General features: G+C 54.4%; 6 protein-coding genes and 1 long non-coding RNA gene across 18 annotated transcripts; 5 read left to right on the forward strand and 2 right to left on the reverse strand.

The window, feature by feature from the left end:
- The first annotated feature begins 1,084 nt into the window (after positions 1–1,084).
- Positions 1,085–5,775, forward strand: CDKN1A (cyclin dependent kinase inhibitor 1A). Its single transcript, XM_054181551.1, has 3 exons — positions 1,085–1,157; positions 3,460–3,870; positions 4,413–5,775. The coding sequence occupies exons 2-3, from the start codon at positions 3,468–3,470 to the stop codon at positions 4,475–4,477; spliced, it is 468 nt and encodes a 155-aa protein (XP_054037526.1). The 5' UTR covers positions 1,085–1,157; positions 3,460–3,467; the 3' UTR covers positions 4,478–5,775.
- A 3,058-nt stretch (positions 5,776–8,833) lies between these two features.
- Positions 8,834–21,493, forward strand: RAB44 (RAB44, member RAS oncogene family). The gene is made up of 16 exons (XM_054181572.1): positions 8,834–8,985; positions 10,412–10,637; positions 10,736–10,850; positions 11,073–11,244; positions 11,526–11,669; positions 12,026–12,116; positions 12,239–12,334; positions 12,653–12,840; positions 13,240–13,288; positions 13,609–13,703; positions 14,212–17,897; positions 18,402–18,483; positions 18,815–18,929; positions 19,677–19,778; positions 20,625–20,701; positions 21,172–21,493. Exons 2-16 carry the CDS (start codon positions 10,428–10,430, stop codon positions 21,257–21,259), a joined length of 5,310 nt encoding a protein of 1,769 aa, XP_054037547.1. The 5' UTR covers positions 8,834–8,985; positions 10,412–10,427; the 3' UTR covers positions 21,260–21,493.
- Positions 21,494–26,475: 4,982 nt separating this feature from the next.
- Positions 26,476–52,253, forward strand: C21H6orf89 (chromosome 21 C6orf89 homolog). Of its 3 annotated transcripts, none has more exons than XM_054181306.1 (8): positions 26,476–26,556; positions 30,896–31,103; positions 32,379–32,544; positions 44,502–44,656; positions 44,978–45,099; positions 46,362–46,488; positions 47,169–47,292; positions 47,673–52,253. In XM_054181306.1, exons 2-8 carry the CDS (start codon positions 30,915–30,917, stop codon positions 47,756–47,758), a joined length of 969 nt encoding a protein of 322 aa, XP_054037281.1. In that variant the 5' UTR covers positions 26,476–26,556; positions 30,896–30,914; the 3' UTR covers positions 47,759–52,253. The 3 variants fall into 3 exon arrangements, with proteins under 3 accessions (XP_054037281.1, XP_054037280.1, XP_054037278.1); XM_054181305.1 differs by lacking the exon at positions 26,476–26,556 and adding an exon at positions 30,093–30,550; XM_054181303.1 differs by lacking the exon at positions 26,476–26,556 and adding an exon at positions 30,559–30,768.
- Positions 51,961–63,853, forward strand: PI16 (peptidase inhibitor 16). Of its 5 annotated transcripts, none has more exons than XM_054181301.1 (8): positions 51,961–52,094; positions 52,691–52,824; positions 54,925–55,034; positions 57,538–57,756; positions 58,374–58,483; positions 59,267–59,355; positions 59,772–62,036; positions 62,418–63,853. In XM_054181301.1, exons 3-8 carry the CDS (start codon positions 55,017–55,019, stop codon positions 62,558–62,560), a joined length of 2,844 nt encoding a protein of 947 aa, XP_054037276.1. In that variant the 5' UTR covers positions 51,961–52,094; positions 52,691–52,824; positions 54,925–55,016; the 3' UTR covers positions 62,561–63,853. The 5 variants fall into 5 exon arrangements, with proteins under 5 accessions (XP_054037276.1, XP_054037275.1, XP_054037274.1 ...); XM_054181300.1 differs by having other exon boundaries at positions 51,971–52,094; positions 52,665–52,824; XM_054181302.1 differs by lacking the exons at positions 51,961–52,094; positions 52,691–52,824 and adding an exon at positions 55,217–55,335.
- Positions 63,854–66,694: 2,841 nt separating this feature from the next.
- Positions 66,695–88,462, reverse strand: LOC128900260 (uncharacterized). 2 transcript variants are annotated; one of them, XR_008463265.1, is made up of 3 exons: positions 88,338–88,462; positions 68,491–68,771; positions 66,695–68,405 (listed from the first exon to the last, which is right to left on the reverse strand). It is a non-coding gene; the product is annotated as an uncharacterized LOC128900260 (long non-coding RNA). The 2 variants fall into 2 exon arrangements; XR_008463264.1 differs by lacking the exon at positions 88,338–88,462 and adding an exon at positions 86,747–87,689.
- Positions 88,463–92,692: 4,230 nt separating this feature from the next.
- MTCH1 (mitochondrial carrier 1) lies at positions 92,693–104,476 on the reverse strand. Its single transcript, XM_054181172.1, has 12 exons — positions 104,269–104,476; positions 103,368–103,452; positions 101,941–102,047; positions 101,426–101,503; positions 101,049–101,106; positions 100,532–100,583; positions 99,649–99,708; positions 96,247–96,340; positions 95,853–95,900; positions 95,584–95,651; positions 94,798–94,873; positions 92,693–94,372 (listed from the first exon to the last, which is right to left on the reverse strand). Exons 1-12 carry the CDS (start codon positions 104,446–104,448, stop codon positions 94,298–94,300), a joined length of 981 nt encoding a protein of 326 aa, XP_054037147.1. The 5' UTR covers positions 104,449–104,476; the 3' UTR covers positions 92,693–94,297.
- A 635-nt stretch (positions 104,477–105,111) lies between these two features.
- FGD2 (FYVE, RhoGEF and PH domain containing 2) lies at positions 105,112–118,701 on the forward strand. Of its 5 annotated transcripts, XR_008463245.1 has the most exons (18): positions 105,113–105,939; positions 107,981–108,257; positions 108,938–109,018; positions 109,372–109,520; positions 109,917–110,073; positions 110,211–110,349; positions 110,905–110,963; positions 111,355–111,501; positions 111,912–112,004; positions 112,317–112,396; positions 112,479–112,509; positions 112,652–112,744; positions 112,950–113,075; positions 113,266–113,412; positions 113,821–113,964; positions 114,044–114,487; positions 116,563–116,736; positions 118,447–118,701. XR_008463245.1 is itself a non-coding variant. In XM_054181142.1 (16 exons), exons 1-16 carry the CDS (start codon positions 105,725–105,727, stop codon positions 114,275–114,277), a joined length of 2,088 nt encoding a protein of 695 aa, XP_054037117.1. In that variant the 5' UTR covers positions 105,112–105,724; the 3' UTR covers positions 114,278–114,693. The 5 variants fall into 5 exon arrangements, 4 of the variants coding, with proteins under 4 accessions (XP_054037117.1, XP_054037115.1, XP_054037119.1 ...); XM_054181142.1 differs by lacking the exons at positions 116,563–116,736; positions 118,447–118,701 and having other exon boundaries at positions 105,112–105,939; positions 114,128–114,693; XM_054181140.1 differs by lacking the exons at positions 116,563–116,736; positions 118,447–118,701 and having other exon boundaries at positions 114,044–114,693.
- The last annotated feature ends 489 nt before the right edge of the window (positions 118,702–119,190 follow it).

A 119,190-nucleotide genomic window follows, 5' to 3' on the forward strand; every position in this document is an offset into this window, starting at 1 on the left:
AAAACGCTTTTGGGTGCCGGGGGAGTTCAGCTGGCGGAGCAGAGCCAGGCCCCGGGGATAAAATCCGGCAGGAGAGGGCGGGGGTGGCCCCCGCAGCCCAGGACGGGGTCCGGCCGTGCCTGGGAACCAGGGGACCATCGTCCCGGCTGGCTCCGAGGTGGGCACCCGGAGGGGAAGAGGCCGTCGCCCCATCCTTGACCAGTTATCCCCCTTTCCCACTGGAATCCTCTGCATTAGGGAGCCGGTGGACAGGAAAGCCTGGGTGGGATGTGGAGCCCCCCAGCCCTCCCCAGCCAGCTAAAGCGCTGCTGTCTCAGGTCCCTGTGTCTCCCGATGGGGAGGGGGCACCCCTCTACCCTCTGATGGGGGGTTCCCTGCATCCCCTGATGGGGAGGTCCCTTTATCCCCTAACAGCGGGGTCCCTGCACCCCCTAGGAAGGAGGTCGCTGCACCCCCTGATGCGGAGCTGCCTGCATCCCCTGCTGGGGCTGGGGGTGTCCCTGCACCCCCCTAGGAAGGGGGTCGCTGTATCCTGTAAGCGGGGCGGGGGGGGCTGCATCCCCTAGGAAGGGAGTTCCTGTATCCTCTAATGGGGAGGTCCCTCGGTCCCCTGCTAGGGGGGTTCCGTGTATCTCCTGATGGGGGGGGTCCTTGCACCCCCGTAGGAAGGGGTTCCCTGTATCCCCTGATGTGAGGTCACTGCACCCCCCTGGGAAGGATGTCCCTGTATCCCCTAAACGGGATATCTCTATCCCCTTATGCCGACATTCCTGCATCCCCAACTGGGGGGGGGTGTCCCTGCATCCCCTTGGAAGGGGGTCCCTGTACCCCCTGATGGGGGGGTCCCCGCAGCCCTTACTGAGGGGGTTCCCTGCATCCCCTGGGAAGGGGGGTCCCCGCACCCGGTGACCGGCGGGTCCCGGTAGGTCCCGCTCCCCGCTGGCACCGCGCGTCCTCCCGGGACCGGGGACGGGGATGGCGGGGCGGGGGGGCGGGAGGACGACACACACAGACCGGCGGGTCCCGGGGCGGGGCGGGGCTGGGGCGGGAGGGAAATCCCGGGCGACGCGGGGAGCGGCGGCGAGGCCCCGCCCCGCGCCGGTATAAAGCGCGGCGAGACGCGACGGGCACCGGCCGCCGGGAGACGCGACGAGACGGTGAGGGCGGCGGCTGCGGCCGGTGGCTCCTGCCCGGGGAGGGGGTGGTGTGTGACACGGTGGAGGGGGTGACACCGTGGGGGGAGTGTCACCGTGGGGAGGGCGCCGGTGCCCGGCTCGGGGGAGCGGGGAAGGCGCGGCAGCGGGAGCGGGCGGCGGCGGCGGCTCCGCCCCGGTGGTCGCGTCCCCGGCGCGGGGGAGGGAGCGGGGCCGCTCCCGGTGGCGGGGCCGGGGGTGGTTGAGCCCGGGGGGTGGGCGGGATGTGCGGAGCCGCCGCAGTCTGTCCTTCCCCCCCCCCCCCGCCCTTCCCCGGGCGCGGGGCGCCGGTCCGGGCTGCGGTCGCCCCCCGGTGGCGGTGGGGCGCGGTGCGGGGCGCGGCCGCGGAGCATCCCCGTGTGTCCGCCGTCCCCCCGGGCTGGGCGGCGGCGGGTTGGGATCCGGTCGCCTCCCCCCGAGGGCTCTGGAATAGCCCCCGCGGTTGAAAAGCCCCACGGGCTCATCGGTGTCGTGAGCGGGGCGTTCTCGGCGCCTCGCCCCCCCCGGCCCCGGGAGGCACCTGGCGCGGGGTCCCATCGGCTGCCGGCTCCGTCCTCCCCCGGGTGTGGGTACTCCCCCCTCCTCCTGCTCCCCAACTGGTGTAACTGGTCCTGGGTGTCGCAGGTGGGGCTGGCGAGGGTGTCCCCGGGAGTGTCTTCATCTCCCGGCCGGGCTGGGTGAGGTGTGAAGGCAGCCGCGCACCTGCCTCACCCCGGGGTTCTCCAGCTGGGTTCAGGAAGCCTTGAAACCTCGGAGAGGCTGCAAAAAGCACGGCCAGCCCCATGGGAGGGGACGGTGACCTGGCCCCCGTCCTTCCCTATTTGGTGGCTCCGTCAATCTGCAATCATGAGTCAGGGCGAAGCTGTTATCTCAAGGCGTGGGGCTCTGGGGTGGCACCTGGGCCATGGCGGTGGCCCGAGGATGGGGAGGTCGGCGCCTGACACAAGCCGGGAGGGCCGGAGGGTGGCCAGTCGGGGCGTCGAAACATGCCCCCTGCCCGCTACCTGCCAGGGCTTGCCTGGACATGCTGGGACTTGCCTTGCAGTGAGGTCACCCTGTTTATGCGCTCCCTCTGCCAGGAGATAGGAAGCTGGATTGCTATTTTTACTCGGGGATGCTCGAGTTGGGTTGGGAGCGGGGCCGGGCGGAGGGTCGTGGTGGCCCCGGGGACAGAGTGTGGCCCCCCCCCGGCCCCCAGGCTGGTGGCTCTCCAGCCGCCCGTGGGCACGCCGTGCCGGTGACATGCTCGGTCGTGCGGCACAGGCCATCCGGAGGGGCCGGGGGTGCTGAATTTGGGCAGAAATCTTCCCTGCAGGAGGCTGAGCACCCCGTCCCTGGGGACGCTTGGGGGTGCAAACCCCGGGGGGGGGGGCGGGGGGTCTGTTGCGGTCCCGGCTTTGGGAGTCCCAGAGCGGGTGGGCAATGAGGAAGCTGTCTTGCACATAGGGATTTTATTTCCGTGAATTTTTTTTTTTAAAGCAGATTTAACGAGCACGGCTAATCCAAGTGGGGTCAAGCCTTAGCTCCAAAAGCTGTCAAATCCCGGAGCGTCGTTCGCTTTGCTCTGATAACAAGGTTCCTCGTAACCGCGGGCGGTGCGAGGGATCCGTGAGCCCCACGCGTGTGGAAGGGGGAGGAAGGAGAGGCTTTGCCACTTACTGTGCAGGTCATGGCTTTTGGCACCGATTTGAATAAAAACAAACAAACAGGTTCTTGCCTCCGGTTACCCAACAGCTTCTTGCAGATAAGGAGGGTGGTTAACAAAGTGGTCAAGCTTGTGGCATGTTCTTGCAGTTGCTTAAAAGGCTCCCTTGCCACCGGACCTGGGTTCTTGAGAAACTGGCCAGAAAAATATCTCGTTGCTTCACTTGCCCATCCGCCGACTTGCCTTGTGGCTGCGTGGAGGTGGGACCGCGGCAGGGTTGTGGATGGAGCTGGTGGTGGTGTCGAAGCGCCGGATGCACTTCCCGGCAGGACTTTACCTGCTGGAGGAGGAATGGGGAACGTCAACATCTGCACCTTCCCCATCCTTCTGCATCGCACCAGGCCGCGTTTCATGCTCAAACCTCTGCCAGAGACACCACTAAAATCCAAATGTCCGAGTCCAGGATGAGCGCTGGCAGATGGAGGTCCCCATCTCCAGAGCACAACCCAGCTTGTCCCACCTTGACTACTGCCTGCTTTGCCCTGGTAGCCAATGTGCCAGCCCTTGGGCTTGCTCGTGGCTTGCTCAACACCCCAGTAACTCGCTCTGCTCTCCTCCCAGCCACCACGATGCCACTGTCTCAGAGCAGGGCCGGGCAGATGCCATGCAGCAGTAAGGTGTGCAGGAACCTCTTTGGCCCCGTGGACCACCACCAGCTCCAGAATGACTATGAGGACATGTTGAGGCAACAGCTGGAAGAAGCTCAGCAGCGGTGGAACTTCAACTTTGAGACGGAGACTCCCTTGGAAGGACACTTCAAGTGGGAGAGGGTCTACCTGGCTGAGCAGCCGCCCCAGGAGGTCCACAGCCTGGTCACGGTCACCGGCAGCGAGAGCGGGAGCTCCCTGGTCCACAAGGTCTCTCCCAAGGGCCATCTTGGCAGGATTTGCCCTGAGGGGTCTCAGCAGAGCTCGGAGGTTTACAGGGCTGGTTCCCCACAGAGCTTGAAACGTGGGCAGACCACCATCAAAGGTGAGTGCTGGAGGCTTGATGTCACTCCATGCGTGCTTGGTGGCACTGCTTGTGTCATGGCTTTCCTGGAAGGGACAGATGGAGAGGACTTGGGTGCAAGAACCCTGCCTGGCTTCTGGGCATGGGGAGGGGACCACCCTCCATGCATCTCTCTCCTGGGTGAGCAGAGCCCATCTTCCAAGGGAAAAAAGGCTGCGAACTGGGTGCCTTTTGTTGCTGGGGGTTAGGCAGGGGGCTCGCGTCAGGTTTGTGGGTCTTACAGCTGAAGATGCCCCAAAATAGTTCATCACCCTCAGTTCCCGTGGTTGGAGCCTGTCCTCTAAGATCAAGGGCTGGGGTGGAAGTACAGGTGAGACCAAACAGAAGGGATGGTGGAGACCTACAGGCTCTTCAGCAATGCCTGGCTTTGGGCGGGTGGTTCTAAAATGGAGTCCACCTGGGCTGGGTTTTGAGGTGCTTCCCTGGGGACACCTCCCTCTTCCTGCCCTGCTGCTCCTGATGGGCTGGAGGCACTTTCCAACCCTCCTCTTTCTGCCTTCCAGACTTCTACAGCGCCAAGCGGAGGAACATCCCTGACAAGCCCAAGCCTGACAAGCCCAAGCTGTGACCTGGTGGTGCTCAGCTCCTCTGCCATTGGGGACAGCTGCCGATGCCCTGGGGGTGTCGGTGTCTCTTTTCCCCCCCACCCTGTACAGTGTAAGCTGTCTGTATGAAGCAATGTAGAGTTTGTAGTTCCCTATTTATGAGTAGCTCTGGGGTCCTGAGGGACCTTCACTGTGTGCAATGTATAGGAGTAGCCCACGTTGAGGCGTGTAGCCTGATGGAGGAGGACTGAAGAAAGAGTGTGTCTCCTGCCTTGTGTTGGTGGGGCCAAGCATCGTCCTTGCACCATCCTGCTGTCTGGCTGTGGTCCCTCCCCTGCCTGACGGCTGGCCATGGAGGACACTTGTGTCCCAGCCACCTGGTGGCACCAGATATCCTGAAGAAAGTGACAGAGATATGGATCGTAGAGCCCTGGGACAGCCTGACCCTGAGGACACCCCGTTTGCTGGCACATGGTGGTGGCCCCTCTTCCCAGCGGGATGGACCCAGCAGTGGCAAGCCCTTGTCCATGCGTGGAAGTGGAGCGACGCGGGGGCAGCTCCTTCCCGTGGCTGCCTGGGAGAGGAAGCGCTCTTCCCCGGACAGCCCTTCCTTCGGGTGACTCACCGGTGCCGTCACCCTCAGATGGGCTGCAGACAGTGACAAACCCGCTGGAGGTCCCCAGCGCTGAGCTCATTGTGGGACCAAGGCTGCCTTAGGAGGCTTTGGGCTCCCCTGGACTCTGCTGACCCAAAACCCCACTTTCTTACCTTGCCGTTGGGTTTGCCCTCCTGTTCCTGCCTCCTTCAACACTGACACCGGGCTGGGGAGCCGCCTGCTCTGGCCATGTTGGACTGCTCTAGGAAGGAAGGAGTCCTGCTCGCCAGCAGGGATGACACCGAAAGAAGAAACTGTAGTTTTCCTCCTGGACTTTTTCTCCTTCGGGACCGGGGGAGAGAAGACCCTCACCTGGCTCTGTGGAGCGAGCAGCTTCGGTCACCTCTGGGACCAAGGGATGTCCTGGAGCGAAGGTTGCTCGGTCCCAGCACTGAAGGATGGGTCCCTGCTCTTGAAGGACTCAAGACTGTCAGGTCTCAGCACTTTGATGGGGTTCATCTCCTGCCTCTGCTGGAGTTGGACTCTGGAAACTGGTGCAAGATGGTCCCAGGCAGAAAAGGAATGGGATCGACCCCCCACCTTGCACCGTGATGCACTTTGCGGTCGGTGAAGCTGGCAAGTTCCCAGCATTAAATGTTTATTTATAAAAAAAAATTAATAATAATAATTAAATGCAATTAAGTCTATGCGGGGGGGGAGGGGAAGGGGAAATACCTGTTTGTCTGTTAATGTTAACTCTGAATAAAGACTTGTCTCGTAGGGGAACTGGTGTCTCTGGGTTGATGGGAATGATTGTGCTGGGAGCAGGGTCTGGCTGGGGGGAGGAGGATGCTCTGGTCTGGGTCCCTGCCTGGCTCTGGGGGCTTGGGGGTGGGTGTGTGTCGCTTTAGGGGGTCATGTTGGGGGGTCACTCTGGGGGTGCAGCCCCGAGCTGGGAGCCGCCCTTGGGCTGGCGGGGAGCAGGGGCGGCTGCGGCACAAACCCGGCTGTGGGAAGGGGCTGTGGCAGCCCTGGGTGACTCCTCTGCAGCATGAAACATGGCAGCGGGGGGCTGGGGGGGGAGCTGTGTGAGGGCTGAGAGGGGTGAAACCTCACCACAGCCCCCGCGTGTAACCCTGCGTCTGTGCCGTGGTCCTGGGTGCAGGACTGGTGACGCCACCGTGTCCCTGGCAGAAGCCACTGCTGCCTGTGCAGGGTGTCACTGCAGGACCCCTGTGTGAGGGTCCCTGTCCTCCTCCTCCACAGTGACCCCAGTCCCCTACTCCCACCCCCCCAGTGCACTATCTTGTGGGGCAAGTGGCCGTTAGCCGTGGGCAAGCTGGTCATGTCTTCCAGTCCTCTTTTAAATGGGTCCCAGGTTGAGGGTGACCCAAGGTGTGGGACAGGGACATGTAAGAGTGTGTGGTGGCACTGCTGACGGACACATGCAGCAGCGAGTCCCAGGTGGGACAGACTGGAGCTGCTGGATGCCAGGGCTGATGGTGGGAGCCAGGGATGCCTCCCCCCTGCCATCAGCTGCTTCCTCCGAGGGCTGAGTAAAGGCTTGTCTGCGGGCTGTGAGCTCAAGTTATGGTTAATGTGATAAACGACCTGATTTGCAGAGGATCCAGGTGAAAATAAAGTATTGATGGCAATGACAACCCTGGGTCATCGTTCAACCGAGGATCCCTAAGGCATCTGCCTGTCCCCATAGTGTTGGGTGACACTCACAGGCGCCGATGCCCCTTGAAATGCTTGCGGAGCACAATCACCCAGCCTTTTAGCTGCTGCTGAGTCAAGCCCTACACATTTAGCCCTTTTAATCTTTCCCCTTACGTCAGTCCTTCCAGCCCCCTCGGCTGCTGCCAGCTGCTCCCCTCTGCTGTCACCTCCTGTTTGTCCGGAGCGGTGGTGATGGAGGAAGCAAGAAATAAATCAGCAAATATTTTCTCGTCCCTCTTTGTGGTGCTCTGAGGGCAGCCAGGGTCTGGCTCTGCTGTGCAAGAGGGAGCTGGTACGTCCAGCGCTGGGGCCACCAACAGCAGAAGGACACGGAGCTGTTGGAGTGGGGCCGGAGGAGGCCCCAGAGATGCTGGGAGGGCTGGAGCCCCTCTGCTGTGGGGACAGGCTGAGAGAGCTGGGGGGCTTCAGCCTGGAGAAGAGAAGGCTCCGGGGAGACCTTCCAGCCCCTTCCAGTCCCTAAAGGGGCTCCAGGAAAGCTGGGGTGGGACTCGGGAGCAGGGAGGGGAGCCATGGGATGAGGGGGAAGGGTTTTACACTGAAAGAGGGGAGATTGAGATGAGATCTGAGGCAGAAATTCTTTGCTGTGAGCTCTGGCCCAGGTTGCCCAGAGAAGCTGTGGCTGCCCCATCCCTGGAGGGGTTCAAGGCCAGGTTGGACGGGGCTTGGAGCAACCTGGGTTGGTGGGAGGTGTCCCTGCCCGGGGCAGGGGGTGGCACTGGATGATCTTTAAGGTCCCTTTCAACCCAGACCATTCTGTGATTCCATGTCTCCGTCTCCTCGGGGCTGGAAGGGGCCGCTGGTGCTGTGGGGCCGGATCGTACCCTCCCAGGGCTGGTGCTCACCCCGGCTCTGCAGCTGGAGGCTGGGCAGAGGGCCCGAATCAATGAGCTCTCCCAGGGGCATTTAGGCTTTCCCCCCTGAAATGCATCCTCAGGGAAAGCAAAGCCGAAATTCAGTCTTTATGCAGCAGCAAACAGCTCCGGGGTTGCGAGACAGGGCGACAAACGCGAGCTCGGAGGTGGTGGTTGCCAGCGGAGCCCCCAGCCTGGCCGTGGGGCTGCCCCAGCCCCGGGATAACAGGCACCAGCTCGGCTCGGAGAGCGGAGAGGAAACAGCTGAGCCTTGAATTGTGCCTACAGACGCCCAAAAGGAGTGGCTGCACCTGAGCTGGCTGCTGCTTCGTTAGGTTAAACAGCAAACGAGCTGGGCCGGGCTGGGCGCGGGTGGGTGTGATGGGGCAGGGCACTGGCGCAACTGGTTCCCAGCGAGTGATTTAACCAGCTCGGACGGGAGAGATGGGCACAGCACCGGCCTCCACCCCACAGCTCCTGCCCCGGGAGCCCCTGGATGTTAAGTCTAGTTATAACCTAAAGGCAATAGTTAGTATTTTTCCCTTGCTTGGGCCCTCTTCCCAATTTGCAGTGAAAATGCAGCGAAAATGGGTGCCACCCACCTAATTCCGCCATCCCCTCGCAGCCCAGAGCGGGTGCAGTCGGTGGGTTTGGTGTTGGCTTTAAAGCTGAATTAACGATACAGCCGGGAGCCTGGGAAAAAAGAAAACATCCATGTGAGGAGCACAGCCAGGGAGATCTCCAAATCCTGGGGCCAAAAAGCCTCCGCGGGGAGGCGGGGGGGGAGGTTGCAGGTTTTTTCTGTCTTTGGCAGGACATTATCATCTGTGAGTTATACGTTAATCTGTGAGTTATACATATTCGTGTAGCTTGGGTTATTTTTAGTCTTGTAGTCTTGTAGTTTGGGTTATTCGGGCTCTTAAAATAACACTTGCTGTTTCTCCGATGTTTTTTTTTTTGCCCCAAACACCTTCCAGCCCTGGCCGGAACCACCGCAAACAAGGGAAGGCCGGGGGCTTGTGCCGCGGTTCCCGATGGCGCCGGCGGTGCCCTCGCTTTGGGACACGGCGGGGTTTGGGGGGGACGGTGACCCTGCGGAAGGGCCCTTCCCGCACCCCGCTTGCACGGCGGCAAACAGGAAACGTGTGAGCGCCGGCAGTTGAGTGTCACCCGAAAACGGAAAAGTCGCCTTGAGTAAGAGAGAAGATGAGAGCTCGGGCGCGGGGCAGGTGGGTGGGCGGCAGCAGCACCCCCGGCGTGGGACCCGCATCCCCCCTGGCACAGGGAGCCGCGCTGCCCCCGGCACCCATAAGCTGAGGATTCTTCTTGGCACACGGGAAAGGTAAGCGTTGCTGCTCCGGGGATAGCGCGTACATCACCTGAAAAAATAGAAAAGCAAGGAAAATAAAGGGGTTTCTCACTGGTGGTAAACCAGGGGGGGTGGGGGAGGGCGTTTTCTCCTGCCCGTGGAGGGGACTGTGGCTGGGGGCCCTTTTCCGATGGCTGGGAGCAGCATGGGGTGTTTTGGAGGGGAGGTGGGTCGCCGGGAGTTGGTGATGCTGGTGGGTGGGGGGACGGCCCTGCTCAGCCGGGGATGGGGGGTGCGCGGTTCCCATCCCAGCCCCCATCCTTGTTCTGCACCCGCTTTGTGCGGTGGGTGCCCCCATGGCTGGGGCAGGTAACTGGGGGCTTCTCGATGCCTTAAACAACCCCACCTGCCCCCCAGAGCTCCCACTTCTGCTGTCTTAGAGCCTGGGACCACCATAAAAGCACCCAGTTTCTGCCCCCGCCTCACCCCCCCGCCCCCGGTGTCCTGTGGGCCTCCAGCAACTCCACGAGACCTTCTTGCTTGAAGGGGCTGATTTTGGGGCTTATTCCCATGTTTCTGGTGCACCCTGGGATTTAGCAGAAGTGCTGTTTCACGTTGCAGAAAGACGGGGGCAGAGGGCTGGAGCCAGGTCGGTGCGGGGGGGGGTCCCTGGACCGGGAGCGGAAAGCCGGCTCGAGCGTGGCCCCAGCTCTGCGTCACCTTCTCCGTGGCTGTGGTTTCCTCTGCTCGGTTTTTTGGCTTTGCCATGCAGAGAACAATCCCTCCTGGGGACGGTGGGGGGGCTGTTGGTGACGCCGCCACCCACCCAGGATGGGGAGAGGGGACAAGGGTTGGGGGGGGGGGGGGGTGGAATGTCCCGTGCTCAGACCCCGCAAGCCGGGGGGAGTGATGAAAACCTGCCCGAGGTCTCGCGCAGCCTCCCCGGGGGTGACTCACGGCTGTGAAAGCCGGGGGAGGAATTTTAAAAGCTGCTGCTGAGCTCCCAGAAAGCAGGTGGAACCACCGTGTTCTACCCAGACCTCCAGCAGTGCCTTGGCTGGTCCTTTGCCGGTGTCACCTCCCGGCTGTGTCACCTCCCAGGTGGCCCTCAAGCCCCCCATGGTGCCAGTGCCCTGCGCATCCTCCATAGCCGGGCTGGAGCATGGGGAGATTTGGGGTGGGCACTTGGCCAGTGGCAGGAGAAGCCGCTTGCCCGGGGGGTGCTGGGCTCTCAGCCGGTGGGGGCGGCCGTTGCTGGCTGCAGGTCGAGGCTCCGTTAGCACCACGCAATCGGAGATAAGCGCTTCTCTTCCTATTGCCAAACCCGGGGGCCTTTTACATCAGCCAAAATGAATTTTCAGCTCGATCCTGCTCTGAGGACCCACCACAGCAGAGCAAAGAGCTCCGGCAAGGAGAGAGCCGGCCGAGGCTCAGCACCCGTGGGTTTCCCCCTCGGCAGGACCGAGCCGGGAGCCATGGCCGAGCACCGGGTGGCCACCAAGGGTCGGCGGATGGGCTCCAGCCGGCGCAAGCAGCTGCGTGAAGGCTCCGGTGAGGCACCGGCACCAGCCCCCAGCCCCGGTGAGGAGCCACCATGGGCATCCGAAATCGCACAGAGGGTGCAGGACTTTTTCAAGGAGCGAGACAAGGACCAGGCAGGGTTTGTCACCCGCTCGGACATGCAGGTAAGGCACGGGGACATCTTCTCAGGTCAAATGCCACAGGGGTGGAAGGAGACTGGATGATGGGTAGGTTTTTTTCCCCTGACTTGCTTTGTTCTTAGAAATTGCAGGAGGAGGATTTCCCGTGCAGCATGGAGGAGCTGGAGCTCGTCTTCGATGGGCTGGACACTGCCGGCACCGGGCGGTTAAGCACCGAGGAGTTCACTGCCGGGCTCCGTAAGTGCCAGCAGGCTGCCTCCAATAAATGCTCTTCCTGCTGGGTGGCACACGATGGCCCCAGAAGTGTCCTCATGCCCGGGTCTCAGCCCATGGCTTGCCTGGTGACGGCCCCTATTGTGCTGAAGTCGCTTGTCAAAGCCCTGGGGTGGGGAGTGTCGGGGTTTGGGCTTTGCTGTCGCCCCAGGCGGGCGCTGAGCGTTTGGGGTGTCTTGTTGGCAGGGCAGTTCCTGAGATCCCAAAAAGCTGCCAGGGACCACCGCCGGCGGAAAACGGCATCCCGGAGGGTCCGCTTGGTCCTCCCCAGCCCAACATTGGAGGGAGCGGACAGCGAGGAGCGGAGACACTTTGCTGCCTTCATGGACCAGCTGGGCACAGCCAACGTCTCTGAAGAGTAAGCCGCCTTGCTCAGCACCCATGGGTGTCCTGCAGGATGGGGCAGAGCTGTGCAAGCAGGGAAAGACTTGGGGCAAAGAGCTCAGAAATGGCTCGGAGGTGCCTTTGCCCCAAGCACGGGAGTAGAGGACAGGACCATGGTCACCCCACTTCTCATCTGTCCCCCTCAGGACCACACATCCCGAATGGTGTGAGCTAAATGTCCCAAGACCCCATAGCCGGCCCGTCTTTGGGGCGTTTGGGGGGGATGCTCACCACAAAACGCCCCTCTCCCTGCAGACAGGAGATCTGGCAGCTCTGGGTGAAGCTGCGGCAGGACGAACCCCAGCTCCTGGGGAACCTGGAGGACTTTCTGGCCAAGATGAGGCACCGCATCCAAGAAGCCAGGAGTAAGAAGAAGGCTTTGGAGGTGACCCTCAACAAGTGAGTCACCCCTGGGCAGCAGAGGGAGATGGGACGGGAAGGATGGGGACAGGGATGGGGCCCCCTGCTCACCCCAGCTGTGGAGACGTACTTGAGGAGGGAGAAACCTGGGTGCTTTCAGCATCTCCATGGGTGGCTGAAGGTTTCACTTGGAGCCAATGTTTGAGGTTGGGCTCCCTCTACAGTCCCACACGGGATGACAGAAGTGCCGGACTCAGACCGCTGGACACGTCCTTGCTGGGTGAACCCCTCCGAGCAGACCTGCTGCAGCCTGCGCATCCCATGGGCCATGTGGGGTCCCGGGGACCTGCACCTGCTGCAGCAGGGTCTGACCGCCCCCACCCCGTCCCCACCAGGCATGTGGCTGAGCACGACAAGGAGGTGCAGCAGCTCTGCGAGGCGCTGGAGCAGCAGATCCATCAGGAGCAGCAGCAGCTGCAGCAGGAGGTGGGTCACCAGCTGCTCCTCTCCCCTTACCACCCACCCCAGGAGGGCACCCAGCACCCCCAAACCCCCGTGGCAGTTCCCAGGTGGGCAAGTGGGTGCTAACATCCTTGTTGCCATCCCAGAGCATGGCCCGGAGCCACCAGCACAGCGTGGAGCTGCAGCAAGCGCTGGATGCCAGCGAGAGGGAGGTGCAGCGCTTGGTCATGGCGCAGATGGAGGTGAGCTGGCCTCAACCCCTGGTCCCCCATCGTGCGTATGGGGTCTCTGGGCTGCACCTGCAGCAGCAACACGGTGTTGCACAGCTGATCCCAGTCTGTCCCCACCAGCCCTTGGTGCAGGTTGTCACATAGGACCTCTCCTTTGCCATCCCCATGCTCCCCTCCAATCCCGGAGCGTCCAAGTTGAGTTTCCCACCCACCACCCCGAGGGATGGAAATTCAGCCCCAGGTCTAGAGGAGATGGTTATCCATCGTTCTTTGGCATGGTTCTCGTGGGGGTCCTGGCAGGGTGCAAGTGTCCTGGTTGCCATCCCGCAGCTGGAGACCCGGTGCCGCAGCCTCCGCAGCACACAACAAGCCGCCAGCACCGAAAACCAGCAGCTGGAGGAGAGCAACCGGGTGCTGGAGGATCACCTGCAGCATCTCCGCCAGCAGCTCCAGCAGACCCAGGGGCGGCTACAGGCAGCAAGGGCTTCGGTGGTCTGGGAGCGCACGGAGGAGCCCGGGTGAGCAGCTGGGTGACCACCATATCCCTGTGCGCATATGTGGTTTCCTTCTGGGGGTTGGAGAGGATGGGGAATGAGTTTGATGGGTCTCAGCCATCGTGGTACTTCAGTGGTCTCCACGGTGCAGATTAATCGTGGCTTGGTGTGAAAAACATCAGGAAAAAAAACCCAGGACTGTCACCACCATGCACTGAACCTGTCATTCAAGGGCAGTGCCGGCAGAGAGGGGGATGTCCTTCACCCAGAAGAACCCGACCAGGACTGATCCAAGGGTCGTAGGTCTTGCTGTCCTGCTCCAGCCCATCACTGCCTTTGGGGCTGGGGACAACCCTGGGGCAGGGGTGGACATGGTGAAGAGGATGCAATTGCCATTTTGACCGCTGTGCTCTGTGTTTGCAGGGACGGAGCAGCGGCAGAGCTGCCCGGTGAGATACCCCTGTCCCCACAGGTACCTCAGCTGGGACGGGGTGGGGTGTCTGGGCTCCAGGGCCTCGCGCTGTTCGGTTTGGGACTGTCAGGGAGCCCAAGAGCACCGGGTGCTTCTGCGGCAGGGGCAGCGCCTCCCCTAAAAGCTTTCTCAAACTGGGTCAGCACGGTGCCCTACGGATGCTTGGGAAGGGAGGGGGTAGCAGCACCTTAGTTCTGATACCCCCAAGATTTCGGGCAGGTACGTCTGGATGCCTGCTGGAAAGCTCAGCATCGTTTCTGGTAGATACGCTCCCTCGCCAAGAGCTTTCCCCTCTCCTCTTCCCACCCTGTTTGCTGCAGACGAGTCTGGAGAAGAGCGAGAAGCACCGCTCCGAGATGCGGATCAGGCTGGGGTCCCAGAGCGGCGAGCCCAAAGCCAAGGCAACCTACCAAGTGTAAGGGGTCCTGGGCAACAGCTGCTGCTTCAGCTCGTGCCCTCGACATCTGCGAGCCGGTACCGAGCACCCAAGTCCCCCTCCCTCCCCAGGCAAAACTCGATATTTACTCCTTCTATTGCTTCTTTCCCACCCATCTCTCATCCCGGGGAGGAGACCTCTTACCCCAGCTCGCTGCCCTGCGTCGCTCCTGTGGCTCAGGCAGTACCTGGCCAAGAGCTGGTTTTTTCATTCCTGGTAATGAGCTTGGGAAGAGGCACGTTCACTTGCTGGGCAGGATTTGGCCCCGGGTCTGTCTCCCTGGGGATGCATCACCTTTTCCCCTGTCCCTCACCGCCACCTGTGTGGCCCTGCGGTACACCCGGAGTGTCAATACGGTTGGGTTTGGAGCGGGACGGGGTGAGGTGGTGGAGGAGGGACCCTCCTGGTGCCAGCCCAGCTGGACGGGAGGGAGCTGGAGCCTCACATGTGGACTGGGCTGACCCCCTCCCTTTTCTGCCCTTTCCAGAGTTTGGGAAATGCCGCCGGCAGACACAAGCCTTTTGGGAGCCCCGCGGAGAGTGAGCTCTGCGGAAGAGGACCCCTTCCCAGAATTTCTGAAAGAGGAACGCTTTTCTGACCAAAGCTCTTTGCTAAGAGAGATGAATGATGCAATAGCGGCTCTGAGCAAACAGCTGAAGCCACAGGCACCGGGAGTATCCCCCACCCCAGCAGATACTGCCCGTCACCCCCGGGATGATGCTGAGCCCCAAACAGGGCCGGAGGCAGCCACAGCCCACGGCACAACCCCCGGAGTCGGGCGAAAGACCCTCCCCAGCCACATCAGTCACCAGCCAGTTGAAGGAGACCTGCAAGAGGGACCGGCCACAGCTGAGCTTCGTGCTCCAGACGTGACACAGGCTGGTGCGTCTGTGGGAGCCGGGCACCGCAGGGCTCAGGAGCTGGGGGCAGAGCAGGGAGAGAGCCCAGAGGAGGCATGGAGGATGTCATTCCTGCAGGGAAAGGGTGCTGGTGTGAAGGAGCTGATGCTAAAGGCAGCTGAGCATCCACAAGGAGCACCGGGAGAGAGCATGGAGGCAGGAGAGCAGGCATTGATGGAGGTGGAGGTAGAAGGATGGATGCAGAAAAAAACAGGTTGGGAAAAAGCGCAGCCCCCAGGAGAAGCTGAGGAAGCGGCATTAAGTCAGGGAGAAAATCTGGAGGCAGGTCTGGGGACACCTGAAGCTGGGGACGCAGGTCTAGCAGCGGGATGGCGGCTTGCCATGGATGAGCTTGGCCCGGCTGCGGCTCCGGGAGAGCTCGCACAGCCCCTGAACGTAGGGCTGGGGGAAGAGGCTGATCCACCACTGGGGCTCTCCGAGAAACCTGAAGTAAAGCCGGGAGAGTGCCTGGAGCCAGAGCCACCATCCCCAGGTGAGGCACGAATGGGAGCAGCCCAGGGGGATGGTGTCACGCCTGAGGTGACAGTGGCTCCTGGCCCTGGGAGGCTGGCGGAAGAGCGCGTTGGTGCCGAGGTGCAGCCCTGGGGACAGACCTTAGATGCCCAGGAGCTGCCAGCCCAGGCTCAGCACGGAGGGAGCAGCAGAGCCGGGGCTGAGGAAGGGGATGTGGAGGGGCTGCAGCCACAGGGTGAGTCCACGAGGGGAGCGGCAGCAGTGAGAGGAGGGAGCCTGGGCGCAGGGGTGATGGCGGCTGCGCCACCCGCCGAGGTGCAGGACGGCGGAGCGGGACCAGATGTGGCACCGCTGGAGGCCCAGAGCAGCGATGCCAACATGCAGCTGCTTCCAGAGGTGGAGGTGGCGCTGCAGCCCCCGGGTGAGGCCGGCTTCCCGGGGACAGAGCAGGGAGGGAGCCTGGCTCCAGGTGTTGAACCCCTGGATCAGGTCGATAAACCAGAGTTCGTGGAAATGGAGGCAGAGGACTCCCAGGCAGACATGAAGCTGTGTGGGGGTCCCAGCCTTGAAACCCCCCAGGGATGTCATGCAGCCCTGCAGCACGTGGAGGAGGCAGAGGATGGGGCACAAGGGCAGGGTGAGCATGAGCTGCCACATGAGCCTGTGTTTCAGCCCCACAGAGTGACCATCAGGCAGGGAGAGGGGGCTGGTGCAGGTCTGCAACCACAGGAGGAGGCTGAAATCCTGGACACGCTGGAGGACCAGAGCACTGATGCCAACGTGCAGCTAATTGCAGAGGCAGACGAGCTCAAACTGACCCCAGGAGGGGGCACAGAGACAGATCTGCAGCCCCAGAATAAGGCTGGTGCCCTGTGGACAGAGCAGGGAGGGAGCCTGGCTCCAGGTGTTGAACCCCTGGATCAGGTCGATAAACCAGAGTTAGTGGAAATGGAGGCAGGGGACTCTCAGGCAGACATGGAGCTGTGTGGGAGTCCCAGCCTTGAAACCCCCCAGGGATGCCATGCAGCCCTGCAGCACGTGGAGGAGGCAGAGGATGGGGCACAAGGGCTGGAGGAACATGAGCTGCCATGTAAGCCTGCGCTGGATCCGCAGGGAGCAGGAGTGGGGCAGACAGAGGGGGCTGGTGCAGGCGTGGAGCCCCCTGAGGAGGCTGAAATCCTGGACACGCTGGAGGACCAGAGCATTGATGCCAACGTGCAGCTAATTGCAGAGGCAGACGAGCTCAAACTGACCCAAGAAGGGAGCACTGAGATAGATCTGCAGCTCTCGAGTGAGGCCAGCTCCCTGGATACAGAGCAGGGAGGGAGCCTGGCTCCAGATGTTGAACCACTGGATCAGGCCGATAAACCAGAGTCAGTGGAACTGGAGATAGAGGACACCCAGGCAGATACGAAGCTGCATGGGGGTCTCAGCCCAGAAGCCCCACGGGGAGGGCCGGGTGGAGCAGCCGTGCAGCTTGGGGAGGAGGCAGAGGATGGGGCACAAGGGCTGGAGGAACATGAGCTGCCACATGAGCCTGTGCTGGATCCGCAGGGAGCAGGAGTGGGGCAGGGAGAGGGGGCTGGTGCAGGTGTGGAGCCCCCTGAGGAGGCTGAAATCCTGGACACGCTGGAGGCTCAAAGCACCGATGCCAATGCACAGCCAGTTGCAGAAGCAGATAAGCTCAAACTGACCCTAGGATGGAGCACGGAGGCAGATCTGGCACCCTGGGATGCAGCTGGGATGCGGGAAGAGGAGCAGAGCCAGATGCCTGGTTCCATGGCAGGTCTGTGTGCCGCTCACACCGCAGATGCCTGGGAGGGAGCTGCTGGTGCACATGCGTCCCCTCCAGCTGAGGCCACTTTGTACCCTGAGCGTGCCGCTGCTGCCGAGGGTCCTGCTCTGGGAGCAAAGCTGGGAGCGCTTGCTGGTCCTGGTGGGCAGATCCTGGCGGACACCCAGCCACTGGAATTACCGCAGGGAGACCGGGCTGCTGCAGAGGGGGGGCCTCTGGATGGAGCTCAAGGTCTGGAAGTGGTGCAGGGAGAGAGGCTGGAGGCAGGGGCGAGTTTAGGCGAAACTCAGGATTTAGGGCTAAAGCAGGGCCATGATGACGGTGCATCTGCACTGGCCTCCCCTGTCTCCAAGGTGCCAGTACAAATCAGCACACTAAAGCTGGAAACGATGATGCAGGAGGATGTTCTCGTTCCAGATGGGCGGCGGCTAAGCGCTTCGGGACAGGGAGCCCAAAGCGAGCTTCAGGAGCAGGTCTCAGCGCAGGCAGATAAGGTGAGGCTTCACACTGCTTCCCAGCAGCCGGAGGAGAAGCCGCCGCATGTGATGGAAACAGAACAAGCAGCTGCCGGACCTGCTGAGCCTCCAAAACCAGAGGTGCCACCAGCATCAACCCTTCATACGAGGGTCCGACAGGAAGATGCTGGAAACGACCAGTTGGGGATGGTCCTCGGAGACAGCTCACTGGGGGATGCAGCCAACAGCAGCCTGCAGCCTCAGAGGCAGCTCGTGGGAGAAAAGGGCGACGACCTCACCACTGGTCAACGGGAGAAGCAGCAAGAAGTTGGGCGGAAAATGAGCCAGAAATCCCAGCCCAGCCCAGGAGAGCCGGGGGCTGTGATTGCAGATGGGGCAGGAGCTGCCCCAAGGGGTTCTCCTGAGGCCTCCCCGGACCCAGACCACCTCTACAACGTGCTGTTCATCGGGGACTCCCACGTAGGCAAAACATCGTTCCTGTACCGCTTGCACGCCGACACCTTCAACCCGCACCTCACCGCCACAGTGGGTAGGTCTCCTCCAGCTCCAGCACAGCTCCACACCCGCTGGGGTGACCTTTCACGATTCCCTTTCCACCACCCCACAAGCTGCTGGTGATCATTACAGCCATGTAATGATCATGCACGCGCATGCCAAGCATCTATACAACCTATTTGGTCACCAAGGACCAAATAGGACTACCAACTTCACACGCCTGGATGCTCACAAGCAGGCGATGCCGGTCCTCCTTGCCCTCTCTAGGGCAGCAATACCAATGGCCCTAGTGCTTTTCCCTCTGCTTTGCCTTTCAGCTCTCTTCTCCTCTCTTAACCAAACTGGTTTTACTCATCGTGAAATTAGAGCCCTTCCCCAAATCCAGCCCTTAAAAGATCTAGAAGCTGGAGGTTCACTTGGGACCAGCCTGCTTGAGCTGCAGCCTCAGCCCACACTTGCACCATGTGCCCTCTCCATCCATCCTCTGTTACAGGGATGGGCTCTACAGTATCAAAATATCCCTTTTTGTGTCTCCTAGGACTGGATTATCACGTCAAAAACTTCATCGTGGACAACAAGTGCTTTGCCCTCCGCCTGTGGGATTCAGCTGGTCAAGAAAGGTGAGCTGCCGTGCTGTCCACTTAAGGAGACCAACCTGTGGGTTTCTCTTTTTCTGGTAATTTACTGGAAATGAACATTATTTGTTTCGCTAAGCAAAGGAGGGGTTGTTTAAGAAGGGACTCTGGACAGTGTGTGATCTGATAAAGCATAATAAGGGAAGTAATTAAGATAAAGGCTGTTTATACGGCCTCTACGATCAGGATGGGAGCAAAATCTGGGTTTTGCCTTTTGTTGTAGACATGCGTTCCTAACTTTCCCACTGGGATTTCAGATCGCTCCTAGGCAAAAATGTCCTTAGACCGTATTGGTGACCGTTTAAAATACCCACAGGTACCGCAGCATCACCAAGCAGTTCTTCCGGAAGGCGGACGGGGTCGTGGTGATGTACGATATCACGTCGGAGTACTCCTTCTCGGACACGCGGTACTGGCTGAGCTGCATCCAGGTGGGTGAAGCTGGAAAACCTCGTTCTGTCCCGAGGTCTGAGAACTCTGAGATCAGCATTTCCCCACCCGACCTCTGCCACCGGTTAAGGATGGACGTCCGGGGGTGACCAAGAACTTTGTAAAGGGCATTTTGCTTTGCTTTAGTTAGAAAATATTTTTTCTTGGAGGTTTTAAATTCAGATACTGACGATTGTCACATTTTTTGCAGTGTTCCCTGGGGTAATTTGTTGATAGCATCGTTATGCTAATGATCACCTTTTTAAAAATTAAAAACTGGAAAATGTTAAAAGTTATTTTTATAACAATTTTAAATCAAGAATAGCCCACTTTGAGTCCCGGGAAACAGGAGGCAACTTGTGTCTTATTAAAAAACTTCATGGCAGAGATTTCCAGTCCAGTACAAAGTCCGTGTTTACAAACAAACGCCGCAACAAAATGGGATGTCGCCTTGTTCAGTGTGTGTAAATCCCAGCCAGAGCATCTTCTGGAGGGTTCCTGAAGTCAAACACAAAGGTGACTCACCCGGTGTTATGCCCTGTTAATAGATCAGGACAGATGATTTAAGGGGGAAAAAAATATCCCTTTCTTAAATGCTGTTAAACGCGCTTAAGGATTTAAGGTTTTGTCATTGGCCCAAATCCATGGGCATCCCTCAGGGTGCTCCAGGATGCTGCAGGCAACGTGGCCGGCTGTGATTCGAGGGAGATCCGGTCGCGCTCCTGAGCCTCCCATCTCTAATTGCGCAGGAAGGAGCAGAAGACGGAGTCGTTATTCTGCTCCTCGGGAACAAAACCGACTGTGCCGCAGAGAGACAGGTCCCCACCAAGGAGGGGGAACGCTTGGCCAAGGTAGGTGCATGGCCCTGCTGAAGCCTGCTGTCCTGCCGTCCCCCCAAGTTAAGCTACACCCCAGGACAGCTAAGGGTGGTGCCACCAGCCCGAGGACCTGGGGAAAGGTGAAAGCCCTTCACCCGCCTTTTGTGCCTCGGCAAAGTGATCTCTGAACCCATCTTTCACCCTGCTTTTCCCTTGCCCTTTTAGTTTTGACTCAGCACCGCCCCAGTAAAACAGTTTGTGGAACCGGATCTATGAATTAAAATGCTTTCATCTCTGCTGGGAAGTGCTGCGCATCTTCCTAGCATCATATAAATAATAAGCCCACCAAGCCCTACCTGTTTTAAAGATAGTGAAATGTTTAAAGTACGATTAATCCCTTCAAATGTAGGTGGCTAATAAAAATTAGGCGAGAAGAATCACACCTTTACCAACTTAATTTCAAAGTTTACGGGATTTGGGGCAGTATCCAGTGACCGGTTTTACAAATGGAGACACCAGGACAAGGGGTTAGATGCTGTTTTTATTTTTATCTTTTTCTTTCACAAACCTGTCACTGGCAGGCACAAAAGACCTGGGAACGTCGAGTTATGTCTCTGTATTCGCCCCACTAATGGGAGCGCATCCCATCTCGGTCCATCTGCAGTGTCAGCCTTTTCCTTGATACTAAATGTTGATGTCGTAGCTACCAAAAAAGCCGGATTTCACCCTCACATTCCAGTAAACCAGTTATTGAGTTGTTTGTTTCCTTGAGTCCTTCTGTTTCCCCTTGACCGTGGCTGTCCCCTGGCCATTTACTCCCATATTAAGCTATTCCAACGCAAGAATATTACAATTCTCTTCGGGCTCTGTGTCTTCCAGGAGCATCAGCTCATGTTTTACGAATGCAGCGCTGCCTCGGGCCACAACGTCTCCGAGTCCATGGTCAGCTTAATCAGGTGAGGCCTGTGCTTGGGTTTTTCAAGGTGTCCTGAATTTAATGGCCTCCCTCCTTGTTTGGTTGGGTTTTTTTTAACTCCAAATGCTGGTGTGTTACTGTCATTTGAGACTCCCTCTGCCCAAATGGCAGGGAAAACTGAGAGCAGCGTGAGCATGGCCGGGATGAGCTGGAGAGAAGCGCTGCAAGACGTCTCCTGAGCAGTCAGCACTGCAAGGAGATTAATAAAAACCCTTCTCGGGATGCTGCTGATTTCTCCCTGGGCTGACTGAAATAAATTCTGTCTGTGATTTGATTTAGGTTGGCGTTTTTTAGCAGAGCCCAGGGTTCTCCAATCACGCTGAGCTGGAAGGCTCCTAATTCCTTTCAGCCCTGCTGAGCCTCCTTGACCAACGCTCGTCAAGACAAATCGCAAAGCAATGGGAAATAGGGGGGGGGAATACCCGGCTAATTTGCTTCCTTTTCTCCCAGGTCGCTCAAAGTTCGTGAAGATGAATTAAAAAATGAGGCAAAAGAGGTAGCAAAGCCACCCCAGAAGAAGAAGGGCTGTTGCTGGTGATGGACAGACACCACCCCCCGCCTCCCCGTTGTGATCGGAAATGGCAATGACAACCAGAAAAGCATAAAAATAGCCCGGGGGGGGGACCACCTCGTCTCCCCATGTGTCGGCCCTGCCTGATGTCCCTTGGATGCTGAGAGCAAAAGCCGCTGCGGAGGAGCCGGCTGTCACCAGTCCCTGTCCCCGCTCACCTGCTGCTGTTATCCCAGAGCACACGAGCCCCCCGAAATACTTGTTGGGGGGCAGAAAAGGAATCCGCCTGGATGCGAGATGCTGGAGCAATACTGGAAGCAGCAGGGAGAAAAACTGAGTCTTGGGATAAAAGAAAATAATACCAGGAGTCACTTGAAGACTCCTGAAGTGTATAAAATAAGGGGGTTTAGGGCTGTCGGTGCCACTGTGCAGCGGTGACTTTTGCTCTGGCTTTTTAATCAGATTGGATCTGGAACGATGAAATCTGCGGTATATCCTAAAGGCACTTTCTAAGTCCTTCCAATTAGGCAAAGCAAAGCTAATTTTTCTCTTTCCTGGTTTATCGTGCCAGGGAGCGTAACGGATCTTGACAGAAAACTACTAAAAACTGCTCCAAATGAATACAAAAGCCCCAAAAGCATGTTCAGGATAATAGAGAGAGCCGTGGGGTGGTGGGATATAGGATCAGATAAATGCTTGCAAGAGCCCTTTTTCCTTGCATTGCCCCCAGAACAGATTTTTTTTTTTTTTTTTTTTTTTTGCACTATTGCAGGGAATTTAAGGTCGGGCAGGGAAAAGCAATCTGCTGCACCCTGCCCTTCCGCAGCCCCGCATTGGTTTTAAAACCCAGCCTGAAAAATCTAAACAAGCACACCTCACAATTTCAAGGCTTTTTTTTTTTTTTTTTCTTTTCTTCTTTCTCCTCTCCACAGCTTGATGCAGAGCGCTATATTTTTGCAGAGGAAGACACACAGACTAAATAAACAAGAATACAAGCGTTACATTTCAGTATTTTTATATATCGCCTGCGTTGCCTCGTCCCCAGCGGATGTACTGAGATACTGCGCTTCCATGCGGATGTGGAGGAAATAATTCTGCTCAGATGAGCTTGCTTTTTGTCGCCGTTATTATTTATATGTATAGTATGGCCAAGTATCATAGTAGCCAGTTTCTGCTTTTTACAAAAATATAGTGACAACAAAAGTTGATTTACTAATAACACTATATAGTTTAACAAAAAAAAAAAGGAATATCATTCTGCATGTTTCTGACTCTGTTATAGCTCAGCTTTCCAAGGAAACAAGGCTTAAGAGCTCCTGATGCCTGTGTACATGTACCTGGTTTTTCTTTCCGAGCCCAGGGGCTGTTTTTAGCAGCCCCCCATGGGTAGCAACCGCTGTATGAATAAAGGCCTGAGTACCCGGGACTAATTAACACCCCCATTGATGGAAAAATTGCAGTTTAAGTTTAGTCTTTATCAGATGGTGACAAATCTCCCTGGGAGCCAGGTGAGAGCAGACTCTCCTGCTTCTGCTCGTCACGGAATTACGCCTTCAAACGGGGCCAGCTCTGTGTCATACCCAAAAAGCGCTCGGTGGAAAGGGTGGTGATTTGCAGACGGAGATGCACAGAGACCACCGCTGGACCAAGCTCATGCTCAGTAAAATCAGGGATACGAGCTTCCCCAGGCAGCGTAGGGTACAACTTTGCGATGATGGAGGAATTTCCGAGTCTTTTACAGGTGAGTTATCTCCTCTGCACACCCCGTCTCGCTGTTCTGGCACCTCTGTGCCACCAAAGCTCCCATCCCCTGTCCCAAGCCACCCTCCCTGGGCTCTCCATCCTTAAACGACTTCCTTTTCTTAATGTGATACGTTCGTACTCCCATGCCATGTCCATCCCTCTTTACCGTATTTCATTATAAAATATTTTTAGCGATGGAGCAGCCTGAAGACCACAGCTCCTCAGGACGAGTTTACACGGCTCCATTCAGAGCTGTGCCTGGAGTTGGGGTAGTTAAGAATAGGGTATTTTTGTGGTTGTTTGGGCCCATCTTCACTATTTCTGCTTTGCTGTTTTTATCATAAAATAATATAAATTCAACTACAACCTGCGAGTCTGGCCTGTGGTAAGAGAAGCACCATTTCAGCCTAATTCATCCTAAAAGGTCCTTTTTACTGGCTCCGCGTGCCCCCGTGCAGAGCCGCCCAGCCGCATGTACGCCGAAGCCATCCAGCAGATCGGTTTGTCCCGTCGCCTAAATTTGCTGGGATTATGTGCGGAAGATGCTGCTTGGCCGACTGGCAGCAGGATTGTGCAGGAAAACGCTTTTATTTGCTCGCAAAATAACGAGTTGAGGTCGCCGAGGCTAAATCCTCCCGTTAGATGGCAGCAAATGCAGGAATACCTTCAAACTGCGGTGTTGCCGCTGCAAGGGAAGACCAGGGAAGCTTCAATAGGGGCCAAAAGAGAGATCTGCAAAAGAAAAGGCTTCCCAGCACAGCAGACAGAAAGAAACGTCTGACTTAATTCCACTAGAAATCACGTCTAGGAAAAAGGCTTGAGTTTGTGCCCAAAGGTGTTGCAGAACACAAGCGTTATCCCCCTCCAAACCTCCCCTCCGCACTTGGAAACCAATTTTTTTATTGCCAGGTCAAGAGAAAGAGCAGGAAGGCAATAAAACCTGTTGGAAAACGTGGTCAGCGCGTTGCATTTGAAACCATCATTCGGCTTTAATCATTCACGATCCCAGCAAACGTTCCCACTCCACAATCAAAGGCACCGCTCATTTGCAAGCTGTTAAACGCACCCACCAGCGTCTGGAGAAGGATCAAGGTCTGAGATATTAATAGCAACAGGGAAACGCATATTTGTTTGGACCACAGGAATTATTTTTTTTTGTAAATCAGGTTGTTTCCCTTCGAGCCATTTGTAATTCCTCAAGGCGCTTCGTGAGAAATAGAGGAGCTGCCCCAGCTCGAGCCAAGATTGCGGAAGATCTCGGAAACCAGCCCAAATTTAGCGGGCGTTTGCCACCGTCTCGCTTTGATGCGTCCACCTGGAAAGCAGAGAACCCGGACAGGGTCCTGCCGAGCGGCAACAAACCATCGGGCAAAGCTTTCGGTGCCCCAGAATTTCACCCCATTCCCCTCGAAAAGGCAGTAAAATCGGGACGTGGAGACCATCCCGCTTCCCGCACTGGGATTGACAGGGCAGGAAACTCCAACCTGATCGGAGGAAGTACTTTTTCTCGCAATGTTTAATTAAACTGCAGAATTCCTCGCTGCAGGAAGTTGTTGGGGCCGAGAACTTTAAACAAGGCTGAAAAGGGAGCAGAGAGATACCAAAACCACCCGTCACAGCCGCGACCAACAGCTGACTCTAAAAATGCATTTAATTGCAATTAAGAAGCAAAGCTGTGCCTGAGACCTCTTGCTCCTGCTTCCTTCTGAGCTTTTCATGCTGTGGGGTGGCTCTGGGGACCTCCACTTGCTCCATCTCCCAGCCCTTTAGTCCTGGAAGCCTTTCCCATGCTTTTTAGGGCTTTCCCACCCTTTTTAGGGGGTTAACACCCCGTGGGTGGTCACTGCTTGTCACTCGAGCTGCGGGAATAGGCAGCCGTGTCCCCGCGGGGCTGGGGGTAAGTGGGCTTTAGGGGGGCACTGGATGGGTCTTGGTGGGGAGCAGAAATGGGGCGCAGCGGAGCTGGGGGAGGTAAATGGGTCTGGGGGGGGCTGCTGTCAGGTCTGGGGGGGCATAGGGGGTGATGGATGGGCGCTGGGGGGGGATGCTGGGGCTATCTTGGGGTCTTAGGGAGTGCAAAGGAGATCTCAGGGGTGCTGTGGGATCTGGCTATCAAAGGATTTGGGGGTGCTGGGGGGGTCTTGGGGGTGCTGTGCGCTCAGGCAGGTGCTGGGTTTTTTTTTTGACGTTACTGGGGGGAGTCTGAGGGTGCTGGGGTTTCAGGTGGGTGTTGGGGGGTGTCTTAAGGTTCTTGGGGCTCATGTGGGTGCTGGGTGGGGGGCATCTTAAGGTGCTGGTGGAGGGTCTGAGGGTGCTGGGGGCTCAGGGAGATGTTGGGAGGGGCTTTAGTGTTAGCAGGGGGGTGTCTGAGGGTGCTGGGGGCTCAGGTGATTGTTGGGGGGGATCTGTGGGTAATGGTGGGGTCATGTAGGTGCTAGGGGGGGTTCTCAAGGTGTTCATGAGCTCAGGTGGGTGCTGGGGGGGAGCATCTTAGGGTTCCCGGGGGGGTCAGGCTGGTGCTGAGGGGGGTGGCCTCAGGGTTGTTATGGGCTCAGGTAGGTGCTGGGGGGTGTCTGAGTTTGCTGAGGGCTCAGGTGGTTGTTGGGGTTGATCTGTGGGTGATGGGGGGGTCAGGCTGGTGCTGGGGGTGGTATAGTGGTCTCAAGCTGTTCATGGGAGCAGGTGGGTATTGGGGGGGAGTCTTAGGGTTCCCAGGAGGGTCTGAGGGTATGGGGAGAGGTCAGGCTGGTGCTGGAGGGGGGTGTCTGAGGGTGGTCATGGGCTCAGGTTGGTGCTGGGGGGGATCTGTGGGTAATGGTGGGGTCATGCAGGTGCTGGGGGGGTTCTCAAGGTGTTCATGAACTCAGGTGGGTGCTGGGGGGGAGCATCTTAGGGTTCCCAGGGGGGTCAGGCTGGTGCTGGGGGGGGGCCTCAGGGTTGTTATGGGCTCAGGTAGGTGCTGGCGGGGTCTTAGGACTAGCAGGGGGGTGTCTGAGGTTGCTGGGGGCTCAGGGGGGTGCTGGGGGGGATGTCTGAAGGTAATGGGGGGTCAGGCAGGTGCTGGGTGGGTCTCGAGGTGTTCGTGGGCCCAAGCGGGTGCTGGGGGGGAGGGTGTCTTGCCCGGGGGGGTGTCTGAGGGTCCTAGGGAAGCGGATGTTGCAGGGGGGTCTGAGGGTTCCCGGGGGGTCTGAGGGTGCTGGGGCTTCAGACAGGTGCCTGAAGGGGAGCTGAGGGTGCTCATGGACTCGGGGGGGTGCTGGGGGGGTGCGTGTTAGGGATACGGGGGTTTGTCCGTGTTCTGGGCTCAAACCTATGCTGGGGGGTCTCAGGGGGACGCTGGGCTCCGGTGGGTATTGGGGGGTCTCAGGGCCACCGGGGGAGAGGGCTCTGGATGCGGGGGGGGGGGTCTTAGGGCCGCCGGGGTTGTGGGGGTGCCCGGCCCGGCGCCATGTCGGAAGCAGGAAGCGGGGGGGCGGCCCGGCCCGGCCCGGCCCCTCGGCCCCCCGCGTCCCGCCTCCATCGCGGGCGGGAGGAGCCCGGAGCCGGGCGGCGGAGCGGGGCAGCCGCCGGGCGGTGCCGGGGTGAGGCCGGGGGCGGCTGACGGGGGGCACGGGGCCGGGGGGTCGGGGGGGAAGTTCGGCCCCTCACGGTGGGCCCGGGCCGGGAGGTGGGGGGTGGCGGCTCCCCGGGCCTGGCGGGGCTCCCCGGGCCTCAGCCAGGCCCTCGCCAGGCGCCCAGCTGCGGGGGTGGGGGCTGTTTTCGCCTTCAATTTATTGATTATTTTTTTAATTAAAAAAAAAGAAAGGCTCTGGCTGGAGCTCCTCTGCCTCAGAGATTAATAAGGGCGATGCCGTGGGCCTGTGGTGGGGTGCAGGCCCTGCTCCGGAGGGCTTTTAGCCCAGAGCTGGGACCTGACCCCCCTGAGCAGGGCCGAGGGAGGCGGATTAATGGTGTTAAAGCAGATGAGAATGGGTTTTTTTTAATTATATCGCTGTTTCAGGTTCACCAGCAAGGCAAGCAAGCTTTCCCTTTTAAAGACTCCTGCGACAGCGTTTCTCTCTAAATATTTATCTTTCTAAGGCCTGGGTTGGAACACCTCGCTGTGCATAGGGTTTGCGGGTGGGACTGGGCGCTCTGGTGGAAACCCTTCAGGCTGAGAACCATCGCTATGTATGTCTGCAGAGAGAGCTGCTTATTCCTCCTAGGGTGGCGGAGTTTATAAAAAAATAGCCCTAACATATGGGTTCCCTCGTTTCAAAGGCCTGTCTCTGAGGGGCTGCTGTGTGCAAGGGATAAGACTTGCTCAGTCTGTGTGTGTGATGGCGGAGCGGGTACAGTAGTCTGTTGTTATTATTTTGTCGGTTGTATTGTGGTAATAGGAAGGGAAATAATGGGTTGTTATTTGTTTTTTAAGGCCTCATCTGTTCTCAAAACAATGTGAGAGCCCAATGCCTTATTTCCTAGCTGAGGACCTTGGTTACTTTTGAGTTTGCCAAGGAGCTGCATTGGGTTTTTAGTGCCTGTGACTTGCAGGGGTTGTCTACAAAGGTGTTTGTTCAGAGTTGAAGACAAATGGGGGGGCGGGGGGGTGGGGGAAGATGCATCTCAGCATTTTATCCTAGCGGGATGCTCCTGCTGTTTGGAAAGGGGGAAATCACCACATTTGACAGCATTTCTGTTTTAAGTGGTTCCAGGCAGATTCTGTAAGCAGGGAAAGCTCGCTGAAACTGCTGGAATTCAGCACAGGAGAACTTCACGGGCGAAAGCTTTGGCACACGGGAGCCTGAGGAAGCTAGATAACCTTTCAGACCATTTAATGCACCAGTTGCAGCATCAAGGCAAACTAGGGTAATCATAAAAGCTAGGGGGAAAAAAAAAGGCATTTAATGTCCTGCAGATGTGCTGGCTCTTGCTTGTTATATGAAGCAGGGTATTACATAAATGAAAGAGTTTGTAAAGCAGTGTATTGTTTTCATAGAGCCAAGTGCATGCCAGGTGCTTTACAGACAAGAAAAGGTTCCTGCCTTGGAGAGCTTACGATCCATAATGAGATATTATTGATCAAACCTGGTTTAGGGCAGCTTTGCTGGCCCATGGGGCTGCTCAGGTGGTAAGATCTGGGACAAATATTTGCATGGAACGCAAGGAATGTCAGTAGAACAGGGCCAGGAGCTAATTAACCTGGCAATGTAGTGCAGTATGTTCTCATTGCGTGCTTGGGGTTAGGTTTTAATTTGGCATTTTACTCTTTTGGTGTTTCTAAGGCTGTGGCTAGAAATTTGACACTAATGTTAATGTAACATCTGACATTAACTGCTTGAGTTGGATGCTTAGGCAGCTGCTGACCAAACAAATAGGAGTTATTTTTCAGCCAGATAATTTTCCTGATCTGATTCACCATGTGACCACATAAACAAATGTGCAAGAGCAGAACAGGGAGTTTATCTGGAAGGGAGAGTCCTGTTGAAAAGTGGTTGGTTTTTTTCTGAAACTACACTCTAGCACTGCAGGAAAAAAAGATATAAAATGCTATGGTGTCCTGGTGTGAGGTAAAACAGAACCAATTTTCTGTCTTGTAATTTTACTTTTTAGCTGGGCCTCTTCTAACTGACTAAACTCTGAAATTAACAGCATATTGTTCAGAAACTGTTCTCTCTCTGTGTGATAAGACCTGATTATACCAAGGGATGGTACGCAGAGAGGCTCTTGCTTATACTTACTGCTATAACAACTAAGGTCAGCTAGTTTCGTTATTTGCCCCGTTAGAGAGTCAGAAGTGGAAAAGCCTAGAGGGGTCCCACCTGTAGGGAGGAGCGGACAGGAGAGGTGACCCAAACCTGACCAACAGGGGTGTTCCATCCCATCTGCCCCACGCTCAGTATAAAAGCTGAGGGATCAAAAGGTCAAGTCTTCTTTCTTCAATGGCCGACGTCCGAGGAGGACCCTGTCTGTTCGTCTGCCTTTGATCCCGATCTGAGCATTCCTGATTCCAGATCCGGAATTCAGCTCCTGCCCATCACTGTCTCCAGTCTGGGACTTTCCCTGTGCCTGCTGGTGATGGGATGGTCATCCTAGGAGCTGGATACGGTTTTGTGTATATACTTTTTAAAAATTTTATTATTATTTATTATTTAATTATTTATTAATATTTTTATTAAAGTAGTTTAGTTCTTTTTCTAAACTCATACATCTCCTTGTCTCTTCCTCTCCTCTCTTTGGAGGTCGGGGGGAGGGCCATCTGTCATTCTGCTTGGCCAATCCGGCCAAAACCACGACACATGGCTTGGGTTCTGGCTTGTAGGAGCCCATGGTTTAGGGGGAGAGCTGTCAACCAGTTCTTTAAAGGCAAATCAGATTTCAAGTTTGGTGAAATCTTATTTCTTGGTACGTACATCCATTTATGGCTGATTTGTCCTGCAGGAGCAGCCAGAATGAGTTACAGCAGAGCAAATCTAAGTTTAGGTAGCATGTTATGCAGTGCTTGTCAGCTTGTTCTCGAGTGAGCAAAACGGATCTGTGCTTTTAAAACGCCGGCTGTGCTGCGAGGTGTGTGCAGAGCAGACCTGTGTAAATAGTTATACAATTCCTGCAGTACGGCGCCAGACTCCCTGGGGCGAGGTGGTGAATTGGGTGAAGCAGAACGCTGGATTCACGAGCGGGTTGCTGGTGTCAGGGGGTACTTGGAGAAAAAGGGGCCTGATTGCCGTTTTCAGCTGTGAGCTGGGTGTATTGGTTGTGCTGCTTGTGTTTTTTATGTGATGATCCTCAGGCTGTGCATTCAGGGTGATGCATTGCTAAATTGTGTCTCTCCAGAAAGAGTTTTGGTTGTTCCAGTTTGATCCAAGTTAGTTTTCCCAGCTCAGAAACAAGAAGCAAAGCAAGGCCTCACAGATGCTCCCTTTCCCCCAGCAGTGTTTCTCTGAGGCTAAATGTCTCTCTAACGATAAGATTCTCGCATTGGCAGCTATTAGCTTGTCCAGCAGTTTCTTTGCATCTTTTCTTCAGCCCATCTGCTGCTCTTGGTATCGCAAGGCTCTGCCTTTGTGGCAGACAGGGGGAGCGGTAGAGGAACGCATTTATCTTCTTTTTTTTTTTTTTTTTTGTGGTCATCTTAATGTTGATCGCTCATAGGTGTGTTCTTACAAGCTTCCCCGTTGAAATTTCACGGTGGGAAATAATTTGCTGTTAAATGCCATTTTGTCTCTGTTTTGCATTCACGATGCTATTCTTCCTGTGGTGTTTAGTTAGGTGGTATTTCTGCATCTGAACGACCTGCAGGCAAATTTTCAGAGGAACTAGGACCTTTCGTTGCCTGCAGAGCATGCTGCTATCACGTTACTGTTACTCAATAATCAGTTGGCCTGGATGTCATGTTGCGAAAACCTAAACAAATTGTAAACTGTTGAACTTTGCCCCACGTGAACTGCTTATTTCTCTATCATGTTCTTATTGCTGTCAGGAGATTTAATGAAAACAAACCTACGTTAATATAAGTGACTAAAATGATAGCGCAGGCGAGCTTAGCTTGGCTACTGTGTGTGATGATCAGCTTTGTATTGCCGGCTCTTGTACTTGGTGAGCAATCGCTTTATGGGACATATTCATTTGGAATAGATGAATAAATGGAGTTTCATTGATTTCTGGGAAGCTTTGTTCATTTACATAAGCTGTGAATCTCAGCCGGTTCTTCTCTTGTCAGGAAATTTCACGGCTTCTTTCAATCCCAGGGAGATATTGAACCAGCTGAGACTATTAGGATTGCAGCTAGATGTTGTGCCTCAGGCTGTGAACAGGTTTGCTCCGGAGAAGCCTTCCTTCTTGCCTAGACATTGCGACGTTCCTGTGATCTCTCTGCACATGCTGGTGTTGAGCTGTACGGCTGGAGTGTGTTTTCTGTTAACGTACTGAATCTCTCCGCAGGGATTTTTCATCGGAGGCCATGGAGCTTTCGGCCAACGAGCTCAGCATCTATGACAAGCTATCGGAGACGATTGATCTAGTGAGGCAGACTGGCCACCAGTGTGGGATGTCAGAAAAAGCCATTGAGAAATTTATCAAGCAGCTCTTGGAAAGAAATGAACCCCAAAGGGGACCTCCGCGGTACCCTATCTTAGTAGCGCTCTACAAGGTAAGGTGTCTTTTGGGCATGTGCAGACCATTTGGAGGGTCGGAGTTCTTCTTTTGCACCTGAGCCTTTTATTTCCCATTGCGTTTTCTTGATGACTTTTTGTGAGTTCTTTATTTAAAAAGCTGTGAAGTGTAGTTTCCTTCCTTTGTCCCACGAGCTTGTTTGAAAACAGAATACAGCCGACCAAGATTTGAAATTACTCATGTACATTGAAAGTTTAACATGTCAACACCTTCCTCTCCTTAAACTATTAAAGAATGAGGCTTGGATTGATTCTTCAGGCAAAGATTCCTAGTGTCAACACCCTCAGTGGAACTGTGAGGAAGGGAGGAGATTCTTAAAGTTCAGGGTTGAATAATGAAGCGATCCAAGTTCTGTTTCTGATCCTGTCACAAGCTTCTTGGCTGTCTTTATTCTCCTTCTAGTCTAATAAACTGGTTGCCGTGATGCTTGATGCTAGAAAAATGCTTTGAGACCCATAACTAAAAGATGCTGTAAAAGGTTTTGCAAAGTGGGTGAAAGGATGCTATTGTTAGGCAGGTTCGAGATGTTTGCTACAAGGATGAAAAGCTTCCCACTGGTATAATATTCAGTAATATTTTAGTGTCATCTGTACAAAATCATTGGGATGGTTTCTATTTAGAAAAAAAATCAAGCTTTCTTCCTCGTGTCCTATAAAAAGCTGTAAAATGAGGCAGGAGAACAGGAAACTGGAAGCTTGAACTTTTGGCTTCTGTTCTTGTTTTTGTTGTTGATTCACTTTGACTTTGGCCAGGGGGCGAAATGCGTCATGTCATCTCTTTAAGGCTTATTTGGGATTCTGGTATGGAGGAGGGAGCTGGTGCCAACTCTGCCAAAGCGTTTCAAGGCTTGACGGATGTTTGCAAAAAGCCTTGAAAACCTTGTGTAAGAGGTATGGCAGAAGTGCGAGCTTTTATTTGATTAGGTGGGAGGAATTGGAAGTATCTGTAGATGATCCTCATTGGTCTGGCGCTAGATCACTTGCAGTGCTAAGATAGAAGAACAGAGTTGTGTGGCTTGGGTTTGAAGGCTGCTTGATTTTTGTCCTTGGACACCCCTAACAATAAAACTGAGTGACAACTCTGTGTACGTAAATAGCATTGCAGTTGAACAAGGAGCCACAGCAAAAATGTGAGTGTTCCTGTTACAGCACGCAGCCACAACCCTTTGATACCAGCCAGAAGGTGTGTCCTGTTCTGAAGACACAACCAACTCACTGCATATAATTAATTACATGCCTCTTTTCTCTCGCAGGGCCTGCTCACGCTGGGATTGGTCTTGCTGACTGTTTACTTTGTGATCCAGCCATACAGCCCGCTGCCACCCGAAGCTCCGCTCTCCAGAGCCCATGCCTGGGGCTCCCTCATCGGTCACATCCGGCTGCTCTCTCTGCCCATTGCCAAGAAGTACATGCTCGAGAGTAAGGAAACGATTTCTCTGCTGTAACATAAGCCTAGCAAGAAACACCAAGTAAAATATCAGCCATGCGAATCATTTGAGTGTCTCCCTGGGCACCAAATAACAAACGTGTTACTGGCATGGCACCATGGTTTTCTCTTTTCCTACCACTGTACTTAAAAATAGCATCCTGAGTTCTAGCTAGGGCACTTTTCCTTCCATTCACTGGGGCTGAAGCATATTTTGTCTCTAACTTCGTTTTGTTCTTGCACGTTCTCTTTTTCTTGCTTTTAACACCTCAGGTTTTTTCTTCCACAAGAGTTCCCCTTCCTCTAAAAAGATCTCTTCAGTTCTGAGAATCATACTGAGTTATGCAGGGTAAATGTCACTTTTTTTTTCTTTTTTTTCCCCCCCCCCCCCCCCCCCGAGTAAGCAGGCAAAAACAGTTTGTCAACCAAATCTTGGTATCTATGAGCAAAGTGTAAAAACCTCAACACGTGACGAGGAAGGGTAGTTTTTGCCAAGTGGCATGTTGGGAAAGGACTGGGGCTTGAGAGCTAGGGCGTTTATAGCAGTTAACCTAACATTAAGAGTAATGTGTGTGTGAGGAAGCTAGATAAATGGCTCCCTAATGAGGTGGTCCCATCACGGGAGAGCAACATAATAGATTTTCCTAGGCTGGCATAATAGAGATGGAAAATTTTGAGTATTTCTCATTCTCAGTTAGTCATTTCCACTGACTTAGACTGGCAAATGGGTGTAAGCATGGGCTCTGCCTCTGATAAAATACAAAGACTGTCAGTGGTGATAAAGCTGTGAATTATTTTGAGCAGGGATGTGGCACAATGTTGATCGTCTGTCGGCTCACTGTAAAAACAAACTCCTGTATCCATGCCCTCGACGGGTTTATATTTAGCTTCGGCAGCTCATTGTGTTGGAGTTGCCTGTTCTGGCTCTGACCTTCCTGCCGTAGCTAAAAAGGGCGCCCTGAAATGCCAGCACCGTCCTGCATTTTCTCTGTGTGTCTCCCTCTCTTCCGCTGACACATGGGATTTCTGTTGGTTTGGGCCCGTATGGGTGGGATGGGGTATCCCCCATTGTTCGTCTCCTTCCTTATACACTGGCATCTCTCACAGGGAGGAAAAAACAAAGGCGAGGAGATGGCTCTGATAGCAACTTGGCATTTGTAGCCTGCGTATCTACTGCATTTCAGCCTTGACATGAGTGAAGACCCCTCTGCTTCTGTATGGAGGAGGAAACCAACGTGAACTTTAATGTTCCTATTTGTTCAGTGAAGTTTTGTTCAGAAGGTTGGTAGGTTCTTCCTTTAGATGCCGCCAGGCTCCCTTGGGTGGGGAGAGCCCAGGGAGGTTCCTTGGGACAGCAAAAGGTTTATAGGACAAGGGCTGCCTGAAATCACGAGCCTCTTGCTGTGAAGATAAATAAGAGCAGGAGCAAGTCTGGGCTACTGATGGGGAAACCAGCTGAATGGGGAGGAGACAGGGAAACATCCAAAGGAGCAGGGCAAAAGGGAAGGATGGATGGGGAGGAAGGATGTGAGGTGATTGTTTAAATGCATATAAAACCCCTCATACCTCCATGAGTCCCGGAAATCTTCTGAAGTCATGAGCAATAGGGCGCACAGCAAGCGAGCTCTGGGGAAAGGAGGGGAGGTGCAGAGGGGATGAGGCAGTTGCCGCTCTGTTTTTCCAACAGTATTAGGTGTGGTGGAAACCATAGCATGTCCCAATTAACGTATTCGCTAGGGGTGGCTGGGGTAACTTTGATCCTGCCTCAGCAAAAGAAAGTGGACTAGACTCTGGTTATTGGAATGGGAGAGTGCAGCACCCAGCCTGAACCTTGGCTGGGATCCTGTGGGAATCCCTCACGTCCTGGCTTCCCAGCAGGCAGCTGTGGCCCCCGGGGCCCTCCCAGCATCCGGCTGTCCCAATGGCGCTGGTGTCAACTTCACGGCTCGCTGCTGAGTGGACCATAGTAAAGCCATCCAGCAGGGATCCGGAAGAGGGAGCAGCATGACCTGAGGCTGGGGGGCTCCCGAGCTGTCTGTCAGCCCTGCCTTGTGCATGATGTGACGTTTTGCCCTTAATTTTGGCCTTGTTGTCTGCTGAAGGGAAGGGATAGTGCTATGGCTTGTCATCCTGTTTGTTGATGTGAGCATAAGGCCGGGAGGTTTTGTAAGCAGGCGTAGTGTTCTCTGGTGCGTGATTGCATAGGAGATGGCACTGTCCAAGGAGACTGAGCAGCAGAGAAAAGCACTAACGAAGGGACTCGATGTACAGACGAGTCCTTTCTCTACGTAGATCCTGGTAGATGAAAATTTTGAGGGGGCTGAGGAGGAAACTTGGAACTTTCTGTGCTTGGGCACCAGTTCAAATCCAGCTCGGGCTGTTCTTGTTGAAAGCCACCTGTTAGCCGTTTGGAGGCTGCCTTGGCCCACCGGCAGCGCTGGCAGGCTTCCCCTGCCTGCGCCGCCCAACGTGGTGCGGACGGAGCCCAGTCGTGGCCAGTGTGGGCGCATGGGTGGTCCAGTTTGCTTCCTCCGGGCTTGAAGCCGCCTGGGCAGGCAGGGACAGCCCGCCTGCGTGGGGATGTGCTCTGGGGCCGTGCTGTCCCTCCTGAGCCTGCCCAGAGCAGCTTTCCTGTCTCCGGGATTGCAGGTTGGAGCCTGGTCTCCTGGTAGATGTGGGCTGAGCAGGCAGGTGTGTGTTGCAGAACAAAGGGAGCTCGGATGCCTGGTTTTACCCCAAGAGCCAGAGCCCCATGTTAGAGTAGTGGTGAGGCTTTGGGAGGAGCGGGGGTGCAGTATACTCAGGGTGATCTGCCTTCATCCCCACCATCATCCTCGTCCCTTCCACCCCAAGAGCCGTGCTGTGGATAACAAGGGCTGCCTGTCTGTCGGTGGCTGTGGGTGGACCTTTGAGCGGCCAAGGTGAGGAGCAGTGTCCACAAAGCTCTTGATTGCGTTAAGTTTATAGGATTAGGTCCAAAGTAAATTTCCTTTTTGCCTGTCTCTCTGCTCCGTTGCTTGCTGGCTTTCACCCCCGGACCAATTCCCATATTAAAACTAATGTTCCCACCCTTTGTTTCTTCAAAGCTGACTCTTAGACCCTTGGCCTTGGCGTCCATGCCTCTTTTTCAGCTGTTTTCCCAGGGCTAGGAACTGAGGTCCCTTCAGTTGGGGAAAAGTTCTGCATAAATGTGGTTTGCATTTGGTCTTCCTGAGCTGGTGTTTACGCAGAGCTTGTGAAAGCCCCAGTGCTGGGTCACGCTGCCTGCTTTGGGCTGGAGGAAACGCCTCTCACCGCCACGGCCTGTGGCTGTTGACCGGGTAGATCTGCGCTTCAGGTAGCCCCCAGGGAGGCAGTGGGTTTGCAGACCTCTGGGCTCTACCTCCTATAAGGAACACGGTGGATTTTGGGTGGGCACATGGGTTGACCTTCTGGTGCTGTCCCAAGGAGAAAGTAGGGCCTATGTAACCTGGATTCGTTTCTCTTCTCTGACATAGGCTGGGGTGGACATGTCATTCCCTCTGTGTTTCAGTTCTTTGGTGGTAAGTAGGGGTGCAGGTACCTCCCTCTCCCTGCAAGCATTAGGAAATAATATAAAAGAAACACAGAATGGTTTGTGTTGGAAGGGACCTTAAAGCCCAGCCAGTGCCACCCCCTGCCCTGGGCAGGGACACCTCCCACCAGCCCAGGTTGCTCCAAGCCCCGTCCAACCTGGCCTTGAACCCCTCCAGGGATGGGGCAGCCACAGCTTCTCTGGGCAACCTGGGCCAGGGGCTCACCACCTCACAGCCAAGAATTTCTTCCCTAGATCCTATCGAAATCTCCCCTTTTCCAGTGTAAATCCATTCCCCCTTGTCCCATGGCTCCCCTCCCTGATCCAGAGTCCCTCCCCAGCTTTCCTGGAGCCCCTTTAGGGGCTGGAAGGTCTCCCCGGAGCCTTCTCTTCTCCAGGCTGACCCCCCCAGCTCTCTCAGCCTGTACCCACAGCAGAGGGGCTCCAGCCCTCCCAGCATCTCTGGGGCTGCCTCTGACCCTGCTCCAACAGGTCTGTGAACGAGCTCTCAAAGTCTGTAGTAATTGGAGCCAAATGAAAAGGGGTTTTCTCTCTCTCTTTTTTTTTTTTTTTTTGTAGTTTTAAACCCACAATGGTGATCACCCTACTCGTTTTTCAGTGGTTCTTCCCTTCACAACTGTGTGACATCTGTATAGCTTTGTTAATATCTAAATATGAATTTTCATGTCAACTGGTTGATGACTGTTTCCTGCAAGCCACACAGAGCAATGACGTGATGAGCAGAGCGTTAAGTTGCTCTTACATGAACCTGTGTGTCTGCCTATGGTAAATTCAGTCCTCGCAGCTCAAAAACCTCAGCAGAGCAGGTCGGGCAGTGGCGAACAGGCTCTCATCCAACAACGTGACAATTTGCACGTTGTACCGATAGCAGGCGTTTGTAACGACCTCAAGGAAAATCCAACTTTGCTTCTGATAATGAGACCCAGTCCTCACCGCATACGTCGTACAGAGTTCAAAATCAACTGGATCGGTAGCTGCTCGGCACACCTAAAATCAGATGCAAGCATATACATAGCTCAGCGTTGGAAAAGGGATCCTGTGCTAGTTGTCCCTAGCTTGGAGAAGACTCCTTGTGTTAAATATTCCTTTTTGCCGAGACCAGTAGGGCTAAAATTATGTCTATGGGTTTTATATGTAATTTATTTTAGAGAAAGGAACCCTGCTGGAGGAACTGTGTTTAAGCAACGCCTTGTAAATGGCCTGTCACTGTCCCGTCCCAAGGCCTGCTGGGTGCCTTGGGGACGGGTCACAGCAGGCTGGGTGTTTGGGAGAGGACGGCAGCCTCTGCCTCTTGGCTGGCCACCTTCCATTTAGCTGGAGGCTTGTCTTGGCGCCTGGCCAGGTCCTGGCCGTCTTTCTCATCTTAACCCTTCGCAGGCAGCCTGCAGTGGACCAGCCACTGCCGCGTTTCTCTTCGCTTCTCACACTCCTCTCCTCCCCTCTTACTTTAGCCCTGAGGTGTGTTTATCCTTGGCGCAGCTCCGTGCAGAAAGGCAGCATCCAGCACGCCTGCCTTACATGAGGGTGGACTTTCTGTTTCGACATGGGCTTAAGCGCCCAGGTATTCAGCCAGTCTTTCCCCGTGGGTTTTGCAGCCCACGCTGCGTCTGACCTGCTGGGTTCAGCGATGCGTGAGCCCGAGGAACATGGGCCTGCGCTGAATGAAAGGGTTGCACAACAACGCTGCTTGGGAGGTAAAGCAGGATCTGATTTCTAACTTCGTGCTGCCTTCAGCGTGGCCTTCTGCTCTTGCTCATCAAGGATCTCACTTTTTTTTTCTTCCCCCCCCCCCCCCCCCAAGCAAAGTTAAGCTGGTTTGCTCTTGTTTGTGCGTATTTTCATGCACCCGCTCCAGGGGCTGGAGCGTTTTGAGGTGTATGTGGGTTGCAGCACTGTGCAGGGCTCCCTCCCATCGCTGTACAGCTGCCAGTTTATCTGATCTCTTTTTGTGTGTGTGTAAACAACCCTTTTATAATATAACCTGAGAGTGACCAACAGACACGTGTGTCTTGGCTCGTTCGAAGGGGGGAAAAAAAAAAAAGGCTGACTTTGCAGTGCAGGGTGGTGCCAAGCTGTTTTTGTATACTGCTTTACTTTGGCCTCCGTTCAGCCAGTGGACTGTTTGTTTGCATTTACTGACAGTAAACTAACTCCAAATCATTGTGGTAATCCAGAAGATGAAAAACTCTTCCTTTTGCTTCTATATTTTGATGCCTCCAGAATTTCTTGTTTCCTCATTTGCAGAGCAAGCGAATTCTCGCTTTGGATTTGCTTCCCTGGAGAGAGAGCGAGCGTGCCGTGCGTGGCCTGTCGCAGAGGCATTTAGCAGCCTAGCAGAGCCCTCCTTGCGCTAGTGACACAGGCACATCAAACCTTTTACGGAGTGAAGCCACCTTCGGGCAAATGGCAGCAACTGGGAGGGATTTGCTTCCAAAGCGTGCTGTTCCTCCGAGCCAGACCGCTGCTGTGGACGCTGCCAGAGCAGCATGAGCTGTCTTCTAGGGCACGTCACCAGCGGTGCAGGCTGGAGTGGACTTTGGAGGCTTTCCTGACAGCTTGGTCCCTGCCTTCAGTTTTCTAGATTGGTAGGTGCAGATTTCTCCTGGAAATAATGCTCTTTTGCCCCAGTGGACTCTGAATTCCTCTTGGGCTAGGCTGAGCAGACTTGATTTCACAATGTCTCGTTGGATCAAAATCATTTTTGTGCTTTGCTAGAGATTGACTAATCATCCTTCGGTTGTTTGACCAGCCGTTACCCATTAGTGAAATGAATGAGTAGTTCTTCGAGATGTTGACTTTTTACCCAGAACAAAAGTAGAAGTTTCTTGATGGGTTTGTTTGTAGCTGTTATTTTGTTGCTAGCTGTTCCTAAAAATGCTGTGAACCAAATGGGGAGGTACTTTCTTCTCCTGGCACAAATATATTAAATATAGTCAGAGCTACAAAAAAGTTCCATATGAGAAAGAAGTGAGGATCTTGTGTTGCACAGGGACCCTCTTTGTAGTATAGATTTAAAACCCCACTGTGATGCATTCCTTAATCAGGACTTCCACACTGTAATTAATAAGCACTCCTTATGATTCCTGTCTGACTTACTCAAGAACTCATCAGTTTAGCCTGACTTTGACATGACATTATAAATGATCAAATTATTTTTCAGCCTAGTGAAAAATTTCAGCAAGATGGAGCTTGGGAAATGTTGCTTTTGGGCCAAGTGCTGCCAATGTCTCCTCCGAACTGTGCCACACAGTAATTGCAAAGCTCTTAATTTCTACAGCTGTAAAGTAAGAATGATGAGATTTGCCCAGGTCATAGATTGTGATCATGAATTGATGTCCAAATTGCTTTGAATGTTTAAAATACTGTTTTATCTTTCTATAAAGTCTAGGAAAGGGAGCGTGATAAGCATATAGTATGTCCTGCTGCGATGACATAGCTTGACAAGTAACGAGCTACTCACTTGAGGCTATGGTATAGTATCTATAAGTGGTCTCAATGTGGCAAGTGGCTAGTTGTATCTTAGGAGTAAGAACAACCTGGCCTGCATATTCTTTGGCTGTCAAAGCAATAACAGTAGGTTATGAGCTGCAACTTCACTTCAAGGTTAAGGGCTAGACCTTGCAAATCCCTGTCCTTAAAATAATGGAAAACAGCACTGTAAAATCCAGCATCTGGAAGCTAGATGTTTCCAACTGGAGGGAGAGCTGCAGCCCTTCTGTGGTGATAGTAATCGGATGTCAGAGCGCTGAGGATCTTGTGGCCCCTTCATCAGTGGGAATTTTACAGGTAGGGTCAAATGCCTCTTAAAAAGCTCTACCCTATGTCAACCATAAGAATCAACTGGGAGTTGGGCTTTTGCTATGACAATTAATGGACGAGGTAAGTATCCCATGGTCTGTGTCAGATGCAAGTCCATGAAGGGTCTCTTTGGCCAAGGGGAAAGTGTGGTCGCAGACAGCAGAGCGTAGGCTGAGTTCTTAATCCCTTCTTTTGAAGGGTCTCTTCAGATCCACCTTGAAAAATTCCCTGTCTTTTAGAAATGTGCAGCTGAGGGGAGACACTGTAGGAGTGGACATCAGCATCTTCTCATTTTTGGATGTAGCGCGTAGGAGCAAGGTTGTGGCTGTCAGTGCAGTGCCATAAATGTGTCACTGGGTTGGGCCCAGGTGAGTCCATCCCATCCTGAGCTTACATTTGAATTGGCCAATGTAGAGTTGCTCATGCTTTTTGAGAGCCCTGAGGTTTTACCTGCTCACCTACCCTGATTACAAGTATTTTTGTAGTTCTTGATGCTGTGTTGGATCCTGTGAGGGACACTCCAAAAGTGTTTTGGGTGTTAATGAGCATTTGCAGCCAGACTTGTACAATGGACCTACAAGAAAGGACAGAGAAACGTCTTGTGAATATTCAGCGCACAGGCTAGTCTTTCTTTAGAGCCCTGAGTTCATCTAGGCTTCCTGAAGTTCCCTGAACCCTCGTAGCGCTGGTCCCTAGTGAGGTACATGGTGGGAATGGGGAATAGTGTCATCCTAAGAGGAATCGGGGATTTGGAACCAACCTTTGCAGATTGTGGAGCTGCTTAGAGCATTAGGCAGTCCTCCGGGAAGCTTTCTTCTATCTCTATCATGGGTGAGGGTAGCAACGACCTGTAAGGTCAGAAGACCTGGGGTTACTGCGAAGTCCTGGGGGAGTCCCCCTTCCCCTGGACCAGACTTTCCTGTGCAGACCTAGCCATCGCTCGCCTGCTGGAGGTTCCTTCAGCCTTGTATTCCTGAGTGCTGGGGAGCAAACCAGCTTGGTGGAGAGCCAGCAAGCTGCCTCAGCACCTGCAGCTCTACGTGCAGCAGGGTTTACGTTCTCAACACTTCGTTAGGGTCAGGAGCAGCCCTTGGTTCCCTGTGTCTTGCAGGAGCAAAAGGTCGCCCGGCTACAGGGCTTCCCTTTGAACCTGCTGCAGTCGCAGACTGATATTTAGCTCTCCATATCGTCCCTAAAGACACCAGGGCTGTTGCTGAGGTGCTGCTCTCAGATCTATGTGGGCAAGTTTCCATAAGTTTTATTGCTTCACTGCAGTAAAACCGTAGAAGCAGGGCCAGGTCTTCTCAGTAACCTCTTAGCTTCCAATCTGATCATCCACACCCAGCATCTCTGGGGTTGTGCACACACACCCCTCTGTAGTTCTGGGGACAGCCAAGAACTTGGGAGATCCTCTGTGAAAATGGCCAAGAAGGGCGGGGTACTCATTTGAAACTAATTGCAAGTTGAAAATTATTTTTCTGCAGAGTGGAAAGTACAGTCATAAACTCCTTCTAGCATTAATCATAGGCGCATTTTAAGGAAAGTTGTTATCTCTGTCTGTGCTGTGTTAGCAGCTGGAAGTCCCCAGCCCTGGCTCTGCTAGGAGATATCCTGACACAGGGGAGGAGACAGCTCTTGTTCTGGAGAGCCAATAAAGCATAAAAGGAAGTATTAGGTGGGTATGACCGATGGGGAGCTGAGGTTCTGCTTTACGAACTGAAGGCTGCTCCTCAGAGAGGGGTGAGAAAGCACAAGCGTGGAGGAGAGGTTAGCTGAGACTGGCCCGCGCTTCTGTCGCGCAATGGATATTGTACGTGTCAATACTACAGCTGCTTTCCTGCACTCGGGCTCCGCAGGGATAATTGCACACGCCCAGCACTTTAACATTTGAATGCGAGTGGATGGGACCATCGTGTGACGGCTGCACGTGATGGTTGCACTGGGATGAAGAGTGTATCTTTCTTTTCAGTCTCCGAGCAGACTGTGCGTGCGCACAGACAGCGGGCTCGACTTAAACCAAAATAATCCCCCAGGGTGTCTGGGAAGGGTGATAATGTAAAAGGAATGCAGGGAGGGTAATCGAAAGAGAGAATAAGCATCCTTGGTAAAACTCCTGCTCTGGTCCCCAGTGTGCAGTTGCATGCCCTCTCCTCTGCGCCCCGGCTCTTCTCCCTCCCTCCCTGGGAAGGGCAGGCGCTTCTCGCTGCCCGTACTTGTCATGCCAGTCACACGCATGCTGGTGCACAGACTAACACCCTCAACAATAAATCTAAAAGATTAATTACCAAAAAAAAAGAAAGAAAAAAAAAAAAGGAAAAAAAAAAAATCCCACAACCCCACTTGCGGCGTTTGAAATGCGTCTCAACCCTGCTCCGCTTGGGTTATTCATGGGGAAAAGAAATAACCTCCTGAATCGAGCAATTGAGAATGCAAATATCCCAGCTTAGCTCAAAAGAGGAATCAAGCTCCATACTGTCAAGCTGATTAGCATCCCGTTACGTGGGGCACTGCCCTGAGCCCGAAGAGAAAATTTTGGGACAACTGTGCTTAATGCTCTGGGATGAGGTTTCTAAGTTTTGCCCAGAAAGAAATTATAGTATTGCTACTCCCTGTGTGATGAGACACCATAAGATATATTTTCTTGTTCTCTTCATGGCGACTGCCCTTCCTCTGGTGAGATCTTTCAGCCTTTTGTTTCCTGTCACTGACCAGCTGTTTTTTGTGAGTTGAGTTTTTTTGTTGTTGTAAAATTGAAGCTTTCTACAGGCAGTGGAACAAAGATTTTCTTTTTTCTCTTGTGAGCAGGGAGGGAAAGTACGTTGGAGCAGTTTCTCATGGGACTGGGACTTCTGCTCGCAATAAGGATTTTACACTTTGTTTTGCCCCTTTTTCCCCCTTTCCCTGAAAGCAGTGTAGATGCGTCTTCCAGAAAGACTGGGAATTATATCCTAGTCCCTTTCAGTCCATACCCCAGCAGTAGGGTGGGAAATGCAGCATTTGGGAGTCGACTGGACATATTTAGAGAGAAAAAAAGCAAAATTAATCCAAATCTGCTCCTTGTTGTTCTGTCCCAATGAACGTAAATCCTCTAGAACATTCCTTGTTGTCTGTTGCAGATGTCGGAGGGAAAAATAAAACAAGAGCTTTCCTATCAAGCGCTGTTCATCAGTTATTACCCGTGTGCGGGAGCATGAGTGTGGCTGGAAGCTGCGATGGCAGTAACAGGCAGGCTGTGTGTGGTCTCTTTCGCCCCCCCTGAAAAGCTGCTGTGCGTCCACATTTCCCAATTTTATTTTTCAGACAGGTTTCACTGTCTCTGCCTTCTCACCTTTCCCATCCGCTCCATTTCCCGAGTGGGTGGCCTGCAGCGATGTCCGGGAGACATCAGCTCTTTTGACATGCACTGGCACCATGCGGGGGGGCGGGTGGGCCTGGCGTGAGGACAGATCTCTGGACTTTTTGTGTGAGGTGTGTCCTGAGCCTTCAGTTTTTCCTAATCCGCCCTGACAGATCAGGCATTCGGGTGGGTTTGCTGCCGCTGACAAAGTTAAACGTCTCCCTGTCAGATTAAGGCTGTAGAACCAGGGCTGTCACTGCTGTGAAATTAAAGCCGCCTCCTTTTATTGTGGCGGCTGCTCCTGCAGATCCTTTAGCATGGAAATACATGGGGCGTTCGGCATTATCAGCTCTTCTTCTGTTCATTCAGTGCTGCAACAAGTCTCTTCTGTTAATGTTTACTTACTTTTTTTGCGCTGTGAGGGCTGTTAAGTTGGAGCAGGGAAGCGGGATATGGGCATCAAGTAATGGTTTCCCATAAAAAAATTGAATTTTTGAAGATGTAAATATATGCAGTGTTCATTGTAGGCCAGTTCAGCCAACTGTGGTGTAACAATGATTTCTGGAATTTGAAATGGATATAGCTGTGGTCCAGGGGTTTCTCATGCTGGGACTTTTCTCCCCAGTTCATCTTCAAGTCAATGCATGGGATGAGTGAAAACAGCAGCAGCACGTCTTGGTGAAATCCCACATTCCCCAGCATCTTCTGCCCGGGACAGAATCTTTCTTAGTTAATGCGGTGGTAAAGGGTAGTGATTTTAGGGATGTCGTAGCAGGGTTCATGGCATCAGTGCTAACCAGAATAGAGTTACTCTTTTCAAGCTGGATCTTCTTTTTTTTTTTTAAAATCTTCTGGGTGTCTCCTTGAGGATTGCTCTTTTGACTGTGGACTCGTTTCGATTTAATTGCACTATATATAGTGGTCGCCATCCTCCTATTGATAATGAAAGGGTAACTTAGCCTGTATGCCTCATATGTACAGAAAAGTGTGATTTCTGTAAAGCTCTCCCATTTCTCACAACCCCAAGCCTTATCTCCAGAATCTCCAGCCTGTGCTGTAAATGTTCTGTGACGAGTTCCCTGGCCTGGTGAAACTTGCTCTTTTTGATTAACTTACAACCATTGGAAGCTATAAGAAATCTCAGTGTTTCATATTAGAGAGAATGAGTTTATCATCGAGTCTGTCTCCTTTCCAATTCATTTTTGATCTTATTAAACACATTTCTCTTGTTTCTTCCCAAGAATGCCAGGACTGGTGGGCAGCAGGTTGCAGACAGAACACCTCTACGCTTCCTGCAAACTGCACAGTCTGTTCTGCTGTGAAAAGCCTTCAGATAGTGACAGACTTCGGAGAACTATCAGAAAAGCTCCAGAGGTCTCAGCCTTTTCTAATCAAGGTAATGCATGGATATGTCAGGCCAGATGATTAATCCAAACTCTTGATTAGCAGCACCTAAAGACCCCTGCCCAGTATTTTCAACCACAAACTCCAGCTGATAGAACATATATCTAAGACATTTAGCCCCAGTTTAAAGATGTCAGGGGGTGAGGAGCCCACTGCATCCTTAGCAAGTTGGTCCTCTAACTAATTATCGTTATAGTTGGAAACTTAGCGATTTAGATAGCTGTTACTTTTGGATGTTCTTTGGCAGGATGGAAATAGGAGAGGGAGAGAACCCCAGGCGCCCAGCTTTTATCTTTGTTTTGTGTCGTTTAAGACAGGGCAGCATCTCTCCTATGAAGAACTGAAGCATTTTCAGTCCCAGGATCCAGACCTGGCAGAGGTTATAATAGAAGAAAATTCAGCTGAATTGTGGAGCTGCCCATTTTTCTTTCCCTGGTGAGTCAAAGACAAAACCCGTGATAGATGCATGCGTCCCTTCTGCAGGGGTGCCCAGGCTTTTGGCCGATGTGAATTACCAGGCGCTTGCACGTTGCACTTTAACTGGAGGGAAGTCGTTTGATCCAAGCAGAAGACTTCTGCACTAAAAATGGAGTGCTGTGGCTGGGACTTCGCATATTTCTCCCCTTACAAGACAAAAATATCCCAGTGACGGCTCAGTCCTGTTCTTCAGGCCATATGTTAATCATCTGGGCTGTGGTCTGATCACCTGAGGCAATTGGTTTACATTTCTCATCACTGCTGTCCGCCCAGTGGAAATCCTTCACCATTAGTGTTGACCAAGAAGAAATGGCATGATTTTAGCAAAACACCGAGAATTAACAGAAAGCCAGGGGATCCTGCAGTTTGTGTTTGGTTTCACGCAGGAAAAATGGGCAACCCTAATCCTGACCCCCTGTTACTAAAAGCTTTTTGCTAAAGCCTTTAGTGTGGCTACAAGACATGTGAACTCCAAGAGGTCTCTAAGAGGTTTCTAAGATTAGAGAGCAACCCAACTTATTAGCAAAGTCTTTTCATGTGGAGAAGGGTGAGAAGTAACGTGAGAAGGTGCCACCTGGTGTGGACCAGGCTCCCTGGCACCTCTGTAGGAGCAAAGGAGCAGTGTCCAAGCAGACTTGGAGAAAGGCATGGTGGAGTCTGTGCTTTGGCTAATGCTTAGATGGGATCTTCTTGCTGCACTTCTCGACTGCAGCACTGGTAGATGGATGATCAGGGGACAGAAGTATTAATCATGTCAAGACACTAGACAAAGATGTAAAAATAACAAGCCCCACCCTGCCTTTTCCAGTTACATTCCCTGGCCTAGAGAACAGACTTGGACTCCCCTTGCCTCGCCATGTGGTTTCAGTTATGGTTGTGTACAATGCCACCTCTCTGCATCTTTTGCGATTAATGGATCCGATCAATGACTCAGATGATTTTAAGGGAAGAGGTGGGAGGGAAGTTAAGTTTAGAGATCCATGATGATCTGTTTGTTCCCTGTTTACATGGTCCTGCTGCCTGTGCCAAGATGAAGGTATGAAGGAGCACAGGTTTGGAAGCTGAGAGGTCGAATTCTGCGCGTAGAGGCTAGTCTGTCAGCAGGCTGTTTATCAAGCATGAATATTTGTGAAGAATTTTGACCTTGGAAATAGCCTTTTAAATACAAGCATTATCGTTGCATGATAATTCTTTAATATGGGTTGTTTTGTTTTGTTTAGGAACAAATCTGTGAATAAAACTTGGATTCTGCAGGAATTTTTCCCCTCTTCTTCTCTGCTGTCCTTCCCCAAAACAGTGTCCTTGGAGAGCTGCTTCCTCATCCGCCATCCAGATTTGGGGAATAAGGTGAGAAATCCATCCCAGAGGTGTATTATCTCCCTGTCTGTGATTCGTCCTCCAGTCCCCCGAGTCTTTGGGCGATTTGCAGGATATTTTCAGCTGATAGAATCCTGGCAGAAGGGATTAGTGTGGTATCAGTTCTGGGACATCTCAAGGTTGCTGCACCACCCAGAAGTCGCATCTAGTTTCTTTTGGGTGGTACCGGTACCCCGCATCCATCTCCCTCAGCAGCTACAGATGCCCGCGTGGTGTCCCAGCTCCTTTCACATTCACGTCCTGGCCTTGCTCTGTAGCTGGATGAGGGATGGTCTTTTTGTGCACGGTTGGGCAGAATTCATTGAAGAGTTGCATTTTAGGAGCGGTTTCTGGCAGTAAGTGTCACCCATTCTGAGATACCTGCCATGGGGACGTTTCACTGACAGTTCGGGCTTCTAGCCTGATCTCCTCCTCCGTTTTCTTGTGGGCTTTTTGGGTGTGGAGGGCCTGTATTGCCTTGGACAGAAGAGGGGAGAAGGACCCTTGCATGCAGCTGACCCCAGCTATGATCTGCTGGTAGCTGGGATGAGAAGCAAATCTGCGGTTTGCACTGTCTCACCTTGCGGCAGGGCAGTGACTGGCCCCTGGTTTGATCAGACAGACCCAAGGAGAGCTAGGAATGCTTTTGAAATATTGTCCTCTCATCCTAGAGCTACAGCCTGCACAGCCTCTTTGCTGTTGGAAGTGGACAGCTCACCCTGACTGTTGTACCTCTGGACACGTGCAGAGGACACTGTGAGATGTTCAAGGTGGAGCTGGAAGCTGGAGATCTGGGTGAGTACTGTGGCTGTAGCATGCAGGGTCTGGGAGATCCCTCAGAGTCAGGAGACTGCTTCCAACTGGGTCTTTTCTGTCTGACACCTCTGTGTGCCATTACTGCCTCCAAACTGGTGTGTACCTGCTTGCGTGGAGGAGTGACTGGGAGTTTGTGGCCTGGAACACAAACAACGGGATATGATGAGATGCTCAGTGTGAAAACTGAACAGTATGGGCCACACAAGACTCAATGCTCTGCTGGGTGTTACAAACCCAGCATGTCATTGAGGGCAGTGTCTTTCCAAAGAGCTTCTGCCTACCCCCATCGGTTCATGGGAAATGCGAGCAGTCGTTAAACATGGATTCCTCTAATTTGGCCTCTATTGCGTCTTCCAAAGGTTATGCCAGCGCAGATTACTGGACGATGAGCTTCATGGCCAAAGGGACAGAGCCGGCGGTTGTTTGTGACGGAGCTGCTAGCTAAGAACAGTGAGGCGGGAAAACAGAGCTGTTTCCAGGACAAGAAGACTTTCAGCTTTGAAGCCAAGGCAATGTCTTGAAAGCGATAGAGCTGGGGCAACCGGGGCAGGCAGCTTTGCCACCCTGCATGTTTACAGTGTTTAAAAATGACTGTTTTCCTGACCCTCGAGGTAATTCTTTGCCTTTCCTCAAATGTATTTTGGGAGAAGCTCAAGCTATTTATGACCTTCCCTGTCCCCTCAGGTAAGCCCTGGGTTTGCAGCAAAGGGTTTGTTTTTTTTTTCCATGAACAACAGACGGATTTCTCAGGATGAGATTCACCTTGTGTCCTTTGTGGATTATGGCACTTCTGAAACTTCCTGGGGGGGTCTGGGAGTGGAGGGGGTGTGTGACATTGCTGTGTACGTTCCTCCTGAGGAGGAGGCTTTGAGCCTGTCTTGTCAGGCCAGCTCTATAAAGGGAATGAATTGGTGACGTGTCCCAGCTCCACCCCGTCTCTCCATCACGTACGTAGCTGTGTGCCTCAGTAGTGTACCCTGTAAAGCCCATGTCGGCTCCGTGCTCCAGGGCTGAGATGAGCCTTGAAGCTTCGGGGCAGAGACCCTCACCCACTGCGTTGTTCTTGTACCAAAAGAATCTCTTCAGGCCTCTTCTTTGTGTCTTGTGGTCACTCTTCTGCGGTTCTCTATCAGCAGGTTGTGAGTGAGTCAAATAGTAGCTGTGCTGCTTCTTTTTTCCCCCCCTTCGCCTCCTTTCCTACAAAAATCCTGATGCAAGTTTTAGTGGGGATGGTGCTGAGAGTGCAGTAGTTGTGGATGTAGATGGGGCTGGGTGCAGAGCAGCTCTGTACAAGTTTCACCTTCTGATCGTGTACCTGAGACACACCAGGGCTGCACCATGTTCATATACTCCTTGCTTTGAGAGGTGCTGCCTGCGTTCCTGGCCCAGGGTACCTACGGGAGCACCCGAAAGTTTCCTCATCCCTGGCATTTTTTTTGCATCGGCTTCTTCCAGACCTGGAACTCTGTCTTCAGAACGAACATTGGTTTTTCCTGAGTCCTTTCCAAGCTGCCTTCGCATGCTTCCTGTTGCTTGAGCACTGCTTTATCCAATGCCCTGAGAGAGGCTCGGTTTCAGTGTTTGCAGGCCGCGGATGCTGTGGTCCCTTCCAAGTCTGATCCTTTGGGTCTGATCCTGCTGTTGAAGATCATTTACAGATGTGTGAGGCTGAACTCATAGGCCAGGGCTGCGGTTCAGGACATACTCTCACACTTGTTAATATGGAATTGGGAGGGGTTTTGTTTGAAAGCAAGTTAACTCTGTTCTCACGAGTGAGAACCTTTTCCTCTGTAAATATTTTAGGTACGCGTAAAATGACAGATTGGAAAAATGTCTGTCCAGCCTTTGTTTTTGAAAAAGACCAGGAGAATGGGAGCAAACGTGGTATTAATCTTATTAGGGCCTGACAAAAGCTGCCAAGTGGGATGACCACGTCTGGCTCCTGTACAAGCATAAGGCAGAGGCCAGCTCCTGCTCCAAAGAATTTAGTTTGAGGCCTTGACACTACAAACATTTCTATGCATAACCCTTGTTTTTCTCCTGTAAACGAATAAGAACAGCGGCAGCACCCATGTCAGCCTGTGTGCATGGCCCTCGACACTGGACAAACACGGACCAGATTTAATAGAACCAAAGGGAGAGAGTCTGACTCTCTTAGAAGAGAAAAGGACTAATTTAATTTGTAGCAAAATATTAAAGGGAATGGGATTAATAAGGCTTCTGTTAGTATTGTTAATGCTTGGGGTGTGTTTTACACTTGTGACACTACCTGCAATCTTGTACATGCCAAGACACACACACATATGCACACACCACCCCTCTCCCTCCTCTTAAAGCCTGGGGCTTAGTTCATGGAAATTTGGGAGTTTGGTGATGGCAGAATTAGGGCCTTGTTAGTGACTGTTGCTATTTACACTTTGGCAGCTTCTCAAGTCAAATTCAAAGGCTGACGGGGTTACTTCACCTCTTACTGGTTTTGTACCTGGTCCCTTTCTGCAGAGCGTTTGGTCGGAGATGCGTGGGGAGAGAACCTGCTGGAGCCATTAGTGCTGAGATCGCAGGTGGTTTGGTGATGCTCTTCCTTCTAAGTGTCCTTGAATGTAACTTGTAAAAAAGCTGCGGAGACAATTCTCAAGTGTCTGCGAAATGCCTGTATTTTGTGAGTCGCACTTAAGCCATTGTGGCTGTCTGGCTCCTTTGGGAAGAATTGGAAAAAATGGATCTATTTACGGTTGCTGTTTAGATTGGGGGGAAAGGGGCGGTTCTAGGGCAGGTTTGTGCCTATTTAGCAAAAGTGCTCTCACGTATTGCTTCTCCCCTCTGCAAAGAGTTGCAGCTGGTTGGACAGAAGATGGTGAATCTGGACTGTTTGCAGATCAGCTTTCCAAGTGCACTTTATGGTCTCTGCATAAGTTTCCAGATCTGTGTCTAGGCGATACATTGCATATGTCCCAACCTCACTCCCTTTGGAGTTTACATCATTTGTTTTTAAACTTCCAGTATATTTTCTCTTCCTCTTCCAAAAGCTGTAAGGAATTAGCTGCTAAACTGAAACAGGAGGGCAATTCTCCTGCTGATAAAGAGCCGATTTTGGCCCTGGCCGCTGTTGAGTGCGGAGCCCCGGTCTGTAGCATGGCTTCTAGAGCAGCTCCTGTCTTCTGCTGCCAGAGAAGTAGTGCTAACGCCTTCCGCATCGCAACGCGGGCAAGGAGCCGGGATGGAAAACTCAGAGGTGAAGCCAAAGCGGCAAAACTCGGATGGCCGAAAGGAGGTGTTGACACCTTGGCCAAATGGCTGCAAGCGAGCCCTGGTCGTCTTCCTCATCCAGGGCTCTGGCTTCACAGAGCCTTTGCAATGGCCGCAGGAGGCTGTGGCTTCCCTAGAGTTCCTGGCAGCTCCTAGCGATCTGCCGGGGCTGGACTGGGGGGAATGTGGCTGTTTTCTCAGCTATCGATGCATTGCGGGACAGATGTGATCGGATGAGTCACAGAGGGTGTGTGTCCCATCGTGGTCTCCCTCACCTCTAGCTTCACTTTGACACTTGCGCGTATCCAAGCTGGTTTGGACAATCCCCCACTCCCCACCCTGCCCAGCTCAGAGGGGTGCTTGCTCGCTGCCTGCATCCTAGCTTTTTAAAAATCTGCTTGCATGCTTCAGAGCTCTCTGCCTGGGAGCTGGGAGATGGACTCCTACTTGCCCACCGTGCCGGAGGCTGCAAAGCAGCTCTGAAATCACACCAGCGAGGCGCGGAAATCGGTGCTACCCGAAAAGCCCCGTGGGCAGAGATGCGGAGAGGGGTCATTGCTCTCCTTGTCAGGCTGGAAAGATGGGCTGTTGCCTGTCAGCTGGGCAGGAGGATCGTGGTTTAAAGCTGGTTTCCAAAAGCAGGGGTCATTGACCTGTTGCTCTCAGTCAGTCCTGAACTCAGGGTAACTGAAAGGGGGAGAAAGGAGTATTATTATGTACTTCAGTACCAGGAAATCAGCATCCCCTACGGGAGCCAAGCTGCCAGTTTCTATTGATTCTTTTTTTTTTTTTTTCCTTTCTTCTTTCTGCGTTGTTTTTTTTCCCCTCCGCACTGGCATTGCACACACAAATTCCCCCAAGGCAGCTCTGCAGATCCCAGCCTCAAACTCCCTTTGCAAAACCCCGGAGAGCTTTCTAGGGTCGGGTTTCCCGGGAATTTGGGCCTTTAGCTTCTCCCGCTAGTCCTTTTGCCGTAATGATCTGGCAGAGAAACTGGTTTTACTGGGCTGGATCAAAGCACCTCCCTTCTCTCGTGGCTGGCCTCCCCGGCTTTCTAGCAGCAAGCCTTGTCCGCCCTTCCACGGCAAATCCCGCTCGCCGCGTGGGAACACCCGGAGCGAGAGGAGGTGAGGAGCAGGAGAGCATCTTGTTATTAAACATACGAGCTCTGTGAACACCAGCTGCTCAGAAAGCTGTGATCCTCCTGCCTTTAAACCCCTGTGTTCACACCGGGAATGCTGCTCCGGGGAGGGACGTTGGCAGGGTCAGCCCAGTCCCAGGCTCGGTGGTCCATGTTCAGCCCCGGGGAACCGAGCGCTTTCTGGGGTGAGGCCAGTTTCGGTGGGGGGGCAAAAAGCTTTTGCTTCCTGCGAACCAAACTTTCTCCTCTTCGTAAATTTTTTTTGTGTGTAGAACTCTATATTCTCCTCTTCAGGAAACTCCTCCTCGTAAAGGATAGATTTACTGTCCTGCTGAGCTTAAACAAGGGAGATGCTGGACTTCCCCTTTGCTTTGGAGATTCAGACAACTGACAGGTGATTTATTTTTAGCATTATCTCTTTGTCTACAGGGAGGGGAGGCAGGTTATAAAGGCTCAGGGGTGCCAGGAGGTAAAGCTATATATGCATAAAGACTGTTTCAATGCTGAACACTATAAATTCAGTGGTGGATTAAAAAAAAAAAAAAAAAAAGAATGTAAATATGCACTTAATGCAGAATTTTACGGATGGTCATAATTTAATATATTGCAAACTTTGTAAATACTTGGAAAAAGCCTGTAAAGTGTGTAAATAAATGAGATTTGTATGTAAGAAGAATTAAAAAAAAGTTTTTACTTTTTGCAATTAAATACAAGTGTTTAACGCACGTTTTCCTCTTTCCTGCTTTATTTTCTTTTCATGTTGCATGTCTGCCACTAAGGGGTTATCTGACCCTTTTTAGGGCACTTTTTCTAAGCAGAAGTGTCATTTTAAGTGAAAAGCTGGAACACTTCAGTTTGGAAAATGTCGAAAGAAACACTTTGGCAAATGTTTTGTCAGTTTTAGCCTGGTTCCCTAAACAAAGTGGATGCAACAGCTCTGCCTGTTCCTCCTTCCTAATAACAGCCTCTGCCCGTCCTTCACAAATTCAGCTTGTTTCAGCCAAACCCTGAGGGGCAGAAGACGATGAGCTCTTAGAGGCAAGTAGAGAAAGATCCTGCTGCTCCCAAGACGATGCGTTAGCCTTGTTAGACGCCAGAGAAGCCACGCTGAAGACCCTCGAGACGTGAGTCAGTAGAAAACCCGGCTTCCTTGCTCCTGCAGGGAAGAGTTGGGCCTTCTTGGAGCCCACCAGCCTTGAGGCAGACCCCACACACCCCATCAGGTGTCGGCGTTCAGCTCCTGTCCCCTGTGCTGGCTCCTGGGGGTGCGGTGGACGGGCTGTTCCTTGAGTGAGCAGAAGGAAAGCCGCATTCCTCATGCGCTTACCTAATGCCGGCTGGACACCAGCTTGTCAGCTCCAGGGTGGGGCTTGGACCTTGGGCTGTTAATGCTTCAGACATTGGCTCCAGAAAGAGCTGTCGGGGGCAGGTTGGGGAGTTGAGAAATGGCCCCGCACCCCCTTTGCCAGCAGCCGCGCCTGACCTTGCCAAACGCATCGGCTGTTCCTCACGTTTCCCCACCGGCCACGTGCCCCGGTTGTGGCTCCTCCAGGGCTGTTTTTCTCTTGCCCACAAGCACTGCGTGTCCCATTTCCCTTGATCCTTGTTGCTGTGCTATCTTCTGCGAGGCTTCGTCAGGATGCTGTACTGCCAGGGGCTATGTGGAGCTTGGCCCTTCGTCTCCATGTCACATTTGCAGGGAGCGGTGTGTGTTTTGGGGTCTTCTCAGCACTGCCGTGTTCCTCATAAGCCATGCTGCAGCGAGCTGGCCCACAGGAGCTGGAGCCAGTGCTGGCCCTTGCTAGTTGTTTCTCCAGGTCTCTGGAGATGCAGCAGCAGAGCTTTGGAGGTGTCTCATGATGGAGACAGGTTTGCCTTGACCCAGATTCCAGTTCACCTTAGCAATAAATGGGAACCTCTGGTTTGACCAGATGGGTTGACGATAGGTTGTTGAGATGTGAGCCTCAGACCCTGCTTGCAGAAATTGCACTGTTGAGAGTATGGTAGACCCTGGACCTGATGGAGATGATAATACGCAGAGGTAGGAGATCTGGGGGGCCGTCGGAGAGCTATTGTGTCAAGAGAGGTGATCCACAAAGGGAAAAATGGCAAAGCATTGCCTGGGGAGCCAGGAGGGGAAAGGGGGAGGCAGAGCCACCAGCATGTGATGAACTTGGCTCTGCCAGAGCTGCCCACCTGCGGATCTGTTCTAACTGCCTGCGGTCCCCCGGGGCAGCGCCTGGAGCAGGGCCGGGTGGTTGCACAATCTCCAATGGGGAGGAAGAGGCTGGAGGGTCTCTGCTGGGCAGTCTCCGTGGCAGGGTGATTGGGGACACCTGGTGCTGAGCCCCCCAGGTGTCTGCCTGGGGACGGAGCACAGCCTGGCCCCACAGAGCCAAAGGCTGGTTATTCCAGCCAGCCCCGAAGGCAGCTGTAGGCTGGCTCCCCTTTTGGGGGGCAATTTCACCTCTGTATCCTCTTCTTCCTCTCCTGCTCACCCTTCTCCTGTTGGCACAGGGAAGGGGCATCAACCCTCTGCTTACCCGCCCCCCTTCCCAGCAGGCGGGGGGAGCCCCAGGGGGGCTATTCCCCAATTGCCCACAGCTTTCCCCCCAACACGGCCGGGGCACAGGCTCAGGGCTGGATGAGGTGGGCTCTGGCTCCCAGCTGGGGAGTTCCTACGCTGCAAACCGCTCTCAGCAGTTGCATCTTGCTGCCTTCGTTTCTAGACACAGCTGCGTTCCAGGGACAGGGGAGGAGGACCCTTGTGTAAAACAGGGCTTTGCCGGTTGCTTAGGGATGATGATTATTATTATAGTTTAAGAGAACAGGGGCCGGGGGTAGAAGAGAGGACCCGTAACTGAGGGCTAAGGCAACGTCTGAGGGTTGGAGCGGCAGAGGCTGGGATGAAAATATTTCGATTTGGGGATTACGAATCAGGCACAGGGTCTGTCTCGGGGAGCGGACCACGCGCGCTCGTTGGCACCGGCCGTACTGCAGCTTCTCCATCACGGCCGATATGTGAGATGGGTGTGTACCGCGTGGCTCCGAAACTCTGCTCTAATAAAGAAATACATTTCCTCCCCAATCTTCAAGCTGTTGGGTGTTCCTTGCTTTTGGGAGGTGCTTTAAATGTGACTGCCAGAGCCGTGGGCTGCTAAGAGCAGAAGCTGGCTGCACGATGCTGAGCTCAGGTCTTCCTCCTGTTTTCCTGTTGCTCACAGCGCTGGAGCTGAGCTGGTCCCTGAGCGATGAAGAAAAGCAGATAATCTTGGATGGGCACAATAAATACCGCTCCCAGGTCTCTCCTCCTGCTATGGATATGCTGAAGATGGTAAGTGGCTTTTCTTGCAGGGGAATGTCACAGGGTGTTTGTGTAGCACGAGCTTCGATCTTAATGCTGGGAGAGTTTTCTTTAGGGGAGACAGGGCAATTCCTCTGTAGGGTTACAGCCAGGCAGCAATGGAGGGGTTCCCTAAATTGCCTCTAAAGAGATGAGTTTCCTTTCACCCATAGAGTTGCCTTTGATTGTTTGTGGAAGTTCCTAAGTGTGATCCAAGTCCCCTGATGCTCTGTGCCAGAGCGCTGCAGGTCTCACTCACGGGAGTGCTCCTGGTGATGGGGAGCAAAGGCAGGTGAGACATCGCCGTGGGCTGGAGGGGGGATCCTGCCGTCCGGGGTGTTTGCCTTTGCGGGGCTTTTGTCTATGGGAGGGGACACCAACTTCGAACATGACAACCGGGTCACTCATTTATTGGGGCTTTCCGTCGTGCTCCTGATCCCCTCCATGACTTGTGTGTGGCTTTCTTGGAGGTGAGGGGTCCCCCATTTTACTTGGGGAAACTGAGTCAGGTTTCTACACCATCACGTGTAGCCGCAGTGGCAGCCAAAAGGAGCTCTGGAGCTGGTGCTGCTTTTTGTCTTACTCGGACCCTTGATTTGATTAAAATTTGGCTATCGTGTTTTATCTTGCACCACATGTGATTTTTCTCACTGTTTGCAATGCGCGAGGAGGAGGAGGAGGAGGACAACAACTGTTTATCACGGATAGTTGGAATGCTTTGCTCTTTTGGTCATGGTGAGCTTGGAGGAGACCTCTCTGCCTGGCCCAAAAGTTGCCCAGGCTGAATTAAACCTTTGTGGGCTGGTAAATGGGAGCTTACAGAGCAAAGGAAGCAAGAAGCGATATTCAGGCATAGGAGGGCTGACCGGTGCCTTCAGACTCAAAGGGGACAGAGCCAGAACCCTGATCACTGTGATCCCACGGACACCCACCAGAGCAAGGCATGGAAAAGTTGGAGAATAAGGGATTTGGAGCTAAGGTCTTAAAAAAAGCCTGAGGGAAACAATCTCTCAAGGTTCTTGAGGCAGTGGCAATTCTGAACCGGTGACTGCTGCTGCCGGCTGAAGCTTTGATTGCAGATCGCGTGCTTTGAGGTGCTCCCCGCCGCAGCGTTGCTTGCTTTCTGCTTAAACACGGGGGACCCGCTCGCAGCCCAGAGCCAAAGGCTTTTATTTTTGAAGCGCAAGGAACATTCAGCTTATGGCAGCCCTGACAATTTCTTGGTAGAGGTTTTCCGTGAGAGCGCCGTCCTTGCCTCCCTCCTGGGATGTTTGCTTGGGCTGCCTTCGCCTCCGAGCTCACCTGCTGCGGTGGCACTGTGCCCGGCTGAGGTCACCCCGCGCTTCTGTTTGGGACACGGCTCTGGTTGCTGTGGAAATAGTTAGGCGATGGGGGGGGGAAGTGGGGGATACGTAGCCTAAAGCTACTTTTCTTTTTTAATGAGGCAAATCCTGCAGGTGTGAGTCTCAGATTATGGAGCCCAGCTCCGTGCCAGAGGGGTGTGCACTCCCCAAACAGGGTTTCCAGCCATTGCTCTCAGCCTGGCTTGGGGCCATGGTGGGAGGTCAACCAACATTCTGTGCCCCCATCCAGATGTTTTGGTGTTTCCTTCTCCCCCGGTCCCTTAGCGCTGCTGCTTGGTGTCCCCTCGACACCGCAAAGGTGACATGTCCTGCAGCAGCGCCATGCTCTGTCCCCCTTTGGATCCAGCCCTGGCTCTGTTTGGGAAGGTCCCCCCTCAGGACCCGCTGTTTGCTGGGCTGCCTTCCAGCCCGATGCAGAAGCAAAGCTGCTGTCTCCATCAAATGGCGCAAGGACGGTCCAAACAGCTGCAGTGTAGGGTTCCCTGCATGTCTCCCTGTGAGAAAACCTCTTCTCCTCTCCTCCTCCTCCTCCTCCTGCATGTCAATGCGGTCAGCAGGGGACCGTGGGCCGGTGGGCTCAGCTGGCGGTGGGGCCGCTGCCGCTCCGGAGGGGGCTCCTGGCAGCTGGCCGCATCTCGCATCCAGGCAAACAGATGATGTTTCCCAGGAGTGTGTGCTCCCAGGCTCTGTGCAGCTGCTAGGGGAGATGTGTCCTGCTCCCCTCCCGTCCCCACCCTGGTCAAAGAGGGATGTCCCCTCCTGTGTGACCCAGGGGGAGTTTCCTCCCTTCCTCCATCCAACTTCACAGTTTCTCCACGCTGAGAGGTGGTCCATGATGATGTTAGAGATGCTCCAGGCAAGGTTGTGAGAGTCGTGCTGATGCACTGACCTTCCCCTATTTGCCCTATAAGCTAAGGTTTGGGTTGTGCTGGGACTGACTGAGGAGCTCCCCTCTCCTGAGGACTCCTCAGAGGACACTCAGAGACACCCACGTATCGGGTAAGAATTTGAGTTTTACACGTGAATGGGAAAATTGTGGCCAGAGAGTCCAGGGGTCCTTGGTACGCATCCTTGTGTATGTTGGAGAGCCTGGTGTCCCTCTCTGTGTGCTGACGCCGAGTTTCTTCCAGAGCTGGGACACGGAGCTGGAGGCCTTTGCTCAAGCTTACGCAGAGAAGTGCATCTGGGACCACAACAAGGAGAGGGGCAGACGAGGGGAAAACCTCTTCGCTATGGCCCCAACCCTGGACCTAGAATTCGCGGTGGAAGACTGGAATGGGGAGGAGAAATACTACAACCTGACGACTTCCACGTGTGTCCCCGGGCAGATGTGTGGCCACTACACCCAGGTACCGAGTCGGTGGGGCGGAGGGATGGGGTTGTTGGGAAAGGAGCTGGGCCCCCAGAGTCTTTGCAAAGGCGTGAGGAACCGGGCGGGAATCAGAATGATACAGGGGGACGTGGGCATGGTGCCAGCCATGACCAGCCTTTTTGGAGAAGACCTCTTTTAAACAAGCTGTGCAGCCCTTTTTTTTGGCTCCTTGGCAGAGCTGGGTGCCAGTTTGTCTCGGGCAGAGATATGAAGTCTCTGTTTCTTCACGGTTTGGGTGGGAGCAAGGAGGAGCAGAGATAGTGGTGGTAAATACGAGGATGGATGGATGGATGGAAGGTTCCAGAACCAAAGCCGAGATGGTGATGCTCTACCGGGGTGGACTCTGTGGTAGGAAAGCTGGGACACTTGGATAAGGGGGCTGCAGCCCGAGGTTGGGAAGGTGGTGCAGACAGGAGCAAGGGGCAGGATCCTGAATGCTAAAGCAACGTGAGGGTGTGGGATCTGGGGCGCACACTAAGAGATGAGGGGGACATTGGTATAGTGACAGCAGCTTTCAAGGCTGGGGACCAGGCTGCCAACAGGGCACCTGCCTTCACCCAATCACCTCACCTTCACCCCTGGTCTTTGCCTCAGGTGGTCTGGGCAAGCACGCATCAGATCGGCTGTGGGTCAAAGTTTTGCGAGAAGATCGAAGGAATCGAAACAGAGGACATGTACCTGCTTGTTTGCAACTACTATCCCCCGTAAGTCCCGTGGCTCGCGTGGCTTGGTGCTTCTTGACGGGGTTTCTGTGCTGGAAATGTCCTTCCTTCAGTCCCTATAGCAGAGCAGGATTTGGCCTTGTTCAGAAATAAAAACAAAGCAATTCTAAGAAAGGCTTTTGTTATCTTGGGTTGGTCACAAAGGAAGGAAGGGTTGTCTGGTGATCCTTGCCCATGATTGCGATTACTGAGGTCTGGTTCAGCTCCTGGTGCAGACCCGGGGAGGGAGTTCCCCCTGAGAGCCACCCAAGGCTGATGCTGAGGATACAACCGGCAGCTCCCTGCTCCATGCCTTGTTCTTCCCTGCCAGCAGCAGCAGTTGCCTGGGATGGAGAAGCACGTTTGCACCAGCAGGAAGGGTTGGATGTGGGAGGAGAGGTGGGTGCCTGCTTGCAAGGCCCTGGGACTAGCCTTGGGGACCACTTGCTTGGAGCTGCTGAGACCAACAAGAGCAGCCAGTTGCTGCAGACCTTCTTAGGGGTCTTGTCATTTTGTCTCCCTTCTGCTCCTGTCTCAGTGCCCATCATCTGCTCCATTCTAGGGGGTGGTGAAGGAGCTGGTCCATGGAGCTGTCTCCCCTGGTTTTAGCAGCCTTGAGGTCAGGCTGTTGAGTAAACGGCACTGACACTCTGTGGCAGGAGACCAAGACCTGATTTTTACATTAATCCTGAGTTTTGGCTTGGCTGGGATGTTCGAGTTGACTCAAGCCCCCTCTTTGGGATGGGTGTTTCCCTCTCTCCTCACGCCGCCGTCTTCTGCTTCCAGGGGTAATATGAAAGGCCGAAAGCCGTACAAGGAAGGACCCTCATGCTCGCAGTGTCCCGAGGGCAGAGTCTGTGTCAACTCCTTGTGTGGTAAGTGAAGTGAACCCTTGTGGGTTGGGCTCCAAGTTCTAAACCCTCCTGGAGCTCTCAGGAAGTCCTGGCCCAGCAGTCCCAGGGCTGGACCATGACACATCAGGTGCGACGGCAGCCCCTAAGACAGGTCAGCTGCCTCGAGGTGAGGAGGATCAGACAAGGACCTCGCACCCCCTTAGCCAGCAATTGTTGCCCCATGAGGATGCCCCTTGAGGGGCAGGAGGTTGTGTGAGGCAGATGAGATGTCTCCAGGTTGGGACCTCAGAGTGGGGGATGGCCCAGAGTGACCTGAAAAGGGTCGGCTGCTGCTTCACACACCCCCGCTGGTTTCTGCTGGCCCTGCTCAGAGCAGGGGAGCCGTTGAGGTCAGCTGACCCCAGCCCTAACCCATGGCACTTTTCGTCTCTTACCAGAACCCACTGTAGAAGAGACCACTCCAGCCTCTGTGACAACAAAGGCAAGCCCATCCACCCCAACCACAGCCATGCCAAAACCCACAACCACAGCCAAACCAGCACCCACAACACCAGTGCCCACCACAGCCAAGCCACCACCCACAACCACGCTGCCCACCACAGCCAAGCCACCACCCACAACCACGCTCCCCACCACAGCCAAGCCACCACCCACAACCACGCTCCCCACCACAGCCAAGCCACCACCCACAACCACGCTCCCCACCACAGCCAAGCCACCACCCACAACCACGCTCCCCACCACAGCCAAGCCACCACCCACAACCACGCTCCCCACCACAGCCAAGCCAAAACCCACAACCACGCTCCCCACCACAGCCAAGCCACCACCCACAACCACGCTCCCCACCACAGCCAAGCCACCACCCACAACCACGCTCCCCACCACAGCCAAGCCACCACCCACAACCACGCTCCCCACCACAGCCAAGCCACCACCCACAACCACGCTCCCCACCACAGCCAAGCCACCACCCACAACCACGCTCTCCACCACAGCCAAGCCAAAACCCACAACCACGCTCCCCACCACAGCCAAACCAGAGCCCACACTCCCCACCACAGCCAAGCCACCACCCACAACCATGCTCCTCACCACAACCACAGCCAAGCCACCGCCCACAACAACACTCCCGACCACAGCCACGCTCCCAACCACAGCCAAGCCAAAACCTGCAACACTAGCACCGATCACAACGGCACCAAAGCCAAAACTTACAACCACGCTCCCAACAACAACCCCAGCCAAGCCAAAACCCACACTGCTAGCACCCAGCAGCACTACTGCCAAGCCAAAGCCCACCATGCTAACAACCACCACGCCAAAACCCACTACAACTACCACTACCGCCAAGCCAACTACCACCACACCAAAACCCACTACAACTACCACTACCGCCAAGCCAACCACCACACCAAAACCCACAACTACCACTACTGCCAAGCCAACAACCACCACGACAAAACCCACTACAACTACCACTACCCCTAAGCCAACCACCACGCCAAAACCCACTACAACTACCACTACCCCTAAGCCAACCACCACGCCAAAACCCACTACAACTACCACTACCCCTAAGCCAACCACCACGCCAAAACCCACCACAACAACCACTACCGCCAAGCCAACAACCACCACACCAAAACCCACCACAACTACCCCTACCACCAAGCCAACACCCACCACAGCAAAACCCACCACAACTACCCCTACCACCAAGTCAACAACCACAATACCCAAGCCAACACCCACCACACCAAAACCCACCACAACAACCACTGCAGCCAAGCCAATGCCCACCACACTGAAACCCACCCCAACCACTACTATAGTCAAACCAGCACCCACCACACTGAAACCCACCACAACCACCACTACAGCCAAGCCAATGCCCACCACACCGAAACCCACCTCAACCACCACTATGGTCAAAGCAACACCCACCACACTGAAACCCACCCCAACCACCACTATGGTCAAACCAGCACCCACCACACCGAAACCCACCACAACCACCACTACAGCCAAGCCAACACCCACCACAGCAAAACCCACCACCACTATAGCCAAGCCAGCACCCACCACAACTGTAGCTAAGACAAAACCTGCCACAGCCAAGCCAACACCCACCACGCCAGCATCTACCACCACTACAGCCCAGCCAACACCTGCCTCTACAACATCACCAAAGCCAAAACTCACCACTACAACACCAGTACGTACTACAACAGCAAAGACACAACTGAAAACTGCCACAACCACAAAGCCAGAACCCACTGAAACAGAAAGACCCGGTCCTACTGAGGCAACTGGGCTAACTCTTTCCTTTGAGCCCACATTAGACCTGGATTATAAAGTATCTCCAGAGGCAGAGGTAGACACTGGAGAGCCTGTTAGCCCCTCAACCACAGAGGATCCAGCCTTATTAGAAAGCATGGGCACGGCCTTCAGCCCCAAATCAGTCCCAGAAACAAATAAAGGTGTAGAAGAGGACAGGAAAGAGAAATCTGCCTTTTCCAGTCCGCCTCCATCCCTCAGCCAAATTGTTCCAGAGATCAAGTTAGGTTTCAATAAAGCTGAGCTCATAACCCCCTCAAAGTCAGTGGTCTTCAGCCCTGAAGAGCCCACCTTCTTGCGCTTAACATCATCTTCCAAAGAAAAAAGAGGGCAGAGCCCTGCTTTCCAGACCTCCCTCTCAGGTAAGGTACTTGTGGAGTCTGTCCTGGCATGGACACTCGGATGTTCAGTGATCCCCAAGCAGCATGGAGAGCGCTTGGGAGGAACCAGTATCGAACTGGTCCTCTGGATCCTCCTCTCGTATGTGGCACCAACTCTTTTCCTCACTCTTTCCTCTAACACTGGAAGGGGCTGGTTGGATGTCTCGTTCGTGAAGCATGGTTTTATTTACAGCCTGCTCCCCACTAACCCACCGGCTGTGTCATGCCCTCGCTGGATCGGTGCACTGCTGCCTCACACCTCACGGTGTCTTGGTGCACATCACTGATGGACCTGCATGAGCGGGAGTTTCTCTTTTGCCCAGATCTTCCCCTCTAACTCCGTGTTTTCTTCTCTTCTGCCAGCAGGTGCCCTGGACACTGAAGAACTGGAGACAAACTCAGACCAGACAAGTATGGATCAGCCCACAGCTGGAGCCCCAACTACCTGCTTGGGGCTTTCACTCTTCCTCCTACCCAGTCTCATCCTGGTGGGCCTTCTGCTTTGAATGGTCTTTCTCAGCTGTCCCTCCACCAGTCACCAAGGCTTTCTTCAGCATTGGTTGTTCCACAACCCCGGTAGGCTTGGGAGACACCACGGACAATTCAGGTTGACACGCTCTCTTCTTACACTGCCTTATCTGCTCCAACCCCGACGAGCCAAGGGCAGCTGGCAGTCCTGTGGGGACTTGGTCCCCTTCCCAAGGAGACCCAAGGGCAGGAGGGTGCCTGCCATAATGCTGGTGACCTTGGATGCTTCTCCTTTCTTCCCAGCCAGCCTGGGCTTCTGGTCTGTTTCCGAACTGGAAATGATGAGCTGTCCCACCCACCTGTGTGGCTGGCAGGCCCCGCCACACCATGTCCCCAGGGAAAGCAGAATGGCTTGGCCACCCGGGCGGCGATGAGACACGGTCATTGGTTTTGGTGTGTGTCTGTAGATGAGACATGGTGGTGGGGTTTGGTGTTTTGTCAGGATGAGTTTCCAACAAAAATGCTCTTTTCCCCTCCTGATGTGTCTGTCTGTCTCAATTTTGGAGAAGTTTCATCTCTTCTCTCCGTGTCCAAAAAGAGTGGCGCTTTTATTTTTTCCACAGGAAAGGATTCCTATTTCCTTCCTGGTTCTGGTACAGCTGCGGCCAGTACTACCCAGCTCCACTCCTTTCTTCTCCTCACACTTCTGCAACCCTTCCTCCTCCTCCCTTCTGCTCTCTGCCGCCATTCCACAGTTAGTCCATGGCCACGACTTTATTCTACGCGTGTGCCTGCACGTGTGTGCACGCACAGAAGAAAAACCTTCAGCGCCAAAGAGGAGCTCCCGGCTCCTTCCTACAGCTTTCTTCTGCATGGCTTCCTTCTTTGCATAACTTAAGTGTATTTGAATTTAGATACAGATCCCGGTTGACATATATTTTGCGTGTGGTGGAACCTGGTCCAGGAGAAACAAGTCATCACGTGTGCTGGTACAAATTGAGCTCGAGAGAGCCAAGTGAATGATGTTAGAGGTTACTGGTGGTTCCAGGACTTGTTGGAGGACCACTTTTGTTGTCTGGGACACTGTGTGTTTTATTCCCCCATGTCTCTGCTCCCTTCACCTGAGGATTCCCAGAAAGGTGTGTTAAATATGTGACGAGCTTTGCAGAGTGGTGGAAGGGGTTAGAAGACATAGGCCCTTCTCTGGCTGTAGCATCCTTTGGTTTCTTAAAGAGATGAGGTGGAGAACAACCTGAAGGCCAATACTCGTGTCCTCCCCCGTGATGCTGTGTCCTGTGCATCCCCAGAGCATGCACTGAATAAATCCTCTTGTGAAAGTCTCTTGTGGGGCGTGCAGTGTCTCGCTGGGGGATCTGGAAGCCGGGGACCTGCGTATTCAATCTGTAAAACGCTCTCGATGGTGTCCTTAGGTGGAACTGCTAAAAGACAACGTGGCTCCTGGGGTTGCTGAAGGGTTTGTTGGGTTTTTTTTGTGGCTTTCCAAAAGCATCGGGGTGCAACGTAATGTTTTTAAGCCTGTGTAAAAGCAGCAGGAGGAGGAGGAGGCTGAGGATGACGTAGGCAGTATTCCCCGAGCGCCCAGCTGAGTGCAAAGCAAAAATGTGTCCCCACCAGGAATTTTTGGGCGAGGAAAGCAAGAGGAAGAGAGCTCAGAGCAAAAAAAAAAAATAAAAGGATCAAAACCGGGGCTGGAGCACTTCTGGTTCCCTGTTTGGAGAGACCCGGCAGCCAGACTCTCCCCACCCCCAAACACACACTTTTTCATCGTTGCAGCAAAGAGCGAAGTTGCATGCGAGTGTGTGTCCCCAGATCCCGTGTTTCTGCAGCATTTTCACTGCAGAACGTCACCCAGGCGCCAGCGGCGCTGGGAGAAAGGGCCGCGCGAGGCGCAAACTCGCAGCACGGGAGCGACGCTGGGGTGAGACCTTGGCTTTTTGCTTTTCCCCATCCTTGTGCCTCTGCTGCCCCGCGGCTCTGTGTTTCCCTTCTCCCTGAAACCCTGCTGCAGGAGCCCAGCAGCACCAGTTCTCTCGCAGGAAACCAGCTGCCTGCGGGGTTTTTTTAGGTCACGGTCACGGCTGGCCCCGCTGAACGGTGACCGGCAGATGGCAGTGGGAGAGACACCGCAGAGAACTGGGCAGCTCCGAACTCGCTACGCAGAACCCTACAGAGAGTCCAGGGCTTTATTTAATCACAGGCATCAGATGTAGTTAAGAATCAGATTAAAAATAACCTCCTGCCCAGGTGCCATGGCTGCCGTAGGCTCTCGTTGCGGGCTGAGCTCCTGCTACTGAGCTGTTTTCGGGGGGAAAAAAAAGCCAGCTTTGGGTTAGGGACAAGATGACAGAAATACAGCCAGAGTGGCTGCCGTCCGCCTGTTGTAAGGGATGGAGCTGGGAGAGCATTTCAGGCCCCTGACTGGTTTTGCATCTGGGTGAAGGAGACTGTAGCGTTAATTCCCTAGAAACAATAAAAGGAGCAGAAAAGCATTTTTCCTCCCAGCAAAATCAGGGCATTTGGTCAACACCTGATTTTTTGCAATGCTGGATCCCCGACCCTGCTGAGAGCCATTATGGAGCTGGGAGCAACCGTGCTGCTGATTAACAGCATTAGCAGAAGGGCATCAAAATAATTGTAGAATCTGACTATTTTATCATGATTTTGGGGCTAGTGAACCTTCTAAAAACCATTGAGTTTTGTTTTCCTTAAGGGTTTGACTTCTGGAGACCTGTAATTGTGCAAGGACCTATTTATAGAGTTCCTTGTAACAGAAAATTCAATACCCGAAAGCAAATCCTCTTCCCCCCGCACCCCAGGGCTGTGGGGCTGAGCCCTGCCAGCACCAGCATTTGGATTGGGTTGGTTTAATCCTAAATTAGAGGGATTTAGGGAAGGTGACCTCATGGCAGGGGCAGGGTATGGTGTGCAGGGGAGGACACAAAACATCCAGGGGAGAATTTTGCAGCGTTTCGGCTCCATTTCTGGGGTTGGCATGGAGGATAGATGCTCTGGCATCAGGGTGACACGGCGGGAAGCTCCTGGAGGTGGGGGGGGAAATGGAGCCAAGACCCTGGCAAAGATGCTGCTGGGTCCTGGCAGCCCCATAGTGTGGTGGGAGGAGGCATTTCACCATCAGCTGTGGTCAGTTGAGTTAAAATCGTGGGATTTGTGGTGTTTATAAGGCTTGGCTGCTGCATTAACCCCACCTGCTTGGTTCCTCCCCGCAACCCTGGGTCCTGTTTCCCAGCAGGGAGAGGGACGTACCTGCTGTGGGTTGAGCGAGAGGTCGCTGAGCTTCGTGCTCCTGAAGCTCCCCTGAAGGTGGTGAGTCGGAAGGGTTGGGGCAAGCGTCACCATCCTGGGGATCTGTGACTGGGGCCGTGCTGGGGGTAGGTCCAGCCAACTGCCCAATATTCCCTCTGAGTGCTTGGGCTGAAAGCGCTCTCATCCCGCGGTGTCCCCAAGGGTGCCAGAGGGGACTCACCTTTCTCCCTCTTGTTTCCTGGCTGGTTTTTGCTAAAAGAAGGTGCCTGCCCCCTCCTTGCCATTGCAGCCAGCGATGGCATTGCTGCCCTGCTGAGATGTGCCTGGAGTTAGCTGGGTGTCCTAAATATCCATAGTTATAAGCTCAGACAACCTGCCAACCCTCCTCCTGGGCGCAGGCTGCCCTTTCCCGTATTCCAGGAAGTTCTGGAGAAAGTAAATATTGCCTTGGCAGGTTTCTGAGCCCTAGTTGTGATTTATCGGAGACAAGACGATGGGTTAGTGGCGCCTGGAAGTCCCTGTGTTTTCCTGTTGCTGGTATCAGAGTTCTAAACATGCTTATAGCAAGGATTGGCCAAGGCAGAGAGAAGCCCAACCTGCAGCCCTTGAGCTGGCCAAGGGTGAGGAAGCAGGTCAGGGCTTTGGGCTAGGACTCGGGGTGGCCCAGGAAAGCACCTGCCGACAGCCAAAATGGATGGTCTCAGCTGCTCGGCCCACCCAATCTGCCCCACATCCTCATCGTGTCCTGGCTGTGGCTTCCCGTTCATGCTCGGGGTTTTGGTCAAATGGAGAATTTGGTCAGTGACTCAGAGTCAGGAACGCTGGCCGCCCCTCCAGAGGTCCCAATACACCAGGCAAGCTCACTTCAAGGCAGAAAAAAGACACTGTTTTTAAAAAAGTCAAAACAAGTTTATTTTCACAAGAGAATATCTTCGGTAATATTTTATTCATGGCTTCCAGCTCACAGTTTCACTGCTTGAGATTCTCTGCATTAACATCAACGCAATGGAGGGGGACTGAACCGGATTCATTTGGGACACGCAGGATCGGTTCTTTTCTAGGGGATACCTCCTAAATATGAAGTGGCTATGCCGCTCTGTTCCCACGCTTGTGGTGCTATTTCCGTACCTTCCAAGCAATTTGTGGGTAGGAGTCCTGCCCCTTAGCAAGCAGCTAGAGGATAATAATGCATCTGAGAGGACCAAGCTGTAGTTTTGCACAGCAAGTCGCCAGGACAGCTGAAGAGCCAGATTTATGGAGAGAGGACTGCATTCCTTCGCCGCTAGACACTGCGGCATCCCCACCCACCAGCTGTTGCCCAGCCTGAGGAATTCACATCCCTGTTTCTTGCTGGAGCTACTCCCCATCCCAAGAAGCAGAGGAGCCATAACCAAGCTGCTTCGTTTTGGGGAGTCCCATGGCCCAAGCAGGCAGGTCTGGGTCTCCCTGTGTGTTTGCTCAGGGTGAAATGCGAGGGCTCCGATTTCTTTTCGTAGCTCTCTTCCTCCCACTTCATCTGAGAAGGTGTCCTCTGCTTGCCCTCGCTCCCCGACGTCTCAGGTCTCCCGCGTTTCTCCGACAGTGAGATGGCAGTGATAATGGCCTGAGACGTCCTTCAGTTGTGAAGAACTGACGCAGCCCTCATCGTGTTACAGCTCCACTCACGGTCTTGAGCCTACTTAACTCTGGAACATGGCAGAGGGACAGTCCTTTCTGCTCTGAAGAAAGAGAAGGAACAACGATTCCCTGTCCCTTGACAAGTGCCAGAGCTCTGAAGCTTGCTGTCTTCTCATATGCCCGTTGTCAGATGGCAGTGCTACCTGCCTGGGAGAACCCAGAAGGATTAGGACTTGCTCCCTTGGGCTCCCGTCTCTTCCTTACCTGTCTGCCCTCGAGGACAGGGTGTTAGTCTGAATCGGTGGCTTAGTCTATGTAAATACACAGGAGCCCTAATCTCCTCGCTGGGGTTTGCATATAAGTGAGTTAGGTTGATATGGATTATCAAATCAGAAAGAACCACCCTCTGACTCTATACCATGGGAGAGCTGGGAACTTGTCCAAAGCAGAATGTGCTTCCTGAGCAGGGGCCAAGCAGCCAAATCTGATCAGCTCCCGGGGCTTTGAGTACACAGGCTGAGCTTGCTCTTGGATCTAGTTCTTAACCCGAACTTCAGAATTAGGTGCAACGAACTTAAATCACAGGCTCAGACCTATTCTCTTTGTACCAAAGTATCCACTCCCTTCCAGAGGACAGGACTCGAGGACAGAACAGAGAAGAACAGCACGCTTAAACCCTCTACAACTTGCACCCATCTCCTGCAAAAAAAAGAGTAGACCTGAACAGCAGGAGGTGATGCACCGACTCATTTCATTGTTTCTCTTGCACCCGTTAAACAGAGAGGTAGATTTTCTGTAAGCAGGTGGTGCCATGCTCTTTCGACCGAGGCACAGAGCAGTCCCTGGAAGAATGCAATCCCGGATGCTATAAGAGAAGACCCCCTGAGTGGTTCAACAACATCGTGCTGTGTTTTGGGGTCAGAAAGAAGTGACGCCTCAGGAGCTCTGTGGCTGAGCCAGTCCTCTGGTGGTTTTGCTGCTCTTTAAGGAAGGCAATAGACTGTATAGTTATCACCTGAAATGGGATAAAATCCCTCCCACCAAACTATACAACCTACTACCTCACCTCCACAGAGCAGTACAGAGGTCTCGCCTGATTCACGGCCGTGTCGCTGGCTTTGCCTTACTTGTACCACCCACCTCCATGCTTGGTGTAGAAATAGACGACGAGAACTGAAGACCTGACTGTCTCCTTAGGAAAGACAGTAGATTGTATAGTTAGCTCAAAGGGAGGATCGGACTCCACAACTATTCAATCTACTACCTCAGCCTCAAGGACAGCTTGGGACCGTGGCAGTCTACGGCAATGAGATGATCCTTATCCAGGCGTCGGGTGCTCCGCGGCTCCTGTGGAGAGAAATGCGTGAAAATTCATCAGACTTCATGATGGTAGGGAAAAGGAGTCTCACACCCAACCTTGTCCCGGACCTGCCTTTCCTTCTTTAAACCTCCTTCAGTCCACTTGGACTATACTTTATCCTTGGCAATCACACTGGCTGCAAACTTTATGCACCCAAGGCCTTACGGCAGCAGCAGCCCTCCCCTTTGAACCCAGGGCCACGCAGGCAGATAGCACGTCCCTTCTGAAACGGCAGTAACGCCAGGCAACATCCAGCCAGGCTAACCTCACCTCTTGAACACACAGCGTATCTAGAACAAACCTGCCAGACCAGATAAGAGAATCCATCAATTTAGCTGCTAGGCACTCCAGGGAATTGAGCAGATTAGAAATAACTGAGTACAAGGAAGCTTTTAGGCTGCAAATGTAATAGTATCGAGTACATCAAGGCAGATCTCATTTCCTAAACAAATGAGTGCAACATGCAGGCTTGGTGTCCCTTTAATGCTACAGCTCAGCCAGGCAATATTAGCATGGATCTGAGACAGACTGGCTTCCCCCCAAGCCCTTGGCTCACCTTCTGAGGCTTTTTCTTTCTCTCTACACCCAAATACAGATGCAAGGTATTAAGTTGGCAGTTTAAAAGAAACGTGTGAGGTTCTTTTGAGAAAGAATTCCCCTCGCAGATTAAAGAAAGCCGTAGCGAACAGGGAGCCACCAGTGGCACATTACGGGAGCTGCGTGTGCAGCACAGCAGAGACCCAACGGAGGACTTCCCAGGAGAGCTCGGCAGGAGGGTCCCCAGCCTCCCCCAGCGTCTGCTGAGTGTGGTGGTGGGAGAGGCAGGGGCTAAGAGAGAAGTCCCCCAAGGGACAAAGGCTGCCTAACGCTTTGTGCTTCCACAGCTAACAGGCAGCAGCCCAAATAAGCGAGATTCCCAAAGGTTTGGTGAACTGTTGTAGCTGGGATCCTTGAGGTGAGAGTTTAGGATGGGCTGGGGTACAAGGACATCTTTGCAGCAAGGTTTGGAACGTGTCCCGCTTCCTTGGCAGAGCTCTCCAGAAGTCCTTCTCACTGGCATTCAACACGGTTCAGGTAATTCTCTTAATTTCCTTTGACAAACTCAGCCTTCACAAGGGATGACCTACTGCGCCAGGCCATCTGGCCCAAGCCTCTCCTGGTGTGACAGAGTGTAAACAATGTCAAAAAATCAATGTTGCAGGACTGATTCCTATAGCATTTAAGTATGCAGCCCATCCACAGTGCCAAGTACCTTGCATTCCAAACAGCCTTTTGATGGGAAATATTATTCTTCCTGGTTTATTGGCCTAAAAAGCGATGCATGGAGGTTGCGCATCCCTCCTTAGGACACGCAGCACCAGCCAGAGCTTCACCGAGGTTACAGTCAGGCTCAAAGGTCCATCCCATCCATCCCAGGCCACTCTGCCTCCTCAGGGACAGAACTTTTAGTTTAAACTAAAGTGTTTCAGCTGCCCAAAAATTAAGCTAATGCCACAGGCATCAACTGGAAGGGATCATGGTGGCAAGAAAGCCAGCGGTCGCTGCAATGGTGGAGGACTGGGGAGGTGGCTGGCCCCGATGATCGCATCAGGTGATGCTTAGAGCAGAGGACACTCATCTTCTCCAAAGAGACTCTTGGCAATTGACCTGGAGGGACAATTTTTCCTGATTGCCAACCTGGTGCTTTATATCATTTTAAGCATACAAGCAAGATGTATAGGCCAGGCATTTAAAAGGTCATTCCTGAAATCACTGCAGAGAATAAGCGTTCGGGTCAATCTCAAACTGTGGGTGGGAAATTACATTAAATAACTCCTAGTTCACATAGATCTAATTATACACGGAGAGAAAAAAAAAAATCCCTTCTGACTTCTATAAGTAATCCTGAAAACAGGAGACTTAATTATTATAATTTTCTTAATGAGTATAGGTTTTGGGCATACCCAGCTGCTGACTCTGCAATCCTGATCTTGCCAGGATCCATGAAGAAAGGAGTCAAAACAGGAGGATTTAGAAATACAATGCCTGGTAAGGATCACTACGACCATCCCATCCTTAGTATCACCGTCACGCTTGTTTGTGCTATACGCATTCCAACAAGAGCAAGCCCCTCTCCTGGGTGGCTTGTGGTCTAAACCACTAGGACAAAAGATGGGGGAAGAAGGAGAAGCAGAGAGGTGACCAAATTTGTCAAAGATCGCACAGCAAGTCCATGGAACCAGCCTTGGGAAGTCTCTGATCACACTCGCCTGGGCCAGCCTAACCGGGTTAGGACAGGTCGATATCCACCTCTCCCGGCTGTCTTTAACAGAGGGGGAAAGAGTGATGTTCCGTTTTAATATCTGCAGAAGAACCATAGATCCTGGGAGAGAGAGGATCACGCGCATACCGGATAACAGCTCAATGGTAAAACCCCCCCTGGAGTTTCACAAAGAGGCATTATGAATTAGTCATATATATATATATCCATGCAGCCACAAGATTCGTGCAAACTCCGTATCTACTGAGATTCTCAACAAAAATCCCACGGCAATCGCCAAAGTGAGCTGCGTTCCAGCTCTGCCCTGCATTCCAGACACGAAGCCTTCCCTTCAAGCGCATCGATGCAGCTATGCAAAATTCTGGATAAAACAGCCAACAGGGTCTGTAGGAGTCGGAAGCCCATACCCCAAGGCCTCTCACTGCCTTCTCAGTTATTTAAGCCCATTTTTTGAAGATTTTTTGTATACTTGACTGCTAAGAGCTGGACCTCTCTGAAAAAGGCCATTTTCCGTGCAGCCCTTAAGGTGGTGGCACTGCAATATTCCTCTTCCACGTTCGTATGACTCCTTCAAAAGTAGCCAAATTTGACTTTTGTGAAAAAGCTGGGAAGGTCCCCGTGCTCAGCGTGTGCCACAGCACAGTCCTGCTGCCTAGAGGTGCTTGGAGGCGTGAGGAAAATTGGCAGGTAGAGGATTAATATGTTCCTTCGCAGCAAGATCCTCCAGGCTGGCAAAAAAATGGCATTTCTAGTCCAGCTTTCAGGCTCGTTTTTGAAAGGGAGAGGCGACCCACAACTATTCTTCAGTTTGCAGGGCTCAGGGCGGCTCGTGGTGACCCCAAGCTGATGTTCCCCCCCCAGATTTTGACACATTTGCAAAGCAAAGATGCCCGAGCGCGGCCAAGTCTCTGCCTTTAAAACGGGGAGGCGCGGTGCCCGCCTCGGAGAGAAGCTGGAAAGGCTCCGAAGCTTTGAGGAGCTGATCTGGTTTATTAAGGAGCACTGAATGAAATGGAGGAGGGGGGAGGAGGGAGGAGGAAACCATAAAACAACAAAGTCGCTCCTTTAAAAGCAGACACTGCTTTTCAGCCTTTGTATAGCCGCGGTCCGGCGCGTCGGTGCCAAAACGTGCTGGGGACAGGCAGGGCTTCTCAGCGGGAAATCAGGGCCCCGCGTCCCTGAGAGGCTTTTCAGCCTCCCGGAGGACGGGCTGGGCTGGGGCAGAAGCGGCCCTGGCCAAGGCGAAGCCTGCCGGCAGCCAGCCGGCTGCGTTGGCACAAAATGGCTGACCGTCGGCCATTTTGTTTCCTTAGCTTTGCCCGTAGGGAAGCCGGTCGTGACTTCACGTCCCTCGCCTCGCCGCATTGCTTGGAGTGGCAAAATGAAAAAAAAAAAAATAAAACCAAACCCGAAATAAGCAGAAACAAAAAAGAGGTGGGGAAGGTTTTCAATAGCTCCCCAACGTTGCCGAGGTGTGCATCCACATACAGCACCGCTCAGAGCCGCGCAACTCTACCGGCCGGCAGCAAGGAAACCCGCTCAGAGAAAATGCAGCAGACGGTCCAAAAAAACATCTTGGATGCACCCGGTGCCACTGGAAAGCAAAAAATTGACATTTGCCAAACTAGCCACAAGGACAAGTTGCTTTTAACTTCTCACAGGCCAGGCGAACCTCTCGGAAAAGCAAGGCCAGCCATCTTCCCTGGCACCCCATCCGGGAGTCGATATTAACATATTACCCTTCGAAACAGTTAATCAAAGGTACTGCAAATAGGCGAAGGGAAATGGAAGTAAAAATATTTAAAGTTCATTCCTGCAACAGTCCCCGTGTCTCAGCAATACTTTTCCTCCATGCTTTTTTAATGACGTAGGTAGTTTTTCGTATCAACATTGCTGTAGCATTTGTTTATTATTAAACAATTAGCAGGTATCTTAATAAATAGCTACTCATCTGTTAGGGGTTGTCTCGAGTCCTTTCAGGTGTTTATAAACATCTGGATCATCATTAATGAATCTGGAATTCTTATTTATAATACAGGCATCTGTAACCTGCTTGTTACACAACTTATCTTTTATTAACCCTTCATAAATCTGTTATTAAAGGTGGCCACAAACGTAACGTTTTTTTCTAAATGTTCATGTATTTTCCTTGTAAATTAGCATATAATTTACAATCTCCTGAAGGAAAAAAAAAATCCCAGAATTTTTGTCATTAAACTGAAACAGGCGTTATTGATATTTCATAGCGTCATTTCTCCAAAATACTAAAAATCAAGAGATATAAGAGGAAAAAAACAGCCTTTTGGCTTACTTTTACCTGCTCCATACTCAATTCTATAGGTGTAGCTCAAAAATCTAAAGAAAGAAGATCCATCCCTGGCATACTCTGTAAAACTCTTCCATTAATACTGTTTTCCTTCTCGATGTTCAGTTCAAAAGCTGCTCACGAAAGGTGCGCAGGTTAACGTCCACCCCAAACGTTTTGGACCAAAACATTTACTTTGCAACGCGAACCGCCCGCCCAGCACCCACCCATGCCGCCCCGGCACCGGGACCACCGTCACCCCTGCGATTCTCCACATTGTCTGTTTGTAAGCAAGCCAAGCAGATATGGAGGCAAATACCTTGCTGTGCAAGAAAAGCGATTTCCCCTCTTTCTGCTCTCCTTCCCAGCTCCTCTCTGAAAGTGTCTGCGTCTTTCCAGATGTCCGGGAAGCCCCTCAAGGAAAGGCAGGATGATCACCCCAACACCGATGCCTTATCAAAGCCCGATCCCCCCCCCCCCCATGCCACTGGACGGAGAGCTGTTCCTCCGATCGGCCGTGAACGAAGAGACGTGACTACTAACTCCAAGACATCCAGGCTACCGAAGGAAATGCAGAATCACTTTAAAAAAAAAAAAAAAAAAAAAAAAAATCGCTTTTATTTGGCGCATGTTCTGGTATTTTTGCCACGCTTCTGCGCAAAATTGTATGGTAACGCCACCAAGTTCCCTTAAACTTTCAAGGCGTGTTACTGTTGATGGCGTCTCTGTTGTGTATCGCACCTGAACGTGTGCGGGATACACAGGCTGGCGCAGTAAACAGCTTGCCACCACAGTACAGCTCCATCCTCCTAAGAAAAGCGAGGGCTTAAAAAGCCAAGACCAGCTATTTCTTTTAATATTTAAATGAAGTTTTTGTGCTCCCGAGATGAAAACTTTCAAGGCAAGAAGGCAATAAACAAAACAAAAATTCCTAAAATAAATCCTCCGGATCACATCAGCTAAATCCAGGCACTGCCAGATCAGTGGAAAGGTCGGATCTTATATCCACCAAAAAACAAGAGGACACACAACAGGTTAAAATGCTACCGTCCGGCAATGACCGGCTCTAATCATACCAAGCCGATGTGTAAAACCATCCGCCTGTCCAAAAACAAATTAGACAACAGTGCTCTCTGGTACTTTATAAATACAGAAGAAAGGAGGGCTGTTTTATTGAATATAGCGAACAAACCTTTCCGTCCGGCTATACCGTGCAGCCCCGCGACTCTGCATGCACCGAGTAGCCTTACGCTGCTAATACAAAAGCTCAGTTTGGCAATTCCAGGCATTTTCAGTGTTCAACATACGCCAAAACTACCCACTCTCTGCCTCTGACTTTGGTCTCGTTCCAAAAGGTCCTTTTTTTTTTTTTTTTCTTTTTTTTTTTTTTTCTCTCGCTCTCTCTCGCTACAGCCGGTGCCACGTCGAGACGGGAGAGTTGGGCTCGAACATGGCCGCAGCCTCCAAAAAAGAGCCAAGTCCCAGCATCCTGGCTTCTTCCCCCTTCCAGACGGAAAACAAAATGGCCATGCAGCAGCCATTTTGTTTGCTGCGGGATGGGAGGGAGAAGGGAAGGGAGGGGAGACGCAGGCCAGGCGGGAAAGATGGGGGGGGGGGAGGGGGAGGGCGTCGATTCGGCAGGAACCCAAAAGCTCTGCAGCGATGCCCGGGCGCGTCCTCCCTTCCTCCCGCCGGGGCTGAGCGGGTCCTGCCCCACCGCAGGACCCACGCGGAGGGATGGACACGGGGTCGGCTTTTCCAGCCTTCCCAGGCCGGTTGAGCTCGAGGCGTCCGGCCTGAAAGGGGTTACGCTGCCTTCCCCGGGCCCAGCTGGCACCTCCGTCCTCCCCGCTGGCACAGGCAGGCTCCTGCCCGGCCACCGCCGGTACCGCAGGGCTCTGCTGGAGCTGCCGGCGGGAAACCTGACTGCGGAAACCAACCCGGTAACGTCAAACTCCTGAACTTCCCTGGGCAGGAAACAGTGTAAATAACACCCGCAGGGAGGGGGAGAGGAGCCCGCAGCAGGCCAGGAGGCCTCAGGGACAGCGGCTCGGCAGCAGCATGGCGTCCACAACCCGGATCCTAACGGCATCTGCGGCAAGGAGTGAGCCGAGGTTTCCTCGCTCCGGATAAGTCTGCCTCAGAAACAGGGCTGCACGGCTGAGGCCTGTGCAGGGTCCGGGCTGGCCGGCCACGATGCCTCCCCACTCACAAGCACACCGGGGACAGTGCGGGCGGCTGCCTGGTTCCTGCCCGTAACCTGGGGACAGGTCTGTCCCCGATCCTGCGAGCACGCAGAGGACGGTGCTGAGCCGCACCGAGCGCTCAGCCCTGCCTGCCCAGCGACCGCCTGGCTCTCTCCAGCAGCGCAAAAGCACTTCATGAGCTCCATGGCTTTTACCTATCTTTCTGCCCTTCCACAGATCACCACCACAAGTACCTGGCCAGACAGCACGGCTGTGGCCTGAGGGACCAGAGAAGCATGGAGTGAAAGCCCCTCAACCCTCTTCTCCCTAGAGCACGGAGCTCCTAGTTAGCAGCCTTACTGAAGAAGCCCACAAGCTGTTGAGATGAAGCCACCGCAGAGGTGAAGTCCCTTCAAGTCCTGACCAAAACCAGACGAGAGGTTTTTAGAGCAGGGCAAGCACCTCACAGCCTTGTGTGACAGTAACCCTCATGGGAAGACCCTTAGGAGGACGCAAATCGAACACCTCCTGGGCTTTCTGCTTCTCTAGGCAAGGCAAGCGGTGAAAATCGGGACTTTCCCAGGATTCAGGATGGATAAGAGTTCCCAGTTAAAAGCCCTGTGCCCTAAGGATGCAGGGAACTGGAAATGACAAGACCTAGAAGAGTTTTGAAGCTGTTAGAGATCTTGTAGGAAAATCCTATTAAGGAAGGTTGTTAATTGGCCAAGGCACTTTGTGGCATATTCATGTGGGATAAATTTAAGCACCAGAGGCTGGACCTGCTGGGCTTTATCTAGGCAGTGGGAAGGGCCATTTCTCTGCGGAGTAATTCCGAGCAGAAACATAATGCCGACATCTTGAGTTGTCCCATGAAGAAACCTAAAATCAGAAGATTTTTTTTTAATAACCGCTATTCCTCACTATTTGATCATCACCAACTTTCTGCAAACCAACCTAAGATCTCCAGGTGAAAGTTGTTACGGAGGCATTGCTTAGTAATTTGCTGTGGTTGATTAGTTCCTGAAAATAAGCATCACCTGCAACACACTTTATCAAGTGCCTGCTGGCCCTAGCTTCTCCCAGGGGCTTGGTGGGGAGCCATATGACCTCAGAGGTAGGTTTGTGCACTTCAGATTAACCTTGTAGTTTGGGGAAATGTGAAGGTATTTGAGAAATCCAAGCCCAGTTTATTTTAATAGGATTTGGGGAAGGCAAGGCTGACTTGCAGACCCGAGCCTTTGTACTGCAAGGATATTGCATTTCTTGTGCAATGCTCTTCCAGGAAAAGCATCAGGGCAGCTCGCAGAATAAAGACCAAAGGGCCTTTAGCGATAGAGGAAGACCAAAGATGCCTATAGCGATAGATCAAGAAATGACGACGTGCGGCATGTCAGTTTGAACTTAGGAATGAGAAACAACTTCAGCTGCTCTGACACCAATACTCTCATCTAGAAAAACCCTGACAAACTAAGGAACTTTATTTTTATCCTTATTCTAAGTGAAAACTTACGATGCCCAGGGCAGGGCAAGATACAAGAGAGGCTGGTTTGCCTTTCCCAGTAACAGAGCCCCTGGGTCAGCTGGGCAGCACCTTCCCGGTGGGTCCTGATGGGGCAAGAGAGGATTAGGAACATGCATGGGGCTGGGACGATGAAGATATTAATAGCCCACGCAAAATGGCATATAGCCCCTCAGCACTAATTGCTTATTCAATATATCTTAGCCAAATGGGGGGAGGGGGTGCACAGGGTGAAGGATGGGAATAAGAGTAAATAAGAGGGGTGTATGCACTAAGGAGGCTTATTAGCATGGAGGGGAAAGCATCTGAGTGTATCAGCAAGGGAAGGGGATTACGAACGCAAAGGTTTTGTGGACCTGGGTTACTGCGAGAGCTGAGAGAGTTTTGTGTGAATACGATTGAAATGCTGGAGCTTTACAAGGGACAAGGGAGGAGCTGCTGAGCAGGGGGATATTTTTGTAGCCTCCAATCTGGGCCGCTGTGGGCTTAGCAAACTGGTGGTAGATTAAGACGTGGTTATGAAAGAGTCCCTTCTACAGGACAAGCCACTTGCTCTTGGCGCTTTCTGCTTTCAGGTGCTGCTGCTGTGGCCTCACCAGAGCTCTCATTCAAGGCACAGCCTTGACGTTGCTGGTCAAGCTTCCAGCGTTGTGAAGGGCTTACTGCCTGGGCAAAAGCCAGTCGAAAATCAGGAGCAAAGGGCTGGTAAGGCACGTGGGCCCATACTCAAGCCCCAGCGGACTCTCTTCCACAGGGAAATGATCGTTGAGTGCAGGAGTTGGTGCTCGTTCTTCCACACACGTGTACATGCTGCCAAGGACTGTCATTTGATGGGAGGCAGAGCAAAGAGGGCTGTCTGACTTCAGATCAGAGCTGGGTGGGGAGGACAAGGCTCCCATTTCTGTTTGTGATCAGGGCTTGTGAGAAAGAGCCTGTGATGCTGTCATGCGTCTTGCAAGCCAAAGACCTCTATCCTTGTGCTTTAGCTCTATTTTTTTCCTACCACGTTGTAAAGCAGTGGAAATCAGCTGCCTCCTCATCATGTGTTTGAGTCTGTGGACTTCCTCAGCATCAAAGCTTCCCCTCTGGCTGTTTGCTGGAATCTCTTCAGGTCTCATCCTTCTGGTCTATTCGCATCCCAGTGAGCCCATACAGACGTGGCCCCACCATCATCTCTCACGTGCTGTCTACTCCCCGCGCTGGCCATTTTGCTCCTGGTTCATGAAATTTAGACTGGATGAAAATGTGAGTAAGAAGCAAAGGGATTTTATTCACTTGCTGATGAGAAAAACTTTCCTCGTAAACGGGGAGAAATGGCATTAGCTTTTTTCCCTTAGTTACTACAAGCATGCGGGTGAATCAAATTGCCTCTTCTGGGTATTTGGATGGGTTCTTTTCTTCTCCAGGCGTGTCCAGTGGTACCTTTCCTCACTGGGCCTAAGCGCTCTCTTGGGAGTTTTTAGGACTCCCCCATTTCTGTCTCAGGGGAACTATGTACCTAAGGCCACAGGAGCAACAACAAAACCATTTGGGAAAGGAAAAAACCCAGACTTAATACAGCGGCATTGCTGAGCTCCTGCATCCAGTCTTAGTGAGTCACTTTGCCTCGGTTTCCTCCTTTGGGAGATAGATACTCCCTACCTGGGATGCTGAGAAGGTTAATTAGCTAATGTACTAATTAACCGAATGTGCTTTGAACAATGGAATTGCTTGAGGCAGTAGATCTCATGAAGGTCTAAGTCTAATGCTGGCTTTAACAAGAGTGGGCTCCCAGTTCTTATCAGCTGGGACACCTTGCCCTCAGCCAGAGAGAAAAGAATTGAACTTCTATGCATTATTCATACTGTTGCCACAGCACATCTCAAGTACAAATGGTACATCCAAGCTCTTCCCTGCCTGCTTCTCCCACCAAGGCTGACGATGCAGCTGGCTTTCTTCTCACAAACACAGCCCTGGGTCTCCAGACCAAGGAAACGGAGAAATCCAAGCTAGGGTTTTTTGACAACATTGCCAGTCTTTTTGGTACATGCCCAGCAGTCTGTTTGTGACCCACATCCCACCTTGCTCTGGAGGACCGCCAACACCCAAGGCAGTTTCTTCTCTCTCTTCCAGAAGATGGATGGTGATAGAGAGCACTCTGCCTGCTAAAGTGTGAGCTGGCTTCGCTTTCCACATCCCTGGGACCCACCCCAAACTGGATTTGGAGCTGCAGCTGCAATGAATTCCACAAGCCAAACTGTTTTAGGCTTTGGCCAGGCCTGAGCTCATCCAAAGGCCATTTCATGCAGCTTCAAACACTTTCTGTGTCTATAGAGGCAACTGAACAGTGAAGTCAAACCCCCCAGCGGAGGCTGTAACCTAGTTCTAAAGGTTCCAACAAAGATGTAACCACCGGAGCTGATGAAGGTTGTTTGCCTTACACAGGTGTGGATACAGCAATCCATCTACAGCCTGCACTTCCTCAGGGTGCCAAAAGTTACCCCTGAAGAGTGAGACTGTCCCCAAGCCATCCTGTGTGAGGTGGATGGAAGAGAAATTGCCGCAGTTTTGATTGCTCAGGGAGCTGAGGTCAAATTTGCTTTTCAAATGTGAGACTAAATTCTCCTTCCACATCAGTTCTGCAAGCTCTGACACTCTGCAGGTTTAGCTGGGTTCCTCCCCAGCTGGAGAAGAAAACGCAAGGCAATGTCACGGCCACTTCTTCTGTGTCACATTTACACAAAGCAAAGGCCTAATCTTAAGAAGCTGGAAATCATAATTAGGCAGGCAAGAACCTACAGTCTGAAAAATGCATCCCTCTTTCTAGTCTGAGACGTGTATTGTATTAGACTCTCAAGGGCTGAGCTTTCAGAGCCGCATTTTCAGAAATGAACTGCTGCAGGAAGCAGGCCCCCTAAAATAAGCAAGATTAGCAAATGTTCCCACCTCCACCAGTTCTGACGATGACACCAACAGACAGATTTTCATCACCCTTTTGGCTGAGCCCTTCTGGAACTGTGGACATATTTTCTACAGGCAGAGTTCTTTACAAAACTCCCCTTTTCCAACACAGAAATTATACAGATTCCTGATTGCAGCCAAGTTTGACCACAGATACCATAACACAGATCCATCTCTCTTCCCTCTTTGTTGACGAAAAAAATGCCTCTGAGAAATAATATCAATATGTCTTTGCTAATTGATGGTGTCGTGTTGGCTTTGACCCATCAGTTGATTGGCCATCCTCAACTGTCATTTCCTAAAACCAATATTTTTCTGCTTGTTTATCTTCCCTGGCCTTATTTGCACGCAGCCACCACCCAAAACCCCTCTCTCTGTCCAGGGAGTAGGATTTATTGCCTCTGTTTTGGTAGCAGTAGAACACGGAACAATGTAGGGCCTATGCAAACAAGTACTGCTGTTTTCTTTTGCTTTTCATTTATTCCTTAGCGGTAAATCAGTGCATTCCAAAACAAACAAAAATCAGAAGATTTAGGACCCAAAGAGCAGTCCAGCGCAATATAACAGGGGCCGAAGACAGGTTGCATTTAGAAGTTAAGCAACAAGTACCCCTTGAAAGCAAATGAAATGTTTAATCTGTGTTGCATACCTCAAATTGTTTCTGGCCGGTGGTGACATTTTGGCACTCTGTGCAAATGGCAGAAGCTCAGGTGCCTGGATCACTTAAAACTACACCCAGGAGAGATCTGGGCTGGGCGTATAAGCTGCCCCGGGTAAGGATTCTTTATCTTCCGTATGTGGACGGCACTTAGTACAATGGATCCCTCAGGACGCTCCAACGACCCAATGCAACGCAAGGAAGAGCTAATATAACGGCAAGTTCACACAGTTTGTGTTTACAGGACAACAGGACTGGGAATTGTAACGCTTAGATTTTTGTCCTGCCTCTGGCACCAGGCTTGACCTTTCAGAAGACCCTGAAGGACCATCCAAGCTTGAGCCACTGCATTACGGAAAAGCATCGATCCACACACCAGTTCCTCCTTTGACTTCACTTCAGCCCAAGCTGGGCATTTGCAAGCCAACACAGGGCTACCACATGCCTTTTTGCATAGTTGAACAAGATTGCCAGGGAAAAGAAGGCGGAACGAATCCTCAGGATCCTGCACCAGCGCCTCTCAACTTGAACCAGTGCTCCTGCAGAGCGGGACTGAAAGCCCAGTCCCTTCCGCGACCACGTGGGGACTGTATAACCCGTCCTCAGCGTCCCACCTGATGAACAAGACTTTACAAGCCTGGCAGCTGAACGTAATCCACCTTCACCTACCTGCTTGTGGTAAAGCTGAGCTCAAATGAGCAGGCAGCATCTGGAAAGCTGAGCTTATCAGCCCGCTACAAAGACCGCTTTGAACTTCTGTTCAAAGCCCTTTGGAGAAGGCGCCTGCCCTCCCTCCCTCCAAAGAAGAGGCTTTTCCTGGGCTTGGTCATGCCGTTTGCAGCAATCGTAGCTGGTTTGTTGGCTGTAGCTCTCCCTGGGGCTCCCTCTGGCCTGACCTACGCTGCTGAGCCCGGCAGGGAGAGGGAGCAGACGCCGTCACGGCACCCACGGCTCAGAGCGAGCCTTGTTCTCAGCCTGCCCGGACTGGCGATGGCAGACACGGCTAAAAACAGTGCCTGGGAGGCATCTGCCTGCAACGGGGTGTGCGCTGTTGATGCACAGGGATGAACAGATGGGTTGATTACACAGGGAGAAATGGACACTAATCGTATCCAGATTCACCAGCTGCAGGATTTCCTCCTGAGCCCTAAAGGACAGGAAGCCCCTACCTGCTTCGTTATCCTGTCTCTGTTCATTAGCCCCTTCCCCCGCCCTGGGAACCACATCTCGGCTAATCCCCTGGGCAGGGGAGGGCCCAGGCTGGAAAGCTGAGATCCAGATGGGAACTCCCCCAGTGCTCAGGCAAGGCTGGATCCAGCCTCAGGCTGGGGGCCTGTCCTGCCCCTCAGCTCCAGCACAGCCAGGCTCCACCGCCTCGAGTATCCCTTTTCTGGGAGCTCATTGCCGGACTCTTCTTTTGCTGCTGCCTCTCTGAACAGCCAGGAAGATTTCAGGACTAATGGGAGCAACTTGTGTAACGAAGACTGCGTTGGGGATCGACACACCGTGTGTCGCCACGACTCTGCTGAGATGCAGCCGCTTCTGGGGTGGAGTCCGGTGTGCGCTGAACAGCCCACGGCTGATGGAGCCAGGGAGGGAAGGAGCTTTTGCAGACTTAAAACAGCAGAGGCAATCCCCCAGCCGGCTGTAGGACGACCGGCCGGACTGAACTGGGAGGTAACGTTGGAGACCTTCTTATCTGTATTCATATTCCTGGGAGACTGAAACGTGCCGAGCGGTCACGTTGCTTAACTTTTGTGCAGTGCCAGCTTGGAGAAAGGAGCCAAACCCTCCTAGACCCCTTTATCCGTGCCCCTTTGCATCCATCCCAGCTCTTCAGCCACAGTGATGTGCTCCCAAGGCAGCATGGCTGGAGGGATGGCCCCAGACGTTCTCCCTGTGGGGCTGTTCCCAACCCTTCTCCCACAACCAGGAGCCCTCGGAGCAGATGTGCAGAAGTTCAAGCTGTTGATCACGTTGGAATCAGCCCCCACCCTGACTTTCGGTGGAGTCTCCACATGAGGAGTGCAGCCTGCTTCAAAAACGTTATAACCCAAGCTCTTGTTCCGAGTCAGGCTTTTTTGGACCCTCTCCCCATGCGTGCGCAGGATGCCGCCATTCCTAGCCCTCAGGTTTGTGTTGTCAAACTCGGTGCAAGCAAATTATCCTGCTCCCATCCTGCTGCCTGCTTGCAGCCATCCCGGCTCCACACACCAGGATGCCACGTGCTGCCCCTGCAACCTCCATTCCCCTCGGCGGAGACAGTGCCCGGCACCAAGGAAGCCAAGACTGAAGGAGAGGAAAACCATTCCTGGGAATTCTTGGTGTTACTCCCAGAACCTCCCTGCCCAGCCAAAGCCACTTCGGGTCCCCACGCCTCACACTAAAACATCAGCATGGGCCATCCTGCGGGTTCAAACCAGACCCTGAAGGTCCTGGCTCAACAGTCGGTCAAGTCAAAGGCAGCTGTGGCTGCCCTGCGGAGCCCTTGAGCTGGGAGGAGGAGGAGGAAGAGGAAGCACAACACTTGTCACGGTCTTGCAGGTGAGGAGAAACCTCCTGCCCGGTCCTGCATGGGCCGGGGCTGCCCTGGGATGCACGGCCATCTCCCCTGGGCTGGTCCGCCGTCCCCAAGCCCCACCGGATGGTGACACTGATGTGCTGGCAGCAGCCGCAGGACAGAACAGTGCTGGTGGGAATGAGGAGAGGTACTTCCAAAACTGCCACCCCACAGCCTGGCTACGGACCTCCCAAAACCACAGGGTGTTACATACGGGGCGATTTTTGGTCGTCGTCATCGCAACAATATAAGACCTACCTCTTAGTCCCCACAGACCTCACTTCAAGCAGCGTGTTGGTCGTGCCCTGTGCTGGGCGGCGGCTACTCTTACATTTTCTGCAGCCAGGACGATCTTGTGAGCAACCTTAGCATGCCAAACCCGGTGTGCATTAGCCCCGCGTATCTCACGGGCTTTCCAACCGCAAATCCAGACAGCACAGCTCAGTGCCCATGAGCAACCCTACAATAACAAACCGCCCGCCTCGCTTTGTCCTCCCAGACCTCACCTTTTGCAGCAGCCAAGTAACATCAAAGCTAAACAGTAGCCATGAGCAACTCCACAATAACAAACCAGTACTACAGAAAAAAGCAGAGGGAAATTAGGGAATGAAAGAGGTGGCAGAGAGAGAGGAAAAAAAACTGCAGGAAGGAAAATAAATTATATTGATTCTTCCGAGGACCAGCTGTGGGGTGGTACGGAGGGTGAATCAGCTCTGGGTACCTCTGGATACTGTATGTTCCCCATGGTGCATGAAGCTGCCAGCATCAGCTCTCCCTTGGATGTGTTTCTACAAAGATCCCGTTAAACTGGTGCCCCCGGATCCATTGGAACAATGAGTGGAAAGGCTGAGGATGGAGCCCGCAAAGGCCAAAGTCAGCCTCCCTGCCTTTACCCGCTCTTTCCCCACCAGAAGCGGTCACTGGAGCGGTGAAGCTGACTACATGGATGGTCCAGCATGGGGGAAGCTGGTCCCCTCAGGGCTGCAGGGCTGGCCTGTGGAGACACAGAGCACAGCGTTTTCTGCCACACTAAATCAGGCGATTTTCACCAATGCGAGTTTTGCTCCTAGTTTTAAAAAAAAAAAAAAAAAAAAAAAGGAAATCACAATCCAGAATTCTGCCTTGGCCAAACCTGGCCCTTTTAAGGAAAGGAAATTTCCCAGAGCCCCCCTCAACAAACCTGGAGGCCCGATCCTGCTCTCAGGAATGTCAATGCAAACGCAGAGTGGCTCTGCTGACTGCTGGGGGGTTATAGCAGCCGAGTCAGGCTCGAGCCTTGGGGAAAAGCTCCGGGTCTCCTGCCTGGAGTTGGAGCAGAGCTCGCCCCAGAGCAGCCTGAGAGCAAAGGCAATAAACAGCAGAAAGATCCAACTCCCAATTTCAAGAATTCATCTTTTTTGCTGAGCCATGTTCTGGAAGCACGAGCCCTAGTTTGCTGCGAGCTGTGTGGAATAAAACAGCTGCGTCCCTTGGCTGGATGGCTCTTCCAGGGGTGCCAGATGTTTTGCTTAGGACACGTCAGAAGTGTCTTGCTTGAGTTCAGACTTTCTCTCCTCTCGGGCTGCCCACGGCAGAGCCCACTGCAGCTTCAGTGGGTTTTTTTTCATATCTGCCCTCCACCAGCTTTTCCCAGGGAAGCAACAGGGACTGGGAGCAAACTGGGAGAGGTCTGGTTTCACCCCAGCCCCTGTTGGTGTAAATAATCTGCAAGGAGAAAGCTGGGCTGATGAGCAAAAAACTTGTGCTGCCTTCTCACTGGCGTTGAGGGTCTGGATGTAAAGCGGTGTGTAAACGCTCCGCTGGAGAGGCCATCCCAGCACGTTTTGGGGGTCAGACCCCTCGAACGACTGACCACCCCCAGCCCCCGCAACACGGGAGCTTCGGCTTCCAAACCAGCCGCAGGGTATTGTGAAAACCTGCCTACGGCTGTGCCGAACGGCGAGGTTCAGAGCCAGACCCCGGCATCCCGGCCACCAAACCTGGGTGCACGAGGCCATGCAGCTCTCTGTGGGGCCGGGAAGATGTGCAACACCCAGGAGAGGATCTCTGGGAGGAAAAGGACAGGCGAGGGAATTTTAGGGACATCCCTGGAGCACAGCTGAGCCGGCCAGCGCAGGCTGTCGGGTCATGGAGGCAAAGCGGGGCCGAGGCATTCGGGTGTTTTGTGGCCAGTTTGAAGGCTTTACCGTAGGGCCATGCGTCACTCACTGAAAGAGGGTTTTTTTCGGAGAAGGGAGGAGGAGGGGGGAAGCTGGGGGGGGGGGGGGGGCGGGAAGGAGGAGGAAAAATTTGGTGAAGGAGGAGGGGTGGCTTTCATGGCTCCTGAGCGCTTGCGAAGCGCACGGTGGCCGGGAAGGAGGACCCTGCCCTGCAAACAAACCCCTTTTGTTGTGTCCCAAACGGGCCTAAATTAAGTTTGACAGAAAGAGGGCAGATTCACACGCGCTGGGGCCAAACCCCTGGGCTCGGTTACAGCTGGACAGACCTGGAGAGCTTCGGCACAGCGGTGCCAGATCTCGCCCGGCTGCGAGCGGAGAGGCACGAACCTCCACGAGGCGGGAGGCACTGGGCAGCCACGCTAATGGTCCCGATGCCTTCGCAAAGCAGCTGCCTCCGGGGAGCGCCCGGCTCAGTCCATCCCCAAAGCCTAAAGGCCGCCATCGTTCCGGGAAAATCATCCGCCAGAGTGTTCCCTCGGCCGGTTTCGCTCGCCGGGGCCAGCAGAGCCTCCCGCTCCGCTCCCGGGCATCTCCCCGGCCCTGCCGCCTGCCCTGGCACGCCATGCCAGCGTGGAAAACAAGCCAGCTTCTAAACAGTTAACGCTGACAAAACCAGACCGCTTGAGTTCCCTCCTTTCCTGAATCGCTCCTGGTGTAATTCACCCCCCCAAAAAAGAAATAAAATTATCCTCCTCCTCTGACCTCGCCCGGGTGTCCTCCCTCCCTCCCTCCCGTCCTCCCTCTCCTTCCTTCCACCCTTCCCGTGCCCCCACCCTGCGCTGGCACGGCCGGCCGGGAGCACGCGTGCCCGCCGGTCTGCTCGGTGCTAGGAGCTCCCACCACGTTAGCTGCGGCTGCCATGTTGAATTGCAAATCCGACATGATTCGACATATTTTTTTTCCCCCCTCGGTAGTACCCGGTGGGGAACTAAAGAAGCGCCCGGGCAACACGCACCCAGCCCTGGGTAGCTCTCGGGGACGTCCCGGGCGGCGGGGCGAGGGCAGGGAGAGAAATCACCCTCCAGTCCTGCTCCAAACGCCGCACGTAGGGACGTGCCTATCTGCTATACATCCCTCTCTATAGGAGACCGATTTTAAAGTCGGATGTTTTAGCACCAAGGGCCGGAGGACTCCACGGGAAGGGGTTTCGGGGAGAAGGCAGGTTACAGCAACAACAAAGCGACTGAGCAAGTGGAGGAACAAAACGTTATTTCAAATCAAAGGCAAAAAAACCCAACCGCACGAACAAAAAAAAAAAAAAAAAAAAGGAAAAAGAAAAACCACCCAAAATTAAGAGTGAGGTTCGATTTCGTACCAAGGCAGCAAGAGAGACGCACCGTGGAAGAGAGTGGTTTTGTTGTTGAGTGGTGGCTGGATTTAGCTCCGCTTATCCGGACAATCATCGGGGAAGGATCCTTTTCCGAGAAAGGCCAGTTTGAGTGAGACAGCTTTTTTTTTTCCCTTCTCTCGCTCGCTCTCTCCCCTTTCCTTCTCCTCGCAGCTCAACGCCAAGAAATGGGCGGTGCCTGGATGCCAGGCTCCATCCGAACGAGACACCCAAGGCCAACGGAGGCTGGCACAAAGGCGAGCTGGCAGGAATTCCTGCACTCGGAGCTGCGCGCCCGCGGGACGAGCCCGCCACCTCCCCAAAAAATCAACCTCCGACATCACCCGCTCCGGAAAGTTGCCCCGTTGGGCTCGAAAACGCCCCGCCAGGCTCAAGCACGGGGGTAAAAAAAGAGGACAAGGGGAGGAAAATAAAAAAGCCATTGATGCAGGTTAAACAAAAGGCCTGGGGAGGTGGATTATTTTTTTTTTTCCGCCCCCCCCCAAGCTCCTTTTCCCGCCTGCTCGTCCCCCTCCTCCATCCTGGCACCCTCCGTCGCCGGCTCCCTCGCCCGCCACCCCAGCGTCCATCAGAAATGAGCCCTGGGCTCCCTCCTTCCTGGTTTTAGCATGACAGGAGGCGGCGGGTCCTTGAATAGGAACGCACACACCCAACGCGAGAGGGATCCGATGGGGGGGGGGAAGATAAAAAAAAAAAAAAAAAAAAAAAAGACCAAAAAGGACAAAAAAAAAGGATAGACAAACAACAACCCACCCGCCATGGAGGAAGGTTGGGAGCAGTCGCTGCCAAGGGGGGCGGATTGGGGGTGGTTTGGGTGCCAAGGGGTATTTTTGGCCTTTTTTATTTTTGCAGCCCAAGCACCTGGGTTGTGCCGATTGTAAAAGGGGAGTCGCGACGGGGAAGGGACCGGAGAGAGGATGAGAGGGGAGGGAAGGGGGGGGGGGAAGGCGGCCAGGGTTGGTAGCGCTGCTGGGGAGATGCCAAAAAAACAAAACAAAACACGTTTTCATTTTGTCTGCACCAGCCTGGGCGCAGGCGAGCGCGGGAGAGAGGGAGGGAGAGGGAGGCGCACGCCGCCAGAAAGCCGCCGCGCTCCGACGCGGGCCTGCGGCCACGTCCCTCCGCAGCCGCCCCGGCGGCCGCTCCCGCTCCCTCGTCCCCCTTCTCCCTGCCCACCCGCCTTCGCCTGCCAAGTCCGAGTTGGCACGGCTCCCCCGGCCGCGCCGAACAAAGCCGTCACCCATCCCCGAGCCGGCGCTGACAGTAAGCAAAGTGACAGGCGCATCTTCCGCATGTTAATCCCAACGGCGAGAAGGCGAACGAGCGGTGGAGGGCCCCCCCCCCGGGCTTTGCCATGCACCCACCACCACCACCCCCCCCCGACCGCCGACGGGCCCCCGCGCCCCACCCTTGGCACCCACCGGCCGCGCCGGCCTCGTGCGGGGATGGCGAGGCCCCCGCCGGCGGGAGAATCGAAGCCTCCCTTATTCGGCGAGGTTTAAATCCAGCCGAAGCCCCGCTCGGGCGGGCAAACGAGGCCACTCGGCATCTGCTGTACCTGTTCCCGCTGCCTTCATCTCGCCTTGGAACCGTGACAAGAGCGCACTCGCCTCTGGTGGGCTCTCAAAGCCGCGGGTCTGTAACCCTTTGCAGGAAGTTGGCACCGATCCCAGGTAGGACTTTACTCCCCGGCTCCCGCTCTCTCCCCCCACCGCCGCCTCCCGCTCCCTCCCCTCCGCTCCCCCACCCATCCTCTCCCTTGGGCCCCCTCTCCCGTCCCCCAAAAACACCCCCTCCTTCCGCCCCTCCACCGCCTCGTCGGCTCGGGGGCAAGGCTGGGGGCGGCCGCCCGCCGCTGGGGCGGCCGCCGAGCCCCCCGCGCCCACTGCTCTGGCACACGTACCCTGCGAGGATGACCTGGGCAAGACACAGAACAACAACTTCCTGCTCCGGCTCCCTAAAACGCCTGTTTCCACGCAGGGGTTAGGCGGCGCGGCGAGACGGGGGGAGCTGGGAGGAGGTTTGGGGGTTTGTCGTCATTGAACCATGCTTTTTTTTTTTTTTTCCCTTTTTTTTCCCCTTTTTTTTCCTTTTTTCCCTTTTTTTTCCCTTTTTTCTTTTATTTTTTGCCTTTTTTTCCTTTTTTTTTTTTGCCTTTTTTCCTTTTTTTTGCCTTTTTTCCTTTTCTTTGGCCTTTTTTCTTTTTTTTTTCCCCCCTCCGCTCCTCTTTTTTTTTTTTTTTTTGGAATGTATATTTTTTGCCCGGCAGCCCAAACCCAACACGAAGCGAAAAGGCTGGGGCGGGGGGCGGGGGGGGTGAAGAAGAGAAATCGAATGGGAAGAGAAAAGCTCCAAGTCGGCAGGACAATGCACGGGAAACGGGGAGATTAGCCCAGCTCTCGAAATCCATCGCGCCCGCCCCGTTTCTGAACCGTTCGCCCCCCGCGCCTCGTCTTTTTTTTTAATACTCCCAGCTCCTGAATTATTCCAGTCCATGAGCGGGAGGGGAACGCACAGTCCGGAGTCCCTCGGAGCTGCCAAGAGCGTTGCAACAGGAAAGAAAGAAAGCGAGAGAAGGGAGAGCCAGGCAGAGCCCTCACAATCGAGCAGCAAGAAGAGCAAGGAGAAATTAACATCCAATTAGTGCCGTGTTTAACGAGGGAGACAGAGGCGGCTGTTGTTTTATTGCCCTGTTCTTTTCAGGCGCATCTGACAGGCAGCGGGGAAGGCACCCCAGCTCCAAGTGACGTCATCATATTTTATTTTTTAATTATTTCCCCCCCCCGCCTCCCCGCTCCCTTCCTCGCCTTTTCCTCCCCCCCATCTTTTCCTCCTTCAAGTTTTGCAGAGACTCGGCAACTCGGCCAGGGAAATTCGGGACTTTCTCGCCTTCAAGCCGCCGGTTCCCCCCCTTCCTTCCCCCCTCGCCGTCCCCGACACCAACCCCGGAAAAACAAACGCGCCAACCCACCCCAAAGTCTTTGTTCTTCCAAAAACAAAAACAGAAAAAAAAAAAGGAGGAAAAAAACCAAAAGAAAACATATTAATAAACGTTGGGATCAGAGCCGGAGGGAGCCCGGAGGAGGTTTCTCCGCGTCCGAGTGCGTGCGTGCGTCTGTCCCCTCTCCCGTCCCTCTCCCCAGACGGCTCCGCTCGCCTTGTAAAACTTTGCGGCGTGTGACGCTGCTCCGGCCTCCTCTGGCAGCCTGACAAGAGCCGCGCCGCGCGGCCGCAGAGCGCAGGCGGCTTTTTAAGGGAGAAACTCCACTCCGAAAGATTAGAGAATTAACACGGGCTTGGGTGGGTTTTTTTTTTCCCGACAAGAGACGGCACCTCGAACAAGGGCCGCCGCTGCAGCGCTGCGGCCCCTCGCCACGCTGGCCCGGCCGTCGGGTCACAAGCCAAATCGAAAGCCCAGGAGAGTTTTCCCCCCTCCCTGAGCTCACCAGGCCTCCTGCTTCTCCCCCAGGACCGGGGGGGCCCGGCATCGTGCAAGTGCCAGGGAGGCGTGCGGCGGCTGCGGGGAAACATCTCGGCTGACCCCGGCCGGCCTGTGCCACCACCTCTGTCCCCAAGGCCCGGGGTCTCCTCAGGGCGGGATAAAACACCATCAGCTCCCCCCGGGAGCGCTGCCATCTCCGGAGGGGACGGGGCAACTCGGCTTGGGGGGATTTGAGGGAGTTCTCCCCAAAAAAGGGCCCGCAGCAGGAAGGGGGAGCATGGAAAGCAGCTCTTCCCCTCCTCTCCGGCAGCCACGGACGGAGCCGCCACCGCCAGCGTGGCAGGTCAGGCCACCGCTCCCAGCGGTCCCACCGTGCCCTTTGTGGCCTTCTCTCCTTGTTTCCAGCCGGGATTTCCCTTGTCCAGGGGAGGAGGAATCTGGCACAACCCATCTCCTCTGTAACCCCCCACTTTGAGCGAAGACCATGCCGGGGGACGGGGCCGTGCGAGGACAGGGGACGGGTCTAGGGCCACCGCGCCACCAGCGCCTGGGTCCGGTCCAAGTCCCCACCCCGAGCATTTCCTGGCACCAGCCAGTCCCACCTCCCCAGCGGCAGGATCTCCTCCACCAGGGTTATTATTTATTTTTTAATTTTTTTTTTTTATTATTTTTTTTCTAAAGAACGATTTGCCTACGTGGAGCTCGGCGCTGCGGGAGAACAGCGCAAACAGCCTTATCGAGGGCGGCCGCGCCGCGGGGGCACTTCCTCGTGGGCGGCCGCGAGACGGGGCCCCTCCATCGCTGCCGGGGCTGGTGAGGGGGGACCGGCAGCCCCTGGCCTTCCCTGCCCAGACACCAGGGTGACGGGCACCAGGCAGCCATCGGGAGAGCTCTTTTCTCGGGGAAGGCAGCACGGTCGGGGCGGGGGGGTTGGTTTTCATTGCAGGGCCTTCAGCAGGGGGAAAGGGAAGGAGGATGCGATCGGTCCGAGCTCAGCTGCCCTTTCCCCAGGCACAAGGGCTTCACCAGCACCTCGTTGCTCCCCAGACGCTGCCAGCCCCAAGCAGCTCGGCCCCGCGGAGAGGCAGGGCAGCCTTGACCCGACTTTCCCTCTCCCAGCTGCGGTCGCTGCCTCCCTTCTCCCCCCGGCAGCTGGGAGCAGATGAGGCCAAAGTCCCAGCAATCTCTGCTTTCCACTGAGGGCTGATAAACGGCGCGGGCGCCGCACGGCAGCGATCTCCACCCGTCCCGGTTTTGCACAGGAGAGAGTCAATATTTAAACCCAAGTTTGTTTCCTGGGCAGACAGGGGAGCGCTGGGGCTGCGCAGGGCGGGGAGAAATCCCCGGCTCCATCCCGGGCACCAGACCCAAACCTTCTCCACCCATCCATTTGTTCTCCCGACCGCAGGTTTCAGGTCCGTCCCCCCCGTCCCCCGTCCCCATCAGCTATGCTAAACCAGCCCCAGCTGCGGGGCCAAGCACCCGCTAACGAACAGGGCAGTATTTAAGGGAGGGGGGTGCTCAGCCAGGGTTTGGGTTCTCTCCTTGCCTGCTGCTGGTGCAGATGCTGTCCTCGTGGTGGGACGCCTCAAACAAAGCATGGGATGAGAACCAGGGTTAGGAACAGGTGGAGGTAAGGAAATATTTAATCATCCTACAAACGGCAGCCCCTGCTTCAAGGTAAGGCAGTGTGTTGAAACCTGGTTTTTGTTTAAATTGATCAAAAATTACGTTTGGGTGTTGTTTCCAGCAAACCTCGTGGGTCCCAGTGAACTGGTAGAAATCGCAGGCAGGATGCCTCCTCCGGGGCAGACTTAGGTAAATTCTTTAAAGGAAATAGTGCTTTTCCTTGCAGTGGCTGCAGCCAGGCTGTGCGTGGGGTGTAGGAGGTTGTATGGGTGTGTGACCAGCAGAAGGTGGCCTTAATTTAGAAAGTAAAGGCGTGTGTTCCTGAGCAGGCGCTGTGTGACCCGGGAGATGCAGTGCCCAGCGTTGGGGTGGGGAAGAAACCAGGCAATGCGATCAAAGGCCGGTGGGGAAGGAAGGCCCCCGTGAGCCGTGCAGGGGAGGACGGAGCAGCCGAGCCGCCCTGAGGGGTCTGACAGCAGCACAGGGTCTCCACCACCCCTTCCAGAATTGCTCAGGTCCATTTTAACTCCAAATACCTACTTTGAGGTACGTTGTTTGGGAGCAGCCAAGCCCACTCCTGCCTCCACCCCTTGCTCCAGGTGCTCCCAGTTGGCTCAGCCTAAACCCGCTGCCCTTCTAGGGAGCTGAGGAAGATCAGAGGGAATCGGAGTTTGCAGCAGCTGGTTTAGCCCTGGGTTTGGGGAAGAAACCAAAGGAAATGCCCGTCTTAAACTGAAACCCTCCCTGAGTGAGGGAGCCTGTTATGCAAAAAAAAAAAAAAAAACACCAACACTTTTTAACAAAAGAAACACCCAAGAGTTGTTGTTTTATAGCTGTATTTTTGGAGCATAGTTAAATCCTCCTTGAAATAATCTCTGGTGTTAGGGAACAGGGCCATGCATTATTTAACTTCTGTTACCGTAAGACAAACCGTAACGGGAGGAAGGGAGGACAGACAGGAGCAACGTCACGACACCGAAGGGAGCTGGGTGGGAACCACCGGTCCCAGCGTGTACCAGCACTGTCCCGCACGCCCTGCCTTGTCCCCAACCTGCCTGAGGGAGGAAAACCCCTGTGCGATGGCAGGTCGGGGTCCCCAGAGGACCCCAGAGGATGGGCTGTGACCCCACCTGCTGCAGCACGTGGGAACCTGCTCAAGGAGCCCAAAACCTCTTCCCAGGGAGCGCAGCGACATCTCTGTGCAAAAGACTGCTTCGTGGGGGAAGCGAAGTGGGGGGAAATCTGCCTGCGCGCCACGACAGCACAGACTGGTGCGAAAAAAACCCTCTTATCTGGTGAGCTGGGGATAAATCCTGCCCTGCTGCCACCGGTGAGCTCTGCTACGCGAGGGCCAGCCATGCTCCTGTGTGCATGAGGAGCTCCTGAACCCGACGCCTCACAAGCCTTTGGCGAATTTAAGGTTTATTCCTCTACTCCAGCCAGCCAAGGACCCAGTGCCCCTCCTGCAACCGAACCCTTCTGTGTGCAGCTATCAGCAGGACGCTGCCACGCAGCAGCCCAGCACCGCAACACGCGGCTCCGTGTCCATCAGTGAAGCCCCAGCTTGTGGTCCTGCGGCCGGGAGATGCTCATGGGATGCGGCCGGGCCGGTCCAACCCAGGACCCCCCTCCCCTGTGCAGGCTGCCTGCCCAGGTTACACCCAGCAGCTCCGCCAGGTGTATCCTAAATACAGCCCATCCTGCGGGGAAAAAGCCTTCCCAAAGCCGTTACCATCTGCAGCGCACACCCCTCCCCGAGTGCTCGCTCCGTGTCCAAGTCCCAGCGCTGCCCTGGAGCCGAGCCGTACCAGTCTCTTTGGGACTGTGCTGCTCTTTGTGGTGGGACGGTGTTTCCCTTTTCTGTTTGGATACTGTAATTTCCTTTTCAGGCCCAGGGGAGGTGGTGTGCTCCCTAGTGTTCAGGTACCCTCAAAACCTTAAATATGGGTGGCAGGGTTGATCTCGCCCGAGCTGAGCTACCTGCCATGCAAACGTTTGCCCTCTCCAGAAGAGATGAGGCTGGAGCCGGCGTAGCCTTCCCAGCAAAGTGACCCGGATCTCTTGCCGCTTCTCAGCTCAGGCAGAACGAAGCAGTCTTTTGTCCCTGCATCTCAGGGCTGGCTCGTTTAGTACCTGGGCATTTTCTGGTTGCCCAAACTTCCCCAGTGACTCCAGCGCTACAGCCTGGACCAAAGAGACAACTCCCTTCTGCTCTCTCTGCTACACATCCTGGTCGAGACAGCCATGAGGATGGGGCTTTGGTCCAGCTGGAGCCTGAAGCTGTATCTCCAGAAGCCAACTTCTTGCTGGCCTTGCTGGAGAGGAGGTGTCTTGTTCTGGCACCACGGACTTTGGATTGAAAAGAAAAAAATATACATATATCGAAACAAGCTTAGGGTTTCTTGAGGAGTCCACGTTCATCAGCTCTCCCTGTGAGCCGGGGGGGGTCAATCGATGGGGAAGCAGGTGGCCGGCATGGGAGCTCTGCGGAAGAGCAGGCTGGAGCCGCGGAAGAGCTGCCCCTACGGAGGAGAGAGCAGAGGGTCAGGGCAGCCGTGCTGAGACCCGGCCAGGGAACTGCAGCAGGGACCGACCCGCGCCCACCGCAGGGCTGCGAGGCCTGAGCACCCCGGAGGAGAAATCAGGGTTTCAGCCCTGTGAGCGCTGGGGTTGGGCATTTCCCCCCAGGGAGGACTGATGGAGAAGCGCAGAGCCATCTCGCTTTGCTGTGCACAACGCTTTTGCCAAAAGTTTGCAGGCTGCAAGCTCGGGGTGTGTAACGGGCAGACCAGTACTGTCATGCCTGGTACCAGTGCCAGAACTGGAGGGATGGAAACGGGTTACTGGGCATGTCAAGGATGCGGCACAGGCACTTCTTGGGCAGCGCTGAAGACCTCGGGAAGGAGCAGATGGAACCCAAAGCTCTGTGTGTGCCCTGCTCCCTCACCTGAGCACTGAGATACCTCCAGCAATGGATCCAGGACGTAAACGCGGGAGCGTAGGGAGGGAGGCCGGCACGCAACCTGCATGGCAATGAGAAAGAGCTGAGACGGTCTGTACAGATGTCACATTATCCAGACAGGTAACACAAGAGCAGCGAGAAGTGTAAGCAAGGACACAGAAACAGTGTCCGCACTGGGCTGAAGGCCAAATGACCAGCTCGTTATTTACAGTGCAACAGATCGTGTAATTTAATTACCCCTGGAGCGTACAAACAAGGAGCCGTTACCTGGATACACTGAGTCCAGGACCATACGCTCTATCTACGCCTCCAGGAGCCAGCAGATATCAAGACGTTACACCAGCTTGGATGCAGTCCCCTTCCCACCAGCACAAACTCAGAAGATTTCTTGTAGCCATGGGATTGGGAAAGCCAGCTTGGTCCTGCTCCTGTCTGTACCCACTGCGGCACTAAGAGCTTTGCTTTCCCTTGGGCTGCTCCCCGGGGCCGGCACGGTCCCTTTCATCCCTTCTGCCTCCGGTCTCGTTCAGATCAGACCACGCCACCGTGACTCTCCCTATTTCTCTCCATTTGAGCTTTTGTGCTGCTCTTGTCTGTGCCCTCTGATGTAAAATTATAAGCAACCTGGGACAGGAAACGAGCCAGCTCCGCGAGGTGCTGTATAGTTTACGGTTCTGTATGAAAGCTTTACGATCGTTAGCAGAGGATTCAGACAACAAGGGGCTGGAAGAAAGGAAGGGAAAGCCTTAGATCTCGGTGTGAGGGACATACCCACAGTTGTTCACTGCCATGAGATCTCCCACCAGAAGGAATGGGTACGTCAGCATGCTCACAGCGATCTGAAAGCACAGAAAACCCGTAGCCTCTCTAATGTTCATCATGTCAAAAAAAAAAAAAAAAGCTAGTCCCAGCTTTTGCACATTAACAAAGATATCCTCATCTTTCGATACAAAGTACAGACCAGCCTTTGTCCCCAGACCATGAGCTGTCACCCCCCGGCATCAGGAAGAGGAGAAATGACATGGCGGTTGCCTACGTACCCCCATCACGAATTTTGTGTAGCTCCGGATCACCGATGCCTGGCTGAACTGGAAAGAGAAACCAAAAGGGATTGTGGAGGAGGTGGATGACACCAGGCTGTCACTGTCCCTACCTGACACCCCTCGGAGCCTGAGGTGATGGGTGCGGGGCAGGGGAAGAAGGCAGAAAGCAGCAGTAACCACACAGCACCCCAAGCTGAGGATCAGGGAGGACATTTGCTCTCCAACCTCAACCTCTAAACTGCAGCAGAAACACAGCCCAGAGCAGACGCTGCATCTTTAGCACTTTTACAGAAAGAGACACTAATTTGGATAAATTAGCCATTAATTCCTTCCAACTGCAGGTGCTTGGTACGGGCCCCCCCCAAACCCTCCACTGACCACTTCCACTCACGTTATCGTCCACCGCGTAGGTGTTGATGAAGTGAGCCAAGAGGTTGCAGCACCAGAGGAAGATGACATCCCCCAGGATGTGAGGGACTAAACCGCTGCAACGGCAAAAAGAGGAGTGTGAGGTGTAGAAGGGTCCCAGTGCCACCTTCCATGGTGCCCAGCCCTCCCTCCACCAGCGCAGAGGAACCCCACTCCCCCAAAATGCATCTTTACTTAGACAGGAATTGAAGGGAAAGGGGGAAAAATTCAGGGAAGAGCTCGCCTGGTCTTCAAACATGGTTCTACGTGTGCTGCCAGCTGCTCTGGCCGGGGGATGCTCTGGAGTAGGAAGTTTGGGATCTGTCGCGTGGGCAAGGCTTAGCCAAGTCCCCTTGTTCTACCCCAAATCCCTCCTTGGCACAACTCCGGCTCTGACACCCAGGCGAGACCCAGATGAAGTGGGTTTCCATTAAGCTCATTTTGCAGACGCTCTTCAGGATGCAGAATGAGAAGTTCATCTCTTCGTGGAATCTCCCTCCTTTTAGAAATCAAAACGACAGGGGTTGTTCCTGCAAAACCTGCTCTGCTGCCAAGTGGGATGAGCTGGGGGCAGCACTCCATTCCCTGATTTTTCCCAGTCCCTGATCTTCCCCATCCCTGCTGCCACCTGAGAGCGTGGGGACACAAGGTGATGTGCTGCTTAGGCTTGTGGCTCTCATTGACACGTGGGCCGGAGCTCCCAGCAGCACGAACGCGCCCAGCTTCCACAGCTAATGGCACTAAAACACTTTTAAAAAAAAAAAAAAGTTTCAGAGGGTTTTTCCAGTTTGTCAGAGCTCCTGCAGCATCTGTTGCAGCAGCGCAGGCATCGAGCGCAGGGCCTCCTGCTTTGGCTGTGCAGCCGTTCCACTGCAAAAGGATCCAGGTGTGTTTTAAACCTGCCTGTTTCACCAGCAGATGTGTTCAGCCAGTTCTGAAAATGAGCCTGTGGAGAGCCCCAGGAGTGTTTGCTGGGCCGGGAAGGGCCACCTCCAAGCACACGACTCCGAGTCGATGGTTTCTTCCCAAACACAACGCTGCCTCTTTGGAGCAGGGCACCAGTTTTCTCTCCTGCTGTGGTCGCTGCAGCAGCAGAACGGCGATCGGGACTCTGATTCAGGCTGTTTCGCTTGCTTGGTGTTAGGGTTTATACTTTTTGGAGACAACCCAGGTATTATCAAGGCTCTGGAGATGCAGCCGAGGTCTCAGGGGCTAGGCACAGCAGAAGTCTCCAACAGAAGATCTGCTGGCTTTAAAAGATGTGATGCATGAGAGTGACAGACAGGATAAAGAAATCAAAGCTCTCTGGTCCCAAAGAGATGGTCTGCTTTGCATTTAGCATTCAGTCTTTGTAAAAAAAAAAAAAAAAAAAAAAAAATAATCCTTTCTCTAACTCAAAGTCAAGTCTGAAGCAGGCTCCTGAGCTGCTGCAGATGCAACAGGGGCTTAACAAAGACCAGAAAGAGAGGGCTGGGCCACGGCAGCCGCATATGTAAAACCTCACCCATCTATTGATAGAGAATCAGATCACTTGTTCTATTTGCAATCAGGATCCCACCCCTCTCTTTCCTCTGTCATCAAAGTAATGACAGATGCTGAGCCTGAGTTGGCGGGATGACTGGAGATCAGGGGTCTCGGAGCGCTGCAGAAAGGGACTAAAAAAAACCCAAATTCACTTGTGCTACAGCTCTCGCACCCAGCGAGATGCCCAAGGAGATCCAGACTAGGAATATTTTTAGAAGATGACAAGTCGTTAAAAGCTGAACCAGCGGCAGGCAGCTGGTGAAGCCTGTGATTATGGTGATGGTACCCAGCGGGAGAAATCCCAGTGCCAGGCAGGGCTGGGACAAGCCATCTTCGAGGTGACCGCGCACAGCAATCTCGGAGCCCCAGGAAGATCTTTCTGGCCTGCTGGCAGGCAGGAGAGTGCTGCAGATACGAGGGGAAGCAAGATAAGACCATCCCCTGAAAAGTCTTTATCTCTAGAGGCACGCATCCAGAGCGTGTGCCGCTGTTATTGCTGCGTAGAGGTTATAAGGCCATGAGAAGAGCGAGCACCGCAATGATTTTAAGGGAGTGGACGTGTTTGGATTGCGTTAGGAGGGCAGAAAAGCAGCAGTTTGGTCCTACAGATGCAGTCTGTGTTCCCCTCACGGCAGTGCGATTTCCTAGCGGGGCTGTACGAGCACGTATAACTTCAGAGCCCTCCTGAGACATTTTGGGTTGTGTTAAAGCCTTTCCTGTGAACTATTAAGTTTAATTAGGCTACCAACAGTGTTTATTTTATGTGGAGGAAGGGAACGCGGCGGCTCCTTTCACGTTATTTCCTCGGGAGAGGGAGGATTGCTGGGCAGCATGTTCCAACCGTGCCCCATGCCCAGGGAACATCCCAGAGGAACCTGTATTTAATGGAGATGTGGGGCTGCCCAGCTCAGCAGAGGAGCTGTGGGCTGCAAAAGGAAGATGCAGTGACACTCGATTGATGGGGTCTCTGCAGACCCCTGGCCCTCTCCCCTTGGGAAAAGGACATGGAGAGACGCCCTGTGATCGCTCGCTTCTTCCCGAGGCGTTTCTGTTTTATCAGGAGGCCCAAATTTTCTGATTGCAGAGCCAAAGGCATCAGGCCTGAAAGCCCCTCCTGAAATTTTGGAGCTGCCTTTACTGTTTTTAACATAATAAAGCCAGTTATCCCCGTGCTGGGAGCGGAGGCAGCAGGTGGTTCTGCTTTTCTATAGATGTGGAAAAAAAGGCAAGAAGTGTTAATTAAGGGTTCAAGTGAAAAAATGGTGTCTGCTAGACTTCCACTTCAGCGACGCAACCAATTCACCACGCTTCCTAAGCGGCTGGAAGCACCTTTCAGGTGCAGGCAGCAATGCCGCTGAGCCGGGCATCACGCTCCCACCATACAGGCAAACCTGCTGCCAGCACCAACCACCTGCTCGTTACAAGCACCCACGGTGCTCTTCAGAGGAATGCGCTGCTTATCCGGGCCCTGGCTTTTATTTCAACACGGGGTCTCATTGTTGCACTTGACCTTGGTGCCTGTTGCACAAACAAATGCTTTAAATGGCCCTTCACTGAAACACAAAGAAGCACCAGGGGGAAAAAGAAAGGTAAGAAAAAAAAAAAGAAAAATACAGAGTTTTCTCTGGGCTCTGAAGGTTTGATTGAAGATAAGATCTGGGGCAAACTTAATGGTCAAACTGGAGCGCTGTCAAAGGCGCAGATTTAATCTGCTCTCATGGGAGCGATGTGAGAGTCCCGCGGTCAGACAAGGTTTCAGATGGGGGGAGCTCAGCGCGACTCTGCGGCTGGCAGAGCGTCCAGGAGAGCCATCAGCACCTTCGGACTATGGGGAAAAGCACTTAAGCAACAACTCACGTACACAAAGAATCCCAGGATCCCTTCTTCCTTAAATATCCTGCCGATGGCGCTGAACACACCGCTGCCAAGAAAGGAAAAGAGCTATAAGCGTGCAGGGATTGCTCTGACTCTGTCCCGCACAGCTTCACGTGCACTCTGCAGCCACCAGCCACAGCAGTGTCCCCCCGCAAGCCACCCTGCCAGCAATGCAGCGGCCAGCTCTGCTCTGCTGCTTCTCCTCGACCTCTTAAGGAGGGTCATGTCTGCATTCTGCCAGTCCGCAATAACGCCTGGGACAACGCTCAACTTGCTGATGGCTGTTTAGATGCCGAAGCCAGAAGAGCTCTGCTTGGCTCTGCGTGAGTGGATACACATGCCGCAACTACGGCAAGTAACATGCTTTGATTAGGCTGATTTTCAACCCGAGAGCCCTGTCCTGCCTCGAGGAGCTCGCACTGGAAGCCGTGGGCTGGCTGCAATTGTGTCGAGCATGCTTTCAGGTGGCTGCATGTGTAGGTTTGTCCTGCAGAGAGGCAGGTATTACTGAAAAAGACTTGGAAAAACCTTGCAGAGTAGCAGGGCTGAACCAGCACTTCATATTACCCACTCTGCCTCCCTGCTGACTTCCCTTTCTATTAACACGTAAAGCAAAAAGGCAGGAGACTCACCGTGTGATCAGTAAGGTGCATTACAGCCACCAAAATCCACAGAGGCACACCAGGGACAGAGCCCAGCCTCCCCACATCCCTTCATCCCAAACTCATCCACCCTCTAACCACGGCTCAGATTCACTTTTCGGTCTCCTAAACCTCCTGGGTTGCCCTATCCCCCACTGGATGGGGCACCGCTGACTCCTGGACTCGTGCTTCTCTGTGCCCAAACCCTTCAGAGCTGCAGCCGCTCACCTGTATTTGACTTCCCGGCCTACGAACTGGACCATGCAGCGCATCGAGATCACTAGGAGGAAAGAAACATAGGGCTGATAAAGCAATAAATCCAGTTTGGGTTGCAATGGACGTGAAGGAAAATGCAACTTGACCCTTCTGCCCTCCCTTCCATCATCGCCTCCGTCTCCTCTCAGTGGTCCTCATCACTGCAAGGCTCATTAGAAACTAGAGCTCTTCCTTAGTCTGTAAGTGATGGGAAGGATTTTTGGCCCTAACCTCAACGGGATCTCTAGGACAGGCTCTTGGATGAATGGGAAGAGAGCACCTCACTGCTCAGTTGGGGTAGTCCCTGAAGGCCAACCCGAGCATCAGCCTTCCAAATGACCGCTCGAGACCTGCATCTGTTCTGTAGTTTTGTACGAAGTCATTTCTGATAGAGAAGTACATCGAGTAAACGGGGTTTTTGGGGTGATCCCCAGGCAGGGCAGGGCTCCTCGCTCTGGAGGAGGTTGCCAGGCAGAGGGACAGGACTCACCGTGCAGCGGATGTGAGACAACCCGGGACACGCACTGCATCATCATCTCATGAGATGTCTGGGAAGGGGGGAAAAAAACACACCTGTATGAAAATCCGCACTGTTCCACCTGCACAGATCATGCCCCTTCCCTTAGTGTAGCGAAATCCATTTTAGGTCCCTCTTTTGAAATCTGCTGTTCAAGATAAACCTCAATTTCTATGGAATTTTTCATGCCTGGACTCAGAGTGGCTACTAAATACCATGGCCTTTTCATCCAGTTTTCTCTCCAAGTAATTTCACCCTCAGCCCACAATTTTAAGCTTCCTTTGCTCTCCAGGCACACCCCCAATGGGATCTTCCCGATCACTCCTTAACATGCAGTATCCACTTCTCACCTCTTTTACCACTTTCCTAAGGGAGGTCTTCACATCATCCTTGTTAGAAACATGCTCCATGTCTTCCAGTGGAAAGGCCTGAGTGGGGAGAGAAGAAACATATGGTCAAAACTGAGGGAGACGCTGACCCACAAACCCTCGATGTCTGAGGACAGGAGGAAACCACAAGCAGTTGCACTCTAGATGGAAGGAGAAGAAAAACAGGCAAGAAAGAACAGAAGAGAAGGAAGGAGGGAAAGCAAAACAGGGAAGAGAGGGGTCAAGAAACTGCACACAAAAGGCAAGTGGTTGTTCAAATTAAATAAATATTGTTTAGAAAACAAGTTTTGGGGATATGGGCACTATCCTCCTCCTGTCCTGGAGGATTATTCAAAGCCCTTAGGAGACAGAGAGGGATGGGGGCTTTTCTCCTCCACGCACAGTTGTGGATGGGTACATGCAGGCTCCCTGGCTCCGCTGCAGTAGCACGGGCGGACCCTGCAAGCTGATTTATGGAGAGAGAAGCCGACCTTTACCTTCTTCACGCTCCCCCTGGTGATGGTTGATAAAGTGCTTGAGATGAGGCGAGGAGTAAGACCGCGGAAGAGGCCTCTTTTCCCATCCACTTCCACGATGTGTCTGGCTGGGTAAGAAAACACCAGGCTGCCGTCAATCGGGAACTGGCCAACTCGCCGAGAGCACCCCAAACACCTCCGGCGTTCAGCCGAAACTGCACCGGAGCTCAGCACAGCACGGCAACCACTCTGCGGTCCCACCGTAAGTGATTTATTGTAACAGTCCTAAATAAATTTCACATAGGATGCAAACAATTCTTAAGTATTCCCTGTCCTATCTGTCTAAGCTGGAAGGATAGCTCCAGTATTTTGGGCTACTTGATTGTTTCGCTCACCCGAAAGGGCTACAAGGCAGTTTGGAGTGAATTGGGGGAGGGAGGTGTGGTGTCACCTCCTCCCTCTGCCCTGAGGGGTCAGACTCAGGCTTAAAATGCATCTCGGGATGGTTCCTGATCACCACCTTCTCCCAGGCAAGCTTCCTCAGGTCTCCAGCCAAAAAATAAGCCAACAGATCCAATTTCTCCCTGATGTGACAAGGTGGAATAGGACCCACCAAATGCCTGTGGGTACCGATTGCTCCTGCCCCCACCCTCTGCTGTCCCAAGCGAAGCCAGGAAGGCTCTGCGCCCCTCCATAACCCAACACTGTAAATCTATTTGGAAAATGCATCTTCCAAAGGGCAGCACGGGAGCGTTTCCAGCCCCGGGTGACCCAGGACGGGTTTGCAGTGCTTACGTACTGCTCCTGCGCTGGGTCCCCCCCACCCCGTGGGTACCGCTGTCCCATTTTGGGGTCGGTCCAACTCGGCTTTCAGGACTGTGCGCTCCCCTTCCCCACAGCAAACCCGCTGTGAAAGCAGCCCCCAAGGTCACAGAGTGTTCACCCACCTCTCCCGTGCTGCTCCACCCACAAAGAGAGAAAAACAGTACTTTATTTCCCTTCTAAACATATTACCTTCCCTTTTCTTGGTATTTCTGTCCCTTTAGGGCTCCATCTACAATACAAATGAGCAGGGCAGGGGGCCGAGTTATTGCAGGGTAGCGAAGAAAAGCGTTTTGCTGTCTCTAACACGTGCAAAACCCTCCACCAACAAACCTAATCTACTTAAACCCCCACTGCTCCCTCCGCTACGGTGCAAATCCAGAGCGACCTGCCACGGGAAGGGGATGCAGCACCAACGCTGAGGCCACCACCTCCTTGTCCCCAACAACAGGTGGGTAAATGTGACGGCTTTGTGGCTAGCTGTAGTGGTTTATGTCTCATTGGAGCCACAGGATGCTGCCAAGGGGAGGCGGGAGTGCTGCTGGAGGTCGGCGAGGTTGGCCTGGCGGCTCCCAGCCCTGTTTTTGGGGAGGACGTCGCGCTGGCAGGGAGGGACGTTCGCTCACCGTAGGTGAAGAAGCCGGGCAGGTACAGGACTTTCCTTCCCAGCACGTTTCTTCCAACGGTTGGAGGTAGTGGCTCGTGCCCAACCTGCAAGAGAAACCCTGTGAGTAGGTCCCTGTCCTGGTGTTCCTGAAGCCCCTGGGGTCTTGATCCTGGCACCCATGAGCTGCTGGAGGGCCATGAGCCGTCACCCTCAAATACAGGGGGGTGCCATGACACATGGGGTCCCCAGGGTACACGGGGTCCTCAACCCTCCCATTTTATGGGGCTCCCTGTTAGAGGGGTTCTGTGGATACCCATTCCATAGGGGTTTCCTGTCCCACGTTATATAGAAGCCCCCACTGCAGAGCGTATCCTTATCCCCCCCCCTTTTAAGGGGTCCCCACTGTACAGGGTGTCCCCATCCCCTGTCATATGAGGGGGTCCCGATGCCCCTGCTATAAAGGAGTCCCCGCTGCACAGGGCCCCTCACCCCTCCGTTACATAGGGGTCCCTGTTCCATAGGGGTCCCTGTTGCCGTGGGTTTCCTCATCCTCCCACAATATAAGTTCCCCCATTTTTATAGGTGCCCTCACCCCCCCCGAGTTGTACAGGGACCCCCATTATACGGGGTGACCTCATCCCCTGTTATATACATATATATATCCCCCATGTTGGATGGGGTTCCTCGTTGCCTCCTTATATAGGGGTGTCCGTCCCCCCCCATTATACAGGTGCCCCCATTGTGTCCCGTTATAAAAGGGGGGGCTGTATATATAGTGGTCCCCAGCGCATGGAGGTCTCCACAGGGGCACTATAGGGTCCCCCACCCCCCGCTACACTGGGGTCCCGATACCCCGTTATACCCGGGGTTCCCCGGTGCCCCTCTCCCCCGCCCCCCCCCCCTTCCCGGCGGCCCCGGACCTGGACGAGCAGCTTGACGTAGAGCAGGGGGTGGCTGGCGGCGGCGAGCCCCGCTCCCAGCACCACGAAAAGCCCCTCGGCGCCCTCGGCCCGGGGTCCCCCCGGGGCCGCCGCCGCCCGCCCCGCGGCACCGCCAGGGGGCGCCCCCCCCGCCGGGGGCAGCGGCGCCGCCGCCGCCATGGCCCCCCCCGCCGCCGCCACTGCGCCTGCGCCGCACGCGCTGTGCGTGGCTGCGTCACGGCGCCGGGAGGGGGGTGGGCGGAACCATTGCGTGAAGGGCGGGGAGCGCGGGCGGAACCATGGCGGGAGCGGCGGGGGGGAGAGGGAGCCGCGGTGTGAGGGAGGGGTCGGGGCCGGGGCCGCGGTCGCGGCCGCCATGACAGGGCGGGCACGGGGCAGGGCCCTGACGGGGAGTCGTAGAATGGTTTGGGTGGGAAGGGACGTTAAAGCCCAGCCAGTGCCACCCCCTGCCCTGGGCAGGGACACCTCCCACCAGCCCAGGTTGCTCCAAGCCCCGTCCAACCTGGCCTTGAACCCCTCCAGGGATGGGGCAGCCACAGCTTCTCTGGGCAACCTGGGCCAGGGGCTCACCACCCTCACAGCAAAGAATTCCTTCCTCAGATCTCATCTAAATCCCCCCTCTTTCAGTTTAAACCCGTCCCCCCTCTTCCTATGGCTCCCCTCCCTGATCCCGAGTCCCTCCCCAGCTTTCCTGGAGCCCCTTTAGGGACTGGCAGGGGCTGGAAGGTCTCCCCGGAGCCTTCTCTTCTCCAGGCGGAACCCCCCCAGCTCTCTCAGCCTGTCCCCACAGCAGAGGGGCTCCAGCCCTCCCAGCATCTCCAGGGCCTCCTCCGGCCCCGCTCCAACAGCTCCGTGTCCTTCTGCTGTTGGTGCCCCAGCGCTGCAGGGGGGTCTCCCAGAGCGGAGCAGAGGGGCAGAATCCCCCCCTCGCCCTGCTGCCCACGCTGCTGGGGATGCAGCCCAGGCTGCGGGGGGTTTCTGGGCTGCCAGCGCACGTTGCCGTGGCGTGTGGAGCTTCTCCTCCACCAACACCCCCAAATCCTTCTCCTCGGGGCTGCTTTCCAGCCATTCTCCACCCAGCCCAGACTGGTCTTTAAGGTCCCTTCCAACTCTGACCATTGGGTGATTCTATGACTCGTGCACAGCCCCTGAGGGCCACCCCAGGGCTCCAACACGTGGTGGGACACAGCCCACCCCATTGCAGCGGCTCAGGCCTCCTCCTGCCCAGCTTGTCCCTGTGTACCATCCCCGCTGCTGCTCTGGGCTTGGTTATGCCACCAGTTTGGGCCACATGGCAAGGTCCCCCCAAGCTGAACAAATTCCCAGGGTTTTCTCAGCGTTTCTCCTACTTGCAACCTGCTCCGCTTCCTCTTTCCTTTTCCTTTTGAGGCCAACGCAGAGGCAAGCTCTCCTATCACAGTAAGAAGGACAGCAGATGCTCTTCGCCTTGTGCAAACCCTCTTCCCTGAACAACATCGTGGATCCCAGAAACACCTTGAAGCAGAAAGGGGGAGAGAAGAAGGGAGCCGCAGCCATCAGCACCCTGCAACTCCTTTACACCCGGCACCCGCTCACAGCCAGGGCCATGGAGGGAGAGGCCGATAATCAACGGAGCGTGTTGAACCTGGTGGCTGTGTTTGAAGAGCACTGGTAAGGAAGGAGCGTCCTGGGGGCTATGGGTGCATTAGGGCTCCCTGTGGTTTTGGAAGGAAGAAACCCGCTGTGGAGGTGGTTTGGAGGCTGTGGAGAAGCTGACTAGAGGATTTGCTGTTCTTTAGCATTCAGATCTTCTTCCTCCTGCTGCAGGTCATGGACAGAAGACTGAAAACCTCAGTGGGATGTGCCTGACCCAGGGTTAGGTTGTGGCATGCTTGTTCCCTCCAGGCTCAGCACCTTTGCAGTGGGCCTGGCTGGTGAATGCTTTTTCCCCTGCTGCCGGGGAAAAAGGATTTTAGTTTGCAACTACGTTGGCAGGGGTCTTCACTAGGAATTAAGTGCGTGAGTGTCTGGGAGGATCCGAGCCTCAGGCATCAGCCTCAGACTGTCCAGCTATTTGCAGCCATGTGGCTCCTAGGAAGGGGAAGAGAAAGTGATGTTTGAAAGGGGAAAGCGAGTTTCTTTTGAGCAGCATGGCAGTCCCGTAAAACAGCACCTTCTCTTGGAGCATGAGCTGGGATCCGCAAACAATGTGTGCCAGAGTCGGAGCGAGGCAATCTGCCTTGCCCTTGGTGTAGAAGTAATTCCGAGGCTTGGGGTGAGTCATTGTTGTGGTCCATGCCTTGGTTTCCCCATCTGTTGAATCGGGATACCGAATCTTGCCTTTCCTTGCATCAGTGAGGTGCTCTCAGTGAGCCTTAATGAGGCTGCGTGGTTGGGCAGTTTTGCAGCACTTCCTAAAGATGGTCAGGCACGACATTTCCTTCTGCTCCAGGAACTTCGCCTGCACCTCTGCTGTGTGCTTTGCCCCAGGCTTTGTGCTCTTGTTGGCTCCAGAGCAGCATGGTTGTCCCCATGGTCCCACGGTGGAAATTTGTTGTGTTGGAACCATTTGCGGCATTTGATCTGCCTCCAGTTTGCTGCTGCAGTGTGTTTGTTGTTTATCGTGAAGCGTGAGTTTCATTTAGAGGAAATAAAAGTAACTTAGGACTTTCAGAGGAAGCTGGGGAACCTGTAAACAAGTTTTCTGGAACAGAAAACAGTTTTAGCCTAAGTCAGCACAAATAGAAAGAGAGAAGTTCCCTGTTGGATCTCGGCAGTGGGTTTAGGCTGGCAGAGGTCTGGGAGGCACCAGGGGGGACAGATAAAGCCTCTCTGTCACATGCAGGGTTATGCCAGCCCCCCTGGACAGGAAAGGATGCACATGGCTGTGGATGCACTCCCAAGTTCACAGACATGTGCTCATCAGCATGGGGATGGACCCGTCATCCTCTTCAGATGAACGTCTGCCACTCAAGTCATCTCCTATCCTCAACTTTGCAGTTTTACGCCCGATTTTGTCCCAGTTTTCTCCTTCATCCCACTCATGTCTGCAGGCCGCTGGTGGATGTGTTCCTACTTTCTGCCCGGAGCAATTTACTACAGGAACCAGCTCTCAGATGGCAACTCACTGTTGTCATCTTCAGGGCCTGTGCTCTGTGAGGTTTCTCCCCCATGGCTGCTCTGGACCTGTTTTCCTTGTCTTTGACAGAAAAGGGAAGAGAGAAAACCACCAAAAAACTACCCCTCTGCAAAACCGCCTACACAAGCTCTCTTCTTGACTGACACCTCTTGGTTATTTGGCTTTTAAAGCCTCGTGCCCAAGGCTGCTGGCTCCCTGCTTTGGCTCCACGGTGGCAGCAGCCAGAAAGGAGAGCTGTGCCAGCACCGCAAAGGCTACGCTTCGGGCACTGGATGGCTGTGGATGAGCAATGGCTGTGGGTGGGATAAACAGCAGTCGTGCTTTTCTAGAGCAGGATGGGAGCTAAACATAGCAGCAGGAGGCACTGTGAGAAGAGAGCCTGGATCCTGGCCCCCTTGGAGGATGTACGGGCTTTTAGACCTTGGTTTGTATCAGGGTTGTAGCAGAGCAAAGCAATTCAGCGCTGGGGTGCTGCTGTGCCTTATCGCCTTCACTCGAGGACGGTGGCTTTAATCTGGGCTTGAGTGTGCTGGGGCAACAGGCGAGCTGATCACACTGATTCCTCCATGGCAGGGCCAGCAAATTTTCCTGGAGGGACAAACAGGCTCCGCACGACCAGGCTGCTCCTGCAACCAGCCAGCCCCAGCAGCTTCCAGCATCCCCTGCCAGCCAGGGCCAGGGCCTCTCCCAGATGGCTGCCAGGCACCAAGCGGAGCAGGAGAACAAGGAGGAGGAGGAGCAGCAGGGTCAGCGGGGGCTCAGCTTCAAATGCCTCCGTTCTTTCCGACACAAGATCAGCGAGGACAACTGGAGGAGGCAGCAGGACCCCGGCTTCGAGACCGGCAGCAAGGTAAGCTCCGGAGGAGTCTCAGGAGAGGCTGGTATGTGCCCGTGCTCAGACCGGGGGTCACGTGGGCTGGATCGGGGACCTGAGGTCTCTGTTGGCCCTGAGCAAGTGCCTGCCCTGCAAGGGCCAGTGTGTGGGGTGACAGAGAAGTGTCCTGTTCCCTGGTGCTTCGGGCACAAATTCCCCATAGTCAGGTAGATCCAAGCAGACCTTGTCTCTTCCAGCTGTGACGTAACTACGACATGGGGATCAGATGCACAAGTGGGCCCAGCCAGGTCCGTCCCGGGACATCCCCAGGGCTGTGCTGCTCTTTGCCAACTGCAGATATGTTTCTGCAGGACTGCATTCAATTCCTTGGTGGAATTGCAGGCCATAGGGTTAACCCATCCCACCTTTCCCCACTCTTTAAGGCCGCTAGCCCTGTATTACTCTGGGAGAAAAAGGCACACAGAGAAAGGGGTGACCTAGGAACATGAACCAGACTTCCCAACAGCCCCAAAAATGCTTTGTTTTCACCCTCGTTTTTACCACATGCTTTGTTGGGGTCCTTCCTTTGCCTTCCCCTGGAGCGAGGTCCAGTTTAATGTGGGCTGTGAACACTGGGGAACAGAGCTGCATCCCCTTGGGCTGGTGGGTAAAGCTTGTTTTGCAGCCCACGAGACTGAGCCCTTCTCCCTATACAGGAACCAGAGGAAAAGAAAATAGCTCTGGAGCTGTTGGAGACAGAGCAGGCTTACGTCAGCCGCCTCCACCTTCTCGACCAGGTGAGCTGGGGAGCAGAAGGGCTCATGGAAGTCTTGGAAGCGATAATAGCCCTGCTGCCGTCTGCCCCCACCAGCACAGCTCAGACACCTGTGCACAAGCCAGGGACTGTTTCCTGGAGGTTTTGGAGAGACTAAAGCTGGTTCTGGCCTTTGCTTTTGCTATACCCCACACTTTCAAGGAGCACCTTTGTCCCAGGAAAGCTTTCCGTCCCCCCTGATTCTCTCCTGGGGCCTGGGATTTCCCTCCTGCCGAGTCTCAGCCCTTTTCACTGGGTGACATGGCAGTCTCAGGGAGGGAATGGGGTCCTCAGGCCTCTTCCTGACCCTTTTTATTCACCCCTGCTTTCTTCCAGGTATTCTATACAGAGTTGATGAAAGAAGCCAAAAATGGGAAGACAGTCCCGGAGGAGGTGGTGAAAATGATCTTCTCCAACATCTCCTCCATCTACCAGTTCCACGCCAAGTTCTTCCTGCCAGAGCTGCAGAAGCGCATGGAAGATTGGTGAGCTGCAGGAGGGGAGGGCAGGACTCCTGGCTTTCTTTGCCAGAATGGGGGAGCAGCGATGAATTTGGTCTCCCACCAGGACCAGAGAGCTCGGCCTGTTTTGCTCCAAATGTCTTTGTGCTGGAAAGCACTTCCTTAAAACACTCCATCCCATATCGGGGTATTTCTGAAAAGGGGGGTGACAGCTCAGGTGCTTTAGGGACATGCCCAGGTATGAATGGCCCAGGCTGGCTGCAAATTGGGCATGTTCTCGTTCTGGAGAGTGGGAAGTTGTATGGGGACGTAACAGGTGGCAGCTGCAAACCTCTGTCCTCCACCCCTTTGCTTTATCCCTCATTATCTGTCTGCCCCCCTGGACTGAGGAAGCTGCCCATCTGCGGTTCCCTTCCACAGGAGCTGCAACCCACGGATCGGGGATGTGATCCAGAAGCTTGCGCCGTTCCTCAAGATGTACGGCGAATACGTAAAGAACTTCGACAAGGCTGTGGAGCTCATCACCTTCTGGTCAGAGAAATCCCCGCCCTTCCAGGAGCTCATTGCTGACATCCAGGTAATGGGCCACAGCAGCACGGAGGACCTCAGCAATGCTCCCCAAAACCTCCCCACAAGGGAGATGCAGTGGAGGGTGGGAGCTGCCTTGGTCACCGTTCCTGTCTTTGTGTGTCTTTCTGTCTTGTCTCTCCCCAGAAGAGGAAGGTCTGCGCTAACCTAACGCTGCAGCACCACATGCTGGAACCTGTGCAGAGGATCCCACGCTACGAACTCCTCCTGAAAGATTATGTCCGAAAACTGCCGCCTGAGTCCCCAGACCGGGACGATGCAGAGAGTAAGGGCTGCGTCTGGCTCTCCCTGCTGTGGGGGCAGGCAGGGTGGGTTTGTGGGGGAAACAGCAACCCCCGATGTTGTACACAGGCATCAGGATACCTGGATTCTCTGACCAGCTGCCCCGTACCCTTGGATAAACCTCTCAGTCTGACCCTTTTCTAGCAGAGAGAGGGATTAATCTGCCCTTTCGGGGTCTGTAGAGGTCAGCGGGGAAGGTGGGTGGTGTTTCAGGATAAGGATGATCCCTCCCGAGCATCCCCCAGGGAGACCCGCGGTCACCGCGGGAGCTGTCAGACCCCTGAGGATCACGGCAGCTCCCAGTCCCGCTGGGACGGAGCGATAAAGGAGCCGGCTGTGTGTCCCCCTCAGGACCCGACCATGCCACCACACAGTCCGGCCGAACCTGGACTCCTGTGCAGCGTTCAGGGCCCTTCAGGTTGTGTCCAGGGGAGGGCAGCAGCCACCACACATGGCTCCCTCACGAGAGACTCGGGGGTTTTCTCCCACGGCTCTCGGTCAAGTGTTTAGCCCTCCTCCCTTTCTCTTCTCGTTGCAGAGGCCCTGGAGATGATTTTTATGGTGGCCAAGCACTCAAACGCAGCTATCGCCGAGATGGTGAGTGCCTGTCCCAGCTGGTAGGGCTTTGCAGCTCATGTCACGGTGATTTGCCAGATTTCCTCGTGGCCTCTCGACTCAGTGGAGCACAGCCCTGCCCTGAATGGGACGGGAGCACCGTGGGTTCAGCGGAGGAGGTTACACCCTGCTCTTAATGCCTGATCCCATCACCCTGAGCCTGGGGAAGTCATGTCTGCAACATCAACTGTGATGTGACCAGCTGTTTCAAGGCTGGGAGCTGCTCTCGAAGATCAGTCTGGAGTGAGAGAGCTGTACCCCCTCTCTTGGTACTCAGCAGCTGGCACGGGAGGTGGGGATGGAGGGGACCCAGGGGTGACAAGGTTGTGGCTGCTCAACTGCCCCCAGAAACAGGTCCCTCTGCCTCCCCCAGGAACGGCTGCAGAACCTCTGGGCGGTCTATCAGCGACTGGGCCTCGAGGACGACATTGTGGATCCCTCCAATGAGCTGATCAAGGAGGGGCCGATCCAGAAAATCTCCACCCGCAACAACAGCACATCGGAGAAGTACCTGTTCCTGGTGGGAGCTGGGATGCCCAGGGGAAGGGACAGGGGTAGGACAGGAACGGGGAGAGGGACAGCACAGCCTGGACGGGGTGTTGCTGGGTCATCTCTACCCAGAGGGGATGAATTCAGAGCGGGGGGGTTTGAGCCCCTCAGTGCAGGGCACCCTGTAGAAGACATGGTTGGGAACCAGCTCATCCCATGGGCACGGCAGCCCTTGGGGGACGTCACGCTCCAAGAGTGCTTTGCATTTCCAGGGTGGGAGAGGGCTGTGGCAAAAGCAGTCACGTTTTAGTCTGGATTCTTCCCAAGGACCAGCTCAGCCTCAGGGGGGTGAAGGACCCTAGAGCCCAGGGAAGCCCCCAACTCTGAGCAGGCAGGTGCTGGGCTCCAATCAACCCTCTCCTCCTCCTCCTCCCTGCCCAGTTCAACAACATGCTGCTGTACTGCGTGCCCAAGGTCATCCAGGTGGGCGCTGAGTTCCAGGTCCACCTCCGCATCAACGTGGACGGCATGAAGGTCAGACAGGCACCTTGTATTTGTGATTCCCCCAGACCCTGGCTCCCCTAAAATGCATGCTGCTCTGGGGTGTTCCTGCACTTCCTCAGAAAGGAGGGAGAAGATGGAGCCAGGGGTGGCTTTGTGGGTGAGGAGGACTGGTTGATACGCTCTGATCCGGTGAGACTGCAGTGCAGCCTCATGCACGTAGGATTGGAGGGGCTGAAGGGTTTGTGCCTGAGGGAAATCCCTGTCCCCCACATCACAGAGGAAGGGCCCTGTGTGCTGGATGTGGGCCCAGCCACTCCACATCCTTTCTTGGGTCTCTCTCAGGTGCGGGAGCTGAACGACACACAGTTCCCTCACACCTTCCTGGTCTCGGGAAAACAGCGGACGCTGGAGCTGCAAGCTAGGTAAGGGGAAGGGCGACAGTCCTGCAGACCCTCTCGAGGAGGAGGGACACCAGCTCATCACTCATCTCCCTTTTTGTACCAGGTCTGACGAGGAGATGAACGCCTGGATCAAGGTACCATTGAGTGCTGGCAGAGGCGGCACATCTCACTCATCCTGGCTTGGATGCCTGGGGCCCCAAACCGGGCTGATTCCCCACTGCCTGTGTCAGGGGCAGCCCCCCCCAACTGCTCCTCCAGCCCTGCCTTCCCCTCCAGGCCTTCCAAGATGCCATTGACAGAAAGGAGAAGAGGAGTGAGACCTTTAAGACAGCAGTGCACGGGCTGGAGACGGGCACCTCTGCATTGAAGGTAACCCTCCTGCCCTCCCCATGCCTTGCCTGCACGGAAGCTCAGGGAGAGCCCACCTGGCTGTGCCTCAGTTTCCCAAGCTAAACAGAGCTTGGGGGGAAGGCTGCAGACAAGAGGAAAGGCTAGGGAAGAGAAAGGTGAGAGCAGAGGGGCTGGAACCACCTGGACCACGGCTAGCTAGCCCCAGCAATGCTCCCACCCCCAGGCAGAGGAGCTGGGCCGTCGAGCTCCACAGTGGGTGCGGGACAACCTGGTAACCATGTGCATGCGCTGCAAGGAGCCCTTCAACGCCATCATGCGCCGGAGACACCACTGTCGAGCTTGTGGATACGTGAGTCGCCCCGTCCCCTCTCTCTTCCCTCCCTCCTGGCTTGCTCAGGTGGCCGCTGGGGCAGGAGCACACATCTCCTACACCTTGTACCTTTTCCCCTGGCTCCTGCCCCTCAGCTCCTCATGGAGTTGTCCCTGGGATGCCCCAGCCCTGCCCCAGTCTCACTGGTGTCCCTGTCTGGTGGTTGTAGGTGGTGTGCGCTCGCTGCTCTGACTACAAGGCCGAGCTGCAGTATGATGGGAACCGCCTGAACCGCGTCTGCCAGGAGTGTTACGTCTTCCTGACAGGCCACGTGGTGCTCGAAGACCGGGAGGGGAAGCACAAAGGCATCCTGGAGGTGAGCTCTACCCCTCTCTGCCCGACCTCCTCGTGTCCTGCTCCTCTGTCCCTCTTTCTCCAAGCTCTGCCACCCACCACTGTCCCCAGCGCTGCTGGCCCAGCTTGGCCGTGTGCCTGCAGCAGGAGGGGTGGGAGTCGCTCCTGCAGGAGTCAGAGGGTGCGAGGACGCTGGATGTGCTGGGACGCTCCCTCCCACTCTGCGAGCCTTGGGACCAGGCAGCCAGGGCTCCCTGCACCACAGGATCTGAGCAGGACCTGCACAACCAGGATCACCCCTCACCTGCCCCTGGCTTGGTGGGGGAGTTTATGGAGCAGGCAGAGAATTCCCCAGGAAATGTCGTTCACACAGTGCCCTTTCTGCCTCTTTCATGGGATATTTAGGGATTTCTTTGCTGTTTTTTGGCAGAAAGGTGCTGCAGAGATATCAGGCAGGAGTTTGCTGTGCAGTTCCCTGCAGCTGCTGGACAAGAACGGCAAGGGGGGCACACGGGGCTGGTTCGTCATCCCGCAGGATGATCCCCTCGTGTTGTACATCTACGCAGCTCCCCAGGTAAGACCGGGCTTGGTTTCACCTGCAAGGGACATCCCGGTGTGCCCATCCCCTGCCTCCCACCGTGGTCTCTTGACAGGACGTCCGAGCCCACACCTCCATCCCACTGCTGGGCTACCAGGTGAAGGACCTGCCCCAGAGCGACTCCCGTCACCTCTTCCAGCTGGTGCAGTCCCGGCAGGTCTACACCTTCGTGGCCGACACGGAGGAGCTGAAGCAGCGCTGGATGAGGGCCATGGCGCGCTCTGCCGCGGGGATTACACTCTCGGAGGAGGAGGATGAGGATGCAGACTCCTGCGACGAAGCAGAATAAGGCCATGCCCGCCTCCTGGGCTGCCTGGAGCGTCAAACCTCCCCCTGCCCGTCCTGCTCGCCGCTGGCTTCGGGCTGATCCCCGACCTCTCTGCGCTTTGGTTTTTCGTCACGAAAAGGACAAGGCGGAGGCACGTTTGCCACTGCACGGTCAAGCCGGATCCCCTTTCCTCTCCCTCCTTGCTCTCCGCATTGGACAGAGATGATGGAGGTACCCGAGCCGGGAGGCGGAGGGAGAGCCGGGGGGGTTTCGGGGAGCCTGCGCCCCCGCAGCCAGCCCCAGCCCGCGGTGCCGTGCCGCCGGCTGCCGCCCGAGGGCAGCAGCGCCTCAGCCTTCCTCCCGGGGGGATGGTGCAGGGGGGATGCCCCGTTTTGTTGAAAGCGTGTGTGGAATTGGGACTGCTGTGATAAATCCTACCTGCAACCCCCGTGTACAGTCCAAGGAGCATTTTTGGGGGGGGGGGATATTTTCCAGAGCGCCCGGTGGGATTGTCACCGGGATCCCACATCGCCTTATCTATAAGCATCCCCGTTCTGAAACCCTGCAGAGACACCCAGCGTGTAGCTCACCCTCACCTGGCTCGGGGACCCTGGTGCTGGATTTAGGATGTCCCTCTCCCAGCCTGTCACAGCCCTGGCCTCGCACTGCAGCAGTCCTGTGCTGTGGGGGTACCCCTTAACCACAGACACCCCCAGCCCGCCACCCCACGCCAGCCTGCACTCCCGCCCATCCCACACTCCACCTGCACCCCATCCTGCCCACAAGCACCTTCCACCCTTGTACCTCTCTCGGTCACCCGTTTCCTGGGGGGCGGATGCTCTGGGGCAAGGCTGGGTGCACACAGGTGGTGCTGCCGCGCTGGTGCTGGGCAGCGATGCTGGGGAGACACGGGGGGGAATTCCCCTCTCCAGCCTCAGCATAACGAGCACCCCTGCTCGTTTCACATAGCGCTGCACCTGCAGCCCCACGTTTCTCTCTGCATCCTCTCCAGCTTCCCCAAAAATGTCGCTGAGGCAGATTTTGCCACTCCTGAGCCATGGGATGTGGGAGCCCCATGCAGGGATGGCTGTCCCCGGCAGGCAGGGATGGCTGCCTGCACCCGCATCCTGCAGCAGCTCCAGCCCACCAGCCTCGGGCAGGGCCTGGGGATGTCACAGGCCAAATGGATCCATGGAGAGTGGGAAGGGACACGAGTCGGAGCCTGATGCTGCAAATGGGGACAACACTCGGGGAAAGGATGGGGAGCAAAGATGAACCAGTCATCACCAGTCGGGGAGGGCTTCGGGGAGCCAGGAGAAAGCTGTGAGCATCGTCCTCCTTCCTCAACACACCCAGCTCAGCCCATCCCAGGAAAGGGCAAACCATGGTGGCTTTATCTCCTCCGACTTAAGAGATACCATCAAGGAAGGGGGAGAGGAGCTAGCTGTCGGGGGGAGAGCTCTGCCAAAGCGATTGCCCCTCGGGGTGCCACCCAGCACAGAGCAAAGCGCACGGGGCTTCCCCGAGACACCCCAAAACCGCCCTCCCCTCCCACCACCGCCTCACGTGAAGGGGGAAACCCCAGCACCCCTGGAAAAGCCGGGTGCCGCTGGAGGGAAAGAGTGAGCAAGGGGAAGCCCGCGGGGCTGGAAGGTTCTGCCTGGTGGCCTTCCGCCACGGCGTCGCCCCTGTGTCAGCCAGGGACAAAACACGCCCGGAGCGGGGAGCTGCCGTCAGCCCGCGGCTCATGAATGGGCCTAAGAATAGATTTCCTGTTTACCGACCGAGAAATCGCTTCTGGGGCAGAGGGCACCTGGGCGCTATTTTTACCAGCCCCTGCCCACCCCGGTCCTGGCCTCCGGCCACCCACGGGGACCACTGCCCCGCTGCTGCATCCGCGTGTGCCAGGGGAGAGAGGTGGCCGAGGGATGCAGGGGGGTGATGGAGGGGGCAGGTTACCGCCACGGCCTCGGCGTCGCGCTGTCCCCACAGACGGCTGGGGGGGAGACAGCATCGCTCAGCTGCCCCGAGCTTAGAATCATCGATTCCGTGATTCTTAGAATCATACAATGGTTTAGGTTGGAATGGACCTTAAAGATCATCTGGTTCCAAACCCCCCGCGCTGAGAACAGACACCTGCATCCCCGAAATGGGCTGGTGGGAGACCTAACTCGTGGGCTGTTTGGTGGTTCCCCCGCTCTGCTCTCCTATAAAAAAAAGGAAAAGATTTTTTTTTTTTTTTTTTTTTTCACCCAAGACATGCAGCAAATGCGCTGATGAATTTTTCTCTTCCCGTGCTTTTTCAGCCCCCGTCGCGGCGATGGTCAAGCGGAGCAGTTTGGCCTCTTGCCTTCCCCGCGCAGAAAGCGAAACCCCATGGAGAAGTCGCGCCGTTTCCTATTCTCGAGAATGAGGAAGGCTCGGAGGCCATTTACTGGAATCCCCCCCCTTCGCCACAGCCCTCCCCGCGGCCTCTTCTTGTAAGCACTGACCAAAATACATTGTGAAACCCGCGCTGCGGCTACGCTGGGGGCCGGGCCACCCCTCATTGAGAAAATCCTGCAGCAAAGGGGAACAGGAGCTGGCACAGCCGCTGCTTTCCAGAGGATTCGTTCTCCTCTCATCCCAAACCCTGGGTATCGCACTCCAACCTGCCCCCCCCCGCTGCGGGAAAGGGGGTGCAGGGAGGTTCAAGGGCACGGAGCGAGATGAGGGGTGGCTGGAAGGGACATGGAGAAGCGTTGGGGGTGTTACAGACCCCCCGTGCCCCGCTGCGGGGCTCTGTGCGGTGCAATCCCCCCCTGCGCCCTGGGAAGGGGCTCAGCAGGTCCCGGGGCCGGTTCTCCCACTTCCCCCCGAGGTGTGGGGCAGGATCGGGACCATATGGGCCCTATAAAACCCCACACCCCCAGCCTGCAGGGCTGCTCTTGGATTGCCCTGGGAGCTTGCTCTATAAGGACAGGCTCTATAGGGGGTTTCTCTACAGGGTAGGCTTTCCCCCTCTATAGGCACTGCTCTATCGGGCATATTCTCTTGCTTGCTAATTGTGGGTCCCTATAGGGGCTGCGCTCTGCTACGTGATGGGATTGCCTGCCCTATAGGGGCTGGTCTCCAGGGGGCCGCATCACTGGGGCAACAGCTCTTGCTCTATAATGCCTGGGCTTGGGTTGTAGAGGAGTCGGGGTCCACAGGGGCCAGCCCTCTGCAGCGGGTGCTCTTGCTCTATAGGCGTCGGGCTCTATAGGTATCCAGTTCTATAGGTGTCGGGCTCTATAGGTGTCAAGCTCCACAGGTGCATTCCCCTGTGCCATCATCCCCTATAGGGCAGTGACCCACAGGGGCTGTGCTCACCGATGCTGAGCGTGCAGCCCCGGGGGGGGAACCGATCCAGAGCATCGCAGCCCCGGGGGGGGCCCGATCCGGAGCATCACCCCCACGGCGGCGCTGGGGCTGCAGAGGCCGGAGCTGCGGCAGCATGGCCTCTCCCCAGCCGCGCAGCCTCCGCAGCCCACGGGGGGTTCCACCGCTTTCAATAACAGATCTGCCGAGGCCGAAGGCAGCGGAGGCAGAGCCGTGCCCTGGCGCATCCCCTCCCCACCATGCCTGGGGCTGCAGGGGGGGCACGTGGGACCCCCATCTCCCCTGAGACTGGGGGTAACATCCCCCCCCCGGGTGGAGGGATTTAAGGACGATGCTAAATGATGCAAAATATCTGTGATGCCCCTCTAAAAAATAAAACCCACAGCCAGGATTTTCCAACCTGAGGGCTGGGGTACCCCCATCCTGCTCTGCCCCCCCCCCCCCAAGCCCCCCAGGGACCAATGCAAAGCATCGGGGGGCCCCAGGATCCACCCAGCAGCACCCCCCCCTTCGCATTGCACTGGCAAGACCTCGCTGCTGGGGTGTCCCCAGGCTCAGGGGAGATTTTTGGGGGGCGGGGGGGGGGTGGTGCAGCTTCCCCATCCTTTTGGGGGGTCCCCGCAGGCTGCTGGCAAAGGGCGTTTCGTGCAATTGAGAACCAGGTCGTGCATCCCGGCGGCTGGCGAAGGCGGGAGGTGTTTCCCGGTGGCGCAGGAATTTGCTGTTTGCGCCTGTGTTGCAGGAGGCTGGGGGGGAAGGAAGGAGGAAAGGGGTGGGGGGGGGCGCTGGCGGTTGTTATTATTTAATTTTATTTTCCTGCCTCCATCCAGGAATCTCTGCAATGTGCCGGCTGCTCCCCGGGAGGCCGGGGCGGCCGTGAGTCACTGCTGCCGCTGGAACGTGACTCAGTCCTGCTGCTCTCCCCGGCAGGACATGACCAGACTGCCAACGCCAGGGAGAAGCCCCAGCACCGCTGCCTGCCCGCGCCGGCGGGCGAGGATACCCGAAATCCCCCCCGGAGAACTTGGCCCCCCCCACTTTTCGATGGGATATCAGCCCTCTGCCATGGGGCAGAGCTCAGGCTGGGGGGCAGAATGGGCTCTTTTATTTATTTTTATGTAATTTTATGTAATTTTATGTATTTTTATTTAATTTTATTTAATTTTATGTATTTATCATTTATTTATTACCTCCCCCCCCCTCCCCCCCTGGCCCCCAGCCAGGAAAACCCTCCCCACCCACCCTGGCTCCCCCATCTGTGGGTGGCTGGTGGGTACCTCCCCGGGCTTTTGTTGCCCCCGTCTTCCAGGCCAGGCCCTATAGAGGAGCAGGGAAAGCTCTTTGGCACCGCTCCTGCCCCAGTTCCCGTGCCTCAGTTTCCCCATCCGGTGCGGATAGGAAATTTCCCCATCTAGGGAGCGGGGTTACTTCAGGTTGTACTTTGAGGTAGGTGAATAGCAGCTGCGGGGGGGTTATTATTAATATTAATAGCCAGGCTTGGTCAGGGCTCAGGTGGAGGGGAGGGACGGGGTGGGGGGGGGGGGACGTGAAGCAGCCCTGAGTCACCGGGCAGG

Source organism: Rissa tridactyla, chromosome 21, assembly GCF_028500815.1.
Source record: "Rissa tridactyla isolate bRisTri1 chromosome 21, bRisTri1.patW.cur.20221130, whole genome shotgun sequence".
Classification (NCBI taxonomy): domain Eukaryota; kingdom Metazoa; phylum Chordata; class Aves; order Charadriiformes; family Laridae; genus Rissa; species Rissa tridactyla.

Excerpts from the sequence above, each read along its gene's own strand:
- CDKN1A (XM_054181551.1), top strand. The coding sequence starts at position 3,468 with ATGCCACTGTCTCAGAGCAGGGCCGGGCAGATGCCATGCAGCAGTAAG. Across the intron at positions 3,871-4,412 it reads TGGGCAGACCACCATCAAAG|ACTTCTACAGCGCCAAGCGG; the intron begins GTGAGTGCTGGA and ends TCTGCCTTCCAG.
- RAB44 (XM_054181572.1), top strand. The coding sequence starts at position 10,428 with ATGGCCGAGCACCGGGTGGCCACCAAGGGTCGGCGGATGGGCTCCAGC. Across the intron at positions 12,335-12,652 it reads TGGTCATGGCGCAGATGGAG|CTGGAGACCCGGTGCCGCAG; the intron begins GTGAGCTGGCCT and ends GCCATCCCGCAG. Across the intron at positions 18,930-19,676 it reads ACTGGCTGAGCTGCATCCAG|GAAGGAGCAGAAGACGGAGT; the intron begins GTGGGTGAAGCT and ends CTAATTGCGCAG.
- C21H6orf89 (XM_054181303.1), top strand. The coding sequence starts at position 30,590 with ATGAATAAATGGAGTTTCATTGATTTCTGGGAAGCTTTGTTCATTTAC. Across the intron at positions 32,545-44,501 it reads CAAGAAGTACATGCTCGAGA|AATGCCAGGACTGGTGGGCA; the intron begins GTAAGGAAACGA and ends TTTCTTCCCAAG. Across the intron at positions 44,657-44,977 it reads CTCAGCCTTTTCTAATCAAG|ACAGGGCAGCATCTCTCCTA; the intron begins GTAATGCATGGA and ends GTGTCGTTTAAG.
- PI16 (XM_054181298.1), top strand. The coding sequence starts at position 54,882 with ATGCTGAGCTCAGGTCTTCCTCCTGTTTTCCTGTTGCTCACAGCGCTG. Across the intron at positions 57,757-58,373 it reads TGTGTGGCCACTACACCCAG|GTGGTCTGGGCAAGCACGCA; the intron begins GTACCGAGTCGG and ends TCTTTGCCTCAG. Across the intron at positions 59,356-59,771 it reads CTGTGTCAACTCCTTGTGTG|AACCCACTGTAGAAGAGACC; the intron begins GTAAGTGAAGTG and ends GTCTCTTACCAG.
- MTCH1 (XM_054181172.1), bottom strand. The coding sequence starts at position 104,448 with ATGGCGGCGGCGGCGCCGCTGCCCCCGGCGGGGGGGGCGCCCCCTGGC. Across the intron at positions 102,048-103,367 it reads GCCCGGCTTCTTCACCTACG|CCAGACACATCGTGGAAGTG; the intron begins GTGAGCGAACGT and ends TTTCTTACCCAG. Across the intron at positions 94,373-94,797 it reads GGAGGTATCTCAGTGCTCAG|GGGCAGCTCTTCCGCGGCTC; the intron begins GTGAGGGAGCAG and ends TCTCCTCCGTAG.
- FGD2 (XM_054181140.1), top strand. The coding sequence starts at position 105,725 with ATGCTCTTCGCCTTGTGCAAACCCTCTTCCCTGAACAACATCGTGGAT. Across the intron at positions 110,074-110,210 it reads AGCTCATTGCTGACATCCAG|AAGAGGAAGGTCTGCGCTAA; the intron begins GTAATGGGCCAC and ends GTCTCTCCCCAG. Across the intron at positions 110,964-111,354 it reads ACGCAGCTATCGCCGAGATG|GAACGGCTGCAGAACCTCTG; the intron begins GTGAGTGCCTGT and ends TGCCTCCCCCAG.